The sequence below is a fragment of the Bos indicus x Bos taurus genome, chromosome 3 (assembly GCF_003369695.1).
Source record: "Bos indicus x Bos taurus breed Angus x Brahman F1 hybrid chromosome 3, Bos_hybrid_MaternalHap_v2.0, whole genome shotgun sequence".
Taxonomy (NCBI): Eukaryota; Metazoa; Chordata; class Mammalia; order Artiodactyla; family Bovidae; genus Bos; species Bos indicus x Bos taurus.
Window position 1 is genome coordinate 101298583 of NC_040078.1, and position 115741 is coordinate 101414323.

Below are 115741 nucleotides of genomic sequence, written 5' to 3' on the forward strand. Positions count from 1 at the left end.
AGCCGCAGCATGTGAACTCTTAGTTGCAGTATGTGGAATCTAGTTCCCTGACCAGGGATGGAACCTGGACCCCTGCATTGGGAGCACTGAGCCACTGGACCACCAGGGAAGTTCCCTAGGGTACACTTTGTTTATCTATAACAGGACCCTCTTCTCTATGACAGGGAGGAACAAAGTGCTATGCACATACGCTGTTTTTACCATGCAGTCACTACCTGGCCAACAGCATCACACATGTATTAGTTCCTCCAGGGCATTTTGCTGGATGAGCACCCACTAGGTGTTCACCCCCTCGGCCTAAAATTCCCCTTTCCCCAGAACTGAGGAGAGATCTCCCGGGAGATTGTGTTAGTTGACACAAGTTTTCAAGAAGCAGTTTGGCAATATGTAGCAAGAGCCATAAAAATGTTCATACTTTTTGACCCAACACACTTCTGGGAATCTGTCCTAAGGACATTCTCCAAATGATTGATACAGAGATTATGCAGTAATATGAAATGTTTATGATGTAATCATAAACATATTGGAAGAATTGACCAAGATATTGGCCAGAGATACTAATAGTTGTGTTACAGTAATGCATTTATTGGAGATTCTTTTTATCTTTCTCAAACTTTACATGTTGGTATATTGATTTTACCCTCCTCTGCCATTCAGGGTTAGTCAGTCAGGAACCTACAGAAACAGCATGCTCAGAGGCCAGATAGTTGATGAAAGTTTAATAAAGGGACTATTTTCTGTTTCCAAGTCATTTCCAAGACTAGTTTCTGCAACTCTCAAATGACTCATTCAACAATTATTGAACACCCACTTATTTCTAGTGAGGCAGGCAGACTTTCAAGTACATAAATTGTATCAAATGCAATAATATATAAATTAAGTGTTATAAGGAGCACAAAGAAAGACGCAACTATCTGTTAGGAGGGTGGTGTGAATCAAGAAAGGCTTCAAAGGGACATGGTTAACATCTCAGTTTCACGGTTTTTTTGTTTTGGTTTTTGGTTTTGGAGGTTGGCCACACCACTCGATTCTGTTCCCCCACTAGGGACTGAACCCCGTTACTTTGGCAGTGAAAGCGCAAAGGTCTAATCACTGGACTGCCAGAGAGTTCCCTCAAGTTCAGTTTCGAAGACGGTCTGCCAAAGCAAAAGGGCCCCAACATGTACAAAGGCAGAAATACATGGCATAACATGGTGAGTTTAGGAAATTCCGTGTAACTCTGCAGGGCTGGAAGGAACACGGGGTGGGTGTGAAGGAACTATGAGAGAGAAGATTTTAGATCCTGCAGGGCCCTATACTCCACGTGGGCTTCGTGTTTTGGAGCTGTAATCAGATTTGCATTTTAGAGAGATGACTATGGCCTCAATGGAGAGAAGGAACTGAATGGGGAGAGAATGCACGCAGAGAACTGTAGAAATAAGCCTGGGTCTTGGCTGGGTCGACACCTCTTAGCACTGATCTCTCCTGACTTACATTTGGCCAACGCCTCGCCTCTCCAGGATCTCCCTCCCTCCTCCTCCCCGAGGGCCCGGCGGACGCGCGGGCGGGGAAGCAAGGCAAAGGGTGGCCCTGCCTGGGTGGTCTCCTGCCCCGCCCCCCGCGGCGCCGTTGCCTAGCAGCAGATCCGGCCGCTAGGCTCCGGGTAATTTGCGGGAGACTCAGCCAATGGGAGGGCGTAGCCCAAGCCCGCTCCCTTTTTCTGGGACTGCAGACGCTTCCTCGGCACTGCGGTTCCCGTTCCCGGCTAGTTCCTGCACGCGGGACCAACTTCGGCTCCGGCTCTGCGCCCCGAGCCGCACTGCCGCACTCCTCACGCTCGCGGACACCACTGCACACCCGTACCCGCGTCTTAGCGGCCCCGCTGAATTCCGACGCGTAGCTCAGCGGTACACCGGACCAGGCCAGTCTATGGGGGCTCCCAGATAACGCAGGTTGGGGGCTCCCATGCCCCCCCATACCCGCCAGCATGGCTCGGCCGCCACCTCTCGGGGAGCTGCCCCCGGGCTACACACCCCCAGCTCGACCTGCAACACCCCAGGTGAGTGGAGGGGAAGGCGGAAGAAGGAACCGGGTCTGCAATGTGTAACGTCTCTAAATCTTGGGAAAAACTCTGTGTGTGTGTGTGTGTGTGTGTGTGTGTGTGTGTGTGTATCCTCAGCATCTGGCCAGTGAGAGAGAGGGTGTCTATGTCGACCTCTGTCTGTCTGAGAACCCGTGTGTGTGCGTATCCTATCTCAGAAAACGAATCTATGCCTTCTTCAAGTGTGTATTGGGTGGGAGGCAGGGAATGGAGTTAAATTTTTTCCAAGTTTGGGCCTGTGTCTGTGTACGTCCTCCCTGTTTTGCATCCAGAAACCAAGAAGCCAGAGCTTGGCAGAGGATGGAATAAAGAGAAAAGGGAAAGGTTTCATGGGTGGTTGCAGTAATGCCTGGCTGACCCTTCTCTTTCTATCCCAGATCCTAGCTGGGAGCCTGAAGGCTCCGCTCTGGCTCCGTGCTTACTTCCAGGGCCTGCTCTTCTCTTTGGGCTGCGGGATCCAGAGACACTGTGGCAAAGTGCTCTTCCTGGGACTGTTGGCCTTTGGGGCCCTAGCACTGGGTCTCCGCGTGGCCATCATTGAGACAGACCTAGAACAGCTCTGGGTGGAAGGTGAGTTGTGGGCACTGGCTGTAGTTGGTTGGATGTGGTAAGCCCAAGACAGGAATAGGGTGAGAAGCTGGCTATTGAGTTCTAGTGGGCTTTGCTCTGGGTGGAGGGGGCACCTGCCTGCCAGAGCCTGGGCATCTGGGAGCACTGCTCCTCTCACACCCATAAACGGACATCTGCAGATGGTGGAGCCCGGTGAACAGACATATGGAGCCTGTGAGTGTATGTGTGTTTATTTAGCATTTATTGGCAATCTTTTATATGTATTGACTGCGCTGCAGTGTTTGCAAGGCAACTAAAACAAGACCCATCTTTCAGTAGCAAGGAAAGTAAAATATATGCTGTGATGTAATATACAATATAATACAAAGCAGAAAACAGTTGTGTCATATAAGAGAAGACAGAGAGAGATCACATCTGACTAGGAGAAGTAGAAGTGTTAGAACTAGAAGGCTGGGGGAACTGATAAATCATCTGGCAGGCCTCTAGGGAGAGGTCCCATACACAGAGGCCCCCTGCAAGCGTTTAGTGGAAAAGTGTCACAGAATCTGCTCTTTGAGGCAACAGCGGAGTCAAATGGAACCAGATCTTCACTTCCTAAGGGAAGCATTAGATTTAAATGATTTCTTATTAATAGTTTCGACATAACTCTCCTTTCCTGGGGCCTGGTACGATAACCCTTTAACAGAGTCAAACTCCTCTCTGTTCTTTCCTGGGAAATTTGCATTTGTGGGCTCCCCCGAACCTCCCCCAGCCCTGGCCCACACCCAAAGGCAGAGCCAGGTTAGACTCTCACACCCCTAAGTTATTTTAAATGCTGGCACTTCTGAGGATCCAGAGCAGATGTTTCTCGGAGCCTGTCTGCCTGTTAGGATCCCACACCTCATCCTACCCTACCCCCCACCCTCTGCAGACTCTCACATCTATACACACTCCAGGCCAGCCCTGGGGTCCAGAGCAGATGTTTCTCTGTGCCTGCCTGCCTGCCCCCAGCCCCAGGACAAACATGTGCATACACGAACAGACACTTACCCCCACCCACACCACTGCTGCCTGGGTGGTCCCAAATGACTCTTGGATTTCTTGCCACAATAGAGGCTGTCTCCCACCCCTTCTTGCTTCTCCATTCCCCAGATCTTCCCAGTCTAAACACTGCTTGAACCTCCATGTTTCCTCATCCTCTCCTGCATTCCAGCACAGGCCAGGCTTGATCTCACTGGGTTTTTGGTGATCTTTGTGGGAGGGTCATATAAGAGGGCAGGAATCAATTCCTAGGTCTTTTTCCTTTGTTTTAGAATATCACTCTGCTCTCTATTGGGGCTGGAGGTGAGTTGAAAGCAGTGATCCTGACCTGGACTTTTCTCTGAGGCTTCTTCCAGCAATACCCTCGGCAATGAGGACTGAAGGGTATTCTCCATTCCTTTCCTGTTTGGCTAATACAGAAAGCAAAGAGAGAAGCATGGCATTAGCTCTGAGATTTCTGGACTCTCCAGCTTTGCCATGGTGAGATTGGAATGTGACTTCTCGTTCCTGGTCAGTGTTAAAGGTGAAGGACTCAGAGATAAATTCTCTAAAATAAAAATCCCAGGAAATTCCCTGGTGGTCCAGTGGTTAGGATTCTGTGCTTTCACTGCCGAGGGCCCTGTTCAGTCCTTGGTCAGGGAACTAAGATCTTGCAAACCAGGTGGTCTAGCCAAAAAAATAACAAGAAAGCAAAGAAAAATCACAACGTAGAGTCCAACGAGTACTTTCAGGAACAGTGATAGAAATGGTTTGAAATTGGAGCTGTCCCTGAAGATAAGGAACATACAGCCCTTCTGTCTAGAAGGCAGGTGACAACCATGTATCAGTTGGTGGAACCACAATTCACTCAGATTCCCAAGGCTGAAACCTTGAGAGTCAGTCTCAGTTCTTCTTACTCAGTTAATTGGTTACTAAACAATTAAAATTCTTCCTTCTCAGCCTCTCTCATAAGGGATCCCTTCTTTCCACCCTTGTAGCAGTCGCTCTAGCTAAGGCCTGGCAGAACACTCCTTAATGTATCATTTAGAATGTGTTTAGCCACATTAAGGAGAGAGAAAGGGAAAGAGGGAGAAAGGAAGAGAATTGATTTTTTATTTTCCTCCTTGAAGTCTAGCAGTAGAGAGTAGAGAAGTTCCACCAGGGACAATTCAGCAACCTAAGGACATCAGCAAAAGGTTCTTTCTGTCCTTCTCCTCTGCCTTCTTCTGTATGTTGGGCTTTTGCCCTCAGGTTTATCACACTTTCTCCCAAGGTGGCTGCTGCCATGGTAGAAAAGGGAAGTCATGCCTGTCTTGCACACCTTTTTTGAAAGTGAGGAAAATTTTACTACCCACCCCTTCCCACCGCTCACCCCCACGGACTTCCCATTTGGTTATTTTGGCAAGAACTATATAGCATCCTACGTCTAAATCCTTCACTTGGCAAAGACAGTGGAATTATAAGTGATTGACTTCTTAGACTCATCAAATTTCAGCTTCTAAGGCTGGGAGGGGCCCAACTGCCCTGAATCACTGTGCCTTTCTGGGGATGGCCCAGGAAATCTAGGTCTGTTAAGGGACTGCCCTTTCCCCTCACCTTTAAATCTGCCTCCACACCGCCCTCCTGTGGTGCGTCTAAATCTGACCAAGTCAGTCAGTCTCCTCTTAGTGCTTCCCTTAGTACGTAGTGCTTAGTGCTACGGTGACCCCAATACCGGAAACCCGGATTCAATCCCTGGGTCGGAAAGATCCCCTCGAGAGAGAATGGCAACCCACTCCAGTATCTTGCCTGGAGAATCCCATGAACAAAGTAGCCTGGTGGGCTACAGTCCATGGGGTCACAAAGAGTCAGACACAACTGAAGTGGCTTAGCACACACATGCCCACAGAGTCCTTCCACCACTCTCTACTGGCTTCCAGGGAGTCTAGAATCAAGTTCAAGCCCCCTAGCAGAAGGCAATGGCAACCCACTCCAGTATTCTCGCCTGGAAAATCCCATGGACGGAGGAGCCTGGAAGGCTGCAGTCCATGGGGTCGCTAAGAGTCAGACATGACTGAGCGACTTCACTTTCACTTTTCCTTTCATGCACTGGAGAAGGAAATGGCAACCCTCTCCAGTGTTCTTGCCTGGAGAATCCCAGGGACGGGGGAGCCTGGCGGGCTGCCGTCTATGGGGTTGCACAGAGTCAGACATGACTGAAGCAACTTAGCAGCAGCAGCAGCACACTCTAGGTTGCTTACCCAGCTTTGTCTCTCCCTCACTCTTAGGAGCCCAGCAGTGCTGAGCCCCTGACTGACAGTTACCTGCACACACTTGGTCCAGAACCCCTTTCCCTGGCTTCTTACCCTGGCCAACTCCTGTTCATCATTCACAGCTCAGCTCTGGAATATATTAGGTGATGAAAAAGCCAGGTCATCTCAACTTATCTGCTTAAAACCTCCCATGGCTCCCATTTCATACAGAGACAGCCTGAGTCTCTACAAAAGCTTATAGGTCCTTACGTGTGAAATTTCTAGACCAAAGATTGTGAACATTTCTGTGGGTCCTAAAACATATTGCAATATCGTACGTGCTCAGTCATATCCGACTCTTTGTGACCCCCATGGACTGCAGCATCTCCTGAAGTTTCTTCACTATCTCCTGAAGTTTGCTCAATCTCATGTCTACTGAGTCAGTGATGCTATCTGAATATGGTTGAAAGATGGTAAGTTGCATTTATTGGATTACCTATAAAATGGACTCTATCCAGCTCTAACCAGTTATATTATCCCTTTTGTAAAGTTTTTAACAGATGTGATGATTCTGAGTCTCCTTCCCCTGTTCTGCCTTTCTCCCCACTTACTTACAGTCTCTTTCCTTCGGTTCTTTCTCATGTTTCTGTCACATCATTTCTCTCCCAGCAACTATTGAATAATAATTCCACATCTGTACCTCTTGGGTACTGGACAACTTCCTAAGTACTTTGCTCATATTGGTTCTGTGTCTTTATTTATTTTTGGCTGCGCTCTGTCTTTGTTGCTGCACACAGGCTTTCTGTAATTGCAGGGAGCAAGGGCTGCTCTCTAGTTTTGGTGCGCAGGCTTCTCATTCCAGCGACTTCTCGTGTGCAGAGCGTGGGCTCTAGGGTGTGGGCTCAGTAGTTGTGACACATGGGCTTAGTCGTTCCGAGGCATGTGGAATTTTCCTTGACCAGGGATCAAACCAATGTGCCCTGCATGGACAGGCAGATTCTTAACCACTGGACCACCGGGGAAATCCCATCACATTGATTCTCAATCCACCAAGGTGGGCATTGTCCCATTTCTCAGATGAGGAAATTGCAGATCAGAGAGACTAAGTACCCCAAGCATCAGGGCCAAGACCCAAAGCCAGGTCTGTTCGGAAGCCTTTGTGCTCCCCGACACCTGCTGTCTCTTCTGGCCTGCCCAGTACACCCCATTCATCTGTCCTCGTAACCGTCACCATCATTGTCAGCCAAAACGTAGCTTTCTCTTCCTCATTTTCTCTGAGGACTCCTTATTCTCTTTGATGCTGTATTTTATTATTTCTAACATTTATTTATTTGGCTGTGTCGGTTCTTAGTTGCAGGACTCGGAATCTTCATTGCAGTATGTAGGATCTTCCATTGAGGCAAGTGTGCTTGCTTAGTTGCCTCAAGGCATGTGGGGTTTTATTAATTCCCGGATCAGGGACTGAACCCATGTCCCTTGTACTGGAAGGCAGATTCTTAACCACTGGACCACTAGGGAAGTCCTTTGATACTGTTTTGAATTATGCCTGTCCCTTTCTCTTGCTTTCTCATTAGCTCTGTCTGGTTGCTTCTTTCTCCCAAACCTCAGCCCCCCCAGCAAACTCCCTTACTGTGGGGAGCTTATCTCTGCCCTCCGCTCCTGTCCCTCCTTGTGGCAGCTCTGGCCTAAGCCCGGTGAAATAAACACTGCAGTACAGGTCTGCAGAAGTGGGGAGTCAGGAAAGGAAGAAAAGAAGTATGTGGAATTGACAGCAGAGAAGGCAGGATGGCTATGTGAGACTGTTCACGAGTGAGGAGGGTCAGGAATGTGACTGGGAGCAGGGATGAGCAAAGGAGTGCATCTGTGATTAACACAACCAAGGGTTTGGGGCTTTCATGAGTGAGGGGATTATGTGGGTTTGAAAGAGATGGGGGGGAGGGTATGATCATCCCAAGTGGGACTGGAGTCTTGGAGAAGCAGTCCAGTGGGCCCAGGGGTGGCAGAGACCTACAGGAAGAGGCCCCAGATGGGGGAAAGCAGAACTGGGCCTAAGACCAGGCCAAGTCCACAAAGTCCCCGGGGTGGTTTGGCCTTAGCCCTTGCCTCCTCCAAACCACAGTCAGGTCACAGCATCCCGCAAACCTCCCGCCTCCCCAGGCCTCTGGTACAGAGCTGGCCTCCGCAGCCAGGGTAATGCAGGACTCGATAAAGAAGATGAAGGCAGACCTGGTCCTGGGACTCCTCTGTGTCTGGACTGAGAAACTGGTGAAGGGATCTTCCCCCAGCCCACTTTGATGCCACCTCTGCCAGGGTCCTGGAGCTATTTCCTGAGAGGAAGCAGTATGCTGGCAGCGTCACACTGAAAGGCCATGTGACCCTCCCCCTCACCTGTGCCACTACAGAGCCATTATTGGCACACATTCACCCAGCCACCCACCCTCTTTACAGAGCAGTTTGCAGAAAGGTGTATGGATATAAACCACTGTCCGGGACAACCTGAAATAGGAACCAGCCCCAGCACTAGACCTGTTCGGTCAGGAGACCCTCCAACAGCAGCCTCCCTCGTTGTCCTCCCCGCCAGAACAGAGACAGACTGAGTGGGGGCCCCCTTACTGGAACACCAAAGCCCCACCCTGGCCCCGCTCCTGTGGATCTCTCACGTTTAAGTTATTTGCTCCAAACACAGCCAGCTGGGTTCATGCTGAAACCTTAGGTCTCACAAGAGTCCCAAAGAGCCACACAGCTGGGCCTCTCCACTCCAGATTCTGAAACGAGGGCCAGGAGCCTGGGGCCTCAGCGTGGCCATCAAGGAGAAGTTCTTCCCACTTGTCTTGGGAGGTCTCTGGAGTTGGGATCCCACACTCCCTGGAGCTTGGATCCACCGAGGCTCTTGCCCCCCAGCTTTCTCTCTCTGCTCTGGCAGTGGGCAGCCGGGTGAGCCAGGAACTGGAATACACCAAGGAGAAGCTGGGGGAGGAGGCTGCGTATACCTCCCAGATGTTGATACAGACCCCGCGCCAGGAGGGGGAGAACGTCCTCACGCCCGAGGCACTTGACCTCCACCTCCAGGCAGCCCTCACCGCCAGTAAAGTGCAAGTATCCCTCTATGGAAAGTGAGTCTGGCTGAGCCCCCGAGCAGCTGGGAGCGAGAGGTGCCACAGCAGGGCTGGAGCCGCAGTCGCCCTCTTCTACTGACGTCCCATGCCCCTGGCTATTGCAGGTCCTGGGATCTGAACAAAATCTGCTACAAGTCAGGAGTTCCCCTAATTGAAAATGGAATGATTGAGCGGGTGAGTCTCCTGCACTGTTCTCTGAAACAGGGTAGAGGTGGAGCCTTCTCTGCAGTAGGGGAGGTGGTGGGGGTGGAGTAGGGGGCACTGCGGGGGCAGGACTGATGTTTGGCCTGGAATGTCCCTGGCAGATGATTGAGAAGCTGTTTCCCTGCGTGATCCTCACCCCCCTCGACTGCTTCTGGGAGGGAGCCAAACTCCAAGGGGGCTCTGCCTACTTGCCGTGAGTGCCGCTGCTGCTGCTCCCGGGCCCTGCTTCATCCCCTGCCAGGACTTCCCCAACAGAAAGGAGGGATGGTGAGCAAAAGCTCACCAGAGCCTGATTACCACCCAGGCCAGGGTCAGAGCACAGGCAGCCTCAGGGCTCTCTCCTCATCCCCCTTCTCTTCACCTCCGAAGGAAAGGCAGGCCTGTCTTATTTAGATAAAACACGCAGATCTGTAAGATCTGAACAAAGGAGAAAAAAGATCCCCAGGAGAATGGATACATGTATGTGTATGGCTGAATCCCTTGTCCACCTGAAACTATCACATTGTTATTGGCTGTATTCCAATATAAAATCAAAAGTTTGTTGTTGGTTTTTTTTTTTTTTTTTTTTTTTAAGAAAAGATCCCCAGAAAGAGACTTTGCCAGGGAGAGTTAGCTAGGTGTCAACTCAGCTGCTGCCCAGGCCAGAAAGAAAACCTGTTACAGGCAGGCACCTATATGGTTATATATGAGAACCAAGGATAGACGGTTTGAGAGGGAATGAAATGGGGCTTTTGTGGGTCTTCTCCTTCTGTTAAGTACCATCTGTCTTGAGTTCTGTCTCAGCTCCTGCATCCATTCAGAGTTCACTGCAGCAACCTGCTGGACTGAGCCTCCACAGAGAGGGACAGTGAGCAGCTAGAAGTGGGGTGGGCTACCCCATGGGTCCCCTGGCAGCAGTCTGGAGGATGGGCACTGATCCCTGATCCTCACCAACCACAAGCTCTCCCTGCAGGGGCCGCCCAGACATCCAGTGGACCAACCTGGACCCAGAGCAGCTGCTGGCGGAGCTGGGCCCCTTTGCCTCCCTTGAGGGCTTCCGGGAGCTGCTAGACAAGGCACAGGTGGGCCAGGCCTACGTGGGGCGGCCCTGTCTGCACCCTGACGACCTCCACTGCCCACCCAGTGCCCCTAACCATCACAGCAGGCAGGTGGGTTCCAGCCAGGTCTGCTGGGGAAAGGTTATTTCCTTCCCTTTCCCCTCGTGTTCCCCTATTCCTGGAGACAGCAGACTGCTCTATGCTCTGCCCCATATTTCCTGGACACTGTTACCCTCTCCACACTGCACTCAACACCTAGAGTTTTCCATTCCCATTCAGCTCTCCTAAGGACCCAAGTAGCATATGAATCCCTTTGGCTTTTTCTAAGCCCAGAAAGGCTGGACTTCATCAAAACACATGTGTACAGAGAGACAAGACAAATTAGATAAGCATGGGTGTCATACCTGGTTTCCTGAGTGTCTTTGCGGCCCTGTGAATGTGGACCTTTTCCCAAAACCACCAAAGTTCAGCCAGCTCCTCCCTGCAGCCTGTTTCTAGGCCTCTGCTCCCTCTTGTGGCCTCCTCCCTGCCAGGCTCTAGCTGTTCGCTTACAGGGCGGGCAAGAGGCTCAGCACAACAGTATATACACCCCAGGCCCACAGAGCTCTGTGGCAAGCACGGTTCCTGGAGGTGCCCACCCAGAGACACCTGGTTACCCACAAGTAGGGCCTGGAGTAATGAGCTTCTCTCCACCCGCTCCAGGCTCCCAACGTGGCTCAGGAGTTGAGTGGGGGCTGCCATGGCTTCTCCCACAAGTTTATGCACTGGCAGGAGGAGCTGCTGCTGGGAGGCATGGCCAGAGACCCCCAAGGACAGCTGCTGAGGTAGGACCGCCCCCTCGGGAGTTGCCAAGGGGATGCCCCAGGCATGGGGAGCCACACCCTGATGCCAGGCAGCTCTGGCAAATGCCCCTTGCACATGCCCTCCTGGTCGTTGAGACCAGCCCTGACTCCTGCTTCTCCTACACCACCGCCAGGGCAGAGGCCCTGCAGAGCACCTTCCTGCTAATGAGCCCCCGCCAGCTCTACGAGCACTTCCGAGGTGACTACCAGACGCATGACATCGGCTGGAGCGAGGAGCAGGCCGGCACGGTCCTTCAGGCCTGGCAGCGACGCTTTGTGCAGGTCAGCGTGGAGCCAACGAGTGCAGCACCCGAGGCCGCTGCTTCCTCCTGCGCCTCACACCACCCTGTCTCTCCAGCTGGCCCAGGAGGCCCTGCCCGAGAACGCATCCCAGCAGATCCACGCCTTCTCCTCTACCACCCTGGACGACATCCTGCACGCCTTCTCTGAAGTCAGCGCTGCCCGTGTGGTGGGGGGCTACCTGCTCATGGTGGGTCCTCTTGGCGCCTTGCCCCCTACCACCAGCCCCACCTGGGAGCCCCCATCCCAGACTGCCCTCTCTCCCTACAGCTAGCCTATGCCTGTGTGACGATGCTACGGTGGGACTGTGCCCAGTCCCAGGGTGCAGTGGGCCTCGCTGGTGTGCTGCTGGTGGCCCTGGCAGTGGCCTCGGGCCTGGGGCTCTGTGCCCTGTTGGGCATCGCCTTCAACGCTGCCACTACCCAGGTAGGTCAGGTCTGCGGGCAGACTTGGGGCCCACAGCCCGGGCTGCTCAGATCCTCCAACTGCCTGCCCCCATGCCCCTCCAGGTGCTGCCTTTCTTGGCACTGGGCATCGGCGTGGACGACATATTCCTGCTGGCACACGCCTTCACAGAGGCTCCACCTGGCAGCCCTCTCCAGGTGAGGCCTCGTCCTCCTGCCTGGGTTCATCCCAGGCCGTGCTGCTGAGGGCCTCAGAGCCTCTTGGTTTAAGCGACTTGGGCTGGTAATAAGCCTCTCTGCGCCTCTCTTCCTCACCTGTAAACAGGGGTGATCACAGTTAGCATGGTAAGGGTTGTGGTGAGGATCGGTAATTTGAGTGCTTAGAACAGGGCAATAAACGTCAGCTGCTGTGTGGTTCCTGCCCCTCCCCTGCCATCCTTCACTCGGCCTTGTCCTGGCAGGAGCGCACGGGGGAGTGTCTGCGACGCACAGGCACCAGTGTCACACTCACATCCATCAACAATATGGTTGCCTTCTTCATGGCCGCCCTAGTTCCCATCCCTGCACTGCGGGCCTTCTCCTTGCAGGTGAGGCCTCACCCATGGCTCGGGGCCCAGGCTCGGGTGGGCATGGAGCCTAGTGGGCTTCATCCAGGTTTTGTGCCCCTCCTGTCCACCCCGCAGGCAGCCATAGTGGTGGGCTGCAACTTTGCAGCCGTGATGCTTGTCTTCCCAGCGGTCCTCAGCCTGGACCTGCGGCGGCGCCACTGCCGGCGCCTGGATGTGCTCTGCTGCTTCTCTAGGTACCCGTGTCCCACCGGGCCGTCCCTCCTGAGCCCCATCCCGTCCTGTCCCCTTGGCACCATTTCCAGACCCCCGCCCCCTCTCTGCCTCTTCCAGCCCCTGCTCTGCTCGGGTGATTCAGATTCTGCCCCAGGAGCTGGGGAATGGGACGGTACCAGTGGGTGTTGCCCACCTGACTGCCACGGTTCAAGCCTTTGCCCACTGTGAAGCCAGCAGCCAACATGTGGTCACCATCTTGCCACCCCAAGCCCAGCTGGTGCCGCCACCTTCTGACCCTTTGGGCTCTGAGCTCTTCAGCCCAGGAGGGTCCACACGGGACCTTCTAGGGCAGGAGGAGGGGACAGGGCAGAAGGCAGCCTGCAAGTCCCTGCCCTGTGCCCGCTGGAATCTTGCCCATTTCGCCCGCTCTCAGTTTGCACCCTTGTTGCTCCAGTCCCACACCAAGGTAAGCCTCCAGGCCCGGGCAGCTTGAGGCGGGACGCGGCACAGACTTCTTAGATGTCTCTGGGCCTCCAGCTTAGTCGCCTTTCCCCACAGGCTGTAGTACTGGTACTTTTTGGGGCTCTCCTGGGCCTGAGCCTCTATGGAGCGACCTTGGTGCAGGACGGTCTGGCCCTGACTGATGTGGTGCCGCGCGGCACCAAGGAGCATGCCTTCCTGAGCGCCCAGCTCAGGTACTTCTCTCTGTATGAGGTGGCTCTGGTGACACAGGGTGGCTTTGACTACGCCCACTCCCAACGCGCCCTCTTTGATCTGCACCAGCGCTTCAGTTCCCTCAAGGCCGTGCTGCCCCCACCGGCCACCCAGGCACCCCGCACCTGGCTGCACTACTACCGCAGCTGGCTACAGGGTGAGAGGCGAGGAGGCGGGCAGGGAGGGTGCGGCCGGCAGGATCCCCCAGAGCCCACAGGGCAACTTGACCCCTTCCCCGTCCTCTGCCAGGAATCCAGGCTGCATTTGACCAGGACTGGGCTTCTGGGCGCATCACCCGCCACTCATACCGCAATGGCTCTGAGGATGGGGCCCTGGCATACAAGCTGCTCGTCCAGACCGGGGATGCCCAGGAGCCTCTAGATTTCAGCCAGGTTGGAAGAGGACTGGAGGGCAGGGGAGCACAGAGGGGCTCCAGGCCCCGTGGGCCCAGCCTTAACCCCCTCTGCCTCTGCAGCTGACCACCAAGAAGCTGGTGGACAAGGAAGGGCTGATCCCACCCGAGCTCTTCTACATGGGGCTGACCGTGTGGGTGAGCAGTGACCCCCTGGGTCTGGCAGCCTCACAGGCCAACTTCTATCCCCCACCTCCTGAGTGGCTGCATGACAAGTATGACACCACGGGGGAGAATCTTCGCAGTGAGTCCCGGGGGAGCCCGAACTGCCTGGGCCCAGGCCCACACAGGCCCTCCCCTGAAGCCCTGCCCACTGCTGCCCGAGCTCACCGGCCACCCCTCCGACCCCTCCCTCCACAGTCCCGGCGGCCCAGCCCTTGGAGTTTGCCCAGTTCCCCTTCCTCCTGCGCGGCCTCCAGAAGACTGCAGACTTCGTGGAGGCCATTGAGGGGGCCCGGGCAGCGTGTGCTGAGGCCAGCCAGGCCGGGGTGCATGCCTACCCCAGCGGCTCCCCCTTCCTCTTCTGGGAGCAGTACCTGGGCCTGCGCCGCTGCTTCCTGCTGGCAGTCTGCATCCTGCTGCTGTGTACTTTCCTCGTCTGTGCCCTGCTGCTGCTCAACCCCTGGACGGCTGCGCTCATAGTGAGTCTTGCAGGAGTGGGGCTAGAGGGACCCATAGCTCCCCCACCTGCCCCGCCCAGGAGCCCTGGGTGAGCCCTGCCCTCCCCAGGTACTGGTCCTGGCGATGATGACTGTGGAGCTCTTTGGCATCATGGGTTTCCTGGGCATCAAGCTGAGTGCCATCCCGGTGGTGATTCTTGTGGCCTCCATAGGCATCGGTGTCGAGTTCACCGTCCACGTGGCTCTGGTGAGCACAGGCACTAGGAGGGGGCGGGCCAGCTGATTCCATTTTCAACAAACAGTGTGTGCTCAGTACTGGGGAGATGAGAGCAATACATACACACTTTACCTTCAAGAAGGCAATGGCACCCCACTCCAGTACTTTTGCCTGGAAAATCCCACGGACGTCCATGGGGTCGCTAAGAATCGGACATGACTGAGCGACTTCACTCACTCACTTTACCTTCAAGAGTGTAGAGATAATAAACAAGTAAATAAATAAATAGCCATTTCAGCAGAGAGGAGAGACAAAGGCCTGACCAGAATGGGATGAGGACAGAATGGCAGGTGAGAAAATGAGAACTAACAGTTATTTTGGATGGATTTACTGTGAATCAGGGAGATGGGGTGGTAGCTAGGTGACAGTAAGCATAAGGCGAGATCTTCCAGCACAGAGGTGCAGATCACAGGTGGGCTGGCCTCTCCCACAGCTTCGTGTTCTCCGGCAGAAGAGGGGTGGCAGTGGGGTGGGGGCAGTGGACCGTTGGGGGCTCTAACACAAACCTGGCCAGACCCCACAAACAGCTTCCTTCATTCTTCCCCCATAAAATCCTTATTTTTCTGATTATAAGAACAACATACTCCTTGGGGGACAAGTCAGCATGCAGAAAAATACCCAGAAAGAATCAGAAAGCCTCTGAAATGCCACCCTGAGAAGTATCCATCCTTCTAGACCAGGCATCAGCAAACTTTTTCTGAAAAGAATCAGTAATATTTTAGGCTTGTCAGGCCATATGGTCTTTCTACCAGTGTAGCACAAGAGCAGCCATAGATGATAGGTGCTGAATGGGTGTGGCCGGGTTTCAACAAAACTTTATTTACCAAAACATGGGACAGGGTATAGATGGCCAACCTAGTCTGAAAGAAAGTGAAAGTGAATGTCGCTCAGTCATGTCCAACTCTTTGCCACCCCATGGACTATACAATCCATAGAATTCTCCAGGCCAGAATACTGGAGTGGCTTCAGTTCTCCAGGGAAACTTCCCAACCCAGGAATCGAACTGGGTCTCCTGCATTGCAGGAGGATTCACCAGCTGAGCTAGATGAATGAGACAGAGATGTCTAGAACAGGTTGGGTTTCCCTTGTGGCTCAGCTGGTAAAGAATCTCCCTGCAATGTGGGAGACCTGGGTTATATCTCTGGGTTGGGAAGATCCCCTGAAGGAAGGCATGGCAACCCACTCCAATATTCTTACCTGGAGAATCCCCATGTACAGAGGAGCCTGGTGGACTACAGTCCATGGAGTCCCAAAGAGTCAGACACAACTGAGCGGCTAAGCACACAGCCCATCTCACTCATCTATACAGGGTTACCTACATGGACTTGTGCTTGGGTCTTGCGCAGTTCCCAGGAACTCAGTTCACCTGGCCGCCTGTGGGCCAGGCATGGGTGAGCCCTGGGGACACAGATGAGCTGGCTGTGGTTGGTCAAGGAGCAGCTCCAGGACCACTTTGTTCCCCCAGGGCTTCCTGACCGCTCAGGGTAGCCGGAACCTGCGGGCTGCCCGGGCCCTGGAGCGCACATTTGCTCCAGTGACCGATGGGGCCATCTCCACGTTGCTAGGTCTGCTCATGCTTGCTGGCTCCAACTTTGACTTCATCGTAAGGTAGGGGAGGGCTCAGGGCAAGGAGGCAGGGCTGGCCTGCACTGGATACAGGACCTGACCCGGCTGACCCCTCTTTAACACCCCCAGGTACTTCTTTGTGGTGCTGACAATACTTACACTCCTGGGCCTCCTCCATGGGCTCGTGCTGCTGCCGGTACTGCTGTCCATCCTGGGCCCCCCACCAGAGGTGACCACACCATCCTGCTCCCAGCCCACGGGGCGGGGTGGGATAGAACCAAAACAAAACACCCTCAGTGGCCAACAGACAGGGCTCAACTCACAGGACCCCTTCCCCATGAAGTACCACCAGCTGAAGTTAGCAGCCTCCCCTTTTGCCCAGACATCATGTCCCTGCCCTCCAGCCCTCCTAACTTCTTCTTGAGACCCACCTTAGCCTTTAGGTGCAGGATTGGCCCCTGGTCTCAACATCCTGTCCCTTGTTAGCTCTTGTCTCCTGCTGAAGCCACCAAAGACCCCAGCTTCCCAACCAGGAAGTTGCAGAAGGGGGCTGAGTCCCCAGTAGCCCCCAGGCTCACTGGGGCTGCTGTTTCCCCCCAGGTGGTACAGATGTACAAGGAGAGCGCAGAGGTCCTGAGCCCCCCAGCTCCGCAGGGAGGAGGGCTCAGGTGGGGGGTACCCTCCACCCTGCCCCAGAGCTTTGCCAGAGTGACTACCTCCATGACTGTGGCCCTCCACCCACCCCCACTGCCTGGTGCCTACATCCACCCAGCCTCTGAGGAGCCTACTTGGTCGCCTGCTGCCACACCAGCTGCCAATGGCCCCAGCAACCTCGGGCCTAGGGGACTGTGTCCAGCCACGGGGTGAAAGAGCAGCCAAAGCATGGAGACCCCATTCAGGCCACATGAAGTCATTGGGAAGCAGTGGGGCATTGCTGAAGACAGGGCGGACTCCTGGGGAGCCCTGCTGCTGCTGCCACCTCATTCCCTCCCCTGATGGGGCCATCGGAGACCTCCCCGAAATCCACACAAAGCCGCCACTGTCTAGGCCGTGAGCAGCCTTGCATGCCCGGCTCTGGGCATGGGCCTGGGCCTGTGTCTGGGTGGGGTAAAAGCCAGCACTTAAGGCTGCAGTGCAGCCCAGACCCCCCTTCCCCCCGACACTGCTGCCCCCAGCAGACCAAGCCTCAGGGATCGTTAGCACCCTTTGCTGGGCCTGGTCCCCGCTGCTTGGTGACCCCTGAGGAGGCGCTCTGTATCCCCGCCAATCTCTCACCACATAAATTATTTATATGGAGATGTTTATTTTTGTAGTTTGGATGTTAGCTATGCTGAAAGTTTTATTTTTAAAAGAGTGAAATATATTCTATGTGAACTCATCTCAATTGAGGTTGGTGCTTTGTGTTTGTATAGCTGTGAGTTTGCACACACAAGTGTCAGGGCCTGAGGTCCTAGCCCTCTAGTCCTCCGTGTGTTTATTCGCCTGACAAGTGAAGATGATGTGCGGCAAATGCATTGGTCACATACTTGGTAACATGGTCTGGCTGAAGTGCTCAGTACACAAAATGCTCCAAATGTTTTTGGTGTCAAAACCCTACTGTGCAGCTTTCAGAGCCATCATAATCCAGCCTGGCGTTCCTCTCCAGATTCATCGGCCAGCTCCTGTTTCAGCAGCCTGGGGGGATGGACAGAGGGACACAGTCAGGCAACAGGTGAGAGGTGAAGTGGGAGCAGATGAATGAAGTGGCCAAGGGAATTCTCTGGTGGTCCTGTGGTGAAGACCCAGTGCTCTCATTGCCAGGGGCCTGGGTTTGATCCCTGGTTGGGGAATTAAGATCCCACAAGCCTCTTGACGTGACCAAAAAAAAAAAAAGTGGCCAACTGAAACAGAGATGGGGGTGTGTTTTAGGAGTTTTGTGCCCAGACCAATCTCCAAGGCAGAGGCCTGTGCAAGTAAGTAGTCAGCATGGCGCCCCAGAGGCATCTTTGTCCAGACAGCAGAGGATCCGCAGGGCCACTGTAGAAACTGAGGCACTAGCAGCCTGTGTTGCTGTTGTTTAGTTGCTCAGTCATGTCTGACTCTGCGACCCCATGGACTGCAGCATGTCAGACTTCTCTGTCCACTATCTCCCTGAGTCTGCTCAAACTCTTGTCCATTGAGTTGGTGATACATCCAACCATCTCATTCTGGGTCACCCACTTCTGCCCTCAATCTTTCCCCGCATCAGTATCTTTTCCAAGGAGTCCGCTCTTCACATCAGATGGCTAAAGTATTGGAACTTTAGCTTCAACATCAGTCCTTCCAATGAATATTCAGGATTGATTTCATTTAGGATTGACTGGTCCTTGCAGACCAAGGGACTCTTGAGAGTCTTCACCAACACCACGGACAAAAGCATCAGTTCTTTGGCACTCAGCCTTCTTTATGGTCCAGCTCTCACATCTGTACATGACTACTGGAAAAACCATAGTTTGACAAGCAACCAGTGAGGTGCTATCTTTAAGCTGTTTGCTTGTAAAGGTTGAACAATCCCATTGTACAGAGGTCTGGATGATTCTGGCCACACCCCCGGGTGTAGTCTCATCTGATGGATGGGAGGGAGAGGTCTTTCAGTGCCTTTCTCCAATTATCCCAGGGCTCAGTCTCAGCTGACACACATACACACTCTGGGTTCCAGGCACACACTCACCAGGAACAATCCCACCCCCAGAGCACTGCCTTCTCACACCCCACCCCACCCCACCAAGCCAAAGGCCGGAAAATCATGTTCTGACCTAACGTTAGGAGTGGAGAGGGGAGACACCTACTGCAGCTGAATCAACACTGAATCAAAAAAGAGAAGGTGGTTGGCTTGGAACCAAGGGTAGGGGGTGCATCCGGTATGCCCAAGAGATAGACCCTGGATTTGGGTCCAGTGGTGTTTGGGTCACTATGGAGCAGCTTTGAGGTAGAGCAGGAGAGCTCACCAGGCTGTAACGGTGCAAAAGATGTCGTCACCCCCCACCCCCAGTTCCACTTACCAGCTGAGTGAGCTGGAAAAATCAGACATCCTCTCTGAGCCTCAGCATCTTCATCTGTGAAATGGAAGATTACAGTCCATTTTGTAGGCTGCTGGTTTTTCCTTTTAGGATTGTAAATGAAATATTCATGTAAGAAATGGCCTGGCTTCTCATAGGTGCTCTCTCTTGTTGTAGTTTGTGATATTTTTAGCTATGTTGAAAGTCTGTGCTCGGATCAAATGCTTAGTGAATAAACCTAAAACACTGAACGGTGTCGTGATACGGCACTAGCTGAAGGATTCCAGCCAACTGGAGCTGGACCGCCCCAGGAATAGTCAGTTCCAGGGCACTGACCACAGCCAGTCTTGGGGACAAGTCCCAGTGTTTGCAGGGCAAACCACCCTGTGTGGCACTGTACATTACTCAGCCCTCTAACTTCAACACCATTTCATGGCTCCCCATTGCTGATAATAATAAGATCAAAGCCAAGTCCTTTCCAGGCCTAACTGGATCTAGCCTCTGCCATCTTCCCAGCTCTCTCAAGACAGCTAATGGCCAGATGCACACCCTCATTCAGACACACCACACCCTACTCCAGACAGGCTGAATTACTTTCGATGTTCACCTCCCACGACTTCACAAAGGCTATTCGAGAACTCGTTTCCACCTCCCATTCACTGGAACTATCCTTCCAGATAAGTTGGATGCCGTTTCCTCCCAAAGGAGTGGTGACGGCAGGGGTCTGCGGGTATGAAATGACAGGGCTTTAACCTCACCCTCGGTGAGGAAGCGTCGGTTTCCTGGGGGACCCGCAAAGAGAGAGCTGCAGCCCTGAGGTGCCCACAGCGCCGCCCAGCCCGGCCGGTGAGTGGCGTCACCCAGCGGCGGAGCCGCCTGTGATTTGCATACCCATAGTGCACCACGAAAAGACGATTTCACGCGCTTGAATTCCAGCCCCACGGGGGTTTGTCCACTGTTGGAGGGGACAGTACCTGTTAGAAACCTACGGTCTGTGCAAATTCCGCTCAAGGTGCCCAAACCGCGCGGGAGCGGAGCAACCATAATTGTACAGAGTGTTACATTGCTCTGGGAGGTTCCAAGCGAAACTGCGAAAGCATACTCTGGTTTCTCTTCAGATCGTATAAATCTTTCGCCTTTTACTAAAGATTTCCGTGGAGAGGAACAATTCTGAGTCTTTACCCAATTTTTTGAGGCCTCGTTTTTAACGAGGCTACGTTTTCTAAGGTTAAAAATTAGAATTCATCAGCTGTCACAATTTATGAAGGAAAATTTTGGTTCTTTCAATCTGTGTTCGAAGTACGGCGTTTTGTGTTTTTTTTTTTGCGTGTTTTACTTATATAATTCTGCACTAAGTCGTTTAGAAGCTTGCAGATGAAATAGAAAAGTTATTGGTTGTTTTTCATTTGATAAAGCGCCAAAGATTTCGCAGATGGCGTTTAAGGTAGAGACACAGCTAGACATAGAAGACGTAGGTTCAATCCCTGGATCCGGAAGATCCATTGGAGAAGGGAATGACAGCTAATTTCGATATTTATGTGTGTAGAATCCTTAAGACGGAGGAGCCTGGCAGATAGCAATCCATAGTGTCGGACACGGCTGGAGCGACTAAAACACGCGAGCCTATAGGAAGAGGGTAAACGTAGTAATTCTCTCTCACCAGCCCACTCCTAGGGGATTTTCCCCACTCAGGATTGAACCCAGGCCGTCCATATTGCAGGCGCATTCTTTACGGTCTGAACCACCAGGGAAGTCCCGTCAGATTACCTGGTTACTTTCCCAGAGGTTATCTGAGGAAAAAATTAGCTGAGGCACTCTGGTTATGACTTATTCAGACTGTGTCTGTTCAACACTCACTCAATGCCACTTTTCCATTCTAAACCTTTCCGTTAAGGAGTTTAATTTTTTGGTGGAAGCAAGAACTTAAGAAGAAAAAAAGGAGATAATACATAATCTCTGATAAGTGCCCTACAGAAACAGCATTATGAGAGAACAAGGCTAGCTACCAAATGTGTCTTGTCCCTAGAGCTACATCCTCTTTAGGGGAAATCACCTAGGCCTGTGGATTTTAGTGAAAGTTGCTCAGTCGTGTCCAACTTTTTGTGACCCCGTGGACTGTAGCCCTCCAGGCTCCTCTGTCCATGGAATTCTCCAGGCAAGAATATTGGAGTGGGTTGCCTTTTTTTTCCCAGGGGGATCCTTCCCAACCAGAGATTGAATCCAGGTCCCCTGCATTGCAGGTGGCCCCTTTACCATCCGAACCACCAGGGAAGTGACTTTTAAGTGATTATCATCTCATACTCGGTGTACTCCAGATTCACAGCCATTAGCAGATCCCACCGACTCCATATTCATATTCATATGTGTGCTTCGTGCAAACACATTTTACCTCCTCAAATGTTACCAAGCTAAGAGCAAGGAAAACTTTTTCTCCCAATATTATCTTTTCTTTCAGCAAAAGGAATCATGCTCTGCTTGGTCTGCATTGTGCTTTGCTCACCAAAGACCATGGATTTTTTTTAAATATCACTGTAAGGACTATACCATAGTTAATTTAACCAGCCCTCTAAATTAAACCAGGCCTCCAGGACTTACAGCTTTTCTTCTTCAGTTTTCATTATCTAAGGTAGTATTAAGGGTAATCACATTTTCAGTCTTGAGAAATACAATAACAAATAACTTTTTAACCCATTTACAACATATTTTTATGTAAAATCCATGAGAAAGAAGAATAACTATTTTTTTTCCAAATAATCAACTAGGGACTTCCCTGGGGGTCCAGTGGTTAAGACTCCGCATTTCCACTGCAGGGGGCACCAGTTTAAATTAAAAGATCCCTGGTCAGGGATGCCGCAAGTCCAGAGGCACAGCCAAAATAAAGTCAGTCCCTAATTTCATATTTATAGTATCTTATTGGAATAAAATAATATTTAAATAAGAAAGCAAAGTCATCACTGAATATTTACAGAGCACTGATTATGTGTCAGGGACTGGGGAAGTAGAAATGAATTAGGCTCCACTCCTGGCCCCAGAGATCTTTCTTCAGGGAGATCTGGATCCTCAGGAAGACAAAATACACAACAAATGAAAGGAGAGCAGGAGAGCATGGGGAGTCCTCAATAACCAAGAGAGGAAATCCAGGGATAGAATGCCAGTGTATTTTTTTTTTTTTGGCTGCGCTGTGTCTTCATTGCTGTGCACGGGCTCTCTCTAGTTGCAGCAAGTGAGGGTTACTGTTCGTTGGGGTGTGCCATAGCTTCATTGCCATAGCTTCTTTTGTTGCAGAGCACAGGGTCTAGTGCTCAGGCTTCAGTAGTCACAGGATTGAGGCCTCTAGAGCCCAGGTTCAGTAGCTGGGGCCAACGGCCTTAGTTGCTCCAAAGCATGTGGAATATTCCCGGACCAGGGATAGAACTCGTTTCTCCTGCATTGGCAGGCAGATTCTTATCTACTGTGTCACCAGGGAAGTCTGAGGACCAGTGAATTTTTGCAAAGGTAGTTGTTGAGAGAAAATTTGCTAATGTTTGGAACCACCAGTATTTTGAGTGCTCTAAAAGTGAAACAGATTATATTTTGTCCAGAGGGCAGTGGGTAAATAGAGAAAATAAAGGGCGTAGGGCTGACAGTTTTAGACAGGTCAAAAGGCACTGTGGGAAATGGTTGGGGAGGAGGTCTCCACTGGAGTGAAGGCAAGAAGATTAATAAGAACCTGTGGCAGTAATTCCTGCCACAGATAGGACTGGTTGAACTGGGGTAAGAGAACTGAACCAACTGGAAAGATCTTGTAGGAAAGGAAAAATAATTTTCCCTCTATTCTCTGAGTTCTTGGCTGAGACCTTTGTAATGAGACAGCTTAACCAGAGAAACAAAAATGGAAGTTTATTAACATGTATATCTCACATACACATGGGAGATACCCAGGGAAAAATCAGTAACTCCCAGAGGTGGCTGAAAATACCTGCTTAAATACTTCCTTCAGCTAATGACGAAAGAAAAGTGAGGAGGCCAGATATGGGAAAGCCGTCAGGAAAAAGCACCGAAAGCAAGGTTTATTAAGCAAATCTTAGTTATTTCACAGGAAGTCTCCTGTAAATTAGTCATCCTTCTGTACAAAGAGGGCGACACCCTTACCAATGTAGATTTAGTTTATAAAAATTTCCCCTACAAAAGGGTAACTTTTCTGTTTTCAAAACGTCTACTTTTTCTCAAAATAATCAGCTTAAAACAACCCTATGCCAAAACAGCATATTTTGGGGTGGCATATTCTGCTTTCAGTCTCTTAAGAAATAGAAGCCATGGGAGGCAAATGTGAAGAATAAAGCTAGGATGACATCTAGGTTTCTGGCTTTGGCACCCATGGAGATGAGAAACACGATGGGGGCAGAACTGGGGAAAGATGAGGGACAAGCACAATTTTGGATCGAGTCTTAAGTGTCTGTGGGACATATGGAGAGAGATCGCCAGGAGCCAGGTCTGGAGTTAAAGAGGGGGCTGAGTTGAAAAGATACGTGGGAATTACAGGAGTAAAGGAGGCGGGCGGTAGTGCTCAGAGACAGGCTGTAGAGCCAGAGCACGCGGGCACAGAAACTGCTTTCGGGCTTTGCGCAGGGTTGGAGCCAAGGCTCAGCGGAAGAGCGCGGCGTTCAGGCCCGCCCACCGACGGAACCTCACCCATAGCGCCTGCGTTTGGCACACACTGGTCCTTCCCGCCCCGACTTGCGAAGCATTCTGGGAGCGGAAGCCCGCTTTGAGCGCCGAGCGTGTTGGGAGGTGCAGTTTAAGAGAGGCGCAGAATGCTTCGCAAGTCATGGCACTGGTCACTTAAAGGGCAGATCCAAAAAGCGATGATGCTCCCGGGGCAGAGTGCCCCTCCGGCGGCGGCACGGGGTGCCCCGGGCCGCATCCCCTCTCCGCAGAGCATGACACTTCCACGCCTCCACGATCTGTTCCACCTGCAAGGGATGCGAATCACCGAGGAGTCCCGCAGTGCCCACCTTACCCCGCAGACCCTGGACCACGCCCCACTCGCCTCCCCCAGCACGATCCGAGACGTGTTCCCCGCGTCCGCACCGGGATGAGCGGCTCCCGCCGGTTCTGTTCTTCCAGGGCGCTCAGCTCTGCCGGAGCCAGCAAGGCCAGTCTCAGCTCCCGCACCACCGGGGCCGCCACCTCGGCCACAGGCCGCTCTAGCACCGCCTGCGGACGTCAGCACTGAACCTGAGCGGGCGGGGGCACCTGCCCAACCGCCTGCTCTCCTGGTTCCTGCAGCTAGAGCCTCTTTCAGCACCCCTACCTCCCACTCCCTTCAGCCCCTGCTCACCGCGCCCACGCGCGCCCAACTCCGGGCTGCCAGGACCAGCTCGGCCTCGTCCACACACAGCTTGTCGCTACGCAGCAGGGGCAGCAACGCGGGCGCGGACAGCTCCAGGAAACCACGGGTCCGGAGGGTCTCCTATGGGTCCGCGATTGGGTCAGGGAGGAGCAGAACAAGGGGTATGGGCTGGGGAGTATGCAGTGGGGAGTACCTGGCTGTGGGCCTCAATGAAAGCCACACAACGCTCCTGCAGCTGTCCCAGGCCAAAGGTTACAGCAACCTGAGAGCAGAATGAAGGAGGTCAGGTTGGACATGGAGAGGCCGGGCAGCCCGGCCCTCCACACCGGAACCTCCTGCAAGCCTGTCCAGCAACACCCACCTGCAGGGCCTCGCAAACCAGCTCCACGTCCAGTGCCTTCACCACAAACTCCAGGCACAGCTGGGAACAGAAACGAAGGTGGGCTGTGCCCAGATGTCCCTGTTCCAAGGCCCCAGCCCCAGGCCAGAAACAGTGAACAGCCTTGGAGCAGTGAGCCACCCAGGCTACTAGCAGCCCCAGGCCTACGCAGACCTCCCAGGCCAAGGGAGGCGGGGAATCACAAGGCCTGAGACTAGGAATAGCAAAGCCAAGCCCAGCAGCCCACCTTTTAGTACATTCCTCACTAATCAGACTAGATAAGAGCCATGTGAAAATTCCACTCTCCTTTTCTTTCAAGACACTTAACTTTTTCCACACTTTTCTCTGAATTCAAAGATACTATTTTAACCAGAAACTTGAATTCATCTGTGATATCTCCCTCTCACCCCGACTTCCAGAAAAGCCCTGGGTAATGCCAGTTCACAGGGTCAAACCAGCCAATCCTAAAGGGAATCAACCCTGAATATTCACTGGAAGGACTGATGTCAAAGCCAAAACTCCAATACTTTGGCCACCTGATGTATAGAACAGACTCACTGGAAAAGACCCTGATGCTGGGAAAGATTGAGGGCAGGAGGAGAAGGGGGAGACTGAGGATGAGATGGTTGGATGGCATCAGTGACTCAATGGACATGAGTTTGAGCAAGCTCGGAGATAATGAAGGACAGGGCCATCTGCTGTGCTGCAGTCCATGGCGTTGCAAAGAGTCAGACATGACTGAGCCACTGAACAACAACACCGGTTGCTAGTGCAACCTCAGTTTCTACAGCAACTGACCTGTGAACAGTGCCAGTTCCACTTCTCTCAAAGGCAGGCATTTCTCTCCTGGGCAACCACTGCCACCCCTGTCCCTATGGGACTGGTGAGCCCTTCCCATGGCTCCCAATCCCTTCTCTTCTTAGCTTCCAAATCCTCACTACCTGAAACCTCCACTGAAACTCCACTGCCCTCTGGGTAAAGGAAGTCCAAATTCTTGAAGGTCCTACAGGAACCAGCTCCTGGCACCCTCTCCAATCTCATTTCTTCCTCTCTTCCTTTCACACTCTTAGTCCTCTTAGTCTAGCTACACTAGATGTCTCACCAGTTCTTTTTGTGCCTCTGTGACTAGAATACCATCTTTCCTCTCCCCGCTGAATAAAAATCTTACCTATTCTACCCGATGCAACACAAATGTTTCCTTCTCCAGGAAGTATTCCCCTCTTCTCCTTCGTGGTGAGACTAGAGAGACTCTCTGTACAGTCTCAGCACCATATGCCCTTCTCTGTCCACTTCTTATGCCACTGGGTTAAGCGTTTTTCTTGTGCCTGTCTCTCTTTGAAGAACAGGGATCAAGGCTAGCTTATCCTGGTATCTACACCCCCATATGCCCCCACAGGGCACACATATCCTTTTGCGCATAGGCATGCATCAATGCCTGTTTATATAGAGATACCCATACTTCTTTCTGTATTGGTGCACATTCCTCTCCACGTTAGCGGGTGTGTGAGGCAGGGTGTGAACCGCGCCCATAAGAGACAGGGGAAAGGAGACGGCTGCCCATGAACCCACCTCTCGAAGTTCCTCCAGCCCATACTCCACAGCCGCTGTCAACACCTCAAGCACCTGCAGAGTGAGTGGTTGGCATGGTAGAAGAGAGTCTTCCTGCCCCTCAGCCACCCAGAACTTGCCCACCCAGACCCTTGCCCAGTGGGCTCACAGAGTGGCGTTGCAGCTTGGCACTGTTGGTATACAGAAACTCCAGCACTGCCAGGAAGGCCTCAGCTGGCACGGTACTCAGCACCACAGGGCTAGGCACCCCAGGGCCTGGCTCTGAGCTCAGAAGTCGCTGGAAGAAGTTGCATCTACACGCCAGCAAGCACCGGTGGGCAAACACCTCCTGCCGTTCTTGACCAACCACAAAGCGAACATCACTGTGGGAGAGAAGGGCAGAGCGCCAGAAAGAAGAGGCTAGAGTCTCTGTGTAACTCTAGACTTTGCCTTTGCCCTCTCTGGGCCTCCGTTTCCTTATCTGCCATATAAGAGGCAGTCCCTCTAGCAAAAGGTCTGGGTCACACAGGCCGGGTTCTAAACACAGCTCCAGCTAGGCAAGAGAAGCCTAGGGAAGAGATTTCTGACCTACTGCCTCTCAGGTTTCTCATCCCTGAAATGAGATGCTCATCCCAAACCCTAGGGTGGCTAACATTAGGTGGCTATGTTTGATCACTGAGGGGGCACCAGGGCTGAAACAAGATCAATCCCAATGTCCCTCTCCTCCCCAGCCTGTGACTCTGGTGAAGGGAAACTCTTTTTGGCTTCTCCAGACTGCAAACTCAGCCTTTTCAGCCTCCTCCAGACAGGAGGGGGGAGGAGGAGGGTGTGGAGGGCACTGACTGCAAACAGACACGTCAGTGATGCACTATCATGGGGCCAGACCACATTTTCCATTTTCATGATCACTTCCGGCCCCAGCTGCTGGGCCTCTGAACAGCACAGTGGGTAAGGGACAGATGATGAAGCCTGAGCTTCCTGGAGCCTTCTAGGCTCACATCCAAGGCCTGGGGGGCAGGTGGGCGGTGGGGCCGGGGGGGCGGTCCACTGCTCAGACCAGACTGTGACGCCCAAAGCAGTAGGGTTACAGAAATCGCCAACCTGTGGGAGGACCCCAGCTCTGAAGCGGTGGAGACAGAAAGCTGCATTCTGGTTCCTCTGACCGGCCCTGCCCCTGTACTTGGTCCCCGGTTAGAGACACTACAGGCAGTGAGCCCCAGGCAGTGCGCTTGAACTACTTCCTGTCTGTGACTCTGGCTCAATCTCTTGAGCTTTGTTCCCCTTATAAGTCCCCAGTTCCCAGAATAGGATTGTCTGCTCCTCTGCCTCCCCAGGGAGGCACTCAAGTTACACTCCATTTCTCAGGATCCAGAGGGCAGAGGGCTTTTCTCTGCCAGGAGCCCAAGATCCAAAAAAGGAAGGCCTTTCCCTGAAGTCACATAGCTGCTCTGAGCACTAGTCCCCACTACCCCCACCTCTGGCTCTCAGGCTATCACAGATACTGCGTGATCAGTAGCCATCCTCTACACTCCACTTCCCCAGGCTGAGTTCACCCGGGAGGAGGGTCAAGTCCTAATTCTCCACTTCCTCTGTACTCAGATTCCTCAGAGTCATGGGTCCCAGCAGAGCCAGTTAGGGAAAACCCACAGACAGGTGCCCCTCTCACCTGTATAAGGGGTTGTTGACGAGGCTCCGGAGTGCTGTGGAAAAAGGCGCGGCCTCCCCATGCACAACCAGTCCTGGGGTCTCCATGTGTGGGGCAGGGAACTAAGCAGGAGGAACAGCCTAGGAGGCTTGTTACGTGTGGGAGAGACAGTACATGGAAGGAGCAGGAGGCCTGGCTGAGCCCTAGAGCTGGTGAAGAGCTAGAAAGGCCTGAGAGGGAGGGGTAAGAGATCCAGAGGCCTGTTTGCTGAGAAGCTAAAGTTTAGGAATGAGGCAGGAGAGGCCCAGAAGGCATCAGCGGCCAGTGGAAGAGGCTAGAGGCTTGGGGACTCAGGGAGGGGACCGAGAGAGGCCGAGGTGGAGCAGACTGGACTGGGGAGGAGAGGCTGGCTGCGGATGAGGCCCCAGCTGGGAGCCTGCCCAGGCAGCGCTGGGGTGGGAAGCCTGTGGGTTTCCACGGAAACTAGAGCCCGGCCAGAGAGGAGGCCCCGCCCAGCTCCCACAGGCCCAGGGAAAACTTCAGCCCTAGAGGGGCCCTAAGCAGAGTTGGAGGGTCTTAGCATCCTGGCCCTTGCCTGTCCAGGGTTCAGAGTTCAAATTTCCTGCCCCTCTCTCCCCTCCCCCTACAAGCATACAGGTTAAGCAGACCTGAAGAACTCCCATTAACAGGGAAAGTCCTTGTCCCCGTGGACCATTTTCAGGGTCCAGAGCTGGCTTGTTTGGGAGGTGGCAGTCCTGGGCCTCCCAGAGAGGGGTCAAGTGAGGAGGTGTCAACACTGACAGAGGCATCATGGTCTCTGGTGTCCCTGAAGTGCAACCACAGTGCGGGTTGGGGCAGTCTGGGCACTAGGGCACACAAGGTGTGGACAGCGGGGGCTAGGGCCAGGACACTTAAAAGTTAGGTCAGCAGGATTCACTGAGGAGTGAAGTCATCACTGTTGCATCAGATCTGAGTTCCAATGGGTCTACCTTCCCCCTCCCCCAGCCCAGAACTGAGGAAGTCATCCAAGCCCCACCCTAGCTGTATACAAGGAACGGAAATGTTTGTCCTAATTGAGGCTGATGGGGAGACGATAGGCCCATGACGTGCTCCTTCCTGTAGGCCCGGATCCTGATTCCTGAGCAGCCACCCCAGCAGCCTCAGGGTTTCCCCATATCCCAGGCCTCTGCAACTTGCTCACAAGTAGAGAGCCAGCCTTCATAAGGGGAGAAATGGACAGTGGCTCAAGAGCCCTGGGGTAGGGGGACACCTTTCTGACCAGAGCCCCCTCTACATCTGCCCCTTCACTCACACTTGTATGCCCTTAGGCTCTAACCCCCTGTTGATCCCCCTCCCCTGAGGACTCAGCCACCCGGCATTCAACACATGCTTACAGTAACACTCCCAGGTTAAGCTGGAGCCAGGACTGGTGAGAGGGAACCAGGAAGAGGAGTGAGTGCTTGCCCAGCAACCCGGGGCAACTCCACAACACAGGCAAGGGGCCCTTACCCTCCTACCTGCCGGTCAGGCCAGCCGGGCAAGGACTGTTAGGAGAGCACCTGGAGGACACAGCTGCAGGTGGCTCAGGTGCCTAAGGAGTTTGGGGCAGAGGGCAGCCCTCCCAGAACTGACTCTGGAGGTAGGGCCGGAAGCCAAAAACAGGCTGGAAGGACCATCCTGAGTCACTAGCCCCAGGCTCTGCCAGACACCCTAAGAGCAGGGAGGGGGTGGAGGATGGCTGGATTCAAGACTCAAGGGGGCTAGAAGGATCTGTGGGCTGAAGGAGCTGGATCTGTCTGTCCCTCCCTCTGGTTAGGGGGTGGAGGCGCCACTGTCTAGGCGCAGGCAGAGGGCAGATACATCCGTTTCTGCTGGTGAGTCAGATGGAGGGGAGGGGTACTTGGAGCTCATTTTTCTAACGTCCATAGTGCTCAGGTGAAGTGGAGCTCAGGGGGTAGGGAGAGAGAGATGATACTCTGAGCAGCGTCCATTCCCTTGTTGTCCCTAACAGCCCTTAACGCTCTAAGCACCCAGGAATCCACGCAGCTGGGAACTATTTGATTCACCGGTCCGAAAAACACAGGTAAGGAGGGATTAGAGGGTAAAAACTCATCACTAAGTAAGAGACTAGATGGTGTACAAAGACAGCTAGTGAGGGCCACCCCATCCAAGTGTGGGTCTTCCAGCCGGCAGGTCCATGGCTGGCAGGCCTGTGGCCCCCGGACGCCAGGAGGAGGAGGAGGCCAAAGATCATGGGCTGAAACTATCAGCAGCGCGGCCTCTAGGCCACCTGCCCAGCATTGATGGAACCCGACCAGCTGGCCTGGGCCCGGCCTCCCGCCGTGGCTCCGTGCTAGGTCCGGTCTTGTCCTTTTCACGCCGCAACTCACTGGCTGGGCCAAGTGCAGGCCCTGGGGGTCGACGCCCATCCCTGGGCCCCGTGCCCCCTCTAGGCTCGCGAGTCAGCTTCTCTGGCTTGCCCCTGGCACCCGCCCGCCGGATGGCACCCTCGTACCGCACGGAGCCAGCGCCGGGGGAGCGCTGGGAGACTGCGCGCGCACAGCAGGCCCTGGAGGCAGCGTTGGCCGAGGGACTGCGGGACGCATGCTACTCAGGCGCGGAGGCCGGGCGGCTGGCGCAGGAGCTGTGCGAGCTGGTGCGCAGGCGCCTGCGCGAGCTCAGCCCGCCGCGCTACAAGCTGGTGTGCAGCGTGGTGCTGGGGCAGCGCGCGGGCCAGGGCGTCCGCGTGGTCAGCCGCGCGCTCTGGGACGCCGCGTGCGACGGGTTGGCCTCGGCTGCCGTCACCAACGCCTCGCTCTTCGCCGTGGCCACGGTCCACGGACTCTACTGCGAGTGAGGAGGCCCTCGAGTTCTGCAAAAACGGTTTATTATCCCAGAAGGAGGCCCTTCGTGGGGCTCACATCCCAATAAATAAATGTCAATAAATAAAAGTGGTCCATAAATAACGCCCCCTAGTGGGGGGCTAAGGCTCAGGCTTTTCTTGGAGAAGGGGTGGGAGGCCGCCTCCAACCCCAGTAAAGCTGGTCCCTGATTCCCTGGGGGATTCGGCCCGGAGCCCCCAGTGAGGCACCAAAGGAACAGGGAGGGCCACAAAGGCGAGGGCCAGAGCCTGAGAGGCACAGACCTCAGGCCTGAGGGCTTGAGAGGTGGCCGGGCCTGCAGACTCTGGCCTAGACCGGGCAGCGGTCCCGGAGCAGGCGCAGAGCATAGTGAAGCCGCTGCCGCAGATCTGGGGAGCAGCCCAGCTGCTGAAGGTGGGAAGCGAGGTAAGTACAAGCACTGCGATTGCGGGCCACGAAAGTCACAAGGAGGGGCTCCCAGCCACTGAGGATCAGCTTGGTGTGGTCTCCGTAGAAGTTCACCTGTGCACAGGAGGGCGGCACTGATCAGGGCCTAGGGCCCACATCGTTTCCTCCCCAGCACCCTGGACCTCCCAGTCCTCACCCCCAACTCCAGGCGGAGCTCTTACCTGAATGGTGCCATCACTAAAGAGCATGAGTAGGGCCTGATCGGTCTTGACCCACTGCAGTAGGAGTGGGGGCACAGGCACCTCCACCTCTTCCACACTGGGCAGATCTCCACCCTGGGAACAGGGGCCAGTCACTTGTCTGACACCAGTCAGTCCTCTCCCTATTCATGTCTCCTTTAGAGGGTCAGCTTCTAGCTTCAACACCCACCCCACTGTCCACCTACCCCCAAAGGGGACTAGGAGGGGATCAGGATGTGTTAGTCCTGAATGTACCACCCCCACCCCAGACCCAGTCCACAAACCTTCATGAGGCGCTGCTCCATGTAGGAGGCGAAATACTTCAGGACACCCAGCTGAGGCTGCAGAGCCCGAGGCACGGCACCCACAGAGAAGGAGAAGTGCTTAGTGCTGGTGGGGTTGTAGTGCACAGTCCTGGAGGAAGCAGACAGACCCCCTCCTCAGAGACTGCAGGACCAGGAGCCCAGGAACACACACCAAGTTGCAGCACCGCTGAGTACAGAGGCCTGGATACAAGGCACCCCATGATAGCACTTACTTTCTGTTGGCCGACAGGGCCATGTGTGTGCCGTTGTTGAAGAGCACAGCCACACGGCGGCTGGACAGTTGATACCCAAAGCCAAACTTGTTGGAGTAGTCAACCCACTTGCTGACCCACACCAGAGGTTCTGGTTGTGCCAGGGGAGCTGGGTTCTGTTCAGCTGTCATAGAAGAGGTAGGAATGAGGACTTGTTCCTGGCTTCCCAGTAAAAGGACTCCCACCACCATTCACACATGCCAGGCCCCAGCCTCACCTGGGGGCATGAAGGCCAGGCAGTTTCTCAGAGCACAGAGGGCTGACTCCACCACTGTGGCCACAGTCAGACCTTCTTCAAACCCTAAAGGGAACAGGGCACTGAGAATTAGGCAATAATCCCACAAGCCCTAGACAATGACTCTCCACCCACCCCTTCCCTCAGGGCTTGGACTCAGCCCCCGCAACCTTGAGCACCCGTCACCCTCCTGGTGGCTCACCATCTCCACTGCTTGCCAGCGTCCCACGGGGTGAACTGTCTTCAGGTGCTGTCTCTACCAGGCTGAGGGGGGCTGGACCTGAAGCTGCTGGAGCCTGGAGAGTTGGGTAGGGGAAAGGAGTGAGACAGGCCCCGAAATCCAGATCCTTGAGAGTCCATGGCTCGCCCTGCCCTGGCACCCCGGGCACCCCAGGTCACCCTGCCTGACCGATGAGACACAGCCAATTAGGCCACCACGAGGCTAAATGCTTCACCAGCCTCTTTTATCCCAGGCTTCCTGCAGCTGCGAGGGTGGGGGTGAGTCAGGGGAACACCATCCACGTAAGCACCTCACCTCGGGCCTGGCATCCTGATGGCCGATGGACGTCCGAGTGAGGCCATTCACCAAACAGGAGACCTCGTCCCGCTCCTCCGGACGGTTCTTATCTGGGTGGGGGGAGATAGAACCCTCAGAATCCTGCCCAGACCCCCTGCTTCCCGAAGAGATGACACAGTTAGGTGTAGACAAGTGCCTGTGTAATGCATGCTATCCCCAGGGGTCCCCAGGGACCCTACACTCACACCCCCACATGTATGTGACAAGCCCCCTGCTGCTCTGTACCCTCAAATCCACTGATGTCTCGGACTTACTCTTATTCTTCTTTCTCCCAAAGAGGCTCTTGGTAACTTTGACAAACAGAATCCTAGCTGGGTTAAGGGGTGTCAGGTCTGGGACTGTCACACAGCTGCTGACAGGGAGCCGGTCCGGGGTGTAGCCCTGAGGAGAGAAAGCATGTGAGCAGAGAAGAGCAGCCCAGGGGTCCTGTCACCTGCTCCCAATTCAATCTCTGGGGAATCTGCAGACTGGCTGTGTCTGGGGCGCCACAAACCTTGGTAAAGAAGTCGTGGCGCAGGATCTGGTCAATTGAGGGGCGGTCTTGGGGTGAAGCTCGAAGGATGGCGGCCAGGAGCTGCCGGGCAGGCAATGAGAGGCTGGCAGGCAGCGTGTAGTGAACCTGCTTGATGCAGCGGTACGTCTCCTTCAGGTCAACGGTCTCAAAGGGGGGACTCCCACATAGCAGCGTGTACCTGTGGGGCAGAGAAAAGGTGGTCAGGAGTGAAGTGGAACATAGGCCTCCCAGGCACCCTCTGTGTACACATCACCCTGGCACTCACATGACACAGCCCAGGGACCACACATCTGCCTCCGGGCCGTGGCCCTGTCTCTGCAGCACTTCTGGGGCCACATAGTTGGGGGTACCACAGATGGTCCTGACAGGGGATAGGGAGGAGGAGAGGGCAAGGTTCAGAGGCAGCCTGCCTGGCCCCTCATCCCTGCCCCCACTGAGAGTCCAGACAAAGCAGCTGCCTGTCACCAAAGGCCAGAGAACTCCTGTTTGTTCTGAGACAATGGAGCCGGGGATGGCAGCTGAGTCCCTGCCCACCCGCCTGGCCCAGCTGCTCAGCGACTCTGCAGGACTGGGGAGTTCCTGACCCCTAACCCAGCCCCTCCTCCAGGTCAACAGAGGGTACATCACTGATGCCTTCCTCCTTCCCCTACTCCCACCACAGGCGGTCACCTCCTGTGGTCTGTGCTGTACACACTAACATCAACTGTCACACCCCCCATGAACACTACTGCCACACATGCTGTGTTACACTCCCAGTCCTCATGGCCACAGCAGGGTTTTCTGACACAGAGTGTCATGTCCACCATCTCCACACTCAGTCTGTCTCACACACACACTGCTTATGTCACCATCCACACTCACACGCAGGACTGGTCATACCTTCAAGAATCCTTACACCCCATCCATCTTAAGGACTCAGACACCCATAGGACCAGCAGCCTCTCCACCATTCCCAGGAACCAAGGCTGCCACCGCCACGTTCACACACACACACACACACCCACACACACCACCCTCCCATCAATCACACGGTCACATCAGGCAATCATCGTGCCTCCTACAGATATATACTCAGTGTCTGTCACTCACGTCATCTGTGTCACACAGACTGTGGCCATCCCCCCCGCCCCCACCCAAACACTCACTTCTTCCTATGCTCTGGGGGCTCCAACCGGGTTGCCAGTCCAAAATCCCCCATCTTCAGTTCCATGTTTTCAGTGATAAAAAAATTTCCTGAACAGGGGCGGAGAAATGTGTCAGACGCCTTTTTCTCTGCCTCCCCAGCCCCCCATCCTGTTGGCCCAGGAGTCTCACCTAGCTTGAGGTCCCGGTGCAAGATGCCCCGCTGGTGCAAGTACTTGAGTCCGGAAAGGATCTGCCGAAGGTAGTAGCGCACCTCTGGCTCCAACAGGGTGTGCCGGGCCTTCCAGATGTGGGCCAGGGACTGCAGAGAGCGGCGGCCTCAGCCCCTCGTCCGCCCTCCCCGACCCTCCCTCCGTGTGCTCGCCGAGGAAGAACAGGGCTCCAACTTTGGATCTTAAGGTCCCTACTCCCTCCCCTACCTCTACCATCCCTCACCTTTCGGCTGCAGAGCTCCAGGAAAATGTATATGTTGTCAGCATCCTCAAAGTGGTGCGAGAAACGCACGATGTGGCGGTGCTGCAGGCCGCGGTGCAGCTCAATCTCGTTTAGGATCTGCAGTGGCGGCGGGGGGTTACCATCCGTCAAGGGCTCCCTCGTCACCGTTCCCACCCCACCCGTCGCCCGTTGGGCCTGGGCCCTGGCTCACCTTCTCACGCTGATGCGGCTTGGTAATGCGGCTCTGCGAGATGACTTTGACCGCGTAGGCATTGCCGGTCTCTGTGTCAGTGGCCTCGTAGCAGCGGGCAAAGCCCCCCTATAAGGAGAAGGCATCAGGCAGGTCTGGCCCGCAGACGTCCCCATGCCGAGGCCAAACGGCCCCGCCCCGCTCCACGAGGGCAAAGAATTCGGCAGGGCTCCCCTACCCTCGCTGGCACCACTCCTCAGCTCACCTTGCCCAACAGGCGGCCTTTGAAGTAGGTGCGGCCGCTCCGCGGGTCGGTGATGAGGCGCCCAGGGTCCGGTGCCGGAGTCTCGGCCAGCACCTCTGGCTCAGATCCAGGCTTGGGACTTCCAGGCGGCCCGGGTCCGGCCGGGGGCGCTGGCGGGGCGGCCGCACGAGGGAAGGGTCGCGGGGACAATAAGCCGGCCGCGGGCTCCATGCGGGCGGTGCGGCGCAGCGCCGGCCAGGCTAATTTCTGGGTTCCGCCAGGCCCAGACGGCGCGAGGCGCTGCCAGGATTTGCTACGCCGCGCTCGCGCCCCAGGGAGCCCAGCGTTTTTATCAATGAACGCCTGCCCCCTCCCCGGCGTCTCATCATTAAGAGCCCGCCCCCTTCATGCGAGTCACCGAGAAGCCACGCCCCTCATCAGGCCTTACGTCAAGAAGAAGCTCCTCCTCCCACCCGCGCACCCAGAGGCTAAGCCTACTGCTCCCGCCTTCAAGACGCAGCCATACTGCTAGTCACCATGTGGGTGGCCATCAGGATGTAAGAGCCAGATTTGTCCCTGCCCTCCTACCTCGTCCTGGTGACTGAGAGTCCCTCTAATGGGGGTCCTTTCGCCCCCCATCCTTGGGGGCTTATGCTGAAGTCCGAGGGTGCCTGGGCGTATGGGGAGTCTCCTCAGCAACTAGATGGACCACCATTCCAACCTGGAGGGCAGAAGCAGGGACGCCGCTCACTTTTGCCCGAGTTGGTCACCTACCCTTTAAGTGCGCGAGAATTTGCGTTCGTCCCACGCTCTTGGCCAGAGACCGCAGGTCCAGGCCAGTGCTGCCCCCTTTAGGGGCTGAGAGGAATTGCATACTCGCAGCTGGGCTTGCCTGGAGTGGGGAGTGTGGGTGGAAGCCTGAGCTCCTATGCTGAGTCTTGAGATCAAACAGCCAGGCATTCAAGGCTTTTGTAACGGGCTAGGTCACATCTTCTGCTACCCCTACACCCACACCCTTAAGGGGCAGATCTCATGTTCTGGAGGGGTGCCTATTCTCTTTCCCTGAAAACATCCACTGCCCTGCGTCCACAGCCAGAGGCCAGAAAGTGAAGAATGGTACTTGTATTTTCTCAAATCTAGCAAAGGACAATTGGGCAGGTGGTCCTGGGGCCACCTGAACCCCTAAACCTCTGGTCCATGCCCACCTTTCACAGGGCCGGAGACAGAGAGATGGGGCCTTTTTAAATTTATTTACTTAATTGAAGTATAGTTGATTTACAATGTTGTATAATTTCTATTGTACAGCAAAGTGACTATGTTACACGTATATCAATACATCCATTCTTTGTCATATTCTTTTCCATTATGGTTTATCACAGGATATTCAACATAGTTTCCTATGCTATAACAGTAGGACTGCACTGTTTTTCTATTCTATGTGTAATAGTTTGCATCTGCTAATCTCAAACTCCCAACCCATCTCCCCCTTGGCAACCACAAGTCTGTTTTCTATGTCTGCGAGTCTATTTCTGTTTCATAGGTAAGTTTGCATCATATTTTAGATTCCACATATAAATGATATATGGAATTTGTCTTTCTCTTTCTGGTATGATAATCTCTTCACTTGGTATGATAATTTCTAGATTCATCCATATTGCTGCTGCTGCTAAGTCGCTTCAGTTGTGTCCGACTCTGTGCGACCCCATAGACGGCAGCCCACCAGGCTCCCCTGTCCCTGGGATTCTCCAGGCAAGAACACTGGAGTGGGTTGCCATTTCCTTCTCCAATGCAGGAAAGTGAAAAGTAAAAGTGAAGTTGCTCAGTCGTGTCCAACCCTTAGCGACCCCATGGACTGCAGCCCACCAGGCTCCTCCGTCCATGGGATTTTCCAGGCAAGAGTACTGGAGTGGGGTGCCACTGCATTAATTCATTCTTTTTATGGCTGAGCAGTAGTCCACTGTATATTTGTGCCACATCTTTTTCCATTCATCTGTCAGTGGACATATATGTTGTTTCCATGTCTTGGACATTGTAAATAGTGTTGCAGTGAACATTAAGGTGCATGTATCTTTTTTAATTAGAATTTTCTCTGGATATATACCTAGGAGTAGGATTGCTGGATCACATGGCGACTCTATTTTTAAGTTTTTCAAGGAACATCCATACTGTTTTCCATAGTGGCTGCACCAAGTTACATTCCCACCAACAGTTTAAGGTGTTTCTCTTTTATCCACACCCTCTCCAGCATTTTTTATTATAGAGTTCTAAACGATGGCCATTCTGACCCACATGAGGTGGTAAAGAGGTGGAGTCTTAAACCCTCTGGATCCCAGGATCACAGGCTTCTTCCTGGCCTTGACCTTTCGCCTTTCTGTGCTCACTCTGTACCATCCAATCACTTATTAACCTATTCAGTCCTCAAAGATCTGAGAGCCCTTGGTCAGTGACCAAGCACTGTGTGTAAAAGGTTGGTCAATGTTGCAGCCCTCATTTAGTTTACATTCTGCTTAATGGAAACAGACAATAGGCAAAAATATAAACAAAGTAATTGCAGGCTGTGAAAAGTGCTGTGAAGGAAGTAAACAGGAGAGTAACCAAAGAGCTTACTTTAGAAAGAGTGGCCAAGAAAGTCAACAAATATTTATTTAGTATTCGATTGCTGTCAGTTTTATCTCCCAAATATCTCTGAAATCTATGCAGTTCACTCCATGTTCCCCAAGCACCCTAATCTGGGTCATAGTCTCTCAAATCAGGATTACTGCTGCAGCACCTTCCTGGTCTCCATTTCATCTTCCCACCATATGACCATCCCATCCCATCCCTCACCAGGCCCACAAAAGTCTACTTCTCTAACTTTGTCTTCCATGTCCCCTGAATGGAGAACCAAACCAGCCTGAAACGTGGAGAAATATTAGTAGCTCAGATGAACGAGAGGGAGAGAGAGAGGGGGTGGGCAGGAAGGCCTTAAGTGCCATCCTCAGGAGTTTGGTCTTTATTCTATAGGTCAACACTTTTCCAGATGGGGAGATGGTAGAGGTAAGGCCAGGAAAAGCAAATCCAAAGGGGAAATGGGGCTGAGGATGTATAGTTTGATAAAGCTATTCGATATTGCCATTTTGTTTTGGAAACTAAACCAAAATGCCTTTGTATGAGTTTTCTAGGGTTGTCATAACAACATTACTACAGACTAGGTGACTTACACAACAGAAATTTATTTTCTCATACTTCCAGAGGCTGGAAGGTCAAGATCAAGGTATTGACAAGGTTGATTTCTTCTGAGGCCTCTCTTGGTTTGTAAATGGCAGTCTCCCTTTTTTCCCCTCCTTGGGATTGAACCAGTGCCCACAGCAATAGCAGTGTAGACTCTTGTCTGAACCACAGGGAAGTCCACATGATCTTTTTCTGTGTGTCCTAATCACATCTTCTCTTAAAGACATCAGTCAGATAAGATTAGGGTCTACCTGAGGACCTTGTTTTAACCTACTTATCTCTTTAAAGGTCCTATCTCCAAATATAGTCACATTCTAAGGTACTGGGGGTTAGCAGAAGTCAAAACTCTCCCCATCTTAGGTTTTCATACAGGGCTCTTTATTTTCAGTTTTGTATTTTTTATTGGTAGGCTTTATTTTTTTAAGAATGGTTTTGGATTTTTCAGAAAAATTGAGCAGGTAGGGCAGAGTTGCCATATACTCTCCCACATGCCCCCCTCACACACACACAGAGTTTCCTTTATTATTATCATCTTATTAGTTGGTACATTTCTTACAAGTAACTCTTCAGGGGTGTCCCTTTAGTCTGAGAATGAAATTCAGAATCCTTGAGATGGTCTATAAAGTTCCCCATAGTCAGGCCCTGTCGACCTCTCTAAACAATCTCCTCTTGCCTGCTTTGCTGCAGTCAGAGAGGCCTTCTCTCTGTCTTTCTCACACATAATAGAACTGTTCCTGCCTCTGAGCCTTTGCACATTTATTCCCTCTGCCCGGAATACTTTTCCCCTAGTCTTTACTTATGACTTACTCATTCTTATCTTTTCTGGCTTAACTACAGTATCTAAAGTTGGATTCCCAAATCAAACTAACCCAAACAGGACTCTTCAACAAAGAGATTAACAACAAGTACAAAAAAACAAAAAGCAAGTTTATGTATTTTTTTAAAGGATTATTTTATTTTAATTAAAAACTTTCTTTTTTTTTTTGGCTGAACTACGTCTTCATTGCAGTGTGGGCTTTTCTCTAGCTGCAAAACACAGGCTTAGTTGCCCCGTGGCATGTGGGATCTTAGTTCCCCAACCAGGGATCGAACCTGCATTGGAAGGCAGATTCTTAACAACTGAACCACCAGGGAAGTCCCCAAAAGCAAGTTTATTAACATGCAGAGCTTCTGTATACATGTGGGATGTGCGTGCATGCTAAGTTGCTTCAGTGGTGTCCAACTCTTTATGACCCTATGAACTGTAGCCCACCAGGCTCCTCTGTCCATGGGATTCTCCAGACAAGAATACTGGAGTGGGTTGCCATGCCCTTCTCCAAGGAATCTTCCTGACCAAGGATTGAACCGTGTCTTTTACATCTCCTGCATTGGCAGGCAGGTTCTTTACCACTAGCGCTGCCTGGGAAGCCCATCAGTTCAGTCGCTCAGTCGTGTCCAACTCTTTGCGACCCCATGGACTACAGTACGCCAGGCTTCCCTGTCCTTCACCAACTCCTGGAGCTTGCTCAAACTGATGTCCATTGAGTCGGTGATGCGACTGGGGAAAGACCATCTCAACCTCTGTCGTCCCCTTCTCCTCCTGCCTTCAATCTTTCCCAGCATCAGGGTCTCTTCCAATGAGTCTCAGGTGGCCAAAGTATTGGAATTTCAGCTTCAGCATCAGTCCTCCCAATTAATGTTCAGGTCTGATTTCCTTTAGAATTGGCTGGTTGGATCTCCTTGCAGTCCAAGGGACTCTCAAGAGTCTTCTCCAATACCACAGTTCACAAGCATCAATTCTTCAGCACCCAGCTTTCTTTATAGTCCAACTCTCACATCCATACATGACTACTGGGAAAATCATAGCTTTGACTAGACGGACCTTTGTCAGCAAAGTAATGTCTCCACTTTTTACTATGCTGTCTAGGTTGGTCGTAGCTTTTCTTCCAAGGAGCAACTGTCTTTTAATTTCAAGGCTGCAGTCACCATCTGCAGTGATTTTGGAGACCAAAAAAATGTTTCCCCATCTATTTTCCATGAAGTGATGAGACCAGATGCCATGATCTTAGTTTTCTGAATGTTGAATTTTAAGCCAACTTCTTCACTCATTGACAGGAGAATGTTCAGTTCAGTTCAGTCACTCAATCGTGTCCGACTCTTTGTGACCCCATGAATCGCAGCACGCCATCACCAGCTCCCGGAGTTCACTCAGACTCACGTCCATCGAGTCAGTGATGCCATCCAGCCATCTCATCCTCTGTCATCCCCTTCTCCTCTTGCCCCCAATCCCTCCCAGCATCAGAGTCTTTTCCAGTGAGTCAACTCTTCACATGAGGTGGCCAAAGTACTGGAGTTTCAGCTTCAGCATCATTCCCTCCAAAGAAATCCCAGGGCTGATCTCCTTCAGAATGGACTGGTTGGATCTCCTTGCAGTCCAAGGGACTCTCGAGAGTCTTCTCCAACACCACAGTTCAAAAGCATCAATTCTTCGGCACTCAGCCTTCTTCACAGTCCAACTCTCACATCCATACATGACCACAGGAAAAACCATAGCCTTGACTAGACGAACCTTTGTTGGCAAAGTAATGTCTCTGCTTTTGAATAGGCTATCTAGGTTGGTCATAACTTTCCTTCCAAGGAGTAAGCGTCTTTTAATTTCATGGCTGCAGTCACCATCTGCAGTGATTTTGGAGCCCCCAAAAATAAAGTCTGACACTGTTTCCACTGTTTCCCCATCTATTTCCCATGAAGTGATGGGACCGGATGCCATGATCTTCATTTTCTGAATGTTGAACTTTAAGCCAACTTTTTCACTCTCCACTTTCACTTTCATCAAGAGGCTTTTTAGTTCTCTTCACTTTCTGCCATAAGGGTGGTGTCATCTGCATATCTGAGGTTATTGATATTTCTCCCAGCAATCTTGATTCCAGCTTGTGTTTCTTCCAGTCCAGCGTTTCTCATGATGTACTCTACAAAGAAGTTAAATAAGCAGGGTGATAATATACAGCCTTGACGTACTCCTTTTCCTATTTGGAACCAGTCTGTTGTTCCATGTCCAGTTCTAATTGTTGCTTCCTGACCTGCATACAGATTTCTCAAGAGGCAGGTCAGGTGGTCTGGTATTCCCATCTCTTTCAGAATTTTCCACAGTTTATTGTGATCCACACAGTCAAAGGCTTTGGCATAGTCAATAAAGCAGAAATAGATGTTTTTCTGGAACTCTCTTGCTTTTTCCATGATCCAGCGGATGTTGGCAATTTGATCTCTGGTTCCTCTGCCTTTTCTAAAGATGGTCGGTGTTGCAAGAGGGCATCAGAGGGCAGACATACTGAAATCATACTCACAGAAGACTAGTCAATCTAATCACACTAGGACCACAGCCTTGTCTAACTCAATGAAACTAAGCCATGCCCGTGGGGCAACCCAAGACGGGCGGGTCATGGTGGAGAGGTCTAACAGAATGTGGTCCACTGGAGAAGGGAATGGCAAACCACTTCAGTATTGTTGCCTTGAGAACCCCATGAACAGTATGAAAAGGCAAAATGATAGGATACTGAAAGAGGAACTCCCCAGGTCAGTAGGTGCCCAGTATGCTACTGGAGATCAGTGGAGAAATAAATACAGAAAGAATGAAGGGATGGAGTCAAAGCAAAAACAATACCCAGCTATGGATGTGACTGGTGATAGAAGCAAGGTCCGATGCTGTAAAGAGCAATATTGCATAGGTGAATGTTGGATCCCACTAAAAAAAAAAGGATACTCCACATCTGAGGGCAAAGGAGAAGCCCCAACAAGATGGTAGGAGAGGCAAAGTCACGTTTAGAATCAAATCCCATACCCACCAGAGATGCTTGGAGGGCTCAAGCAAAACCTGTGCACACCAGGAGACCCCACACAGACTGAGCCAGACCTGCCTTGAGTGTCTGAGTGTCTCCTGTGGAGGTACGGGTCAGCAGCAGCCCTGCAGGGGCAGGGGCTCTGGGTGCAGCAGACCTGGGTGTGGCATAAGCCCTCTTGGAGGAGGTCGTCATTAGCCCCACCCTAGAGCTGCCAGAACTTACATAGGACTGGGGAAACAGACTCTTGAAGGGCACAAACAAAACCTTGCATACACCAGGACCCAAGAGAAGGGAGCAGTGACCTCACAAGAGACTGACCTAGACTTGCCTGTGAGTGTCCTGGAGTCTCCGGTGGAGGCGTGGGTTGTGGCCTGCTGCAAGGTTGGGGGCACTGAGTGCGCAATGCCTGCATGGGACCTTTTGAAGGAGGTCGCCATTTTCTTCATTACCTCCACCATAGTTTGGTCTCAGGTCAAACAATAGGGAAGGAACACAACCCTGTCCATAAACAGAAAATTGGATTAAAGATTTTTGGAGCATGGCCCCGCCCATCAGAACAAGACCCAGTTTCTTCCACAATCAGTTTCCCCCATCAGGAAGCTTTCATAAGCCTCTTATCCTTACCCATCAGAGGACAGACAGAAACCAGATTGTGAAAACCACAAGTACAGAAAACTGATCAAACTGATCAAGTGGACCACAGCCTTGTCTAACTCAGTGAAGTTATGAGTCATGCCATGTAGGGTCACCCAAGGTGGACGGATTGTGGTGGAGAGTTCTGACAAAATGTGGTCCACTGGAGAAGGGAGTGGCAAACCACTTCAGTATTCTTGCCTTGAGAACCCCATGAACAGTATGGGAAACCTATACATGGGGGATATTCCAGGGGAAAATGAATAACTCCTCCATGTGGCTTAGAATTGAGGTTTAAATACCAACTGAATAGAGAAAGGGGTAGGGGAATGTAGGCCTCTTAGGGGAGAGTAAATAATTTACAGGAAAGAGGTATGGGCCCTTAGAAGAATGGGTGGGAGATATGACAGTTTATGACAAAGTTGGTCTGGATGTGATATAGACTTCCTGTGATATGAGATGAAACTCCCAGAAAGGGGATTTGTGATGATTGAGTTTCTTTGGAGGCTCCCTCTTCAGGCAGATAAGGTGAGTTCAGAGAAAGCCTCTCCCTGCATTTGCAATTTTTCAAGTGCCTATTTAGCTCAAAGTAACCAATATGCCAACGTGGCGCATTTTGGGGTGGCATACTGTCTCCTCCCCTTGGAAGGATAACAAGGTTCTGGCGCCCTCCTCTGGGAGCCCAGGCATCAAGAGGACATCCTCCTGGATGCTGTAACTGAAGGGCCTGCCAGCCTACTCTGCCTCCTCCTTCAGTGTCACATAAGCTGCCATTAATGGGTCTTATACACTGCCACAAACCAGGCACAGGGCTCAGCATTTATCTTCTGGACTTCTCACAGTAACCTTATGATGGAATTATTATCTACATTTCACAGATGAGGAAACTGAGGCTCATGGGGTTAAGCCTCTTGCCCAAGGTTAAGGGGCAGAGCCAAGATCTGAACCCAAGATGCCTGACTCCACTATTCACCACTGCATGACTTTTTAATTTATTCTTTGGCCGCATGGCATGCAGGATCTTAGTTCCTCAATCAGGGATCAAATCTGTGCCCCCAGCAGTGGAAATGTAACCTCTGGACTGCCAGCGAATTCCCCTGCCTGACTCTTCTGGGAGTCACTAGTTCTCTGTCCTTGCATCTGTCCTACTCTACTCATCTCTCAGTCCCTCTTACTAGTGCCCTTTCTCCTCCCCACAAGATGCTCACAACCTCTGACCAAGCTGAGGTTTTTCTGAGTTCTCTGAGTCTCCATCTTCCAGAGGATGCTCTCAGGCTTGCTGCTCCTATTTGAACACCTATCCCAAATGCCTACCCCTTGGCAGTTCAGAGTCAGAATCTCTTGACAGTATCAAGTCACAGAGGTCAAGGGAGTCTTTCAAGAATGAAAGATGCAGGACTTCTCTGGTGATCCAGTGGTTAAGACTCTGCACTTCCAATGAAGTGGACACAGGTTTGATTCCTGGTCGGGGAACTAAGATTCCACATGTCTGTGTGGCCAAGTAAATATATAAAATTTAAAAAAAGAGTGAAAGATACCAAGTAAGGTGAGGACTCAGGAGAGGCCTACTGGATTCAGCAACAAGAAGATCTCAGGTGTCCTTGCAGGGGCAGATGTGGAAGTACAAGACCTGCACCAGAAAGGAGAAGTTAATACCTACAGGAGCATTTCATGCTTACCAAGCACTGCATAAATATTAATTCATTTGATAGTCACAACAACTGTGTGAGATAGGTATTTGTTTCCCCACAGGGAAATTAAGGACAGAGGTTAAACAGTTTGCTTAAGAACAAGGTCACAAAGGTAGTTTACTGTGGTGTCTGGATTTAAAAATATGGGCAGGGACTTCCCTGGTGGTTCAGTGGCTAAGATTCTATGCTCCCAACACACGGGGCCTGGGTTTGATTCCTGGTCAGGGAACTAGACCCTATATATTACAACTAAGAATTCACATGCTGCAACTGAAGGTCCCGCATGCTGCAACAAACACCCGGAGCAGCCAGATACATAAATAAATATTGACTCAATGGACAAGAGTTGGGCAAACTGTAGGAGATAGTGAAGGACAGGGAAGCCTGTTGCACTGCAGTCCAAGGGGTCACAAAGAGTTGGATACGACTTAACAACTGAACAACAAAATAAATAAATGTATAAAATGTGCTCTTAAAAAAATTTATCTAGGCAGTCTGGCTCCAGACTCCATGCAATAAACTGCCAAGTCATATATCAGCTTTCAGCTGTGAGGGGAGGGGGCACTGGTGGTTAGGACCAGAAGAGAGGGAGGGGCAAGAGCTAGGGGAGGATAAAGAAGGGTGGGGAAAATGATTTACAGGTGGAGTGGTTCCCTCTCCTTGACCATAAACCAAAGGGACCTGTCAGCAACTGGGAAGGGAGATAAAGTGACTCAGGAAGGAGGGGCAGGGTGGGGCCTGGGGACTGCTCCCTCCTGGGGCAAGGCTTCAGGTTCTGTACCTTTACCCATGGCTCTGTGGGAAATGCACAGGCCAGGGATCCAGAGAGTTGGGTAACAGGCTGATGTGAGAGAGCCTCAGATGGGGATGGGAGCTAAGGACTAAAATGCAGCCAATTGGAAGCACTGTCAGAGAAGTGATAGGACCTCAGGGCCTGAGCTCTCCAGGTACCAGAGACTCTTTAAGAGAAGCAGTCCAGAATGCTTTAGGAAAGCCACAGATCAGAGCGTGGGAAGGGGCTGCAGGGCCAGGGGGGCTAAGGCCCCAGAACTGGTATCTTGCCCTTTTGCAGGTCAGCTCGTGGGTTTTCCAGACCTCCAGGACAAACACACACAGAGTCCTGTTCTTTCTACATATGCACACCTTCCCTGAGCCTGGGAAGGAGAACATAACTTGTCAGGCCATGGGTTGGCTCTCAGACCTTGCTCATTCAGGGAATTTCTCACAAAAAGTGGGGAGAGGGACCAGATGTCTTTCAGGTTAAAAGATGCCTGCACCCCAGTGTTCAGTTCAGTTCAGTCGCTCAGTCGTGTCCGACTCTTTTCGACCCCATGAATTGCAGCACTCCAGGCCTCCCTGTCCATCACCAACTCCCGGAGTTCACCCAAACTCATGTCCATCAAGTCAGTGATGCCATCCAGCCATCTCATCCTCTGTCGTCCCCTTCTCCTCCTGCCCCCAATCCTTCCCAGCATTAGGGTTTTTACCAATGAGTCAATTCTTTGCATGAGGAGGCCAAAGTATTAGAGTTTCAGCTTCAACATCAGTCCTTCCAATGAACACCCAGGACTGATCTCCTTTAGGATGGACTGGTTGGATCTCCTTGCAGTCCAAGGGACTCTCAAGAGTCTTCTCCAACACCACAGTTCAAAAGCATCAATTCTTCGGCGCTCAGCTTTCTTCACAGTCCAACTCTCAAATCCCAGTGTTCACAGCAGCACTGTTTACAATAGTCAAGACATGGAAGTAACCTAAATGTTCATCAGAGGAATGGATAAAGAAGATGTGGTGTATATATATATATACAATGGAATATTACTTAGCCATAAAAAATGAAATAATGACATGGATGGACCTAGAGATTCTCATGCTGAGTGAAGTCAGAGAAAGACAAATATATGATACCACATATATATGGAATCTAAAAAAATGGTATAAAAGAACTTATTTACAAAACAGAAATAGAATCACAGATGTAGAAAACAAACTTTTAGTTATGGGGGGAGAAGGTGGAGGGATATAAATTGGGAGACTGAGATTGATATATATACACTACTATATATAAAGTAGATAACTAATAAGGACCTGCTGTATAGCACAAGGAACTCAGTACTCTGCAATGGCCTATATGGGAAAAGAATCTAATTAAAAGTGGATATATGCATAAATGATTCACTTGGCTGTACAGCAGAAACACTACATTGTAAATCAACTGTATTCTAATTTAAAAATTTTTTTAATAAAATAGAAAGAAAGAGAAAAGAAAAGCCTGCCTGGATTCAAGTCCTCAGCTTTATTGAGATGAATCAGACGTAATCCTGTCCAAGGTCTTGTGGGCTGGAGGGGAGACCTCTTTGTAGAAGATTTTAGGGCGGTATGACTAACTGATTCGAGAGAGGACCTCAAAGGAGCAGTGAAAAGGAGCGAGGTCAGAGGCTGATGACAGCAGGTGGAAGTGGGGGCATCTCATAGGCCACGTTAAAAGCCAGGACCTGGCACTGTTTGGCTTGGGGAGAGGCCAGCCAGGCATCCCAGGTTCTGAGAAGCAACAGTGGACCAGTAGGTGGAAACCAAAGGGAAAAGGCTGGCTTTTCACTGGCCCAGGATGAATGCCTGCATGCTCCAGGCTCCGGGCATTCTTGCTCTGAATATTCCCCACTGCCTTGTGAGGAAGGGGTTATTGATACTGTTTTACAGAGGAGCAAACTGAAGTTAGAGAGATTAGGTATCTTGGACAAAGCCACAGAGAGGCAGAATTCAACCCCAGGTGTGTCTGCCTCGCAAACTTACGTTCCTAACCACCTCTCCATGCTTCCTCTCTTCAGGAACCACTTGCAGGGAGAACCAGCTCACAGCGTGGGGAGGGAGCTTCCCAGGACAGGCCAGAGATTTGATGGACTGGTGCTCTGGCACAGTGCCTGCCACTTAGTCAGTGCCCTGCCATCAGCAGCTGTTATGACACTTTATCATGCATCTGTCTTCTCACCTGGAGCGTGGGACAGTCAGTTCTGTCACCTTGGCTCCAAGGATATGGTGTGAGCTGTGGGGTCAATGCAGAGGCATTTATAGCACTCAAAGGCCAGCCCAGCCCTGCAGGCACAGGAAGACACAGCCAGTTCCCAGCACCAGGGGAAGTCGGGTGACAGCCTCAATCCATCAATGATAACCTCAGTCCGGCCAAACTTTATGGACCCAGGAGGTACTTAAGTGTTGTGGGGTGAAGGCTAGCTCAGTTCCCCTTCCTCGGCACAGGCTGCTGTCCAGAGCAGGTAGGTAGGTGTGGGATGGGGGTCAGAGCGCCCTGTGCCTTGAGAGACCAACTATCAGCTTCGAGAGCAAGACCCCACGGTGTATGGGGCTGGGCTACAGTTGAGTCTCCTGTCCTCAGCAGTTCAGGGGTTCCTCCTAGTCCTGCAAGTGGAAGAGGAGCTTGGGGCAGCCTCAGGCAGGAGAGGATGTAGATCTCAGCTCCCCTCTGCCCCATCTCATCCTGGTTTGACCCATGTGCCACTGAGTCCTAGGGGGCTGGGGGTGTGCTCTATCTGCTTGTCTGCTTCCTTCCTACTGAAAGGGTGAAGGCTGGGGTCGGGGGGTGACCAGAGTTGTAGGAGGTTACTTGGGGACCTAAGCTGGGTGATGAGAAGGCAGGCTAAGGAGGAGGTTTATGGGGAGAGAAGGACAGCTCCAAGGGCAGCTCTCACGACCTTCTGCCCCAGGTCGCCAGCACCATGACGGTCTCCTACACCCTCAAAGTGGCAGAGGCCCGCTTCGGAGGCTTCTCTGGCCTGCTTCTCCGTTGGCGGGGAAGCATCTACAAGCTCCTCTACAAGGAGTTCCTCCTCTTCATCGCCCTGTATGCTCTGCTCAGCGTCACCTACCGGTGCGAGGGTGAGGGCAGGGTCTCAGGGCTGGCCTGCGGGGGACTAGGTTGGTTACCTCCCTCTAACGCAGGCCCCACCTGACCTTCCCCAGGCTGCTGCTGACCCAGGAGCAGAAGCGTGTGTATGCTCAGGTGGCCCGATACTGCAACCGCTCTGCGGACCTCATTCCCTTGTCCTTTGTACTGGGTAAGTTCAAAGGACAAGGGGTTCTCGCTTGCAGCCTCCTAGCCATCTTTCCTGACCTTTGGGCTGGGCTGCTAGCACTGAGGGTCAGAATTAGCCCAGCGGCACATCTGAAGGTCAACCAGAGCAGGCTCAGCAGACATGGGAGCTGTGTGCCGGGTCTAGGATTTCCAGAGGACTAGGCCCTGCTTTGGAGAAGGCAATGGCAACCCACTCCAGTACTCTTGCCTGGAAAATCCCATGGGCAGAGGAGCCTGGTAAGCTGCAGTCCATGGGGTCACTAAGAGTGGGACACGACTGAAGCGACTTAGGAGCAGCAGCAGCAGGCCCTGCCTACCACCAGCCCGACCCTCACTCCAAACACAGCCCCAGCCTGCTGCTGGCCTCACACCCCCCTGCGTCCTGCAGGGGAACTGGAGAGAGGCGACTCTTCCCTCCACACCCTCATGGGAAGCAGGGCTCAGAGTTAACCACTGCCTGGACTTGAACCATCATGTCTCCTCTGCCTGGGGAGGTCTGCAGTCTTCTTCCTCCCTGCCTGGTTTGGTCCATCAGGGCGTGATCAGAGGATGAGGCTGTCCCTCTGACAAGCGAGGCAGGGTGCTGGAGTCAATGTGTCCTTCCCTCTGCCTTGGTTCCACCCGGCTTGGACCAGGCGTTCTGGTTGCCGGCAGGACACACTGACTTCCAAGCCCTCCGTCTTCCCTTTCCGTCCCCACTACCCACGGCGGCCACCAGGTTTCTACGTGACCATGGTGGTGAACCGCTGGTGGGCCCAGTACACAAGCATCCCGCTGCCAGACCAGCTGATGTGCGTCATCTCAGCCACCGTGCACGGCGTGGACCAGCGTGGCCGTCTGCTGCGCCGCACCCTCATCCGCTACGCCAACCTGGCGTCGGTGCTGGTGCTGCGCTCTGTCAGCACGCGCGTGCTCAAGCGCTTTCCCACCATGGAGCACGTGGTGGACGCAGGTGCGGCGCTCAGGGAGCCCTGGGAGGGACTGAACCGGACCTGCCCGGAGGGTCTCCTAGGCGGGGAGGTTTGACCACCAGGGGGAGCTCCAGGACCCCAAAGCGATGAGTCCTAGAGGACAAGGATGAGACTTCATTTCTTTCTCTGCAATCTCTGCAGGTTTCATGTCCCAGGAAGAGAGGAAAAAGTTTGAAAGCCTGAAATCTGACTTCAATAAGTACTGGATTCCTTGCGTCTGGTTCACCAACCTGGCGGCCCAGGCCCGGAGGGATGGGCGAATCCGTGATGACATTGCTCTCTGCCTGCTCCTGGAAGTGAGTCGACCTAGGACAGGCCCATCTGCCCTCCTCCCCCTACTTTTGCATACAGCAACCATAATTTCAGTGCTTAACACCTACATGGTGTCTATTATGTAGCGCAGCAAGTGTGAGGAAGTGAGGAAACTGAGGCAAGGAGTGGAAAAAAAAACTTGCCCAAGCCACACAGCTAGTGGAGCTGAGATTCATCCTCAGCACTTCTGGCTCCAGGGTCTGTCCTTGCAGTCACTGTGCTGAACTGCCTTCCATCACAGGCACCCCAGCCTGACAACACCTCTGAAAGCAGAATGAGACCTAGCCCAGGCCTAATGTGTACTGGACTCCCTTCTCCTTTCTTCCTTTCTGTCTCCACTGACTTCCTCTTCCTGCTGTTCCACCAGGAGCTGAATAAGTACCGGGCCAAGTGCAGCATGCTCTTCCACTATGACTGGATCAGCATCCCCCTCGTCTACACCCAAGTAACTGCCTCTCACCTCCCCAGTCCCAGTGCCTACTGTATGTCCTGTGCTGTGTGTGACACTGAGAACTAGAGATGGTACCTGCCCAGGGGCAGTTCAGTCCAGTGAGACACTAAATAGCCAAGGGCTCATCCTCAAAGCCTCCCTGGGCCCTCACTAAGATGATCCCCTCCCATTTGGTGTTGCCACACCTTGCTGCATGTTGTATTTATTTTTTAATTTATTTTTTAAAATATTTATTTATTTGGCTGGGTTGGGTCTTATTTGCAGCATGGGGAAGCTTTAGTTGGCACATGTGAACTCAAGGTGCAGCAATGTGAGATCTAGTTCCCTGACCAGGGATCGAACCTGGGCCCCCTACATTGGGAGCTCACCCCCAGGGAAGTCCCCGATACATGCTTTAATTGTTAGATCTACCACTGACCCTCGGGGCAGAGACAGCATTTTAACCTGTCCCACTCAGCCTGGCATTCCCTCCTCCAGGTGGTGACCATAGCGGTATACTCCTTCTTTGCCCTCTCCTTGGTGGGCCGCCAGTTTGTGGAGCCAGTGGCAGGGGCTGCCACACCTCGGGAGCCTCTGGAGCCAGGGCAAGCCGCAGGGGACCTGGACATGTACGTGCCTCTCACCACTCTGCTGCAGTTCTTCTTCTATGCCGGCTGGCTCAAGGTGGGCACTTCAGGGGGTGGGGATATGGACCCAGGACCCACCCACACTTTGCAGTTAGAAAGTAGGGCTCTGAGCCCAGAAAACACTCTCTTACCACCTGCAGGTGGCAGAACAGATCATCAATCCCTTTGGTGAGGATGACGACGACTTTGAAACCAACCAGCTTATAGACCGCAACTTGCAGGTGATTCAGGGTCTGGTGGCAGCTCCCGGCAGTCGGGCTCTCCCTCCTTGCCAGCTCTCAGTCCGGGTTTGCAGAGAAGGGGATTCTTGTGACCTGCTGCTCCCAGGTATCCCTGCTCTCCGTGGATGACATGTACCAGAACCTGCCTCCCGCGGAGAAGGACGCGTACTGGGATGAGGACTCGGCGCAGCCGCCCTACACGGTGGCCACAGTGGCCGAGTCGCTGCGGCCTTCCTTCCTGGGCTCCACCTTCAACCTGCGGTGAGTAGCCTACGCCGGCTGAGGCAGAACCTGAGTCAGTAGCCAGGCTCCAGTTCCCCACCCACCCTCCGGGCGCCCAGGACTCGGTCCCTCCGGGTCCACCTGCTGTCAGAGGCTTGCTCACGCAGCCCTCCTGCCTGCCCGCAGCATGAGCGACGACCCTGAGCAGAGCCTGCAGGTGGAGGCGTCCCCTGGGCCAGCCCGGCCGGTGACCGCGCAGACCCCGCTGCTCAGCCGCTTCCTGGGCGTAGGCGCTCCCTCGCCAGCCATCAGCCTCCGGAACTTCGGCCGCATCCGCGCCCCGCGTACCCCGCATCTGGTGCGCTTCCGGGCCGAAGAGGGCGGCGACATCGAGGCAGCGGACCGCATTGAGGAGGAGGCGTCAGGGTCAGGGGACGAGACCCAGGAGCCCTGAGCCAAACCAGCCGGGGTGGGCAGTCCAGCTGCCTCCCCCAGGCCGCCCCCGCCTACTTTGCGGGCCCTGCGGAGTTATTAGAGCAGCATTCCCACGTGCCCTAAGGCCGGGCACCTAGGGACCGCCCCCGATGGCATAAGGGCCTGATTTGGGTAGAGGATGCTTCCAGTTTGGCTTAGCAGTTTAGCTAGGACACAAGGGCGAGTTACAGAGGACTAGATCCCAGGTGTGCGGTTTATTTCCACTGTGATTTTGGGCTAGGCCAGTTCTTAAACTTGAGGGAGCATCAGTATCACTGAAGGGCTTGTTAAAGTCTTGGGTACCTACCACCCCTGGCATTTGATTCATTAAGTCTGGGATGGAGGTTAAGAATTTGCATATTTCTAATAGGTTCCAGGGAATGCTGCTGCTGCCCCCAAGGTCACATAAAAATATGTTTAGAATATACCTTATTCTGATAACCTCACCCCGAAGAGGGGCCAAAGTGTGTACTGGGTACTTTATGTTATGTTCAATTTGTTTACAATGAGAATGTATTCATTTATTATTTGTGCAATTAAAATTGCTTAAAACTGAACTGGCATACTCTGAAGTGGGTTCAAGATAAGGATTTGGCACGGGGGGTGGGGGTGGGCAGAGAGGGTTTGAGAGTCTGCCCTGGAAGCTGACACTGAGATGTGAAGGCCACCCAGCCTAGACTTGCGGCATCTGAACAAGCCCTTCTCTGTTCCCACCAAACAATGAGAAAGGACAACTTAAGGGGTGAAAACTCCAGGTGGTCCATCTCTGTGTTGAGACTGGGGCACTCAGCTGACCCCACAGAGTACTAGAGTTGCTCCTAAACTGAGTTTCTCTAAGATTCCTGCCTTCTAAACAATTGGTAAATGCCAAAGCTGAATGCTAAAGCCAAGGGAAAACAACCGCCAAAACTCAAAAATGGGAGGCATGGCGAATGTAGGGAGAGCTTGAGGACATGCAGCCTCTGGCACTGTTGACAGGATCACAATGCTGGGTTCTACTTTCCTGCTGGGTGACGGGATGGTGAACTTTTCTCAGCCTTGGTTGACAAACCTGTACTGTCCAGAAAACGCACCTTGTGGTCACCATTCACTCAGAAGGCACCCGAAGTGTTTTGGAAGGGTTGAGAGGAAGCCTTGCTTCAGGTTGAGTGCTCATCAGGGAGAGCAGTGGAGATGTAGATGCATTCAGCTCTTTCGTTGCTGTGCCACGCCCAACACACAGCTCTCAGAGCATCAGCTAATGACCATGTGTTGCCAGATCACTGGGTGGGAAGGCAGAGGTCAGGTCTCCCCAGAGTCAACCATAAGGTTTTAAAGGGTTGGTCTTAGTGGTCCACCTTTTCCAACTGCTTAGCCAGAAGTCGGAATTACAGAAGTCTGCAATTAGCCAAGTTGATGAACCAATTTTGATTTATAGCTCATTTAAGACAAGTACTTTTCAACCACTTTAAATTGGATAAAACCTTTTCTTTAGAACTCCTTAAAGTACATATTTGACTGGTATATTGCTGTGCCTTTCCAGATACTAGAGATGCAGCAGTAAACATACCCATTTCCCCAGGAGATATATTTTAATAGAGGGTGCAAAATAAGCAAATAAACAAAATTTATGCCAAATAAGGAAAAAAACAGGGGCAAAAGATATGGCATGGAAGGGAGTGCTATTTAAAATTCTGTGATCAGGGAACTCACTGGACTGACAAAGATCTGAAAGGAGCAACGTGGGCATCTGACAGAAAGTATTCCCAACAAAAGGAATAGTAAGTGAACACATGTAAAGGATGGCAGTCATCATAGAAGGGATTAGTCTCATTGAGTTCCATAGCTTCTGGTTCCAACTTTGAGATGGGATGCTGTGTAAAAAAATTTATCTTTTAGGGACTTCACTGGTGGTCTAGTGGTTAAGACTTTACATTCCAATGCAGGGAGCACAGGTTTGATTTCTGGTCAGGGAACTAAGATCCCACAAGCTGTGCAGGCAAAAAACCAAACATAAAAGCAGTATTGTAACAAATACCATTAAAAATGGTTCATATCCAAAAGAAGTTTAAAAATCTTAGCTTTTTAAAATGATCACAGAGAGCTGGGATTGTGTTAGAGAAAACAGAAGAGCAAAGCAGGATGCAGAAAAGCGATCAGAGCAGTTGTGCTTTGTGCTCAGTTGCCAGCTGTTTTCAACCCTTGGGCTGCAACCTGCCAGGCTCCGCTGTCCATGGGATTCTCCAGGCAATACTGGGATGGGTTGCCATGCCCTCCTCCAGGGGATCTTCCCAACCCAGGGACCAAACCTGCGTCTCTTTATGTCTCCTGCATTGGCAGGCAGGTTCTTTACCATTAGCACCACACAAAATTTGGTGACATTTGATGTGGGAGTTATGACCCAAGGATAAGCTAAGATTGAACCTGTCTTTAACCTAAAAGACCACTATTTGCTACAATCAAATAACTGAGGAACTATGAAAAGGGAAAGCTGAAGAAACCAATTCAACAATTTAAACAAACTAACTTTTGAGTAAGGAGAGGGGAAAGGATTAGAGCTCAAGAGATAATTAATATGTATAACTTGTTCAACAATGCTTAAGTGTAGAACACAATTTCAAGGTTTCTAGACCAGGAGCCTGAAAAAAACCCCAAACCAAAGTCTGCATACAGGGTCTCTAAAAGAACTTTAGGGAGGCAACATGGCTTTGGTTCCAATGATGGTCCAGGCAACGGCCCAATACTGCAGGGGCCCCAAGCTGGGTTACCTCCCTCAGTCTCTGCTCAGCCTGCACAACACATCCCTGTTGCCACTGAAACTCAGCCTCAGGAGCGAGAACTGTTCCTCCGGCTAGAGTCACAGCCCCGTAACAGGCCTGGCCTTCAGGCAGGGGGAACTGGGGCATTCTATAGTGTGCCAAACAATGAAGTACTCTCAGAACATGAACATGGCATAGAACAGTTAACGCCTTTATTAGATGAGCTAAGACAGGAGAGAAGAGGGTTTATTTGCCTTTCCGGGCCTTGATCTTCCTCAGATAGAACTCGAGCTCTTTTCCCTCTAGCACATAGCCGTCTGCTCGGCCACACTGGCCTGGTCTTGAAGCGATGCATGCTGCAAGATTAGAGTATGGTCCTCAGGAAAATGACACTGTGGCCTACCCATATCTATGTATCCCCTTAAGCGCCCAAGTATCCTGGGGGCAGACACAAAGCCCAATGTCTCCTCAGATATACTTTATCATCACTTTGAAAATCAGTAGCAGAACTGGACAAAGTTTTCATCACTGAGACAATCCCTCAGCCTGGACACAGACGAGTTCTCAAGATACTACTGAAATTCAGAGGCCTAGACCAAGTTCAGGCCTATGGGCTCCTGCCCACTATCTTCCATTTCCGCTTTAAACTAACCAGATGACCAAATATTCTGATTTGTGCTTGTTCACTGTTACCAAATCCTTCTGGTGAACTCTCTAGCCTCCAGAGAGCACACCATATCTTGAGACGCCTCCTCCCCAAATGCAGAAGTCATCTTACCAAGAAGCTTGCCCTGCTGGAACTGCTCCTCTAGAAGACTGCTGATTTTCGCGTTCTTTTTCCTCTCATCGTATTTCTTCTGAATTTTCTTTGATCGTTTCTTGTTTAAAATCTCTTCCTCCTCAGGAGTCTGAATAAAGGAAATACAGATGGCTTAGAGGGGGACCCCCAAACCCTAGTTCAGGAGTGTCACATCCCACAGCCCTGCCACCTTCCTCAGCACTAAAGGCTTTCATCTCTCTCCCTTCAGTAGCAGAACTGGACAGAGTTTTCATCACAAGAAGGCTGAAATCAGGCTGGCCTCCCCCTGCACCCCCTACAGGAAGTTGCTCGCCAAACACATACCAGCTTGGCCCCCTTCTTGCGGCCCAGGGGCAGTGCATAGTGGGACTCGTACCACTGTCGGTACGGTGTGCTGTCGATAAGCACAATACAGTTCTTCACCAGGGTCTTGGTACGGACCAGTTCGTTGTTGGATGCATTATAGACAACATCGATTATTCTTGTCTTGCGTGTACAACCTGCTCACAGAAGAAATCCAGAATCAAGCCAAGTAAACCTGATGCCAACAATCTTCCATCCCTACCCTAGTAAGGCTTAAGAAGGGAAACTCTAGCAACAGTTCATCTTCCACAAACCTATCTTTCCAGAGGTGGCTGGCACCCACATTGTCTCCAGATTCAACCCCAATCTCTGAGGCTATTCGAGTTAAGTGGCAGGACAGGATTGGAGGTAAGTCTCCACAACCTCAAAGCTGTTCAACAGGAGAACTTTAGTATCTTGGTCCAGGCCATGGACTTCCTGCTAAAAGCACTTACTGAAGCTTAAAAACAAGGATTAGCTGCGGAGTTCCCACCCACGCCTGCAGGACTTCACTCACACTCCGAGCCCCAGGAGAAGTTCCCCACGTCCAGCCTCAAGGCCCGGTACTTCTTGTTGCCTCCCCGCACACGGACTGTGTGTATGCGGCGGGGGCCAATCTAGAAAACACAAGGAGACAGAAACTAGGTTATCAAGGAAAAGTAAGAGAGAAGGGAACCCGGGCGCGACGGAGGTAACAGTCAGTGTAACTATGACAAGCCCTAGCATTGGCAAGTGGCACATAGGTGACCAAGACGGCCACAACCACGCCTAAGGATACTTTTTCATCATTCCAGTCACCTCCAACAGAGAAAGCCCGATTCTAAACGTTGAAAATTAAGGCTCGGTGCACCGAGGAGCCCACTCGCTCCGTGCGCCCTTGCAGGTACTACTAGGACACGGCAGCAGTCTCCACGCGATCTTTCAGTATCTACCCAGCACGCGAAGGCGAGACCGCCTAGTCCCCACAGCAACTCGCAGAGCCCCACAAAGATTCAACCGACGCCGCAGAAGCGACCTCCCGGGCGGTGAGGACCCGCACGCACCTTTGTGTTGGCAGCGGGGCGTCCCAGCTCATACTTTCGCTTCTTGTGGTAGGGCTTTCTCTTGCCCCCGGTCTTACGGCGCTTGTGCCAGTTGTCCCGAGAGATGCCTGCGTGTGGAAGCGGGGGGGCGGGAGCCTGAGGCAGGGAGTCCGGAGCCGAGGCCGCCAGCCCAACGCCCCACGCCGGCGGTCGCACGCTCAGCTCTCCAAGGTTAGCTCCCCCACAGCGCAGTCGGGAGGTCACAGCATTTCCAAGGTGTCATCATGCACGTGCGACGCAGCCCAGACCCTTCCCGTCCCGACCCCGGCAGCCATGATGGTGCCGCTCGCGGCCCCGAGTCCTGCGGCTCCAGGAATGGCCCCTGGGATGGTCCCGGGGGCCCAAGCCTGAGCACCACCCTCCTCGCGGGGGTTCCGTGTCCGGGGGCCCGGGAGCCCGCGCTGCCGGCTGGGCCCCGAAGCAGGATGGCGCCGGATTGAGCTCGCTCCCCGATCCCGGCCCCAAAGCAGAACGCCACTCACCCATCGCTCGGCGCTGGCTGGAAAGAGAAAACGCAGCGCGTCACGGTCCGGTTTGTAATACGTAGCCCCGCCTCCTTACGTATCTTCCGGGCGCCGCAGAGAGCGGCTTGGGGCGGGAGGGCGGTGTTGCTTACGTTTCTGAGGCGGCGACGAGGCCTCGGGTTTAGGAGGGTCCTGAGAACTCTGCGCCGCGACCTAGGGCCGCGCGAGGATTTCGCGGTGTCTGGCGTGCGTGGGCGCCTCTGCTTCCGGGGCACAAACGCCGGGCAAGGGTTGCCTGGCTTTACGTTTTGAAAAGACCCGTTTTATGTGAGAGCTGTGGGTGCGGGTGCGTTGAAGACAGTAGAGGGGGACTTAGGTTTCGTTTGATTGAGGGGAAAGGAGGTGTGTCAAGGATTCCGAATTCCTCACGTGACCAGTTGGATGGATATTGGTGCTACTTAGTGAAAAGGGGTACGCTGAGGTAGGAGCTAGTCTGGTCTTGTTCATTCTGGTCTCTTGGTGACTCCTGCACGTGGGAATGACAGGCAGCTGGATGTTCATGTCTGGTCATCCGTAGAGAAGGAATCTGGACCGAAGTTGCTGCTTTGGGACTCCTTGGCATATACATGGTAACCAAAGCTACCAGAATGAATGAAACCTAGGGAGAAAGCATAAAGCAAACTTCTTGGAAACGGGGAGTTAATACTTTGGCCTTTGTGGGCTCTAGGTTCTGCGTCACCACTACTCAGTTTTGCTGCTGTAGTGTGAACACAGCCATAGACAATAGGAAACGAATGGATGTGACTGTGGGTCAATAAAATTTAAGGGATACTAGCATTCACTTGTCATGAAACGTACTTTTGATTTTTTTTCTCCCGGCATTTAAAACAAAACCCGGGACTTCCTTGGTATTCTAGTGGCTAAGACTGCTCTCCACGCAGGTCAGGGACCTAGATCCCACGTCCCATAAGTAAGAGTTTGCACTCAGTAACTAAAGATCCCGAGTGCCACAACTAAGACCCAGTAAGCCAAATAAATAAATATTTTTTTTTAAAAAAAGGAAAACTATTCTTAGTTCACGGGCCCCATCAGCATACAGTAGTGTGCCAACTGGTGGCACACAAGGAGGGTTTAGTACCAAGGCTTGAGGAATGGCAACATTTAAGGCCAGGTAGAGAAAAGGAGCTGGAGGGAGCAATTAGAGCGGCCAGAGGAAAGCCAGCACAGGGTGAGGTCATTGTCTAATGCTACTGTGACATCTAGTTAAAAGGAGGACTCAGTTCAGTTCAGTAAGCTCAGTCCTATCTGACTCTTTGAGACTCCATGGACTGCAGCATGCCAGGCTTCCCTGTCCATCTCCAATTCCTGGAGCTTGCTCAAACTCCTGTCCATTGAGTCGGTGATGCCATCCAACCATCTCATCCTCTGTCATCCGCTCCTCCTGCCCTCAATCTTTCCCAGCATCAAGGTCTTTTCCAATGGGTCAGTTCTTTGCATCAGGTGGCCAAAGTATTGGAGTTTCAGCATCAGTCCTTCCAGTGAATATTCAGAACTGATTTCCTTTATGATTGACTGGTTTGATCTTGCAGTCCAAGGTACTCTCAAGAACCTTCTCTAGCACCACAGTTCAAAAGCATCAATTCTTCAGTGCTCAGCTTTCTTTATAGTCCAACTCTCACTAGTGATTATTGGGTTGAGTGCTACATTGGAGTGGGGAAAAATTTGAAACTGCATTTTTCAAATTCAAACAGGAAATTTAAAAAGATACCGTACATGTAGATAATTCTTTTAAGAAGTATGACTTTAAAGAGGAGGAGAGAAGCTAGCTGGTGGCTGAAGAGAAACTCAAACAGAGGGAAGTTTTTCAATAGAGTAAACTGCCTGATAAGACTCTTTTGCACTTGGCTCCAGATCCTATCCCATCCCATGCCGAAAGGATTCTCCCACCATTATTCCATTCTCTCTTCTGTATCGTCAAACTTCCATGGCTTCCCTGCACATTAAGAATAAAACCTAAATTCCTTATGGCCTAGGAGACCCAGGGGTATTGGACCCTTGCTTATCTCTTGCCTTATCAATTTGACCTCATCTCCTACCTGTTCCCCTCCCTCATCTGCAGGCACTCTCAACCTGTTGTTCCTATCTCAGGCTTTCCTTCTCTTGACTGAAAAGGCTCTTCACCTAGGGCTTAGCTTGGCTTCCTCCTCACTTCAGGTCTCTCACTACCACACCTATCCCCCATATACCTTTTCTGAGCCTGCTTTGTAAAGTAGCAACTCTATACTAACATTGTTTTTACATGCTTATTATCTGTCTTCCCACTAAAATACAGTAAGCATGAAAGTAGGAACTGTGTTCACTACTGTATTTCCAACACCTAGAATAATCATTCTGGCATTTAATAAGTACTCAAAAAATATTTGAGTGGTACTCAAATATTTGAGCAAATTATTTTTCTGCTTACTACATTGTATTCAATGGGTTTTACCAGTAGATTGACATCTTAAAAGAGTATAGTGCACGTATGTCATACATCTCTCTATTCCCAGTCCCTTGGTACAAGAAAAGGCAATTGTGTTGGACATAAAAAGGGGAAGTTGGAAAAAAAAAAGTGGGAAGTTGGAATCAAGGTACACGTGTTAGGTGATGGGATTTTGTGATAGACTAGATTATAAGGATGACAGAAGAGCAACATGAGGTTCCTCCCCTGGGAAAACACATTAATGGTGGAGTGACATCACTAGAAAACACAGGAGAGGCAGGTTTCTAGAAAGTCAATCTTAGGATAAGTTTAAATTGCCTGTGGGACATATAGGTGCTATTTGTATTGCAAGTAGTTGAAAAGATGAGTCTGAAGCTTGGAAGAGAATGGGACTGATATTTCCCACCCCCACTCATCATGGTCTCTATCCACCTAACCCAGTGTCTACCCCATCAACTCTTCTATGTCGCTCAATCATTAAAATCTAGTGCTGGGACTTCCCTGGTGGTCTCGTGGTTAAGAATCCTCCTTGCAGTCCTGGGGACTCAATCCCAGGTCCGGTAACTAAGATCCCACACGTCTTGGCGCACCACAGCTATTGCAACCTGCACTCTCTGGAGCCTGCCCAGCTGCTGCAATGAAAGATCCTGCATGACATGACGAAGACTTGACACAGTCAACTAAATAAATATGTTTTAAAACCCAGTGCTATTTCATAATACAAACAAAGTAGGAATAAAAGGAAATTTATTTAGTATGGAAAAGAGTAGTATACAAAGCCACAGCAAACATCATGCTTAATGTTAAAGGCTGAAAGAGTCACTCCTGAAATCAGGATGGCCAGGAAGCTGGCCTTCACCACTGTTATTCAGTAGTATACTGGAAGTTCTACCCAGAGTCTTGAGGAAAGAAAGAAAAGACATCCATGGGTGAATGGAAAAATTAAAACTGTCTATTCACAGAACACAGATCACATCATATTATATATAAAACTTACTATAACCCAGGTGGTACAGTGGTAAAGATCTGCCTGCCAATGAAGGAGATGTAAGAGACATGGGTTTGATTCCTGCATTGGAAAGATTCCCTGGAGTAGGAAATGGCCACCCACTCCAGTATCCTTGCCTGGAAAATTCCATGAACAGAGGAGCCCAGCATACTACAGTTCATGGGGTCGCAAAGAGTCAGACACGACTGAATGACTCAGCACACATACATACACATAACAAAAAATTATTTGAGCTAGTCAACTAACTCAGCAAAGTTATAAGAGGCGGAATCCGTTCACACACTCTATCTAATATGTATATACTAGTAATAAATCGGACAAGGCAATGGCACCCCACTCCAGTACTCTTGCCTGGAAAATCCCACAGACTGAGGAGCCTGGTAGGCTGCAGTCCATGGGGTCACGAAGAGTCGGACTGAAGTGACTTAGCAGCAGCAGCAGCAATAAATCATCAGAAAAAGAATTTATGAAAGCAATTTCATTTTAAATAATGTCAACATTAATATTTAGGAATATATATTTAATCAAGATACAAGACTTGCTTTTATGTATGTACAACTGTCAATTTGAAATTACTGGAAAATAAATTACTTTTCAAAATAACAAGTTGGGGTCAACAAGAGGCTGATAAAAAAAAATAAAAAATTTTTAAAAATTTAAAGAGAAGAAATAGGGACTTCCCTGTTGGTCCAGTGGTTAAGACTCCATACTTCCACTGCAAGGGGCATGAGTTCAACCCCTGGTCAGGGAAATAAGATCCATGAGGTACAGCCAAAAATTAATTAATTAAAATTTTTTTAAAAAGAAATAAAGGAATATGGGAATTTTTTTAAGTTCCCACATTTTCCTGAAAATCCAAAAAATTTAGAAAGTCATGTGTGTTCAGGAATGAGTACATACCCAGGAGACTTGAAAACCCCCTAGTGTCAGTGAGAGATGACTGACCAAGCTCTGCACAAGCAGAAAGTAAGGTCTGTACACCATATGCAAGTGGAATTTATTTCAGGTTTGCAAGGTTGGTTTAACATCTGAAAAATCAATTAATGTAATATGCCTTATTAATAATAAAGCAGAAAAGACATATGATCACCTCAAAACACAGAAAAAGCATTTGACAAAATCCAGTATCCTTTCATGATAAAAACACCCAACAAATTAGAAACAGAAGTGAACTTCTTCACCTCTTAAAGGCACCTACAGAAAGCCCCCAGCTAACACCATAATGAATGATCAGGGACAAGACAAGGATGTCCATTCTCACTACTTTTGTTCAGAATGACATTGGGTGTTTTATTCAGGCAGGGAAATTAGAAATAAAAGGAAAAGAAAAAGAAATAAAAGGAATGTTAATTAAAAAGGAAGAAGCCAAGCTATCTATATACAGATGACCCCCTATTTATATTATCTATTTATAATAAATAAATAAATAAATAGAATAAATCCCAAAGAATCTACTAAAAAGACTATTAGGGTTATTAAAAGAATTCAGCAAAGTTGCAAGGTACAATGTCAACAGTCAGTGGGGGCAGGGAGGAGAGGAGATAAATTAGGAGTCTGGGATTAATATATACACACTACTAAATATAAGATAAACAACAAAGATCTACTGTTTAGCACAAGGAACTATATTCAAAATTCTTTTCCTGTAATGGAAAAGAATCTGAAAAATATATGTATATATTGACTATGCCAAAGCCTTTGACTGTGTGGATCACACTAAACTGTGGAAAATTCTGAAAGAGATGGGAATACCAGGCCACCTGACCTGCCTTTTGAGAAACCTGTGTGCAGATCTGGAAGCAACAACTGGACATGGACAACAGACGGGTTCCAAATAGGAAAAGGAGTACGTCAAGGCTGTATATTGTCACCCTGTTTATTTAACTTCTATGCAGAGTACATCATGAGAAACGCTGGGCTGGAAGAAGCACAAGCTGGAATCAAGATTGCCAGGAGAAATATCAATAACCTCAGATATGCAGATGACACCACCCTTATGGCAGAAAGTGAAGAAGAACTAGAGAGCCTCTTGATGAAAGTGAAAGAGGAGAGTGAAAAAGTTGGCTTAAAGTTCAACATTCAGAAAGCTAAGATCATGACATCTGGTCCCATCACTTCATGACAAATAGATGGGGAAACAGTGTCAGACTTTATTTTTGGGCTCCAAAATCACTGCAGATGGTGACTGCAGCCATGAAATTAAAAGACGCTTACTCCTTGGAAGGAAAGTTATGACCAACCTAGATAGCATATTCAAAAGCAGAGACATTACTTTGCCAACAAAGATCAGTCTAGTAAAGGCTATGGTTTTCCAGTGGTCATGTATGGATGTGAGAGCTGGACTGTGAAGAAAGCTGAGCGCCAAAGAACTGATCCTTTTGAACTGTGGTGTTGGAGAAGACTCTTGAGAGTCCCTTGGACTGCAAGGAGATCCAACCAGTCCATTCTAAAGGAGATCAGTCCTGGGTGTTCTTTGGAAGGACTGATGCTAAAGTTGAAACTCCAATACTTTAGCCACCTCATGCGAAGGGCTAACTCATTGGAAAAGATTCTGATTCTGGGAGGGATTGCGGGCAGGAGGAGAAGGGGACGACAGAGGATGAGATGGCTGGATGGCATCACCAACTCGATGGACGTGAGTCTGAGTGAACTCCAGGAGTTGGTGATGGACAGGGAGGCCTGGCGTGCTGCAATTCATGGGGTCGCAAAGAGTCGGACACGACTGAGCGACTGAACTGAACTGAACTGAATACTTATATACAATATATATAAATATCGGGAAGATCCCCTGGAGAAGGAAATGGCAATCCACTCCAGTACTATTGCCTGGAAAATCCCATGGACAGAGTAGCCTGGTAGGCTACAGTACATGGGGTCGCAAAGAGTCGGACACGATTGATCGACTTCACTTTCTTTTCACTTTCATATGTATATATAAAATATATATATCCGAATCACTTTGCTGTACATTTAAGACTAATACAACGTTGTAAAGTAGCTATACTTCAATTTTTTTTTAAGTTTAAAGAAAAGATCACACAAAAGATCAGTTGTTTCTATATATCAGCAATGAACAATCTGAAAAGGAACTTAGAAACAATCCCTTTTGCAATAGCATCCAAAAGAATAAAATACCTAGGAAATATATTTAACCAAGGAAGTAAAAGACTTGTACACTGAAAACTATAAAATATTGTTGAAAGAAATTAAAGACGTAGATAAATGGGAAGACATCTTGCATTCCTGGATTAATATTAAGATGGCAATACAACCCAAATTCAATGCAATTCCTGCCAAAATTCCATCAGCCTTTTTTGCAGAAATGGAAAACCTGATCCTTAGATCCACATGGAATTACAAGGGCCCTCAAAAAGCCAAAACAATATTGGAAAAGAATCAAGTTAGAGGATTTCAAAACTTATGGTGGTTCCTTTGTGGCCTAACGGTTAGGATTCCAAGCTTTCACTGCCATTGCCCAGGTTCAGTCCCTGGTCAGGGAACTAAGATCCTGCAAGCCACACAGCATGACCCAAAACAGAAAAAATATAAACTACAGTTACCAACAGTGAAGTATTGGCATAAGGACAGACATACAGATTAATGGAAGAGCTTCCCAGGTGGCTCAGTGGTAAAGAATCTGCCTACCAATGCAGGAGATGTAGGAGACCCAGGTTCAATCCCTGGGTCAGGAAGATCCCATAGAGAAGAGAATAGCAACCCCACTCCAGTGTTCTTACCTGGAAAATCCATGGACAGAGGAGCCTGGTGGGCTACAGTTCATGGAGTTGCAAAGAGTCAGTCAAAACCGAGCATGCATGCACAAAGACGAGTGGAATGGCATTTAAAGTCTCATAAATAAGTGCATTCTCTTTTTTTAATTTAGTTAATATATTTTTGGCTCTACTGGGTCTTCATTGCTGCTCCAGCTTTCTCTAGATGCAGTGAGCCAGGGCCTATTCTCTATTTTCATTGTGCAGGCTTCTTACAGTGGTGGCTTCTCTTGTGGAGCACAAGCTCGAGGAAGTATAGGCTTCAGTAATTGTTTCATGAAGATTCAGTAGTTGCGACTTAGTTGCCCTGCAGCATATGAAATCTTCCCGGACCAGGAATCAAAGCCATGTTCCCTGCATTGGCAGGTGGATTCTTAACCACTGGACCACCAGGGAAGTCCTCATTTTCTTTTAAAAAAATTTATGTTTGTATTTCCTTCCAGTTTTATTGAGCTATAATTGAGGTACACCACTATATAGGTTTAAGTTGTACAGCATAATGATTTGATTTATATATATTATGAAGTGATTATCACAGTAAGTTTAGTGAACATCCATCATCTCATATAAACATAAACTAGAAAAAAATTTTTTTCTTATGATGAGAACTCTTAGAATTTACTCTTAACTTTCATGTGTAACATACAGCAGTGTTAATTATATTTATCACGTTGTACATTACATCTCTAGCAGACATATATCTCATAACCGGAAGTTTTTACCTTTTGACTGCTTTCATTCAATCCTTTAGTCCCCATGCCATCAGTTGATTTTCAACAAGGTTGTCAAGACAATTCAATAAGGGAAAGAACAGTCTTAAAATAAGTGATGTTAGAAAAACTAGGTATCCACATGCAAAGAATGAATTTTGAAACCCTACCCTACAGTGGCTACAAAAATTAACTCAAAATGGATCAATGGCCTAAATATAAGACCACAAAACTCTTACTAGAACACATTAGAGTAAATCTTCACAGCCTTGGATCTGGCCTAGGATTCTCAGATATAACAGCAAAAGTACAAGAAAAACAACAAAAAGTTAAGACTTCATCGAACTTGAAAACTGTTGTGCTTCAAAGGATACCATCAAGAACATGAGAAGACAACCCATGGTGTGAGGAAAAATATCTGCAACTCATAATTTGATAAAGGTCCAGTATCTAGAAGATGTTTTATAAATAGCTCTTACAAGTCAATGATAAAGACAAGCCAACTTAAAAATGGGCAAAGGGCTTGAATATAGACAAGAGAATTGAAAACTGAAGTTTTGCTCACACAAAAACTTGTATGCGAATACTGATAGCACAAATGGTCTATTCATTATGCCCAAAAGTGGAAGCAACGCAAAAGTTCATCAACTGAAGGATAAACAAAAACTGCTATGGCCATTCGATTGGAATATTATTTGACCATAAAAGGAGTGAAGTGATACATGCTACAACATGATCCTTTAAAACATATGCTAAACGAAGAAGCCAGACACAAAAGACCACATTTGATATTATGATATTGTTTATACCAAATGTCCAGAATAGACAAATCCATAGTTTAAGAAAAATAGATTAGTGGTTGCCTAGGGCTCCAGGGAGAGGTGAGTGGTGGTGTATATGTGGCTGCTCATGGGTAATGGATTTTTTTTTAAATTGAGTTTGATGTACAACAGGATTTCCTTTGGAGAGTCATAAAAATGTTCTGGAATTAGGGGTGATGATTGCCTAATTAGTGATAAATGAGTACACTAAAAAAGCCCGCTAAATTGTACACTTGAAAAGAGTGAATTTTATACTATGTGAATTACATTTCAATAAAGCAGCTATTTTTTTTTAAGCCCTAAAAAAAAAATAAATATTAAAAAGCCCTGGCATATTTAAGAAATAAAGACCAGCGTTCGCCGCCGCGCCTCCGTCGCTCTCCAACTCTAGGGCCGCCTCTAGCTCGCCGAGCTCCAGCCGAAGGAGAAGCAGCGTAAGGGTCTCTGGACCGCCGCTTGTTCAAAGCCGACTGTCCTCAATCGACGCGTGGTAAAGCACGGAGGAAGCGGCTGGCTACAAAAGCCGCTCGCAAGACTGCGCCCTCTACTGGAGCAGTGAAGAAACATCATCTTTACATGCCTGGTATGGTGGCACTCTTGGTTTCTCTATAATCCAGCGAATACTGGCAATTTGATCTCCAGTTCCTCTTCCTTTTCTAAAACCAGCTTGGACATCTGGAAGTTCTTGGTTCGCATAATGCTGAAACCCAGCATGCAAGATTTTAAGCATGACCTTACTAGCATGGGAGATGAGTGCAATTGTCTGATGGTTAGCACATTCTTTGGTATACCCTTCTTGGGGATTGGGATAAAGATTGAATTTCAGAAAAACATCTCTGTTTCATCAACTACGCTAAAGCCTTTGTGTGGATCATGACAAACTGTGCAAAGCTCTTAGAGAGATGGGAATATCAGACCATCTTACCTGTCTCCTGAGAAACCTGTATGTGTGTCCAGAAGCAACAGTTAGAACCCTGTATGGACCAACTGATTGGTTTAAGATCGAAAAAGGAGTACACGTACTCATCTATATGCTGAACACATCATGAGAAACGCTGGGCTGGATAAATTACAAGCTGGAATCAAGATAGGTGGGAGAAACATCAATAATTTCAGATATGCAGATGATACCACTCTAATGGCTGAAAGTGAAGAGGAACTAAGAGCCTCTTGATGAGGGTGAACAGGGGAGTGAAAGAGCCAGCTTAAGACTAAATATGAAAAAAGCTAAGGTCATGGCATCCGGCCCCAGTTACTGCATGGCAAATAGAAGGAGAAAAGGTGGAAGTAGTGATGAATTTCCTCTTCTTGGGCTCCAAAATCACTGCAGATGGTGACTGCAGCCATGAACTTAGAAGATGATAGCTTCTTGGCAGGAAAGCGATAGCAAACCTAGACAGTGTGTTGAAAAGCAGAGACATTGCCAACAAAGGTCCATATAGTCAAGGCTATAGTCTTCCCAGTGATCACATACAGTTGTAAGAGCTGGACGGTAAAGAAGTCAGAATCCCAAAGAATTGATGCCTTTAAACTGTGGTGCTGGAGAAGACTCCTAAAAGTTCCTTGAACAGCAAGATCAAATAAATCAACTTTAAGGGAGATCAGCCCTGAATATTTACTGGAAGGACTGATGCTACAGCTGAAGCTGCAGTATTTTGGTCATCTGATGCAAACAGATGACTCATTGGAAAAGTCCCTGGTGCTGGGAAAGATTGAGGGCAGCAGAAGAGGGCTTCAGTATAGGATGGCTGGACGGCATCACTGATGCAATGAGCATGAACTTGGGCAAACTCTGGTAGATGAGGGACAAGGAGGCCTGGCACGCTGCAGTCCGTGGGGTCATAAAGAGTCGGACAAGACTGAGTGACTGAATTGAACTGAAATGGTGTTTGTAGCATTTTTATCACACAGTAGATTCCATCCATTCACTATACTTTTCTGAGTTGTCCTACATGGAAAGACATGTTTTTAATGTTGTCTGTCTCCTGTGCTGTTCCTGTAAGTTTGCTATTAAAATACATTAAACTATAAAAAAAGGAAAAAAGAAAGACCAATGTGGTTGGAGAATCATGAGAAGTTAGAGAAAAGTTCATTTATTCATTTGATATATACACACTGTGTGCTTGCTCAAGATATTGTAGATACAATATGAAAACAAAAATCTTGGTTCTTCTGTGCTTAAATAGCTAGCACTTATTAAATGTGAGACATTGTACTTACTGCTGGGTGTGTGAACTCAACTTTCTTCTTTTTAACAGTGCTGCATGACTTGTGGCATTAGTTTCTCAACCAGGGATCAAACCCAGGCCCCTGGCAGTGAGTGCTGAGTCCTAATGACTGGATAGGCAGAGAATTCCCAAACACTATACCAGCATTATTCTTATTCTACAGAGAGCACGAGGTAAATAACCCACTTAAGTTTCTAGTCACAGATCTTGGATCATACCCTACACTGTGGCTTTAGAAGCTGGGCTGTTAGTCTCCAAGTCATTCTGCTCAAATTATGTTCCCACTGGACCAACAGAAAGGAGCTGACCAGGTACCAGGTGGGGTCTAATGCCATGGGAGGGCATTCGGAATTTATTAAAAGCTTCCTCTGGCTGGTTGAGGAGAATGGGTCTCTGTGAGTCAAGATTTCAAGATAGGGGGCCAGTTAGGGAAGGTGGTCAAGTCTGGGATGGCAGCATTCATTGGATCTTTGCAATTCTGAGGTGGGTATAGGTGGCCTCATTTTACAGATGTGGCAAGCTGGAAGCTTTTAAGGCCTCAAGAGTTAGTGCCATTTCTGTCAAACTTTTTTTTTCAATCACATGTAACTTTTGAGCACTTAAAATGTGACTAGTATGTCTGAGAAATTAAATTTCTCATTTCATTAATTTTAATCATGGTAAATGGTTAGTAGTGGTGGTTCATTATTGAACACCACAGGTAAAAATATGGAATACTTCATGAATTTGCCTATTATCTTTGCACGAGGGCCATGCTAATCTTCCTGTAGTTCAATTTTAGTACATGTGTTGCCGAAATGCGTGCTCTGTCAAACTGATTTAGCGGAATTTTTAAAAATGTCATTACAGAATGTTTAAAATTTTATTCATTTAATTTTTGGCTGTGCTAGGACTTCGTTGCTACTTGTGGGCCTTCTCTTGCTGTGGTGTGTGGGGATGGGCTACTCTAGTTGTGGTGTGTGGGCTTCTCATTGCAGATTTATCTTGCTGCAGAACACAAGCCCTAGGGCTTGAGTTCAGGTGTTGTGGTGCATGGGCCCAGCTGCCTCCCAGCGTGTGGTCTCCCCAGACCAGGGATTGAACCTGTGTCCCCTGCATTGGCAGGCAGACCCCCAACCACTGGACGACCAGGAAGTCCAAGGTGAATTTCTGAATCTAGGTCCTCTATTTGGTTATTTGATGGCACCTCACTCATGCGATTTTCTCACCATGCGGGGAGCCGGTGAGGCATTCCACTCGTGACAAAGGTCATGAGGAAGGAGGCTCGGCATACGCAAAGGCGGGATCGAGCCTCAGGAGTCCCCCCGGATATTCTCGAGCATTTTCCCCCAAAAAACCAGAGTCTGCCTACTTTATTGCTTTGTGCTCTCACCTCTGACTTTACTGGGGGCTGTCCCCTACCACCATCTCTCTCTCTGTGTGTCAAAGAGTTAACTTACAGCTCCAATTAATAAAGTTCCTGGGCAATTAGGAGTGTTTAAATCCAAACCCCTCTGATGGCTCTCTAACTCGCCTGACAAGTTTACCCGGACTCCTGCAGCTATGCATACGATTGTTTACAGTCTCCCAGGAGAGGCATGGGAAGCTTAAGATATTCAAATAGCTTAGAGCCTCTCAGAGAGTTAAAAACTGTCAGAATAAACTAGTAAAGGATTTCATTGATGAGTCAATGCTTGTTGCCAAGTTTTCACATCCCCTGAATTGTATCCTTGAATATGTATCAATTAATAGTGGGTATGTAGAAAAAATAAGTAGTGGCCTTGGTGTTAGTAACTTTAGACCCTTAAGGTAATAAATTCTTTCTTTGTTGTAAACCCATTACACATCCGCCCTATAGGAATGCAACTTTATCTTTGGAAGATGGTGCCAAACCTTGAAATAATTACTCTTAGAGAAAGTAAGTCTTTGTTGATAAGTCCTTGTCAAGAGTCATAAAATGTTAGTAGGCCTTCTGGCCAGAAGATGATGTAAATCACCTAAACCATTTGTATACGATACATTTGCAGGAAAGAAACCTTGGTTTTTGATAAGAACCAAAGACTGCTGACTTTGCATCCCCTATTATCCTCTATGTGTAACTTAGGGTATAAAGCCCCTGTTAAAAATAAAGCTACGGGCCTTGCTCACCAACGCTTGGTCTCCCCATGTCATTCTTTCTTTTAACTTCCAGCTGAGTCTCCATCTGGAGCGCGGAACCCACCACGCTGACTAATCATGCCTGGGCTTCTAAGACCCACTCGAGAAGGTGTCTAGGGTGAGACACCTTCCGCTATTCGAGAGGGCGCCTGCGGCCTACGTCAGTGGTGCAAACTTCTTGTCTTGAAGTTTTATTGGTCTCCCGCGTAAACCAAGCTACTCAGCTTCTTTTCTCCACTGAATTTTCCTACTGAGCTATCCTCATTCTATTGTTCTCTATATCTCTAATTAGCATATAAATAGTCGCCTAGGCCGTCTCTCCTTCGAATACCCTGGATCAGCTGGGGCAGGTCCCCAGCATCACCACAAGATAGAGAATGCTCCTTCTTTACAGTGAAAATCCTGAGGCTGAGAAAGAGGGCTAGAACCTGGCCCATCTGACCCCATTCCTCTGAGTCTCTGCAGCAGCCCATGCGTCCTATGCCGTGTCTCCCTGACTGGAGCCTTCCTAAAACTTGTGTTTGGTTGTGTGGTGCTAGGCTAAAAACCTTTTAATGGTGCATTACCATTTACCTGGAGAAGGAAATGGCAACCCACTCCAGTACTCTTGCCTGGGGAATCCCATGGGCAGACGAGCCTGGTGGGCTACAGTCTTGTGGGGTCGCCAAGAGTCGGACATGACTGAGCAACTGAGCATACACCATTTACCTGATTCATGTTCTGTGACGTGGGATCTGGAGTCTTCTAGTTCCCAAACCATCCATGCCCTGTGTTTGGTTCCTCAGTCTATATGGCAAATTTCTCATTTTTCAAGAGCAAACGTGTTAACCTGTCAGATCCTTTCCTGTCTAGCAAAGCAAGTGCTTTCGCGTCAGTGTTCCCACAGAATTTTTTAACATGTCTTTAGCAGACTGTAAATGGCAGAGCACCATTTCCTTTCTGCTTCGAGCTCCTGTCCAGGAGAAGGCCTAGGACCTAGTCGGCATTGAACAAGGCAGAGGTTGGCATCTTCACCATGTCACTGAAACCGCAGGTGTGGATGTGGCCTCCTGGGGAGAGTCAGCATCAGCGCTACCCCTGAGGTGGTGTCTGAGTCCCAGAAGGCTCTTCCCACACACCACTCAACAGGCTGATTTTTTTCTCTTTATTATTAGACATAATATATAAACACATAAAACAGAAAACAGCAGGGATCCTCATGGGCCTCAAAAACCAGCAGGGAAGGAAGAGGCCCTGGGAAACTTTTTTTTTTTTTAAAGTACAAGATATATTAGTGGCCGGACCAAGGGTGTGGAAGGCAGGCCAGAGCCAGCAGAGCTGAACTATAGGCTCCTTCTCTCCCCACAGAGCCAGGACAGCCCCAGGGAGCTCTCCCCCAGCAGCCAGTCCACACAGGCAGATTGCTGCCTACGGGAAAACTCTACGATGGAGAGCCTCCCCCTCTGGGAGAGAAGGGCAGTGCACAGGGTAACTAAAAGCTCCTTCCTTCCATCCTTTTTCCCTCCGTGGCTGCAAGTGAGGAAAAGGAAAGCTGTGTCCTATGCACACTGACTCCTCCCAGCTGCCCTGGGCCCTGATACGCCCATACTTGGCATTTACCAAAGTCTGTCCCAGCTCAGACCCACCAGGTGCCCAGAGTTTGCTGAGGAGGGAAGGGGAGGGGAAAGGCTGGGTATGACACCAAATAGATCTTTATTTGCAGTCGTCACTGGGGCCGTTTCTTGCTGCTTATTTGTTTGCTGGCCTGCTCTTCTAGCTGCATGGCCAGGCGCAAGGCCTTGATGACATCTGGAAGGCAGGGGTGGTGCACTTGAAGTCAGCAGGTCTCTTGGAGACCCTGTTCCCTCAGGCAGAGCCACCACCACCCACAGAGGCCCCACCCTCCAGCTGCACCCACCTCGCAGGGCTGAGAAGTGCTTGGCTTGCTGGGCCAGGGCACACTCTGCTTTATTCACAAAGGTCTCCAGGTCGTAGTCTGGCTGCTCAGCCATCTCGGAGAGCTCCAGCCAGCCTGGCCCTTGCTGCAGCGACACAAGACGGACCTTGTCAGGTCAATAATGACCAAACCAATTTAGCAAATCATTCCCAGGGCTCTACCATCTGCAATGCGGATGCCTGTTCCTCTAGCCATGGCCCTGGCCCTGCCTCCTGACCCTTCCCCCATAACTCTCAGCTTGAATCTATCCTTCCCCTGCCTGCCAAACTTGTCCCTGTCCCTGATATCAAATGCATATCTTGATGCCCAAGCCAGAAATCTGAGCAAAAATTCTTTCACCTTGTCCCTCAATCCTAACAACTGCACCCCTGAAATGGTTCTTAAATCTCATGTCATCCTGTCAATCCCAAGACCATGGTCACAGCTAGTCTAGGCACCAGTGTCTCTCCTGAACTCTACTAATCTCCTAACTGCTCTTAACTCCTTAGCGTTTCTACTCATGCTCTCCCTGGGTCCTGAAGCCGGGCTCTGTGCTGTGGCCACAGTAAGGTCCCTAAAAGCTCTCACGTGACCAAGGCACCACTCTGCTTTACTCCCTTCAAAGGCATTCACTGCCCTCATAACGAAGTCCAGGCCTTTGGTGTGAACCATAATGTCCTTTAGCATCAGGTCCCGGCTGACCCGCCCACAGCCTTGATCTCCCTCCCTCACCTGCTCTCACCTTTTGCTATGGCCAGAGCAAACCTACTGCTCTTCCTGAAAGTACCATGTCCTTTCAAACCTTTGGACCCTGAGCACCTGAGGCGGGGAGGGCTCGTGCAGACACTGACCTTGCACGTCCCCTCCTCGGTTCTAAGTGCCCCTCGCTGCCCTCGCTGCTCCACACTCGGAGTGCCCCACTGTTAGGATGCCCTTCAGGCCTCTCCCCTACTTGCACTTCCACAGCAGGGATCATGGCAGTGGTAGCATCTATCACCTACTAAAGGCTGACCACATGCTGGGGAAGGCTGAGTGTTTAACAACATATCACTTAATCCTTAGTGTAACCATCTTGTCTTGACCATTTTGGAGATGAAGAATTTGGGGCCCGGTGAGCCTCAACGACTTTCCTGAGGAAACTGGCTCATAAATAGAAGAGTCAGGATTGATCAAGTCTTTCTTTAGGCCTGTTATCCATCCTTCATGATTTTGGCCCTTGGTCTCAGCACAGGAGCTGGTGGTATATAGAAAGTATTCACCAACATTCATGAACAAACGAGACCTGGCTACCCTCCAAACCCTCAGTCAGGAGCACAGGAAAGAGAGACTAGCTCCAGCCAGGAGGATGGGGGAAAGCCTCTGTGTGCCAGGCTGGAGAAGGAGGTGTGGTAATTAGCTGCCCTATAAAAGCAGCTGAATAACTAACTGGGGAATTAAGAAATGCTGATCTAGAAGGCTGCCTCTTGCCACCCCAGCCAGAAGACCCGAGGAGGGGGTGTATGTGTGCATGTAAAGCCCAGGTCACTTTCCAGGAATGACGCTGAGCCCAGGGTCAGCTCTCCACCTGTATGATCTCCTTGAGCTCTTCCATGGCCCTTTCTTCCAGCTCCCTGATCTGAGTCATGGCTTCATTGAAGCTGGACATCTGGGAAGACAGTTCATCCTCTTCCTTGGAGAACTAAGGGGGCAAAAGGAGACAGATGACAGTGTGGCCGGGTCCCCATCTCAGCTGGCCATGTTCCCTTCTTGCCTGGCCCACCTCCCCTTACATTGCCTGCACTCAGGGCCCCATTGGAGCTGGCTTCCATCTCTTCTGTTTCCATCTGCATTGGCTGCTCCCCACTGGGTCCACTGTGGGGGCTCAGCTCCTTGACCCTGAGAAAACAAGAAGGTCACAGCTCCCACAGCAGCCTCTTTGGCACTCACAAGTGTGCAGCACTACTCAGATTTCGAGACTTCAAGGAGATGGAGTAGTGGCTTTGCTTTGACCTAGAAGGATTCTTATTCACACTGCTCCCCACCAGAGCCTGAAGGGGATCAGAAAAAAACCTAGTAGCCTCATATATGAACTCCCAAGCCTCAGACTTAGTGAGTCATAGAAGGAGACAATAGGCACTGAGTCCCCAGAGCCCCCTCCCCACTCATCACTGCCATTCCCTCCCCAACCCTGCTCCTTCCCATCCCACTTGGCACAGGTACCAGTACCTGTCTGCATATCTTAGTGTATTTAAAGTATATTCACAGGAGCTTATGCCTGGTGAGATCATGGCGATCTGCAAAAGAAGGAATGGGCAGTTAGTTAATGGTCAAGGATCCCAGGGTAAGGGTGCTCTTGGAGAGGCTGCCAGGAATTGGGGGGAGAGCTCATTAAATACCCACTGTGTGCCAGGGAACTTGCCTCGTGGGCCCTGCAAACTAAGGTTCTTTAAAAGTTGGTCCCCATACAGAGTGAAGTAAGCCAGAAAGAAAAACACCAATACAGTATACTAACGCATATATATGGAATTTAGAAAGATGGTAACAATAACTCTGTATACGAGACAGCAAAAGAGACACTGATATACAGAACAGTCTTTTGGACTCTGTGGGAGAGGGAGAGGGTGGGATGATTTGGGAGAATGGCATTGAAATATGTATAAAATCATATATGAAACGAGTCGCCAGTCCAGGTTCGATGCATGATACTGGATGCTTGGGACTGGTGCACTGGGACGACCCAGAGGGATGGTATGGGGAGGGAGGAGGGAGGAGGGTTCAGGATGGGGAACACATGTATATCTGTGACAGATTCATTTTGATATATGGCAAAACCAATACAATATTGTAAAGTTAAATAAAATAAAATTAAAAAAATAATAATAATAAATAAAAGTTGGTCCCCTGTCTTTGCTGGTATATCTAATTACTCCTGCTTCTTTACTTCTTTACTGACCCGTTCCTCTCACCAAGGTCACAATGCAAGGCTCTGTGATTCCTGCTGGAAACTTTAGTTCACCTGGGCTCAGAGATACTGCCTTAGGGAGAAGGGTTTAGAGCTTAGTCAGAAATTCCCACCTTCCTCAGCAGGCAGAAGAGAGGATATTCCCTGGTGAGGAAGGAGGGCAGATCTGAGCTAGAAAGCATTATGGATAAAATAAGGGGACAGAAAGTCCCTCAAGGCTGAGGCCCTCTTCAATTTCCTAGGCTGGGAGCCAGTGACCCCTGAGGGAAGTCACAGAGGGACGAGGACTGCCTCTCCTGCTTCCCCAAAGGTCCTCCTCCTGAATCCTGCAGCCCCCGTTTCATTAGGTATGGGAGGAACGACCTCCCCGACCCAAGAGATGCACAGACACACAGTAAAGGGAGAAGATCCTTTCCTCCCTGCTTGCGCAGGCAAAGAGGAGTCTGCTGCCCAAAAGCAGGGGTGAAGCCCAGTTAAATCAGAGCCTGGAAACCCAGCTAGCCAAGAATACAGAGCCTCCTGCCCAGGGACAGGACTGCACCACTCCAAAGGGCCCAACTCACCATGCAGGTCCTTGAGTTCTCGCCAATGAAGGAGTCCCTCAACACCTGTGTCAGCTTGCTCTCGCGGAATGGGGTGTGGGCCTTATTCTGTCCCAGGGCCCGGATGCATTCCTGGGGGACAGCAGGGGAAGCTGAGGTCCCCTCCTTCCTTTCAAGATGCCCTCTCCCTCCCACTCTTTCCTCCCAGCAGCCCTCCAGGGCTACCGGCTCCCATGTAGCTGGGCCTGGCTACCTTCAGAGCCAGGAGACTCTTGTTGATTTCTGCACCCTCCATGCGGGTCTGCCGGTCAGCACTGGAAGTGTCTGCGCCTCGCTCATTCCCTGCCAGATCCACCAAAGAGAACTTGCCATGCACTCTCCCTTTGGTTCGAAGAAGAATCTGGAAGCAGGCGTGGGAGCGGGAAGAGTTGGAGTTGGCAAATGTCTGTCCAGAGGTCCTGTGGCAAAGGAGGACAAAGCAGGGCTATGAGCTCCTTGAGGGGGCAGGCGGTCACCAGCCACCATGGCACCTGAGGCTCCAAGGCAGTCAGTTCTCCAGGAGGAAAGGGAGAAGGGCCAGGACTCAGACGTTCTGAGTCATCCTGTCCCACTTCTGTCCTTCCTTCCCTGGGCAGCAGCCCTCCCTCCAGCCACTCTGGGTATGGCTTACCCTGGCAGCCAAAGTACTGAATTCTGTGTGAGGGCCTTGGCCAGACCCTGGGCCATAGGCCATGGGGAAGCATGAGTTACCTCTGCTGCAGGGCACGCAGGGAAGGAGGGGCTGTCATGAACCACATGCTAAACTCTAGGGCCCTGGGGAGATAGTCCCTCCCTGGTCCTCCATATGCTGCTCAGCACCCCACTGCACCACGCTGAGGGCCCTGATAGAAGAGCACTTTCCTCCCTCTACACAGGAGCTCTCGTCCCATCACTTCCAGCTAGAGCATACCCAGAGCTTCTGTCCCCCACCACAGAGAGAGGGAACAGTAAGAAGAAACTCAGAGAAGTCAGGAAGCACACCTCTGGATAAGTCTGGTAATAAAGCCTGCCTTGGTCAGATTCAAGATGATTTGACTCGCCCCTGACGAGCCTTACCCTGGGTCATTGGCCCCATTGCGACCGCTTAAGGCAGAGGCCTTCAGAGCCCTCACCAAGCTGGGGGAAGTGGCGCTCTGTGGAAACAGCAAAGGGCTCAGTGCTCATCTATCACCTGACCTGGCATTAGAAGGTGGCCCCTTCCTCTGGCCAAACTCTGACCTGCAGGCACTGCCTATGTCGATCATCTTGATGACATCATCAGCACAGCTCACCAGGCGCTCCTGCAGCCCCACCACCTGCACCTGCTGCTTGCCGTCCTCCAGCACGCGCAGCTTGGCCTTCTTATTGAGCAGGTCGAACAGCTGTGCCGGGCAGGGGAACAAGACCAAGGCTGTCAGGCGCCAGGCACCCACTGATCCCTCCCCGCTTCAGAGCCTGTCACAGCTTAGACAATGGCTGGGAACAGGAAAGGTGGGAGAGGCTACACTGGGTGATGTCAGATGAGCAGCGAGCAGTTCATCTGGGAGCTGAACTGGGCCACCTTGGTTTGATGTGACCCTGCTTCTTTACTAGCGTGACCTGGGAAGGTACTTAGCCACCCAGCTTCATTTCTCATCTGTGCGATAGCGACAGTAACGGTGATACTTCCCAGTAGGGTTGTGGTAAAGAGCTGAGAGAAGTGCTTAGAATAGTGCTCAGTACCTAGTAACATGTTAATTAGCCACATTAGCTATTATCTAGACCCCACTCGGGGAAGGTGACTCTCCAAAAGCGTAGAGAGATACATAGAAATATAGAGAGAGAACGAGTATGAGAATGAATGTGTGCGATCAGGAGAAGAGAGATTTAAGAGGGAGGTGCATGGAGGGAGCACAGGGCACACACAAGCAAGCCTCCCGTCTGGGAGGAAGCCCTGAGGCGTGTTCCTGCTTACTTGTTGAGCGTGCCTCCCATTCCACCATCGGATGAAAACCTCCCACACATTTGGGCAAAGTGGCCCAAAGGCGTGACAACACACAGGGTGTTTGTCTTCTACAATTTCTAGCCAACCTCAAGATTTTAGAAAACTTCAGGGACCCCAGCAGCATAAACAGAGGGCTCCCTGCCAGCTACCTTCCCATTATAGATTTCGAAGAATGTCACATAGACTTCCAGGTCCAGCTTCCGGTATCGGGGCTGATTCTTCAGGAGGAAGACGTCCCGGGCTGTGGGGAGAACCTGGATTAAGTAAGCAACCTGCCCTTCTGTGCCCAACCCTGCTGGGGCAGAACACACTACTTACAGGCCATCGCATAGATCCCTTTGGATGCATTCTGGGCTTTTCCATAGAGGTCTCCACCCATTGTCTGCAAAGGGAAAGGACAGGAGACTGTGCTAAAGAGCCCTTGGCCTAGGCCAGAGCATTTCTGGCTCCACCACCACCGTGGGCCATACTACAGCCAGGAGGGGAGCTGGACCTGCTAAGGCCCTTCCCTGCCCCTGGCACAGCAAGAGCATCTGGAGGTGGGGCATCTGCACTGAAGGGACCTTCTGTAAGAAACTCACTGTCCTCCTTTTCAGAGGCCCAGAGGTGCACTAAGGGCAGGTTACTCTCTGCCAGGCTTGAATACTCACATGAGTCTTGCCACTTCCCGTCTGACCGTATGCAAAACAGGTTGCCTTTCCACCTTCAAAGATTGTTTGTACCAGTGGCCTTGCTGTGAACCTAAGAGAAAGCATGGGGAAGCATGCATATCTCTGCTTAAATGTGCTTCCTAGAACGTGGTTCTGCTACCCTTCCAAAGCAGGATTCCTGGGGGCTTCCTTCCAAGCAAAGTGGTCCCACCTGACCCCAGCCCCACTTACAAATCTGAAATTCTCCTAACCACCTGGGGAAGGCTGGACCAACTGGCCAGGAGCAGGCTGGTCCATACTCTGACTGAGCCACCAGCACCTCCTCTACCCTGGAGACACAGAGGGAAGCTTGAGCTTAGCAGCCCACTTCCAGCATATGAAACACTACAAAGATCAAAGAAACTCTTTAAGAGCCTAAAATATTTTAGGTTTTGTGGGCCACATAGGTCTCTTCCATATATACACATACGTAAGTATACATATATAGACATTTTTTAAATGTCTGTATTTGGCTGCACTGGGTCTTAGTTGTGGCAAGTGGAATCTTTAGTTGCAGCATAGTGTGGCTTGTGGGATCTAGTTCCCTGACCAGGGATCGAACCTGGGCTCCCTGCATTGTGAGCTCAGATCTTAGCAACCGGACCACCAGGGAAGTCCGAAATATATATATATATATTTAATGATTCTTTGAAAACACAAAATCCACTCTTAATTTGAGAGCCATATAAAAAGGGTTGCAAGCCAACTTTCACCCGTGAGCTACAGTTTATCAGCCTCCAGTGTAGAGCAGCGCTGTCCAGTAGAACTTTGAGGATGGATACTGGACATGATCTCTATCTGTACTGTCCAACAGTAGCCACTGTCACACATGGCTACTGAGCACTTGAAATGTGGCTCGTGTAACTGAAAAACTGAATTTGTTTTTGGCTGCACTGTACAGCACGTGGGAATCTTAGTTCCCCAATCAGGGATTGAACCCGTGGCCCCTGCCGTGGAGGTGCAGGTTTTTAACCACTGGACCACCAGAGAAGCCCCTGAAGAACTGAACTTTTAATTTTATTTAACTTTTATTTAAACAGTCACATGAAGTTAGTGGGAGCTGTACTGGACCAAGCAGCTCCAGAGTTTGCTGAGTCTGCTAAGCCCAGTGGGTAATGGGTGGCTGTACAGGACACAGACACAGGAAGAACCCCTGAGGCCTGCCCAGCCCAGCCTCAAAGAGCGCAGTGGGAATATTTCACTTCTGTCTACTCAAGCATGGGCCACTAAAGCTGAAACATAGGATGTGACAGCCCCAACAGGGCCTTCCTTGTGCTAGAAGCCAGAGCCAGCTCTGCATCATGGTCCATCCAAAGAAGACACAAGAGGAAGCCAGGAAGGGATTCAGAGTCAGCATGCCTGAGAGTGCAAGTGCTACCACAATGTCCCACACTGGAAAAAGGAAAGTGTCAGGAGGAAGGGGGGAAACAGAGGCAAGGGACTAACCTGTAGACAACTTCATTTGAAGTCGTTTCATCAAATGCGAAGTCAAAGCAGAATGCTTGGTTCTCCAGATACTTTGTTAAGTCCACTTTTAACTTAGGCTCATGGACCAAGAGGACACACTTGCTAGGAACGGAAATCACATCAATTTCTTTCTTGGCCAACTCTGCAGAAGGACAGTATTTCAGGCGATGCTCCCTGGACACGGGGGACCCTCAGTCTGAAGCCTCATTCTGACTGAACTTACCTTGGGGCTAAGGTAAGGTGGGGCTTACCTTGTTTATTCAGTGGGCGTTTCCTAACACAGACACATATCCTGTGCTCTTCGATCTTCAGGAGGAGGAGAGAAGACAACCGTCAGCAAAAAGGTCAGTGTAATATTGAAAGAAAGCTGGTCCAGAGCCCCTCCCTTACTAATCATATGTCTGGCCCAGTCAGGGGCTGAGACCTAACACTGGGACCCACTGTGCTCATAGTTACTCTAGAGCACAAGAAAGCTCTGAATTTTCTTCTCAGTTTTCTCACTCTGCTGCCTATAGGAGGTTTCAGCACACTTTCATGATTAGCAGTAAGAATTTAGCCAATCTATTGAAGCAGGGAGGATGGGGGCTGGAAGGGAGTTTATAAAGATCAGAGTCTCCTATCTAGCCCTTGCTAGCTCCACCCCACCAAAGCCCACCCTCACGCCCTTAAGGGTGAGTGACGATTCCTGTGTGCTCTCGTTCCTTTAAGAGATGTTTCTGTCTCTCAGTTATACGCCTACTCTGGAAAAGAATCTTTTTATATATATTAAAAAATGAATCACTTTGCTGTATATCTGAAACTAACACAATATTGAAATCAACTATATTTTTTAAAAAAATTGTACGCCTACTCAGGAAGGAGAGATAGAAGCCCTTTGGGATTACTTACTGGATCAGCCGCAGTAAGCGGATGACATTCCAAAGTAGCTCGAAATTCTTTAATCATGCGGGCAAATTCCCAGTTTGGAAAGCTGTTGTCATACTCCTGTTTGTGGTAAGATTGAAGAAGGACTGACTGCCAAGGTGTAGGTGTTCGCAGGCCTCAGTGCTAGGCAGTGGCAACAGCAGCCCTTCCTATGCACACAGCCCCTTCAGGGCTGACAAAACCCCCACACAATCTCATTGCCCTTGACTCTGGCTCTGGGCAGAGAATTCAGGCACAAAGTTTTGGGAACAAGATTGGCAGGGGGGCCTAGGCATGCAGCAACCACTCTAGGAAGCAGGGCAAGAGCCACTGCCCCATGTCTTAGGAGACCAGCAGGCTGGGATTCTCCTGTGCCATTAACCCAACCAAAGGGTAATAACCCAAACTTGAACTCCACTGTGGCACCCCACATATGCGCAACTAGGAGGTCAGGGGAACAGGCAACTGCCATTGAACTGTGTGATGGGCATGCCCACTGGATAACCAGTAGGAGATATTCATCATCTGAAGGTCTTCAGAAAAATATCTGAATTATTTGTTCTCTGAATCCTGATGAGAAACTGGTTAAAATTCTTGGTTATCAGAACTGGAGCCTCAGAAATGCTGGGGCTGAACCATTATCTATCTCTATTGCTGACAAGGTTGCAGTTAAGAATGTCTATATGGAGAAGGAAATGGCAACCCACTCCAGTATTCTTGCCTGGACAATCCTGTGGACAGAGGAGCCTGGTGGGCTGCTGTCCACAGGGTCGCACAGAGTCGGACATGGCTGAAGCAACTTAGCATGCACGCATGCATATGTAAAATAGACAGCTAGTGGGAAGCTGCTGTGTAACTCGGGGAGCTCAACCTGGCGCTCTGTGACAGCCCAGAGGGGTGGGATGGGGTGGGGGGTGGGAGGAAGGCCCAGGAGGGCGGGGACATGTATACCAGGGACTGATTCGTGTTGATGTACATCGGAAACCAGCAGGACATTGTAAAGCAATCATCCTCCAATTAAAAGTAAATAAATTGTTAAAAGCCCCTCTAAAAAAAAAAAAAGAAAGTCTATACAAAAACCCTTGCCCTTGCTTCCCAAGAAAGGTACCTGAGCTCGCTTTATTCTCATTTCAGAGTTCTGGGCTCTCTTCTCTTCTCTCTTGTTCTTCATTTTTTCCATTTCCTTCACAATACATGATTTCCTCCGAACTAGTGGAAGAGAAAAAAAAGAAGCCCTCTCTTTTACCTGTCTAGGCCAGCCTGCTCTTCTCTGGCTGTTGTGTGGAGTCCTGGGCCTTTCTCATGGCTAGACCTTCTCTAGACCCTTGCTCTTACATCACCGCATGCAAAGAGAAGAAGCACCAGCTATGACTCTTGGGATGGCCAAGCTGACAAGAAACTTGCTACTATGAGCACTCCAGGTCTAACCCAAGCTCTCTCTATGCCTCTGTGGCCTTTTTCTCAACAATCAGTAGAGATGAGATTGTCCCTGTTTGGTGGTCACTCTGGGCTGTTGTTCAGGTGTTGACCAAGACTTTAGCTGTAACAACACCTCAGTTACATCAGAGAGCTTCTGCCAGCTGGCAGTGAGTGACAGGGTCACCTGTTGTGAAAGATCAATTCCGTGGCCACAGGGCAACATGTCCCCATGAGACAGACATGGTTTGAACTCAGGTACCAAGCAAGCCATGTTTGGGACAAGCTGTAATTCCTATCCTGCACTAGCAGCAGGGTACCAGACAGCTCAGTGTGTCTACCTGACTTCACAGAGTTTGCAGAAGAACTGTCTCGGACGGAGTGGACTTGTTCTTCCACCTCCTTGCTGACCATCGTCAATGGTATTTCACTCACTGCAGGGCAGGAGGGCCTAGAGGGGCCGGCTGTGGGGGAACAAGAGTCATTGGAGAAGCAGGCAGGCATACAGCAGCTGTGTTCATCTGAGCCCTAGAGGGTCACAGGCCAGGAGGATGGCTACTGACTGCCAGCTCAGCAAGGGCTCAGGTTCTACTGCGTAAGCAGAGCTCAGGCTTTTCCCTTCATCTCAATCCACACCTTGAACCCAGTAAGCCCCGCCACAGGGGTTGGCTCCTGGTGTCAAGAAATCTTAAAGGTTATGTGAGTTGCTCAGTATGCGCTTCACTAGGAAGGGAAAAGCCTTTAAAGGTCTGACCTCTTTAGGCTTGACCAAGTAAGGGTTCTTAGGCCAGGCCAGGCCTTTCAGCTCATTTGGGAAAAATTTCTGACTTCAGAACCCCAGTAGTTAACAGGAGGAAGGACTGAAAACTAGGAATAATGGGAACCTGGTTCAACCTAGAAAGGTACAACCAGAGAGGTACAACCCACAGCAACTTCCCATAGCTGGCCATGACCCTTTTGTTTACCTTGACTTTAAATCACTTAATTTACTAATAACTAGTACAAATTGACAATTAAAAATGTTTTTAAAATCCCATTTATATAAAGTCCAAAAGAAGATAAAGTTAATTTATGTGATCCAAAGTCAGGACATAGATACCCTTGGGGCTTAGGAATTGGGAGGGGGCCTGAAGGGGACTTTTGGAGTGCTGGTAATGCTGTTTGATCTAGATGTCAGTTATATGAGTGTGTTTACTTTGTGAACTATATAGTCAATGATAGGTTTACTTTCCTGAACATATATATATATGTGTGTGTGTGTATATGTATAATGTTTAAAGTTTAAAAAGTAAAGTGAGACGATTTTCAGATAAGGGAGCAGTGGTGCAGGAGCAGAACGGTATGAAAGCCAGGGAGTATAGGAATCCTAGGATATTCCAAAACAGGCTCAGGGCAATGTGTGAAGAGCTGCTCTAGGGCCTCAAACAGGGAGAACAGATTCATTACTCACCGGCAACTGAAAACTGTTTGCGGGAATTTGCAGATGCAGGCAGCTCCACCTCCATATCATTTTCCTGAGTGGTGATTCGAACCTCTGAGACAGCGGACATGCGAGTGGAGCGGCCTCGGAGACCTGAAGGACCAAGGGCCGTGGCCAGTCAGTGCATTGTGATCAGAAGAGCAAAACAGATAGAGGGACAGTCGAGGGTAACCCTTCAAGATTCTATACAGGGTGAGATGGGTCCCGAAACCTGGAAAGGAGCCCACCAACTTCCCATTCCTTCCATCCAAGAAAGAAAGGCCAAGTACCAGTGACCCCAAAACTAATTTGTTACATCCTGCAGTCTGAGAGCTCCTGAGGGATCCCACAAGAGCATCTGTCTGGAGTAAACGGAAGAACCTACAGACAATGTGAGATCATTTCTGGAGACACAGACCTAATCCCAGAAAAAAAGCATTTTAATCTTAGCAGCAGCACCTACCATTCTACAATCTTCCCAAACATCCAGAGGTAAATACTAGTATTCCCAACTGATAAAAGGGGACATTAAGGCATAGAGAAATTAAGCAATTTGCCCAGTGTCACTCAGTTAGTAAGTGTCAGAGTCAGGATGTGAACCCAAGACTGCCAGATTTCACGACCAGGGCTTTTTCCACTGCTCTAAGATGCTTTACAGAGCCAGACCTGGGCCACAGCATTAGAAGTCATGGGACCAGCAACTGATTTTTCTGGAATCTTTAAAGAATGCTTAACTGACAGAAACAATTTAACTGAGTTTATACAATTAAGTTGTTTAAACAAGTTTAATTCCTGTCAATTTCTACTCATCTATATTGCTTCCCTCCATAAGAAGAAATAATGTACCTATAAAATAAAAGTAGTAAATTTGGAAATAAAACACTAGTGTCATATAAACAAATATCAACCTATATGGAATTTGAGTTTCCTAAGTTTAGGCTGATATGATGGCTCTATATAATCAATCTATGTTTTTCATAAAGAGCATGAATTATTATAATATTCCTATTTCTCAAAAGATCTGTGATCTTATGTTTCACTTCTACTATTCAATATCATTCATTCAATAATGAATCGTTATTTTTTTCCCATTAAAAGGAGCAGTAGGGGTCCAGTGGTTAGGATTCCGTGCTCTCACTGCCAAGCGCCCAGGTTCAATCCCTGATTAGGGAACTAAGATCCCATGAGCCAGGTGGCATAGTCAAAACAAAGAAAAAAGGAAGAGTGGCAATATCTTTTTGGGACGTGCACGTGGAGAGAGACCACTGCCACTCATATTTCTCCTGGAGGCCACTGGAGTGGTACAGCCAGCAAGAGAGGGCCAGCATTACACCATTCCTGCCTAGCTCAAGCTCAAAACCACCCCACCTTTCACCTCGGGCCCCTGGGAAGCCTGAAGCTCCAGTCAAGTAGTCTCTGGGCCCAGGGTGGCTGGATTATGTTGAGACAGAGATAACCCCCCGACTAGGACAGGTTGTGCAGGCTGTGAAGTATAGCTAGCTTTGGGTTATAAACTGGATTCTTTGGGCAGCTTGTGCATATAGGCACCCATCACAGCCTACCATAGTTAAAGTAGGTTTATGCTGATTCCTGCAGAGAAAGCCTAACTTTCTCTGGAGTTCAAAGCACTGCTATTATTTGTCCAATCCCACCCTACCCCCAGATCACCATAGCATTACCAACTCTACCTCTAAATGGCCCTGACCTAGCTTTTCTGACAGCCTACTCACCACCTCACTCCAAGGCATGTCATTTCCCCAGGGAGAGAAAACAAGCCCACCACAGTTGATTACCGCTCTGGATTCCACAGGAAAGGCTCCCAGGCCAGTTAGCAAATTTCCCAAATGCACCAGATCCAAAGAGATTGGTCTAAGTTAAGAGCTGTAGGTTGAATGGTTGAATTCTCTTTTTCTTTTTTTTAACTGCTTCAGAGGTAGGATCGACATAAAAACAGCTGGAGGTATTTTATGTGTACAACTTGATGGATTTGGAGGTAAGTATACACCCATAATGGAGAAGGCAATGGCACCCAACTCCAGTATTCTTGCCTGGAAAATCCCATGGACAGAGGAGCCTGGTAGGCTGAAGTCCATGGGGTTGTGAAGAGTCGGACATGACTGAGTGACTTCACTTTCACTTTTCACTTTCATGCATTGGAGAAGGAAATGGCAACCCACTCCAGTGTTCTTGCCTGGAGAATCCCAGGGATGGGGGAGCCTGGTGGGCTGCCGTCTATGGGGTTGCACAGAGTCGGACACAACTGAAGCAACTTAGCAGCAGCAGCATACACCCATAAAACCATCATCATAATCAATGCTATAAATCTGCTCATCACCTCCAAAAGTTTCCCCCTGTACCCTCATTTTATATTTTGTTTTCTCCTTTTGTAGTAAATCACTCAACATAAGATCTACCCTCATAGTAAATTTCTAAGTATATAATACACTCATTGATCATGGGCCCTATGATAATACATTAAATCTCCAGAACTTCTTTATCTTGCCTAACTGAAACTTTGTACCCTTCGACCAACACCTCTCCATTTCTTCCTCCCTGAAGGTTGAATTCTTCCTCACTGAGAAAGAGGCGTGGAACACAGGGCAGGACTCAGCCTACACAGTAGCGGTCTTCTAACTGGAACCATGAGTCTACTCACAGCTTCCTGCACCCCAAGAACATCATTTCTGGCACAAACCCCATGACAGTGAGCCAGCAGAAATCCATTTACCTTCCTTTGGAGCAGGAATTCTGGAGCTGACTGATCTGCGCTTTTGTTTCTGAAAAAAAAAAAAAAAAACCACCATGACATATGGGTCTTATCAGTTCTCAAGGGCCTATCCTGGGCCCATGTACTGTGCTGAAGTACTAAGCAGGCCCAGAAAACAAACCAGCAAAGACCCAAACAAGCCAAGTGCATCCTCTGGGCACTGGCTGTAGTCAGATGACTGGCAGCTACCTGAACCGTTACATTCTCCTGCAGGGGAAGATTGTCCTTCAGGTGTAAGGGAAGAAGCTGTAAGAGTTCTGGGTTTATTGCAGCCACATCATCAAAATCTACCTGCAAGAAGAAAGTAAAAGTTTCTATGAACAACATAGCTTGTTCAATTCAATTGCATTTCTGCAATCAAGGCTACCCCTAAATTCATATTTTATAAACTTTGAGTTCCGCCAAGTACTAACAGCTATAAACAAATATTTATTCCCTGATTGTGTTTTACCATCTAGATGGATATTGGTTTCTGATCTCCAAGCGAATGAATGGTAGACATTAGCGATGAGAATGAGGTGAAGAGGAAGGCCAACAGTCAGATAGTCCACAGTAGATCTTGGCCACTTGGCTCCCTACCGCTCTGTGGGGCAGTGGGGTCCTGCTGGGCACAGCCCTTGAACACCTCTTGCTGCCTGCCACCAAGGGGGAAACAATTCTAACTGTCCCACTGATAGTCAAGTGGAGGGCCCTTCAGGATCTTATGGGCGGGGACAAGTACCCGAGAGCGGTTACCTAGTCCTCAATCTACCTACATTTTCTACCGGGCCCAGAAACTTCTTCCCCAGTCACAGCATCCTACTCATGCCTTCCCTACTTCCTGTGCATGCCTGCAATGAGGTCACAATTCCAGGTTTACATCACCAGAGTCCTGAAACCCAGGGACAACTCAGGCTTCATCAGCATATTTCACAGCAGATTCAAACACACCAAAATAGTACCAACTTGATTATTTGTGTTTCACATTTGTGATAAAATGTGAAAGAGCTGCAGCATGTACTCCCAGGTGAGAACTTCACTTCCTACATATGCAATTTTTATGTATTAACAGCTTCTTCAAACACTTATTAGGCATAAGTAAGGCAGTAGGGGGAAGGTACTCAAACTGAACTAAGACATGTATTGGACTTCCCTAGCGGTCCCATGGTTGGATGGCTGGGAAGATTTCACATCCTGGGGGGCAACTGAGCCTGTATGCTACAGCTACTGAGTTCAAGCTCTAGAGTCGTAAGTACTGAGCCCATGCTCTGCATCAAGAGAAGCCACTGTAACGAGAAGCCCACGCACTGCAACTAGAGAGTTGCCCCAACTCGCTTCAACTAGTGAAAGCCCACATGCAGCAACGAAGACCTGGTGCAACCAAAAAATTAAAAAGACATGTATTGCCCTTGCCTTCAGTGAGCTCATATTCTAGTAGGGGAGAGAAGCCATACACATAAAGGGCTGGAAACCCAAGCAGCATGGGATAGACAAGGAGGACAGATGATCAAGTGCAAAAGCTGGTAAGTACTTTAGTAGTCACACTTCTATTCACCTTTCTTGGACAGCTACAAACCCTTACTACTACCCCTCCACCCCAATTCCAATCCCTAAACTACAGAGAGCATAAACAATGCAGAAAACCAGAGTTCCGACATTGACTGATTCTCACATTAATGATTCAGGAAGGGATAAGAGTGTGCAGGCAGCGAGGCACTGGGCAGGATCACAGAGTGGGGAACTGCCTCATTTGTCCCTGGCACAGGATACTTTGGGAGGAGTGTATGGTAAAAAGGACAAAAGTTGATTGGGATCAGATCTTGAAAAGGCTTTGAATGCCTCACTAAGAAGGTTGAACTTTATTCCACAGGCAACATTTGAGCTGGAGTTAAGACGCAATAAGAATTGTATTTCTAAACAAACAACAAAAACAAGTCACGAGGAACTGCTAATAGATGGCTGAAAGGGATTTTAGGAACCTCTTGATTCAAGGACATAATATAAAGAATCCAGTTCTTCTATTTCTCAAATACACCACCTAAATAAACCTGTGTCTACCATAAGGCACTACGCTAAGCAAGCACTTTACATTTGTTATCTCATTAAGCTTCATGAAGTGGGTCCAGGTTTGTCTTACTCACCTATGTATCCCCAACACCAAACACACTGGCTGGCATTTTGGAACCAGTACAAAAGGATTTGTTGAATAAGTCCTCAAACAACCCTATGAGTAGATATTATTATCATCCTCATTTCATAAACGAGGAGAATTTCTCATAGGAGCAGAAATGTGCTCGAGAACATTTAGTGGCAGGGCCAGACTCTAGAATCCAGGTTTTCGTACTCAGCCTGGTGACCTCTTCACTACACCACATGCCTCTAAAACATAAATGTCTTAGGGATATCCCTCCTACTTCTCAAAATCCTTCCAAGGCTCCCACTGGCTGCAGAATAAGATCTTAAACATCTTAGTGCCAGAGACAAAGGCCTTCTAGTCTCCTTTTCCAGTCTTTTTGCTGCTGCCAAGCATACTAAGCCTTCCTCTGCGCCTGGAGCCAGTTTCTTTACCCGTCCCCATGAGGGCCACCTCAGTGTCTTTGGCCCCACCCCCACAAGCTCATCTGCAGTGAGTTTCCATCTCTGACCTGCTCTAGCATTATTCCATCTGTAGTTGCCTTCTATTTTTGGGTGTTTCAGAAACATACTTTTGTCTCCCCAAAGAGATTATCAATTTTACTCTCCAAATCAGTATCATAGGTAGTGTGCACTCAGAAGCTAGCTTGGGTGAGTAAGGTTTTAGAATTCTGTGCAGTTTGCTTTCTACAAACACACCAGAAACTGTTGATTGCTTCAATTTAGAACAAGGCTGCCTTAAAAAGAGTCCCAAAGCATTCAAAGAGGACCATATTTAAGATTGGGGAGGACAAGTCAGGATGGAAGACAAAGCTGACACAAGTTCCATTTCCACACATGTCTTTTTAACTGTAGTAGAGGCACACTCATAGAACCCACCTCTTTGCCCTTTGTATCTCCTCCTTCTTTCCATTCCACTGAAACGCAGGATTTCTCCAAGTTCACAGTGCTTATACTGGCACTGTGAATTATGCCTAAAGTATGAAAAGGCCAGCGTTACCTATCTTTTTCACTGTTAGGATCCCAGAGGCTCAAATGTCAAGTTGACCTGAAGGAAGGGACAGTTGACTTTCTTTCTAATCTCAGCAGACAAACCTCTTGGCACCCCACCCTTGGAATATCCCTCAGTGAACTAGGCAGGGAACAGTTCTTAAAACTGAGCTGTAGAGGATAAGGGCTCACCCCGACTCAAAAGAGAGCCTACAGCGTAGTGAAGGTATGTTTGGGCAGGAGAGTCTCTCTAGGGCTTAGGTGAGCCATTCTTCAACACAGCACTGAGGCTCTAGCGCCCTCAGGTTTCCCTATCTCCTGACCTTTATGTCTGACCATTCTAATGATACTGGTACTGGAATCATCAGACCTGCCATAGTTGAGATACCTGGCTGAACTGAAAAGGAGAGGGCAGAACTGCAAGCTCCTGAATGAAGAGCAGGGATCTCATCATTTGTCCCATTACCCTGAATCCGGTGTCTGACATATTGTAAGTGCTCAGTGTTAATGGGAGAGTAGAGGGGTCAGAGAACCGAGGTCCCTGCAAGAGCAGGGCAGTTTCAGGGGAGAACTTTGGAGGGGAAAGGAATCCTGACTTCCCGGAAAGGTCCAGTGACATGGGGGCTCCGCCCACTCCTGGAGGACGGAAAGGAGACGCATGGTCAGTACAGAGGCCCCTGGCCGTTGGTAGGGAAGACTGACCGCCAGTGAGGAGACCTAGACCTGGGGTGTGCGGGGATCCCTAATAGTGATTCAGGGCCTGCCATTTGGGGAGGGGCGGTAATTTCAGTCATCTCAGCCCACGGGTCCCTATGGTCTCAGGACCCCGCCCCTCACCATTACTGCGCTGGATCTTGATGGTGAGACCAGGAAACAGGCGAGCCTGAAGCGACGAGTCCATGGGCAGGAAGGAGCTCCGGTGAGGGACACGCGAAAGGCCAGAAAACCACAACTCTGGGAATCCTAACGCCGCGTAAACTGCCGAAGTTTAAATCCCGCGCGCCAGCGTCCCGAAACGTCATCACACTGTCGCCGGTCTCCCTTCCGCCAATCAGCGGCGTTCTGCGGAGCCTTTTGGGATACGTAGTCTCCGGGACGCCTTCCGGCGTCTGGAACCGCCCACTCGTCTGGCCAGACCGCTGAACGCAGGGCCTCTTGGGAGCTTTTGGAACCCGCGCTCTGGGAGGTCTCTATTTCCATGAGTTCAACCAGCGGTATCGCTGCTGGGGTCCTTTAAACTCAGAAACCTCAGGGTGATGTGTGAGAGGGAGGGTTCTGGGGTCCTATAGTCATGGGTTCGAACCTCAGCTTGATTAGTTGCCTACTCAGTGACCTCATACAAGTTAACAAACTTTCCTTTTTCGCGCGATGGGGAGCATGTTTTCTCTCTTGTGATATTATTGCTAAGTTCTGATAATGGGGGACTACGTTTGGAGTGCCTGAAAGACCTGGTTCACTAGGTTTTATCGAGTGTCTTATCACGTCCTAAGCGCTGGAAATAGTAATTGTGAACAGGACCCATGGTTCTTGCCCTCGACCTAACATTTCTAATGCGAACAGGGAACAAAAAGAAGTAAATTACAAGTAAGTAACGAAATGTGGTAAGTGCTCTGAGGGAAACAGAACTGGAATACAGAAAAATGGAGGAAACCACATTAGGTAAAATGGCCAGGAGAGAAATATTTGAAGTGATAACCTGAGTCTAGAGAATAAGAAGGAATGTCAAAATGAACGGTCTTAAAGGAAGAAGCCAGCGTGGCTGGAAGGCAATAGGTGAGTGGGAAAGGAGTGAGATCAATTTAGCATCTTGTATCCCATACTAATAATTTTGACTTTTATCCTCATGAGAAATCACTGAAGAATTTTGAGCAGAGGAGTGACATGATCTGAGTTACATTTGATTTTATTTATTGGGCTTGCTCTGTTTGGAGAACTAATTTGAAGGTTGCAAGACTGGAAGTGAGGTGACCATTTAGTAGGCAAGAGATTATGCTGGCCTAGCCTGTGGTTGTAATACTGGAAATGTAGCCAAGAGAATGGATTAAAGGTGTACCTTATTGGAGAGGTGGAGTGAATGGATTTTGCTGATGGGGTTTGTGAAAAAATTTCAGTCTTAAATGAAACAGGAGGATATGAAATGGAGAATCTCATACATCCACCCTCCACAGAATGGAACTTAGAGACTAATTTCCCATAATTGCCTAGCTTACAGAAAAAAACACTTACTTCCTGATCAAAGGAACATCCACCAAAAATTATTCTCCATCGTCAAACCAATGAACTTAATATTTTGGACTCTGGCCAGTCTTTCTCCTCTTTGTTCTCCTGGCCCATGAAGACAACTCACCCAAACCCTTAGTGGACTTGCTTGTATCCTGTTACAGCATGTGTTTCTCCAACTGCAAATCAGTTTCTGATAATTTGAGCTTGCCTTGGTTTACCTCTAGGTGGACAGGTTGGATGTGCCGGTGAAGGAGAAAGGATAATCGTGATTGACTGTTGGTTTCTGGCTATAGTAGCTGGGTAGGTGGTGGACCATTTTCTAAAATAGGGAGTGGGGTTATAAAGGAAACAGTTTGGGGAGTTAGGTAAAAAGTTTTACTGTAGTTATGTTGAGTCTGAGGTATGAAGACTTCAGAGTGGAGGTGTCAGTGAGCAGTTGGATAGGAAAGTTAGGAGCTCAGGGAGAGATCCAGGCCAGAGATAGAGATTTGGCAGTCATTTTAGGTAGATATATTCAGAGTCCTGGGACTAAATATGATCTAGAGAGAGAGTATAGATTGAGATGAGAAGAACCATCACGGAGCCACAGAGCATGCCAACATCTTGAGGGAGGGCAAAGGAGGAGGCAAAGGAATGAGATGAGGGTGGTTTGAAGGGATGAGGAAAACCAGGGAGTAGCAAGCAGAGGAAAGAGTGTCGGAGGAAGTAACTGGAGAGCTGCAGTGAGGACAGGCAAGATGAGGACTTGGAAATATCCTTTATATTTGCCAGCACCTAATAGGAAAAGGAGTACATCAAGGCTGTATATTGTCACCCTGCTTATTTAACTTATATGCAGAGTACATCATGAGAAACGCTGGGCTGGAAGAAGCACAAGCTGGAATCAAGATTTGCTGGGAGAAATATCAGTAACCTCAGAAATGCAGAGTGACACCAGCCTTATGGCAGAAAGTGAAGAGGAACTAAAAAGCCTCTTGATGAAAGTGAAAGAGGAGAGTGAAAAAGTTGGCTTAAAGCTCAACATTCAAAAAATGAAGATCATGGCATCTGGTCCCATCACTTCATGGGAAATAGATGGGGAAACAGTGGAAACAGTGTCACACTTTATTTTTTTGGGCTCCAGCATCACTGCAGATGGTGATTGCAGCCATGAAATTAAAAGACGCTTACTCCTTGGAAGGAAAGTTATGACCAACCTAGATAGCATATTCAAAAGCAGAGACATTACTTTGCCAACAAAGGTCCATCTAGTCAAGGCCATGGTTTTTCCAGTGGTCATGTATGGATGTGAGAGTTGGACTGTGAAGAAAGCTGAGCGCCGAAGAATTGATGCTTTTCAACTGTGGTGTTGGAGAAGACTCTTGAGAGTCCCTTGGACTGCAAGGAGATCCAACCAGTCCATTCTGAAGGAGATCAGCCCTGGGATTTCTTTGGAAGGAATGATGCTAAAGCTGAAACTCCAGTACTTTGGCCACCTCATGTGAAGAGTTGACTCATTGGAAAAGACTCTGATGCTGGGAGGGATTGGGGGCAAAAGGAGAAGGGGACGACAGAGGATGAGATGGCTGGATGGCATCACCGACTCTATGGACGTGAGTTTGAGTGAACTCCTGGTGATGGACAGGGAGGCCTGGCGTGCTGCAATTCATGGGGTCACAAAGAGTCGGACACAATTGCTCGACTAAACTGAACTGAACTGAACTGAAGGCATTGGTGACTTCGAGCAGTCTTGGTGAAGCGCTGATCGAAAATCAGACTAACGAGACAAGTTGGATATTGTTTAGGGATACATACATACGCAATAAAAGAATAAAAGTATGCTTAGGCATAATAAACACTAAGGTTCAGGAGAGAAGCTGCCTCTGGAAGAGAAAGTAAAATGATTAGACAGGGGTACTTCAACAAAATAGAAATTTTGTGTTTTTTTACATGAGTCACGAGTATACATGGTATTCGTTATGTTGTTTTCTGTGCCTCCTGAATTAGGAAGGCAATGTATATTTAGACCCATCCCCAGCTTTTTTTCTTTTCCACCTGTTGGTCCAGGTAGTTGCAAACTTCCTTGCTGCTTCCCAAGGCTTTGGGGCACATGGGTTTTGCAGGTGCCCTTACTTCCAGTTCCTCAACCTTGCACAGACCTAGTGAATTTCTCCTGATCTTGCCTGGGTGATAAAACTCTAGCCCTCATAACTTGTTTCTGATTCCAATATTCTCCTATTACAGGAACCTGAAATCAAGGAATTAATATCGAGTGATTCAAAATCAATAAAAATTGCAGCAAATGCTGAGTTTTCAAAGTCAAGAATTCCTTTTGTGCCAAAAATCAATAGAGTAATCAGAGCAACAAGGGGAACTGATCAAGAAGAGTCCCATGGTATGAGAATAATGAAACCTCTAGAACTTTAGAGGTTAAAACCATTAAATTGGAGATGCTTACATATGCCAGGGTCTCCAACATATTACCGTAGACATACCACCACTATAGAAAAAGAAGCCGTCCCTTAAACTGGTAATAAAACAATTGGACTCTATAAAACTGGTATCCATGCCTGCATGCTAAGTTGCTTTAGTGGTGTCTGACTCTTTGTGATCTTATGGACTGTAGCCTGACAAGCTACTCTGTCCATGGCAAGAATACAGGAGTGGGTCCCCATACCCTCCTCCGGGGGAATCTTCCCGACTCAGGAATTGAACCCATGTCTCTCATGTCTCCTGCATTGGCAGGCAGGTTCTTTAACACTAGTGCCACATGGGAAGCCCATAAATTGTTATGCTTAACATCAAAAAAAATAACAAGATCTTTGTGAAAGGATAGAGCAATGTGTAAAAAAGAACAGACATTAAAAAAAAAAAAAGACACCTGGAAAAGCTTTTAAAATACAGCCAGGGAAATAAAGAAACCTTTGGAACAGTATGTACTGCAGTTTCCAATTAGTGATTCAGTGATTCCAATTAGTGATTCAGTGGATGCTAGGTAAAAGGTTACTGAGTACAGGATGTTTGTCTGGTGCCAGAGCATTACTCCACAGATTATTTGCATTAACATTTTCCAAAGGGGAAGCATACCTTTACATGGAGAAATGTGACAGTGACGATTATAAGCAAAGGATCAAACAGTGTCATCAATAGTGCAGTGCAGTTCAGTTTAGTTGCTCGGTCATGTCTGACTCTTGCCATCCCAGGGACTGCAGCACGCCAGGCCTCCCTGTCCATCACCAACTCCCAGAGCTTGCTCAAACTCCTGTCCATCGAGTCAGTGATGCCATCCAGCCATCTTGATCTCTGTCATCCCCTTCTCCTCCTGTCTTCAATCTTTCCCAGCATCAGGGTCTCTTCCAATGAGTCAGTTCTTCACATCAGGTGGCCAAAGTAATGGAGTTTCAGCTTCAGTATCAGTCCTTCCAATGAATACTCAGGACTGATTTCCTTTAGGATGGACTGGTTTGCTGTCCTTGCAGTCCAAGGGACTATCAAGAGTCTTCTCCAACATCACAGTTCAAAAGCATCAATTCTTCAGCGCTCAGCTTTATGGTCTAACTCTCACAACCATACATGACTACTGGGAAAAGCATAGCTTTGACTAGATGGACCTTTGTTGGCAAAGTAACGTCTCTGGTTTTTAATATGCTGTCTAGGTTGGTCATAGCTTTTCTTTCAAGGAGCAAATGTCTTTTAATTTCACAGCTGCAGTCACCATCTGTAGTGATTTTGGATCCCAAAAAAGTAAAGTCTGTCACTGTTTTCATTGTTTCCCCATCTATTTGCCATGAAGTAATAGGACTGGGTGCCATGATCTTAGTTCATTGAATGCTGAGTTTTAAGCTAGGTTTTTCACTCTCCTCTTTCACCTTCATCAAGAGGCTTTTTAGTTCTTTGCTTTCTGCCATAAGGGTGGTGTTATTTGCATATCTGAGTTATTGATATTTCTCCCTGCAATCTTGATTCCAGCTTGTGCTTCATCCAGTCCCTTGGACTGCAAGATCAACAGTCAATCCTAAAGGAAATCATACCCAAATATTCATTGGAAGGACTGATGCTGAAGGTGGAACTACAATACTTTGGCTACCTGATGTGAAGAACTGACTCATTGGAAAATACCCTGATGCTGGGAAAGATTGAAGGCAGGAGGAAAAACGGATGACAGAGGATGAGATGGCTGGATGGCATCACCGACTTGATGGACATGAGTTTGAGCAAGCTCTGGGAGTTTGTGATGGACAGGGAAGCCTGGAGTGCTACAGTCCATGAGGTGGCAAAGAGCCAGACGTGACTGAACTGAACTGACTTATTGTTAACTTAAGGTTCTGATTGTTAACTTAAGATAAGAACCAATAAGATGAAAAATCAGTTGGAACTATTGGGAATGAAAAATTTAATAGTTGAAATCCATACATGGATTGAATAGCAGAATAGTTATAGCCAAAATGAAATGATGAGCAATAAGATCAGGGTGATGATTCATCCAAAAGGCATTAGGAAGGGATAAAGAAAACAAGAAAGATAGAAAACAAATGAGCTCATTGTCTGTGACATACATTGGTGGTAATCCCACAGTCATTCCCAGCCCCCTTCTCCCTTACTCCTCTCCACATTGGAGATTGAAAAAGAAGGGAACGCAATGAGGATCCTTTCCTTGTTATATCTCCTCCCCTTTTTAACTTGCCTTGTATGTGGATGTTTTGTCTGGAGCTGTGACAGCTTTCTTGTGATCATGAGGTAGGTTGCTAGTCATCAATTCAAAAAAACTCATCATACTCAGGACAACCAAGTAGGAAGGCAGGAAGAGCCCAAGAAGGTTCTTGGTGGCTGAACAGTTGAACTAATGCCAGCAACCACCTACCAATCAGATTCCTCGCTATGCAAGTACAAACAAAGCAAAACGAAACTCCACTTGTTTGTTTATGCCACCATTATTCATGTTTTCTTTAATCAGCAACTGAAAACATACCTAACTAAAGTATTCCTGACTGATGCCTTGTTCAATAATTTGGAAAAGGATTACAAAGCTGAGATTCAAAGAAATAAGAGAGGGGAAACGTTAGAAATAAGTGAAAAAGAAATTTTTAAAAGTATTTCAAAAAGCTAATTGTGGACTTACCTAATGGTCCAGTGGTGAAGAATCCGCCTGCCCACACAGGGGACACAGGTTTGATCCCTGGTCTGGGAAGATTCCACATGCCTCAGGGCAACTAAGTCCATGGGCCACACTAGAGAAAATCTGTGCACAGCAGCCAAGACCCAGCAAGGCCAAATAAAACCACAGGGTGATACTGGATAAGAAAACTGAACTTCAGGATACTGGTTACTTGTGTGACCACAGAGGCAGGGGATGGCATTGGAGAGGAGTGGTCAGGGAATAATGCTAATAGAACAAGTCAGGTTCTGTTTCTTAATTTTTGTTGGGGATATTTAGCTTTTTGTTATTATTATTATTATGCTCCAAGAATACAAGTTTAATATACTCTTTTATGTATCAAACACCTCATAATTTACAAATAGAAAAAGTAGATTTTAAAAATGGGTGCACTTTCTGACTCCAAGAAAATAAAAAGTTATACATGGTAAGAAAGAAGTCTACTTGCCTTGGCTCGAACAGTATTGAATATTGAAATATAATCGTATCAGGATGATGGGCATGGGGATGAGGGGATGTGAGGGAGAAAACAAACTCATTGGAGAAGGCAATGGCAACCCACTCCAGTACTCTTGCCTGGAAAATCCCATGGACGGGGGAGCCTGGAAGGCTGCAGTCCATGGGGTCGCTGAGGGTTGGACATGACTGAGTGACTTCACTTTCACTTTTCACTTTCATGCATTGGAAAAGGAAATGGCAACCCACTCCAGTGTTCTTGCCTGGAGAATCCCAGGGACGGGGGAGCCTGGTGAGCTGCCGTCTATGGGGTCGCACAGAGTCGGACACGAATGAACTGACTTAGCAGCAGTTATCAGTAAGTGTCAAAAACAAGACAAAATGCCTAAAATGTAATGGCTTGTGCTAAACCCCAAACTGAGATTTAATTACAGTTTGGGCTCTCCCAGAACTGGAATCTTAAACCAGTCAATCAGGAATTGCCTGATCAGCATTAGTAAGGTCATCTGCCGGATAGGCCCCTGCCCTCCCCTAAAGAAAAGAAACCTTACCACAACCAACCCGATTTTTGGCCTAGTACAGCTTCCTTGTTTCTGCTCCGTTCTGCCTATAAAAGTCTTTCATCTTTTTTTTTTTTTTTTTTACGTCTTTCATCTTGTACAGCTCCTCCGAACTTCTTACTATTAACTACTTTGGACAGTGCTCAATTCATGAATCATTGAAAAAAACCAATAAGGTCATTAAAATTTACTCAGTTGAATTTTGTTTTTTAATATAAATCAAGAAGTTATGTTTAAAATTAGTGACTTAACCAACAAGGACCTACCGTATGGCACAGGGGACTATGCTCAATATTTTGTAATAACCTATAAGGGAGAAGGGGAGAAGGCAATGGCACCCCACTCCAGTACTTTTGCCTGGAAAATCCCATAGACAGAGGGGCCTGGTGGGCTGCAGTCCATGGGGTCGCTAGAGTCGGACACGACTGAGCGACTTCACTTTTACTTTTTGCTTTCATGCATTGGAGAAGGAAATGGCAACCCACTCCAGTGTTCTTGCCTGGAGAATCCCAGGGACGGGGAAGCCTGGTGGGCTGCCGTCTTATGGGGTCGCACAGAGTCGGACACGACTGAATCGACTTAGCAGCAGCAGCAGCATAAGGGAGAAGAATCTGAAAAAGAACGTATATTTGTAACTGAGGCACTGCTGTACGCCTGAAACTAATATAACGTAAATCAAGTATATGTCAATAAAAAATTTTAAATTTTTAAAAAATAAAAAACATAAATACAATTAGTGATCTAAGAGGCAACAGTATAGTCGTTATTCTGAAACACAGCCTATATCCAGCAGAAGAAATAGCTGAGAGTTGACAATAGTTGCTTCTGATAACAGAAATGGGTGTGAGGTGGGATGCAGAGAAAAAGTAACAGGTTTTGTTTGTTTGTTTGTTTTTTGATGCTATTTAGCACTATCTGCCTTCTGCTTTGAATACTGCTCATGGTGGTGGTGAAGTGAAGTGAAGTAGCTCAGTCGTGTCCGACTCTTTGTGACCCCAGTGGACTGTAGCCTACCACGCTCCTCCATCCATGGAATTTTCCAGACAAGAGTACTGGAGTGGGTTGCCATTTCCTTCTCCAGGGATCTTCCCGACCCAGGGATCGAACCTGGGTCTCCCGCATTGGGGGCAGACGCTTTACCATCTGAACCACCACACTTACTGCTTCTGGAGATGTTGATAGAGCCTATGAAGGGACAAGTCAAGGTGTTACAGTTTAGGACTCCTGAGAAGAAATTCAGCTCCCATTCAGCACTGCACCTTCTCTTGTTGGGGCGAGTGTGAGAAAGCAGGAGAGACTCCATCTTGAAGCCTGTCATCCATATTAAAGACAGGATGTGAACTGGGCCTGAAAGCTGCCCAAGAGTGAGGAAACTGTTGCTAGTGAAAACCAGGTCTCCTAGAGACTTCCCTCCCTGCAGATGACAAACGGAGATTGTAGTTGAGGTCAGGCTGCCCCTGTTAGATTAACCATGGAGACATCCCCGCTTGATGTATAATCATTGTTCCCACCCTTTAGCCTTAACTGTTTGTTCTCCTAGCACCTACTTGTTGTAAAACTCAATCATATACAACAAAGAGGTTGCTAACATGTAACCAGTCATGTAGTAGGGGGTATAAAAGTGGGCCTCTCAGAAACATCAGGGTCCTTGTTGGGAACTGATTCCCCTTGGACCCGCTGGCATAATAAACTGTTCTCCACTGTCTTGAGTGTCCTCCGAGGTGTTTTGCGACTCCAGATTCCACAACGCCCTTACACCACTCTCTTCCACTGCTTGTGTGATGATTACAGCATTTATATCTTTCTGGGCACACAAATAATTTCCTCTAGACTGTGTGATCTTTTTTTTCTTTTTACGTTTTATTGAAGTATAGTTGATTTGCGATGTGTTAATTTCTGCTGTACAGGATAGTGACTCAATTTTATACATATATGTATGTATGTATGTATGTATGTTCATATTCTTTCTCATTGTGGTTTATCACGGGATAGTGAATACAGTTCCCTGTGCTATACAGTAGGACCTTGTTGTTTATTGGATTGTGTGCTCTTTGAAGACAACTCAGTTTGATTTGTCAGCCTGCCTCCTTCTTTCACTCTCCATTCTTTCTTATTGCCTGCCTCCTCTCTTCCTCTATTTCTGTCACATTTCACAGCAGTTCTGCTTGTCTGTCTATCTGTCTATCATCTTTGGCCCCCATGAGATGATTATACTCCTGGGTTCATGACATTATCATCAGTGATCTGTAGAAGTTTCTTCTTGCTATTTATTCATTTATCTGTTTAGCTTTCATTATTTCTTTTATTCTTATATCCCTCTCCCATTTGCCTTCTTCTCCCAGGCAACCAGCCCTCTTTATTTTTTTTTATTGAAGGATAATTCCTTTACAGAATTTTGTTTTCTGTTAAACCTCAACATGAATCAGCCATAGGTATACATTTATCCCCTCCCTCCTGAACCCCCTCCCATCTCTCTCCCCATCCCATCCCTCCAGGTTGAAATCTTGTTTGAGTTTCCGTAGACATATACAGATGTGAGAGTTGGACCATAAAGAAGGCTGAGTGCTTAAAAATTTGATGCTTTCAAATTGTGATGCTGGAGGACTCTTGAGAGTCTCTTGGCCAACAAGGAGATCAAACCAATCAATCCTAAAGGAAATCAACCCTGACTATTCATTGGAAGGACTCTTGTGGAAGCTGAAGCTCCAATATTTTGGCCACCTGATGCGAAGAGCAGACTTATTGGAAAAGACCTTGATGCTGGGAAAGATTGAAGGCAAATGGAGAGGAGGTGGCAGAGGATGAAATGGTTAGATAGCATCACCAACTCAATGGACGTGAATTTGAGCAAACTCCAGGAGATAATGGAGGACAGAGGAGCTGGCATGCTCCAGTTCATGGGGTTGCAAGGAGTGAACATGACTTAAGTGACTGAACAACAACAAATTATTTATGTGCATGGATTTTTTAAGTTATGTTAATGATATTGTATGATGCATCTTATTTTTGTCACTAGACATTCTTTTTTAAAAAAATTTTGGCCACTCCTCAAGGCGTGTGGGATCCTGGTTCCCCAACCAGGGATGGAACCCACGCCGCCTGCAGTGGAAGCACTGGAAGTGCTGAGTCTTAACCACTGGACTGCCCTGGAAGTCCCTAAACATTCTGTTTTTTATGCAATATGAACATCTAACACATTATTTCCAACTGGTGTATAATAGTACATTTTACCTACTAATCTCCTAGTGATGAATATCAAATTGTCTCCAACCCCCTGCACTCACCAAGGATGCGGCAGGTAATGCTCCATGAAATAAAATTAGGTCCTTATTTCACATCATGCAGACAAAAAAAAAATTAGGTCATTTGGAAGTCAATTGTAAAAACTTTAAAACTTTTAGAAGAAAATATGAGTATATTTTTACAACATGAGGGTAGGGAAAGATTTCTTAAAATATGGAAAACTATAAAGTGAAAATTCATGAATTAAATAAACTTCTGTATGATAAACATTAAAAAACTGACAGTCTACAGGAAATAACTTGCAATATATATGAACTGTCAAAGGTTTAGTTTTCTGAATATGAAGAGTAAGAAATACCACTGAGCTATCAAGGAAGCCCTGTAAGTCAATAAGCAAAAGACAAAAACAACTTAAAAATGGATAAAAGACCAGAACAGGCAGTTCCTGGGGTGAGAAATGAATTACCAATAAATGAGACGATACTCACATGTATTTCTCTCTATGTAGGTTTCAAAAGATTACTTGTAACCTTAAGTCTCTGAGTGTTAACACACATCTTCTGGGTTGAATTATTTATCATCCCAAGTACATGATTGATCGAAGCAAGAATTTTCAACCTAAGAAGTAAAAATTGATTGGAAATACATCTCTTAATGAGATGAACAAACTTTTATTTTTCAGTTGGCTTCCATAGAGGGAGACAGTTTGTCACCAGTTCTAGTCCTGGTTTTGTCTTCACAAGCAAAAGACCTAAGAAATCAGACTTCTCTGGTGGTCCATTGGTTAAGAATCAGCCTGCCAATGGAGGGAACACAGGTTCCATCCCTGGTCCAGGAAGATTCTACATGGCAACTGGCAACTAGAGATAGCCCCACAGCAACAAAACCCAGTACAGCCAAAATTAAATAAATAAATAAAAGTTAAAAAAAATCTAAGAAACCTTAGAATAAATAGATGGGGATTGGAGAGAGGCTGTTGTTGTTGTTTTTTAATATATATAGTAACGTCAGTATATGTCCCTTTGTTGGATGTCCCAGGCATTGTGGTATACTCAAACAATGGAATATTGTGCAGAAAATAAAGTGGATGAGCTGAAACTAGGTTTACAGATACCAACACAAATCTTAAAAAAAAGGAAGTTTCAGGGAATTCCCTGGCTGTCCAGTGGTTGGGGCTCCGCGCTTTCACTGCAGAGGGACTGGGTTCAATCCCTGGTCTGAGAGCTAGGATACTGCAAGCCCTGCAGCACAGCACACCACCACCAACCCTGCCCCCCACCCCCCACCCCCAGCTCCCCGGCCCCTCGCCCCACCACCAGCAAAAAAAGGAAGGAAGTTAGAGAAGGATGGGAAGGTATGATATTTATACAAATTTTAAAAACACAAGACTGATATTGTTGGTGGATGGAAGACAAACCAAGTTCATAATAGTAGGTGTCATGGATAGAAGGGGAGCAAAGGGGATTGGGGGGGGAACAAATGCAGGCTTCAACTGTATATAGATAAGGTTTTGGTTCTAGTTTCATTTTTACAAGAGAACATTCACACTTTGATTTATTTTAATAAGTTTAAATTCTTGAGTAGTACAGCATCACACAAATTATGTGTTTAACGGCCTTAGCTGGAAGGTTGCCTCAGAATTTGGCAGGAACCAAGATTTCATAGGCACAAACTGTGTTTCCTCTATTTCTCTCATTCGTTGGGTTTGCCACCAGGAGTCACTGTGCTGTCTTTGCTTTGTACACACAAGGACTTCTCTTGCTTAAGGAGAATTTGGTTTCATCCTGAGCATAAACATTTTCAGTTTTCTGAAGAGCTGTGTGCTCTTTTTGATTGGAGGCCATGCTTAGAGCCAGCAAAAATGGCTTTGCACAAAGCCTTCCGGACGTATTCATTTTAAAGTCCTGTTCCCAGGAGGGCTCCACAGCCTCCAAAACAGAGGAAAGGGAGCTATGTAAGGTTCTCTTTACTTTCCAAACATATCTAAAGCACACCTGAAGAAATGTTTATATCTATCAAGTCTGAGTATCAGGTATGTTTTTGTCCTCTACACTTTTCTGTGGAGTTAGAAATAGTTCGTGATGAATTTTTAAAATAATAAAGAATGAGGGCTTCTCTGATGGCTAGGTGGTAAAGAATCCACCGGCCTATGCAGGAAAGACAGGTTTGATCTCTGATCCCAGAAGATCCCACATGCCTTGGAGCAACTAAGCCTGCACACCACAAAAACAGCCTGTGCTCCAGAGCCACAGCTGTGTGCTATGACTCCTGAAGCCCTACAGTCTGTTGCCCACAACAAGCAGCTGCTGCTGCTGCTAAGTCACTTCAGTCGTGTCCGACTCTGTGTGACCCCATAGATGGCAGCCCACCAGGCTCCCCCGTCCCTGGGATTCTCCAGACAAGAACACTGGAGTGGGTTGCCATTTCCTTCTCCAATGCAGGAAAGTGAAAAGTGAAAGTGAAGTCGCTCAGTCGTGTCCGACTCTTAGCGACCCCACGGACTGCACCCTACCAGGTTCCTGCGTCCATGGGATTCTCCAGGCAAGAGTACTGGAGTGGGGTGCCATTGCCTTCTCCAAGAAAAGTCACCAAAATGAGAAGCCTGAGCACAACTAGAGAGCAGCCTCTGCTCAACTAGAGAAAATCCCGTGCAGCAATGCAGAAAATCCAGCACAGCCAAAAATAAATAAAATTATAAAAAAGAATAAGAAGTGAGGAAGCAGAGACAAGGGGAAAAACTAAGAACTTTTTTAATACAGGAATTATTTCACCTAAGTGTACCCTGGTGTCTCTGTCATTTGAATCAACTTCAAGGTTTGTGAAGCATTGTTTAGATAATTACAAAAGTCATTAAAAAATTTAGTGTGAAAATTAACTAATTGAAAAATGGTACCAGTTGATGTAAATGCATCCACAGTAAAGTGTTATTAAGCTTCTTGAGGATGAGGCTCAGTGGAAACTAATTGTTTAGAATGAAAGTTCCACTTGTTCTCTTGCGGAGGTAGAAAAGTTTGTTTTTTTAAAAAAATATTTCTGCCAGAATTTTTCTCTGAAATAAAAAATACAAAGTTTTTCTCTGTTGTGGTTGATTGCTATATTCCAAAAGGAGACTGCCGTTGGCGGATGCTGCAGGTTCATCCTCCCCTCTCCTCCTCCCCACTTCCTGCCCCCACTTTCTTCTTCAGCTAGGAGTTGATGGAGGCTACTTGGTCTGCAGGGATGAACCGGTGGGGAGGAGACAGCTGGTGCCCTGAGGGGGACCGAGAGGAAGAAGCACAGCATGGGGATGGTCTCTGATGGGAGGAGGGCTCAGGAAGGGGCAGATGATGGGCACTGCTAGGTTGAGGATGGGAAGATACGGCAATGGCTTCTGCTTTCTCAGCAACTTCTGCTGTGAGGTCATCTGCTGAGCACCAGAGCTGGGGAGGAGGTGTGGGATGGTTTCGGTGAGAGAAGGTACATAGAGAGTGGGAAGCAGAGCCAAGTAGAGACTTGTCGAGTAATAGCAGGACCTTCATCAGAGGCCTGGCTCAGTTGTGTGATTTTTCCAGTAGTTCAGCTGTGGCAGGGTAGATACTGAAAAGGGAGGGGAATCTGAGGGTCAGAGTGATGGGAGGAGGAACTGCTGGTGAGCAATTGGGTGGAGGACCGACTCCGTAAAGATCTTCATTGTGGTGGAGTTAATACTGCACCCTCTCGCTCCCCTCTTCCTGCCACCAGGGCATCGGGATCCTTCATCTTACCTAACTGGACCTCCATCCTCATCCCCTCTCACTCCTCAACCCCCCTTATCTGTCCTGTAATTCCTCTCTCTGGGATCTTCACTCTCTCCGTCTGTACTGACTCCTTTTCAAGGGGTTTAATCATGTTTAACACTCTCCTAATATTAACAAAAGGGCTTCCCTGGTGGCTCATGCGTGTGTACTAAGGCACTTCAGTCGTGTCCAGCTCTTTGTGACCCTATGGACTGTAGCCTGTCAGGCTCCTCTATCCATGGGATTCTCCAGGCAAAAATACAGGAGTGGGTTGCCATGCCCTTCTCCAGGGGATCTTCCTGACCCATGGATTGAACCTGGGTCCTCAGCATTGCGGGCAGTTTCTTTACCATATTAGCCACCAGAGAAGCCCAGCAGTAAAGAATCTGCTCAAAATGCAGGAGATGCAGGATACACTGGTTTGATCCCTGGGTTGAGAAGGATCCCTGGAGGAGGAAATGACAACCCACTCCAGTATTCTTGCCTGGAGAATCCCCATGAACAGAGGAGCCTGGTGGGCTACAGTCCATGGGGATGCAAAGAGTCAGACACAGCTGAGTGACCGAGCCACACATAATTATTAACAAAAGAGGTGGAGGGAGGCTACCTTTAATCCCAAACCCTTTCCAGCTACAGTCTCTATTTGGCTTTTTAGGGCCAATGTCTCGGAAGAGTTGCCTGCTTTCTCTATCTCCATGGCCTCCTTCAACGGCTCCCTGCCGTTGGACTTCCATCAGTGGCCCCTGTTTACACACTCTGTGGTCACCAGCAACTGCCCTGCTGTTGGATCCAATGTGAGACCAGTAGGTGGCATTTTGGGAGCTCTGAGGAACTCTGGTCCTTTATGTCTCAGGGCAGAAAAAATTCAGCGAGGCAAAATGATAGATAAGAAGTGACTTCCTGTGAACAGAATAGGACTCCTGTGAAGCTTACAAGTGGGTGGGCGAGAGGCCCTGGGAACTTAGTGGGCTACAGTTTTAAAACCAAAGGAAAAGTGGGGAGGGGGAAAAAACAGCTTCTTCCTCATTCTTGAGTAGGTGTCACACTTCCATCATTAGCTCCTCCTCCAGGATGGGCAAGGGAGTTTTCTTGTCCCTACATGGTTAAGCCAGGACTGTAATGGGCACTATGGAAAAATTACTTCAGATCTTAGTTACAGTGAAGGTCTTTACTTTGAAATGTCACCTTTCCATAAGCTATTGTTTTTTCACGTGTGCAGAGAGCATGTCCTAGGGGTCAGTAACTTACTGGGCTCACTGGGCAGAATGTGGGTCTCAGGCCACCATTGTTTTATTGCTTGGGGGCATGTCCCATGCTTCTGTTCCATGGTTTTGTTGCTAAGCAGGCCTGCTTGATTTCAAGGTTAAGCAAACCTGCTTTCTTAAGTGATCATTAACTTACTATGGTCTCCCAAAATCCCCTAAATTTCCCTCCCTATCCAAAACGCCCTAATGGGATTTCTGAGCTAACTAACCCTATCCCTACTAAATGAACTTTTCAGTCCCCACCTCACTTGATCACTCATCTGATGGAACTGATGGATTTCTTCTTTTCTGCTGTTGATGACTATGCTTTCCACACTGCTGCTTTTCCTCTGGCCTTCCTAATTTCACTGCTTCTGCTGTACCCCTCCTTTAAGCCACTGTTCTCTAGGGACTTATTCTAGCCTTGTTTTCTCTCCTTACTTTACATTCTTTCTCCTTGAGCAGTCCTGACGATCCCCTGGTCCAGGCTGCCTTTTATTTCTCTCTGGCTTTAGTGCTCAGTCCTAAATCATTTTTCCAAACTTCTTGTCCACCATACAATCTCCATACTTTAGCCAGAATAGGTGTCCAGTGGTTCTCAACTTAGCCTGCATCAGAATCACCTGGAAGACTGCTAAAACTCAAGTACCTGGGTCTCACCTGGATTTTCTGAATCAGTAGGTCTGAGGTGTAGCCCAGTCATTTTTATTTCTAACAAATACCCAGGTATATTGGGCTTCTTAAGTGGTCCAGTGGTAAAGAATCCGTCTGTGAATGCAGGAGATACAAGAAACTCGGGTTGGATCCTTGCGTCAGGAAGAACCCCTGGAGTAGAAAATGGCAACTCGCTCCAGTATGCTTGCCTGGAAAACTCCATGGATAGAGGAGCCTTGCTGGCTGCTGTCCATGGGGTCGAAAAGAGTTGGGCACAAGTGAGTGACTGAACACACACACCCAGGTATGTTAGGTGTATTTTTTAGGATGCCGTAACAAAACACCACAAACTTGGTGGCTTAGAAATTTATTGTCTGACAGCTCTGGAAGCCTCATTTAAACTAATTACATCTACAATGTTTGTACTTCAACATATGAATTTAGTGGGGGAGGGGGGATGGGACACAATTCAACTCATAAAATTGATAATACCAGATGATGCTGATGCTTCTTCAAAACACTAATTTGATCATATTATTCTCCTTTACTACTTTGGCCACGTGATGTGAAGAACTGACCCATTGGAAAAGACCCTGATGCTGGGAAAGATTGAAGGCAGGAGGCAAAGGGGATGACAGAGAATGAGATAGTTGGACGGTATCACCGACTCAGTGGACATGAGTTTGAGCAAGCTTTGGGAGTTAGTGATGGACAGGGAAGCCTGGCATGCTGCAGTCCATGGGGTCACAAAGAGTTGGACACGACTGAGTGACTGAACTGAACTGATTCTCCTTGAAAGCTTTTCAGAGATTCCTCATTGCTCTCAAGGTAAATCCAAGGTCATGCATTGGCATTGGACCCGATCTGGTCCCTGTCACTTGGCCATTTGTCCTTTCACCACTCAGGCTCACACTGTTCAAAGTGCCTTTCTGCTGAGAACGCCCTCACCACCCTACTCCTGTGGATCCTTTCTTGCTTGGCCTATGTGTCACTAAACAGTCATCAGTGCTCATCACACACACTTGTCTCATGGGGCCTAGCACATGGTCTGACACAGTGTTCCATACGTTTTTGTTGCATGAATGTATGAAAACAACTATTTTCAGTCATCTAAAAAATTCAGTTTTAATTTTTTAATTTAAGAGCAATTTTATTTGAGTATTAAAACAAAATCTAAAATAGAGACACAACAAGGATATACTGTATAACAGGGAATTATAGACATTATCTATAATCTATACTGGAGTATAATTTGGAAAAATACTGAATCAGTATGCTATACACCTGAAACTAACATAATATTATAAATCAAATATACTTCAATAAACAAAAAAACAGGCATTCTGGTGCAGAGCCGAGCAGCGATGTGGTGCCGCTAGCACATTGGGCGCTCCAATCCCCCTCAAGGAGACCCTCAAGGAGAGGAAGAAATTCTCTTTCAAGAAACCTTTCAAACTGAATAGCCTGTCCTTCAAGAAAAATCGGAAGGAGGGTGAGGTGATTTGCCTCTTAACCCACACAGGAAGAGCAGGAGCAGGCAGAGATCTGGTACTTACAGCAAAGAAGGCACTGCCCAGGAAGGAAGGTTGCTGCCTCCCCTGTGAGCCAAGAGCCTGAGGTCCAAGGGGCAGAGGCTAATGCTGCCTCCAAAGGAGGAGACACAGAAGAGAAGGGCTCCAGGCCACAGAGCTATCCACTGCCTTGGGGCCCTATACCATGGAGGAAACAGAATGAATAGCTGTTTCATTCTGGGGCACATGGGTGAGCTCCAAGCTGCAAAAGCTGTGCTGTCCTTGTGAGGTCACTGCCTGGACCCTGTGCCCTGGCTGCCTTCCTGTGCCCAGAAAGGAAGGAACTGTTGCCCCCTAGTCACATTCCCTCTCCTCCTCTCCCTCCTATGGATTCTCCCATCATCCATCTGGTCTTCCTCTTAAGGCCAGTTTAAGATGGTTCCTTGCAGTTACCCAAGTTAGGTTAGTGACGTGAAAAGCTCCTAGCCCTAGTCCCACCTCCTTCCCTGTCTCCCCCAGGAAGAAGGCAGTTGCTGGTTTTCTTTCCCAATTCTTTCCAAGTAGGTTATGTTTGCTGCTCAAATCCCTGACCCAGATGTGGGGGTGCGTACACTCCCAAATCCTGAGTGTTCTGCCTTTCCTTGAGTTTTTAGACTAGTGACACCTGGGCTGAGGAGGACGCGGCCCATCTAGGTTTTTATGTGTCTTAACTGAAGTTCAGACCTCCAGTTTGTGAATCAACTGTGTCTCTTTTTCTACTTGTTAAGCAAGTATTAAACTTTGGGTTAGGGGAAGGTCTGTAACGTGAAACATTGTCTTGTCTTTTTCTTTTCTTCCCTCCCATTGTTGTCACTAACTTTTATTGGCCAAACCCCAGAGTGGTACATTTCTTTTTCCTGACTGCTAAAACCATTTTTTTTCCCCTCCCTCTTGGTTTTACTGTAACATTTGGGAAAGGAATAGATGTCCCTTAAAAAAAAGATAAAATCGAATTTTCTCGTTGGACCCCGCGTCTATACTCTTGCCCATCTGGCTTCTGCTCCGCCCCCTAGTGGTGGCTCTGGACCGAGCCACCTAATGCCTTAAATTTTAAAGCATTTCCCGGTATGCGAAGTTGGTGAGTCAACTTCATTTACATACCCACAATGCATTGCATTCAGGATCGTGCCTATTTTAAAGGCTAGATCCTTTTTTTCCTTTTGGTTTCTCTCCTACTTCTGAAAAATTAGGATATTTTAATAGAATTATCTGCGGTGGCAAATACTTACTCTCTTTTTGGGTGGATATATAGGTACCATTGCTGACTTAGGACTTACGGTTAACCTAGGACTGCGTGCCGGAACACCGGAGCATACTCTGGTTTCTCTTCAGATCGTATAAATCTTTCGCCTTTTACTAAAGATTTCCGTGGAGAGGAATAATTCTGAGTCTTAAACCAATTTTTTGAGGCCTTGCTTTCGCGAGGCTAACAAATTTGTTTAAAAATAGACAGTAATTTTTAGATGACGTGTTCTATGACAAATTTTAATGCATTTGAAGTTACATATACGTTTGTTATTCACCTTAAGATTTGTTTATTGCTTAATAGTCATTATGACTTATCTACGTTTCTGTTTGTGTTTTTTTAATTACTTAAGCTCGAGTTTTTTTGGTGGGGGGGGTGTGGTTTATTGGTTGTAGTTAGCTGTTACAAAGTGGTAGTGAGTCTTGAGAGAAGCTTTGCAAAGTATTTTTTGAGACAGAAACAGTCGCAGTGGCAAACTGGCCGTTGAAGAACTGTCAATTTTACGGCCTTATTCCCAGTGACGCGCCATGACTGCGCAGTCATGTACGAATGGAGTACGTTATTAGAGTTATTTAAAAATGTTTGTTCTGTGAGCGTCACCAAACATAAACCTGGACGGTCTTCTGTGCCTGGTACGGGGCTTGGCACAGAAAAGTCAGTCGTTCAATAGATGTTTGCTACTTGCGAAAAACCCGGTTAACCGGTTTTGTTTAGGCCTTGAGTTAAAGTTCAGGCTTGGGCATACTGTTCACAAACAATTTTCACGGGGGGATACTTGAGCATGGCAGGCAGGCAGGCAAGACCCCACCCACTCTGGGGCTGTGGTTTCTAATTAATGCACTTGGTGTACTCTTTAAAATAAGAAATCCTGGACATTCCTTGATGGTCCAGTGGCTAGGGTTCCATGCTTCCTCTGTAGGGTGTACAGGTTTGATCCGTGGTTTTGGAACTAAGGTCTTGCAAGCTGTGTGGCACAACCTGAGCAAAATAAGTCCTCAAGATTATCTGTAATTTTCAGTTTTTATGCGGATCACAACAGCAAATTAAAAAAAAAAGTAATTGCTATAAATTTGAACTTTAAAAATAAGCTTATACTACATGATAGTTGGGCTTCCCCCATAGCTCAGTGGGTAAAGAATGTGCCTGAAATGCAGAAGACCTAGGTTCAATTCCCAGGTCAGGACGATCCCTTAGAGAAGGAAATGGCAACCCAGTCCAGTAGACTTGCCTGGAGAATCCCATGGACAGAGGAGCCTGGCAAGCTTCAGTCCATGGGGGTTGCAAGAGTTGGACCCAACTACAGGGCAAAGACTAATAGAGTTTTGCCAAGAAAATGCACTGGTCATAACAAACACCCTCTTCCAACAACACAAGAGAAGACTCTATACATGGACATCACCAGATGGTCAACACCGAAATCAGATTGATTATATTCTTTGCAGCCAAAGATGGAGAAGCTCTATACAGTCAGCAAAAACAAGACCAGGAGCTGACTGTGGCTCAGATTATGAACTCCTTATTGCCAAATTCAGACTTAAATTGAAGAAAGTAGGGAAAACCACTAGACCTTTCAGGTATGACCTAAATCAAATCCCTTACAATTATACAGTGAAAGTGAGAAATAGATTCAAGAGATTAGATTTGATAGACAGACTGCCTGATGAACTATGGAATGAGGTTCGTGACATTGTACAGGAGACAGGGGTCAAGACCATTCCCATAGAAAAGAAATACAAAAAAGCAAAATGGCTGTCTGGGGAGGCCTTACAAATAGCTGTGAAAAGAAGAGAAGTGAAAAGCAAAGGAGAAAAGGAAAGATATAAACATCTGAATACAGAGTTCCAAAGAATAGCAAGAAGAGATAAGAAAGCCTTCTTCAGCAATCAATGCAAAGAAATACAGGAAAAAAACAGAATGGAAAAGACTAGGGATCTCTTCAAGAAAATCAGAGATACCAAAGGAACATTTCATGCAAAGATGAGCTCGATAAAGGACAGAAATGGTATGGACCTAACAGAAGCAGAAGATATTAAGAAGAGATGGCAAGAATACACAGAAGAACTGTACAAAAAAGATCTTCACGACCCAGATAATCACGATGGTGTCATCACTGACCTAGAGCCAGACATCCTGGAATGTGAAGTCAAGTGGGCCTTAGAAAGCATCACTACGAACAAAGCTAGTGGAGATGATGGAATTCCAGTTGAGCTATTCCAAATCCTGAAAGATGATGCTGTGAAAGTGCTGCACTCAATATGCCAGCAAATTTGGAAAACTCAGCAGTGGCCACAGGCCTGGAAAAGGTCAGTTTTCATTCCAATCCCAAAGAAAGGCAATGCCAAAGAATGCTCAAACTACCGCACAATTGCACTCATCTCACACGCTAGTAAAGTAATGCTCAAAATTCTCCAAGCCAGGCTTCAGCAATGTGTGAACTGTGAACTTCCTGATGTTCAAGCTGGTTTTAGAAAAGGCAGAGGAACCAGAGATCAAATTTTCAACATCCGCTGGATCATCAAAAAAGCAAGAGAGTTCCAGAAAAACATCTATTTCTGCTTTCTTGACTATGCCAAAGCCTTTGACTGTGTGGATGACAATAAACTGTGGAAAATTCTGAAAGAGATGGGAATCCCAGACCACCTGACCTGCCTCTTGAGAAATTTGTATGCAGGTCAGGAAGCAACAATTAGAACTGGACATGGAACAACAGACTGGTTCCAAATAGGAAAAAGAGTTTGTCAAGGCTGTATATTGTCACCCCGTTTATTTAACTTCTATGCAGAGTACATATGAGAAACGCTGGACTGGAAGAAACATAAGCTGGAATCAAGATTGCCGGGAGAAATAGCAATAACCTCAGATATGCAGATGACACCACCCTTGTGGCAGAAAGTGAAGAGGAACTAAAAAGCCTCTTGATGAAAGTGAAAGTGGAGAGTGAAAAAGTTGGCTTAAAGCTCAACATTCAGAAAACTAAGATCATGGCATCCGGTCCCATCACTTCATGGAAATAGATGGGGAAACAGTGGAAACAGTGTCAGACTTTATTTTTGGGCTCCAAAATCACTGCAGATGGTGATTGCAGCCATGAAATTAAAAGACGCTTACTCCTTGGAAGGAAAGTTATGACCAACCTAGATAGCATATTCAAAAGCAGAGACATTCCTTTGCCAACAAAGGTCCAGCTAGTCAAGGCTATGGTTTTTCCTGTGGTCATGTATGGATGTGAGAGTTGGACTATGAAGAAGGCTGAGCGCCGAAGAATTGATGCTTTTGAACTGTGGTGTTGGAGAAGACTCTTGAGAGTCCCTTGGACTGCAAGGAGATCCAACCAGTCCATTCTGAAGGAGATCAGCCCTGGGATTTCTTTGGAAGGAATGATGCTAAAGCTGAAACTCCAGTACTTTGGCCACCTCATGAGAAGAGTTGATTCATTGGAAAAGACCCTGATGCTGGGAGGGATTGGGGGCAGGAGGAGAAGGGGACAGAGGATGAGATGGCTGGATGGCATCACTGACTTGATGGATGTGAGTCTCAGTGAACTCCGGGAGTTGGTGATGGACAGGGAGGCCTTGTGTGCTGCGATTCATGGGGTCACAAAGAGTCGGACACGACTGAGCAACTGATCTGATCTGATCTGATCTGAAGCCACTGTCACCGACCATATGACAATCAAATGCAATAGTGAAGTCATTCGTGTCTGACTCTTTGTGACCCCATGGACTGTAGCCTACAACTTCTCTCTCCATGGGATTTTCCAGGCAAGAGTACTGGAGTGGGTTGCCATTTCCTTCTCCAGGGGATCTTCCTGACCCAGGGATTGAACCCAGGTCTTCTGCCTTGCAGGCAGATGCTTTACCGTCTGAGCCACCAGGGGAGTTCCACTCAAATGCAATACATTAATACAAATCCTGAACAAAAAACAAAATTATAGTTCTGGAGGTCAGAGGTCTAGAATTAAGGTGTTGACAGGGGTGCATTCTTTCTAGAAGCTTGGGAAGTTGGGGGAAGAATCTGTATCTTTGCCTTTAGAAAGCTGCCTTCATTCCTTGGCCTGTGCCACTTCCAGGCATTACTCTAAACCTCTTGCTTCTGTTATGTCATCTCCTAACTAACCGGGAGTTGGTGATGGACAGGGAGGCCTGGCGTGCTGCGATTCATGGGGTCGCAAAGAGTCGGACACGACTGAGCGACTGAACTGAACTGAACTGAACTGGGACCCACCTAGATAATCCAGGAGAATCTTCCCATCTCAAGATCCTTAATCACACCTGCAAAATTCCTTTTACCACATGAAGTAACACATTTACAGGTTCTTGGGAGGAGGATGTAGGTGCATTTGGAAGCCATTAGACTACCACAATAATGATACAGTAATTATGTAGGAGGATGTCCTTATGCTTAGTAGAAACATAATGTGAAGTTTTTAGTAGTCAAATTTTTAGTTGTCACATGTCATATCTGAAGCTTCCAAATAGCCCAGTAAATAAAAGAAAGTGTGTCAAAGGGTATAGGTATTCACTGTATTATTCTTTCAACTTTTTTTTGTAATTTTGAACTTTTGAAAGTTAAAAGTTGGGGGGGATAAATGTGTATATTAATAAATTTCATGTAATGTATATTTGTTTTAGATATTTGTAGTGTACTTAAGATTTCATTTAAAAACATTCCATTGTTATTAAACTATTATACCAGAGTTTTAGATTTTTTCCTGTATTTTTTTGATTTTCTAATTATTAAAATTTCCAAAAATTTCTGGGGTACTGTTTTTAAAATAATTCTATAGGAGGAAAGGCTATTTCAAGACTAAAAACAGTAAGAATGACTTGACACCAAAGGACAGGACATGTCTTTAAAATCGGAAATTCATTTAGCTTTAAGGAAAACATGCTGGATATTTTGTTAACTTTTCTTCCCTCTCTCTGCCCAAATAGAGGAAAGTGGAGGCTCAAAATCCCAGTTAGGGGTAAGGCTAAGCAGCCTTTGACCGACAACATCCGGGCCAGTGATGCCCTCTCGTGGCATCCTAAAGAATTACTGCCATCTGATTTCATTTCCTCTGACCTTGAGGGACAATTCCCTCACAATAACTCAGTAATTCATTCTTGTGTGCCAGGCACTATTCTCAACATTTGGGAAATATAAATAACGAAAACAAATATTCTTGCCCTACTGGAGCTTACATTCAGGTGGGGAGACTGATATGTGATATGATATAAGTGATATGAAATATACAGGTGAGTAGCAGGGGTTAGGGATTAGAGCACAGGGACTGGTAGTATGGGATGCAACTTAAAAAAAAAATAGTAACCCTCTTTGAGAAGCTGACTTTTGTGTAAAGAAAGTGAAGAAATCAGCCATGCAGATACTTGGGGTGAGAGTTCTAGGAAAAGAACCTCTCTCAAGTGTTCAGCAGAAAAGCTGGCACAAAAGTCCTAAATCATGAGCTTGTTTGTCATTTTCAAGAACCACACACTGCCAATGCAGGAGACACAGATTCAATCCCTGGTTCAGAAAGATCCCACATGCCCCTGAGCAACTAAACCTGTGTGCCACAACTATGCAGCCTATGCTCTAAGGCCTCGAAACAGCAACTACTGAGCCCATGTGCAAAAACTACTGAAGTCCTAGAGCCTGTGATCTGCAACAAGAGAAGCCACTGCAGGGAGAAGCCTCAAGAT

The 115741-nt window shown here is 48.5% G+C and overlaps 7 protein-coding genes, 2 long non-coding RNA genes, 6 other non-coding genes and 1 pseudogene across 25 annotated transcripts; 5 read left to right on the forward strand and 11 right to left on the reverse strand.

Moving 5' to 3' along the window:
* Positions 1 to 1631: 1631 nt before the first annotated feature.
* Positions 1632 to 17538, forward strand: PTCH2 (patched 2). 9 transcript variants are annotated; one of them, XM_027537450.1, is made up of 22 exons: positions 1639 to 2038; positions 2509 to 2650; positions 8804 to 8993; positions 9101 to 9170; positions 9302 to 9393; positions 10153 to 10348; positions 10940 to 11061; positions 11214 to 11361; positions 11438 to 11569; positions 11650 to 11805; positions 11889 to 11981; positions 12245 to 12370; positions 12467 to 12585; positions 12683 to 13031; positions 13103 to 13436; positions 13529 to 13671; positions 13755 to 13935; positions 14052 to 14332; positions 14421 to 14558; positions 16054 to 16196; positions 16284 to 16383; positions 16755 to 17532. In XM_027537450.1, the coding sequence occupies exons 1-22, from the start codon at positions 1967 to 1969 to the stop codon at positions 17019 to 17021; spliced, it is 3594 nt and encodes a 1197-aa protein (XP_027393251.1). In that variant the 5' UTR covers positions 1639 to 1966; the 3' UTR covers positions 17022 to 17532. The 9 variants fall into 9 exon arrangements, with proteins under 9 accessions (XP_027393252.1, XP_027393256.1, XP_027393253.1 ...); XM_027537449.1 differs by having other exon boundaries at positions 1640 to 2038; positions 2458 to 2650; positions 8804 to 8972; XM_027537446.1 differs by having other exon boundaries at positions 1641 to 2038; positions 2458 to 2650; positions 16755 to 17538.
* Positions 17438 to 20035, reverse strand: LOC113889979. The gene is made up of 3 exons (XR_003510383.1): positions 19930 to 20035; positions 19175 to 19275; positions 17438 to 17828 (listed from the first exon to the last, which is right to left on the reverse strand). It is a non-coding gene; the product is annotated as an uncharacterized LOC113889979 (long non-coding RNA).
* Positions 20036 to 20269: 234 nt separating this feature from the next.
* LOC113890657 lies at positions 20270 to 20386 on the forward strand. Its single transcript, XR_003510604.1, has one exon. It is a non-coding gene; the product is annotated as a U5 spliceosomal RNA (small nuclear RNA).
* Positions 20387 to 23028: 2642 nt separating this feature from the next.
* On the reverse strand, positions 23029 to 28523 carry BTBD19 (BTB domain containing 19). The gene is made up of 8 exons (XM_027537458.1): positions 28097 to 28523; positions 26600 to 26813; positions 26452 to 26505; positions 24865 to 24924; positions 24697 to 24765; positions 24492 to 24623; positions 24242 to 24367; positions 23029 to 24123 (listed from the first exon to the last, which is right to left on the reverse strand). The coding sequence occupies exons 1-8, from the start codon at positions 28180 to 28182 to the stop codon at positions 23989 to 23991; spliced, it is 876 nt and encodes a 291-aa protein (XP_027393259.1). The 5' UTR covers positions 28183 to 28523; the 3' UTR covers positions 23029 to 23988.
* A 1050-nt stretch (positions 28524 to 29573) lies between these two features.
* Positions 29574 to 31007, forward strand: TCTEX1D4 (Tctex1 domain containing 4). Of its 2 annotated transcripts, none has more exons than XM_027537460.1 (3): positions 29574 to 29662; positions 30087 to 30158; positions 30262 to 31007. In XM_027537460.1, the coding sequence occupies exon 3, from the start codon at positions 30273 to 30275 to the stop codon at positions 30930 to 30932; it is 660 nt and encodes a 219-aa protein (XP_027393261.1). In that variant the 5' UTR covers positions 29574 to 29662; positions 30087 to 30158; positions 30262 to 30272; the 3' UTR covers positions 30933 to 31007. The 2 variants fall into 2 exon arrangements, with proteins under 2 accessions (XP_027393261.1, XP_027393260.1); XM_027537459.1 differs by having other exon boundaries at positions 29624 to 29714.
* On the reverse strand, positions 30946 to 36316 carry PLK3 (polo like kinase 3). The gene is made up of 15 exons (XM_027537456.1): positions 35520 to 36316; positions 35276 to 35383; positions 35065 to 35181; positions 34801 to 34930; positions 34632 to 34719; positions 33752 to 33847; positions 33466 to 33664; positions 33227 to 33353; positions 32931 to 33022; positions 32598 to 32691; positions 32378 to 32461; positions 32122 to 32284; positions 31868 to 31997; positions 31566 to 31679; positions 30946 to 31458 (listed from the first exon to the last, which is right to left on the reverse strand). Exons 1-15 carry the CDS (start codon positions 35727 to 35729, stop codon positions 31267 to 31269), a joined length of 1944 nt encoding a protein of 647 aa, XP_027393257.1. The 5' UTR covers positions 35730 to 36316; the 3' UTR covers positions 30946 to 31266.
* Positions 36317 to 42934: 6618 nt separating this feature from the next.
* Positions 42935 to 46377, reverse strand: LOC113889983. The gene is made up of 3 exons (XR_003510384.1): positions 46338 to 46377; positions 44698 to 44789; positions 42935 to 43024 (listed from the first exon to the last, which is right to left on the reverse strand). It is a non-coding gene; the product is annotated as an uncharacterized LOC113889983 (long non-coding RNA).
* A 736-nt stretch (positions 46378 to 47113) lies between these two features.
* BEST4 (bestrophin 4) lies at positions 47114 to 54680 on the forward strand. The gene is made up of 9 exons (XM_027537462.1): positions 47114 to 48730; positions 48823 to 48917; positions 49653 to 49886; positions 50047 to 50201; positions 50585 to 50662; positions 51146 to 51331; positions 51435 to 51515; positions 51622 to 51776; positions 51924 to 54680. Exons 1-9 carry the CDS (start codon positions 48579 to 48581, stop codon positions 52189 to 52191), a joined length of 1404 nt encoding a protein of 467 aa, XP_027393263.1. The 5' UTR covers positions 47114 to 48578; the 3' UTR covers positions 52192 to 54680.
* A 459-nt stretch (positions 54681 to 55139) lies between these two features.
* On the reverse strand, positions 55140 to 57756 carry RPS8 (ribosomal protein S8). The gene is made up of 6 exons (XM_027537461.1): positions 57655 to 57756; positions 57134 to 57240; positions 56608 to 56707; positions 56073 to 56248; positions 55728 to 55857; positions 55140 to 55305 (listed from the first exon to the last, which is right to left on the reverse strand). The coding sequence occupies exons 1-6, from the start codon at positions 57656 to 57658 to the stop codon at positions 55196 to 55198; spliced, it is 627 nt and encodes a 208-aa protein (XP_027393262.1). The 5' UTR covers positions 57659 to 57756; the 3' UTR covers positions 55140 to 55195.
* On the reverse strand, positions 55413 to 55483 carry LOC113890601. The gene has a single exon (XR_003510559.1). It is a non-coding gene; the product is annotated as a small nucleolar RNA SNORD38 (small nucleolar RNA).
* LOC113890602 lies at positions 55940 to 56009 on the reverse strand. Its single transcript, XR_003510560.1, has one exon. It is a non-coding gene; the product is annotated as a small nucleolar RNA SNORD38 (small nucleolar RNA).
* LOC113890603 lies at positions 56783 to 56886 on the reverse strand. The gene has a single exon (XR_003510561.1). It is a non-coding gene; the product is annotated as a small nucleolar RNA SNORD46 (small nucleolar RNA).
* Positions 57324 to 57403, reverse strand: LOC113890599. Its single transcript, XR_003510557.1, has one exon. It is a non-coding gene; the product is annotated as a small nucleolar RNA SNORD55/SNORD39 (small nucleolar RNA).
* An 11602-nt stretch (positions 57757 to 69358) lies between the features above and the next one.
* On the reverse strand, positions 69359 to 69457 carry LOC113890585 (annotated as a pseudogene).
* Positions 69458 to 71922: 2465 nt separating this feature from the next.
* Positions 71923 to 91002, reverse strand: KIF2C (kinesin family member 2C). 2 transcript variants are annotated; one of them, XM_027537463.1, is made up of 21 exons: positions 90833 to 91002; positions 89885 to 89979; positions 87083 to 87184; positions 86855 to 86903; positions 84118 to 84240; positions 83009 to 83131; positions 82360 to 82460; positions 81237 to 81332; positions 80600 to 80654; positions 80328 to 80490; positions 78843 to 78933; positions 78511 to 78574; positions 78342 to 78433; positions 77448 to 77590; positions 76444 to 76648; positions 76212 to 76322; positions 74913 to 74980; positions 74477 to 74582; positions 74272 to 74385; positions 72690 to 72813; positions 71923 to 72580 (listed from the first exon to the last, which is right to left on the reverse strand). In XM_027537463.1, the coding sequence occupies exons 1-21, from the start codon at positions 90894 to 90896 to the stop codon at positions 72498 to 72500; spliced, it is 2172 nt and encodes a 723-aa protein (XP_027393264.1). In that variant the 5' UTR covers positions 90897 to 91002; the 3' UTR covers positions 71923 to 72497. The 2 variants fall into 2 exon arrangements, with proteins under 2 accessions (XP_027393264.1, XP_027393265.1); XM_027537464.1 differs by lacking the exon at positions 83009 to 83131 and having other exon boundaries at positions 90833 to 90997.
* A 19124-nt stretch (positions 91003 to 110126) lies between these two features.
* On the forward strand, positions 110127 to 110242 carry LOC113890658. The gene has a single exon (XR_003510605.1). It is a non-coding gene; the product is annotated as a U5 spliceosomal RNA (small nuclear RNA).
* The last annotated feature ends 5499 nt before the right edge of the window (positions 110243 to 115741 follow it).

Bases quoted from the DNA above. Each gene is read 5' to 3' on its own strand.
- PTCH2 (XM_027537446.1), top strand. From the start codon at position 1,967: ATGGCTCGGCCGCCACCTCTCGGGGAGCTGCCCCCGGGCTACACACCC. The intron at 10,349-10,939 runs GTGGGTTCCAGC...CACCCGCTCCAG, and splicing joins CTAACCATCACAGCAGGCAG to GCTCCCAACGTGGCTCAGGA. The intron at 12,586-12,682 runs GTACCCGTGTCC...TGCCTCTTCCAG, and splicing joins GTGCTCTGCTGCTTCTCTAG to CCCCTGCTCTGCTCGGGTGA.
- BTBD19 (XM_027537458.1), bottom strand. From the start codon at position 28,182: ATGGAGACCCCAGGACTGGTTGTGCATGGGGAGGCCGCGCCTTTTTCC. The intron at 26,506-26,599 runs GTGAGCCCACTG...CTCACTCTGCAG, and splicing joins CCAAGCTGCAACGCCACTCT to GTGCTTGAGGTGTTGACAGC. The intron at 24,766-24,864 runs GTGGGTGTTGCT...TTCTGCTCTCAG, and splicing joins TGGTTTGCGAGGCCCTGCAG to GTTGCTGTAACCTTTGGCCT.
- TCTEX1D4 (XM_027537460.1), top strand. From the start codon at position 30,273: ATGGCTGGCAGGCCTGTGGCCCCCGGACGCCAGGAGGAGGAGGAGGCC.
- PLK3 (XM_027537456.1), bottom strand. From the start codon at position 35,729: ATGGAGCCCGCGGCCGGCTTATTGTCCCCGCGACCCTTCCCTCGTGCG. The intron at 35,182-35,275 runs GTGAGCCAGGGC...CCGCCACTGCAG, and splicing joins AGCCGCATCAGCGTGAGAAG to ATCCTAAACGAGATTGAGCT. The intron at 31,459-31,565 runs GTAAGAGCTCCG...TCCTGTGCACAG, and splicing joins TTAGTGATGGCACCATTCAG to GTGAACTTCTACGGAGACCA.
- BEST4 (XM_027537462.1), top strand. From the start codon at position 48,579: ATGACGGTCTCCTACACCCTCAAAGTGGCAGAGGCCCGCTTCGGAGGC. The intron at 48,731-48,822 runs GTGCGAGGGTGA...GACCTTCCCCAG, and splicing joins CTGCTCAGCGTCACCTACCG to GCTGCTGCTGACCCAGGAGC. The intron at 49,887-50,046 runs GTGCGGCGCTCA...CAATCTCTGCAG, and splicing joins GGAGCACGTGGTGGACGCAG to GTTTCATGTCCCAGGAAGAG.
- RPS8 (XM_027537461.1), bottom strand. The intron at 55,858-56,072 runs GTATGTGTTTGG...TCCTTTATTCAG, and splicing joins GCAAGAAGGGGGCCAAGCTG to ACTCCTGAGGAGGAAGAGAT. The intron at 55,306-55,727 runs GTAAGATGACTT...CTAATCTTGCAG, and splicing joins CCAGCAGGGCAAGCTTCTTG to CATGCATCGCTTCAAGACCA.
- KIF2C (XM_027537463.1), bottom strand. From the start codon at position 90,896: ATGGACTCGTCGCTTCAGGCTCGCCTGTTTCCTGGTCTCACCATCAAG. The intron at 82,461-83,008 runs GTAGACACACTG...CTCTTCCACTAG, and splicing joins TGCAAACTCTGTGAAGTCAG to TTCGGAGGAAATCATGTATT. The intron at 72,814-74,271 runs GTGGAGAGCTGA...GTGTCGCTGCAG, and splicing joins AGCTCAAGGAGATCATACAG to CAAGGGCCAGGCTGGCTGGA.